General features: G+C 46.0%; 2 protein-coding genes and 1 long non-coding RNA gene across 3 annotated transcripts; 1 reads left to right on the plus strand and 2 right to left on the minus strand.

The window, feature by feature from the left end:
* Nucleotides 1-4100: 4100 nt before the first annotated feature.
* On the minus strand, nt 4101-5693 carry LOC139047932 (uncharacterized). The gene has a single exon (XM_070522109.1). The coding sequence runs from the start codon at nt 5691-5693 to the stop codon at nt 4101-4103; it is 1593 nt and encodes a 530-aa protein (XP_070378210.1).
* Nucleotides 5694-13612: 7919 nt separating this feature from the next.
* Nucleotides 13613-106945, minus strand: Nt5a (5' nucleotidase A). The gene is made up of 4 exons (XM_065425399.2): nt 106302-106945; nt 78523-78666; nt 63468-63782; nt 13613-15771 (listed from the first exon to the last, which is right to left on the minus strand). The coding sequence occupies exons 1-4, from the start codon at nt 106713-106715 to the stop codon at nt 15271-15273; spliced, it is 1374 nt and encodes a 457-aa protein (XP_065281471.2). The 5' UTR covers nt 106716-106945; the 3' UTR covers nt 13613-15270.
* Nucleotides 106946-131308: 24363 nt separating this feature from the next.
* On the plus strand, nt 131309-132855 carry LOC139047297 (uncharacterized). The gene is made up of 2 exons (XR_011507078.1): nt 131309-131486; nt 132691-132855. It is a non-coding gene; the product is annotated as an uncharacterized lncRNA (long non-coding RNA).
* The last annotated feature ends 11324 nt before the right edge of the window (nt 132856-144179 follow it).

Below are 144179 nucleotides of genomic sequence, written 5' to 3' on the forward strand. Positions count from 1 at the left end.
CACGTTAGTTCAATGTCGTGCTTAACCAGCGTCGTCTTTCCGGGCCGATCGGAAAAGACCTCTTCAAACTCAGAAACAATTATTTTCAAGTCCTCCTTTTGGGCTTCGCTTAGACGAGGTTCTAACTTTACTTGTTCCAGCAGGACATTCGGACCACCTTCCTTAATGTCCGCAGTGGTCAGGATTTCCGTACCTTCCTCGTCCTGAACACTCAAAACTATATATGTATACGTTCACCACTGCGCGACGCTGAATGTATGGTTTCATCAAATTGCTGTGATAGATTTTGTTCGGTCGTTTGCCTAGTTTCACTTCGTAGTTTGTATCAGAAAGCTTCGATACAACCTTCGCTGGCCCTTCCCAATGAACCTCCAGTTTATTTTTCTTAGAAGGCCGCAGTAACATCACTTGGCTACCCACTTCAAAAGTACGCTTCCTTGCTGACCGGTCGTAGTACACCTTTGACAATGCCTGTGCAGCCTTAAGGTGGCTCTCGACAAGGTCTTTAGTTCTTCCGAGCCTCTGAAGCAAGTTAAGAACGTACGCAACTACATTTGGGTCCTCATCGTAGCCTTCCCACGCCTCTCGTAGCATGCGCAGCGGGGTTATTAAACTCCGACCGTATACAAGCTCCGCTGGGCTGAAGCCCGTACTCTCGTGGGGAGCAGATCTCAAAGCGAACATTGCGGCTGGAACGCATGCTTCCCAATCACGTTTCCGCTCAAAGCAAAGAGCTCTCAATATTCGTTTCAACACTGAATGCATTCGCTCTACTGGATTGGATTGCGGGTGATTGATCGAACTGTGGAACACTTTGATTCCGTACCTTTCCAGGAAAGTAGAGGTTAGGCAGCTAGTGAAGACGCTACCATTATCACATTGAATTTCCGAAGGAAATCCGACTCGAGCGAATATAGAAAGGAGCGCGTCAACGACCTGAGGAGAATTGAGCTCTCTGAGTGGCATCGCTTCCGGAAACTTCGTTGTGACACACAGGGCAGTTAAAATGTATCGACATCCGTTCTCAGACTCGGGCAGTGGCCCTACTATGTCGATTACCAGCCGACGGAAAGGCTCAGTTATGATTGGTACCAACTTCATTGGTGCCTTCCATTTGTCAGTACTCTTGCCGACCCTTTGACATGTATCGCAAGAGCGCACAAACTCTTCAATGTCCTTCCAACAACGAGTCCAGTAGTACTCTTGGGAAGTCGAGCTTTCGTTTTCTTCAAGCCGAGATGCCCTGCCCACGCGTTCTCGTGCGCGAGGTCCAGTAGTTGACGGCGATACTTTAAAGGGATTAAAAGCTGCTCATACTTACGACCCTGTACATCCGTATAACTGCGGTACCACAAGCCAGATTTCTCATGGAATGAAGCATTCTTTCTCGCTGCTCCCAGTTTCACATTATCAAGCAAGTCCTTTATCAAGATATCCCCTTGCTGTTCTCGAATGAACGTCGCTCGGTCAACGTTCAGTAGCTCATTCCAGCTGTCAGAGACTGGGGTCAACGTCGAGCTCACCTCGCCCAACGGCGCTGGTTCGGTTTCTCCGCCGGTGGGGACGATGCAACCCTCTTCCGCAGCAGACGGCCCGACTGCACTATTAGCGGCGAGAATTAGGAGTGGCGCCCTCTCGCGAGTGACGTCACGGCCAGGACGCCGCTCGCTCCGGCTCGCTCGGCTGCCGCGCGCGCTCGTTCCCTTCATGTATGCTTGGGGTATGGGTTGCTCGAGCCGTACGTATTGAAGAATACGTCGGCTTCTTTCAGCTGCCATACCTTAACCACAGTTTCTTCTTCAAAAGCGTGTGAGTCGAGAAACTTTGCGGCTTGGATATCGCAAGCTAAGTAGCGTTAAATGGGTCTACTAGGTTTTGCAATGCATATATGCGCCGTGTCTATCGGTAAATTTTGACTAAAAAAAGAATATCTGCAAATTCAACGATCGAAGTTGTGTATGATGCTTCGCTAAACACTTAAGATTCCTTTAGTATTTAGCTATGAGAGGCATTGCATTTTAGGTGGAAGAAAAATTTGGTAATTGGCGTCAACATGTTATCCGATGTTAGAAAGACACTGCCCAGCGAAGCTGTCATCATGATTCCTATTACTCTGGTGTGTTGTTCTATTCAAATATGGCCATTCATTAATGCGTAAAAAAATAGTTAGGCGCGCATTTCTTATGAAAAAGTTTGCTGCTACTTTCATCCCCCTCTGAAACAGGCCTCCAAAAACGAATTGCTCATGGCTGCTAACACGACGGCGCGTCATGTAGAGTATTTACATAGCTAATTCACAAACACCATAGTAGCAATCACCTGAGAGAAAAGTTTCGTTGTTAAGATCGAGAGCCACTCAATTGAAAGTGATGAAATGTTTCATAGTGGCCCTCAGTAGCCTTTATCGACAATATGGAGTACCTGTGATCACGTAACGGTAGCAATCGACTGTCCGTATGGCGAGGCACGCTATGTTCGCGAAACCCATCAGTTCACTACAACTTCGAATTAAAACCATAAAGCATTTTTTTACAGCGCCAACTGGAATGGCTAAAGTATTCTCGAGCTACTACACCGCAGCTTAGATTGCCTACAAAAGGAAAATTCAAGCACCTTCTGTCTCACCATGTCTCGATTCAGCGTTATTTAATTATACAAATGGATAACTATTCGCTTCGTCGGTACATAAAAGAGAACCTTGCAGGCTAAATTAAGTTTGCTCCAATCCACTCGCAAACATTCATAAAGAAAGCACCACAAGCCTCGCATATACTTTCACTTTATTTCTGACCCTCCACCGGGGGAATTTCGATATCGATCTTCAATATGTCCAATACTATTAGTCATTGACGCTTCGACTTCTTTCTGGCTGCAGCTATGCGGTCCAGCAGGCATACTTCACTAAAAAAATTGGGCCGAGCAGCCTGTGTCAGTTCGCCAAACAGATTCGTCATGTATATTCCTCAAGCAACAAGCACCAGTAAATTTCTCAAGTGAGTTTGATTTGATTTGATTTATTAATTTCCATTTACACACACACATGTACAGAGGAGTGGTAAATGGAGGTGGATGAGGGAAAAAAGCCGCAAAGACGCGGCTTGAGGTAACCTCACCCCCTTAGGTACAATATGGCTGCATGGGGTAACACATCAAGCGCCATATAAATTACATTTATATAGTGGCCACTAACATTGCAGTTATACAATACATGAAAGAACAGTGAAATGTTTCCACCATAACAATGCAAAACACACTGCGGCATTGAAATAAATAAATGATATACACCAGGTAACATAGACAAAAAAAGAGGAACATAACATAGATTATTAATCATTAACAAACGCGCTCTAAAGAGGTGAGTTGAACGTGTAGCACGGAAAAGGGAATATATATTGGTACATTCCTATTTGTACTCTGTAAATAGCTGTAAGCCTTCATTCACTTTACTCCAAATTTCCGCCGCTTAAAAAAAAATAAACACGTGAAGAACCGCCTAATGTTGACAAGCAGTTAAAGAAGCAAGCGAGGCGTGTAGAATCTAAGCTCCAGTATTAGTTAAGTCCCCGTGCTACTGCCTAGCGTTTCTGTGAGGAAATGCAAAAATTCGATATTATACCATGAACTACTCGTCGTGAGCAAACCTGTTTTAGCGGTATAAAATCAACGTAACTGCTGTAGAAGTCATATATAGCCATCTTTGTGACATACTTGTTGCACCGCGGCAGGTATGGTATCATAACTGGATTCCTATAGGCTATGCTTTTGCGATTGTCTATTCGCGTATGAAAAACCCGCAATGGGCTGGTCTGCGTCGCTTCGGCTGGCACTGTAGCGTTGCCTTCGAGAGCTGCATTGTTGTCTAAGAAATTAGGTCTTTGAATAAATGTTATCAAAGGAAGACGTCATAAAATATTTGAGACGACCACCATAAGTATACAAGCAGAGAGAACGAGGGCGAACAAACAAAAACACCCGGACAACGCCCGAACTGTAGCAGACGAGAGGCGCGAGTCCGTGCCCTGACGTCACGCGAGCGGCGCTCGCAGCGCCGCTCGCGTTCGTTCTCGGGGCTAATTGCGGGAGTTCTCCAGCCCGGTCGACTAACTGCTCGGGTTACGCTGCTCGGCCGCTGTTTTTGTCTCACTCTCTGGGGCAGCATCAAGTTTCTGCGTAAGCTTCCGCGGTTGCGATCGCGTGAGGGCCATGCACGCCAAGCCGGCAAAGAACGATTTTCCCTGTTCTTTTAGGATCTGCTCCGCGCTGTTGGAGAAAAGATAAGGAAAATGCTCTGGCAGGGCTGCCGACACGGCCGCTTCGGTATTAAGCTTACCAAAAGTGCCTTCAATGATCACCGTAGCGATCGGTAAGCAAGCACACTGCTCCTCAGCAACCTCCCTTATCCACGCGCATTCTCCTGTGAAGTCGTTTGGAGAAACTAGTGAAGAGTGAACCACGTCCATAGTGGCTGCTGAGTCCCGGAGTGCTCGGCATTTTTTTCCGTTAACGCTTATCTCCTGCATATAGAGTTCCAACAACCGCGTGCTCTTTTCTGTTTCTCGAATCGTTGCAAAAGCAACCTTCTGTTTACAGTTTGCCGCGATGTGCCCTTCCCTTTTGCAGTTGTAGCAGATTAGCGGCTTCCGCGTCTCAAATGCACGTGCGCCATCCGCTCGCTGCTTGGCATCCTCGTTTGATTTTCGCGATTCATATAGCTCTTTCCTCACAGTCTCTTTAGGAGGAGATGAGTCCTTCCGAAAACTGCGGTACGCGAATCGTTTCCTTTCATTGGGCTTTGTAAAAGCGTCCTTCCTCTCCGCTTTTTCCACTCGCACGGCCCTATTATGCAAGCTGTGGCTGATATAGTACTCCTCAGCTAGCTCTGCTGCCTTGTTCAGCTTTACTTCTTGAAGCTTATCCTGCAGCCAGAGCCTGACGTCATCTTCGATGCCGCGGTAGAATATCTCCAATGCTACGCACTCTACCACTTTACCTCGATCGTCGTAAACTTCTTCGCCCTTAAGCCATTCAATCAAATCAGCCTTAAGGCGGAATGCGAAGTCGATGTGCGACTCACTGCCCTTTTTTGCGAACCTGAACCTTTGCCGGAAAGCCTCGGGTGACAATATATACTTCCTCAATAGAGCCTCTTTGACATCATCGTACCTCTCAAACGCCTCCTTTGACAGGCACGCTATCACGTCAGATGCCTCCCCAGGAAGCATAGCTAACAGGGTCTGTGCCCAAAGAGACCTCTTTATGTCGTTTCGTTCACAAACGTGCTCGAATTTGACGAGATACTTTGCCATGTCTTCGCCAATTACGAACGGCGGCAGTTGGTCCCGAATTCTTGGACCGCTCGCCTGAACTGTCGTAGAAGCTACCGCCGGCGAGGACTGCCCAAGCTCTAACTCCAACCTCTTTGTCGCGAGCCGCTCTTTTCTATCGGCTTCCTCTTTACGTATACGCTCCTGCTTCTCAGCCTCCTCTTTACGTATACGCTCCAGCCTCTCGGCCTCCTCGAGCTCGCGTTCACGGCGCTCTTTCATCGCAGCCCAGGCCTCATTGGCCTCCTCAGCAGTTACGTTCTCGTTCTTCAGCATATCAAGAATGGCTTGCTTTCGTTTCGCACGGCCTACGGTAAGGCCTAGCTCCTCACAAATTTCGATGAGTTCCTTTACCCGAAAGTTCTCCATTGTCCACAGTGGCCTCTTGCCGTTCGCCCTTGTTAGAATTCCCTTGCCTTTCACTACTATTGAGCTACTAGCGTGACACGCGCAAGCAATTCTTTACACTGTCTTGTTTATTCCCTCGGCACTAGCTTTGCTTTCAAAACTCTCACTAGGTCTGAAACAATCAAAGCTCTCCACAGTGCTTCACACAGCCCTACTCTAAACTACAATAACCTGTGCTAGAGAAGTCTGGTGAACTGAGGGGAAAACATCAGGCACTCACCGCGCCGGGGTAGCTGACGCCGGTCGATCCCGCAGCTGCCAACCAACTGTTGTGACGGAGACGCCTCAACGCTGCCGCCACTGTTGCGAAGAAGGATCCAAGGCGACGGTGATTAAACGAAACATTTATATGCAGTATGTACAAGGGCGTTACATGAACGGCTCAGAGGCCGGGGCATAATGGACTCGCACTAAAGCGTGCGGTGAGAAACGGGAGCACGCCTCTGCTTGCTGTCGTCGTCGTCGTCCCGTGGTTCGGGCTTTTATAACCACAGGAGTCGATGCAGTTGCCATCGGCTCGAACCTCCACTCAGGACCCACCACGGGTTGCTGTGCGAATTTCGACGAATGGACGAGAGGCACCTGCATCAGGCGATCCCGGTGAAGTGGTTCAACGGCGCCGCTCCGGCGGCGCCACCGGATGTAAACCGAACACGACCCGCCATCGGGCCAGGCGAATTCGTTCGGCGCCCAGCTTCAGCCGCATGCCGGCAAAGCGAACCTTTGTTGGGAGCTCTAGCACAACAGGGCCCAGGGGGCCGCAGCTGTCGCCGTCCATTCCGCCAGCCTGGACTGATTCTCGGTCGACACTTCTCAACGCCTTCTCCCATTCCTCAGGTGAGGGGGCTAGCCACAGGAGCTCCCTTGGGGGCGGGTGGCGGTCGCATCCCCATGGAATGTGATCCTGTCCAGCCTGTGCTAAGTCGCAAAACGTACATGTCGAGACGCTGTCATCATTCAGGATGGCCGCTAGTCTCCTGGGGGAGACTAGCGGCCATCCGCGTTTGAGCATCCGCGTTTGAGCTCGGCGCAGGGTCACGGCCTGTTGTCTCTTCAGGCCGCCGCATGGAGGCGGGTAAATCTGTCGTTCCTCTGTTTGCCGATGGAGGCGATCTCCGCAACTTAGCGACAGGGTTTCCTGGAGGAGGCTGCCCCTCGGCCCCGTTAGTAGTTGCACTGGCTGTGAGGTGGCTATATGGCTTCGTTGCGGGCGTTTCCCTCGTGACCCAGAGACCCAGAGAAGCCCGATGCTTATCTCCGGCCTCTGTAGTTTTTCTGCCGCGGTTTGGCTTACTTGGCCCCATCTGAAGCGTTTGATCACTGGCATTGAGTCCGATACTACGAAGAGCGTCCCTGCGACTGCTGTTGCACTAGCAGTGGCGACCTCTTCCGCTCCTAGAATAGACCTCGCTGCGATTTCCTCGGTTCGGAGGATCCGCTCCGTTCCGTCCACAGCCGCTATAGCATATGTGCCGTTCCCTACAGGCGAGGCGTCCACATACGCGGCCGGTTTGTCTGCTAGAGTCTTAAGGAATTCCGCGCGTGTGCGTCGGCGTCCCTTGTGTTCTCCCATGTTCTTCGGGAGTGGTGGAATGACCACTTGGTTCCTAATCTCTCTCGGAATTTTGACTCTCTTGGTGGTTCCTAGCTGTGTGTGTGTGCGGGGGGGGGGGGAGATTCAGGAGTTGTAGGATCTCATGCCCTTGCTGTGTGCATGACAGCGTCCACCACTGCGCCGCTCTCTGCACTCGCGATTTCGGTGACGGTGTTATGGAGCCCTCATTGCATCAGTCGTTCGTTGGTTGCCCATGTAGGAAGTCCGGCGGCTACTCTGCAGACTGAACACAGTAACGTATCAATCTTTCGCAGTTGAAGGAAAGGACATGTGTATGCTATCCTGCAGATGAAGTAAGCCTGGATTAGCATGCATGCCTTTCTCTTGGGAATCCAAACTTGCGGGCAGTAATACGTCGCAGCAGCCCGATAATCTGGCGAGAGGTGCTCGCCAGTTTCTTCATAGTTTCTGTGCACGAGTTCTTTTCCTCTAGGAAGAGCCCCATTACTTTGATGGTGGCGACCTGGGGTACTACTTCTTTATTGACTACTATTTGCAGCGTAGTTTTGATTGCCTGCGTTGGTGGTGGTGGTGAATTGTAGCAACACGCGGGTTTAGCCCGGCGATCAAGGCCGGCATTGCTCCGCCCGAGCGTGTCGCACAATACCGCTGAAGGGTTTCACCATATGTCCATCAAACCAGTCTCTCTTAAGAATTCGATGAGGAGACGTGAAGTTTTTTGTGCGGAATATAACTGATCCCTCGGGAATTATAAGGTGTTGCAGGCGCGCATGCGGAAGGTCCTTGTTTTGCAGATTCTTCAGGAGAGTGTCTGTTTCATCTGATTGCCTGCGTTGTTTTGCCGGCAATAAACAGTTCTGACTTGGTAGAGGAGCATTTGAGGCCATTGCCGACCACGTAGGCCTGTATCGTGTCGGCTGCTGTTTGCAAAGCCTGGTCGACGGCCCCGGCATAGCCTTGTCTCGTCCAAATGGTAACAGCGTCCACATAGATGGCATGGTGGATGAGCGGGATCTTGTTAAGTTCCTTGATAGATTCCTCATTGCACAATTGAAAAGGAGATAGTACTGCACTCTGGGGTGTACCCCTAGCGCCGAGATTGATCTGAAAGGCTGTTGATATCTCCAATGTTGAAGGTCGCTGTCCGGTCGCGAAGAAAGGCAATGATGTATCTGTGCACCCGTGCCCCAACATTTATGTCCGATAGGTTTCTGAGTATGGCCTCGTGTCTGACGTCATCGAACGCCTTGTGCACATCGAGCCCTAGGATTGTGTGCACAGCCCCCGGGATTCCGGCATCCACAACGTCCCTTTCGAGCATCCATATGATGTCTTGCGGGGACACGGCTGGCCGAAAGCCAAAGAGGGTGGGCGGGAATCATTTGTGTTCCTCGACATGCTCGGCGTGTTAAAATCAGGTGCTCTAGTGCTTTGCCCAGACATGACGTAAGTGAGACAGGGCGGAGATTCTCCAGTTGCAGCGTTTTTCCAGGTTTTGGAATAGACTACGACAGCCTCCTTCCACGGCTGTGGCAGTTTCCCGGTGCGCCACACCTGATTAAAGAAGCCGGTTAGGCTTCTAATTGTCCGTTCATCGAGGTTGTGCAGCATTTTATTTGTTATGCCGTCTGGCCCTGCCACCGAGGTGGTTTTTAGATCGCCGAGCGCAGCTCTCACCTCAGCCTCGGTTATGTCGGCGTCTATGCTCTCATTTGCTTCGCCAGTGTACGCTGCGTACGCCAGCTCATTTGTTTCTGTATTAAAATAGCGGCTGGTGATCCCTTGTATGATCTCTTGCTCCGAGGCCGGATGCGTCCAAAGAAGCCGATTGACCTTCTGGGCCGTTGCCCCTCTGCTGCTATCGGGATCGAGCAAATGTCAAACGAGAACCAGGGGTTCTTCGAGCCGAGCTGGCCATTTAGCCTGTTGCGCAGCTGCATCCATTGAGCCGAATTTAGCTCGCGTGAATACTCCAGTACTTCCGCCTCAGCCTGGGCCAGTGCTAGTTCAAGTGTGCGGTTATGTTTGTGCTTCATCCATTCTGCATGGAGAGTCTGCTGCTTTTCCAAGAGGCTGAAAAGCTTAGAGTCGGGCCTGGAGCCATCTTCCTCGGTGGGCACCTCCATCGTGGCTTCTTCCGCATCCTGGAGGAGCTGCACCGTCCACTCGTTTAGGTCTTTAATCTTCGTTGCTGCCTGACGGTTGCGTGTGAATATAAATTGGTCCCACTTGGTATGTTTGACGAGCAGTATCTTCTTATTGTACCTCACTTTTCTAATGTCCAGGACATAATAATCACTGCCCAAATTGAGGCTTGTAGTGGACCACGTCGCTCCCTCCACTTGCCGGACGAAGGTCAGATCGGGAGTGGTATTTCGTGACACGCTGTTGCCAATACGTGTCGGCTGGGTGAGATCTGTGAGCAGGGTCAAGTCGTGGTTGTTGGCCCGATTTGCTATCGACACTCCCTTAGTATTTCGCGCGTAGCCCCGCATGATATGGCTAGCATTAAAGCCTCAAAGGACGACGAGTTGGGCTTGTGCCGCCTCTTTCCTCGCTTTTATCATGATTGTGGGCAAGGGGATAGTATTGAACTTTGGCGGGCCATATATGTTTAGTATATAAAGGCATTTATGCTTCCTGTTTTTGGGCATTAGCTGCACAAAGGTGTAGTGTAGATGTTTGATTTCTAGGTCCATTTGCATTGTGGTGATGTTTCGATGCACAGCAATGGCTGTTCTTGCACTCGGTTTCTTGCTTGTCGAGAGCTCATTAAAACAGGTATAGCCCGTTATTTTGATTGCCGATTCCGTTTCCTGTAGCGCGATGACATGGACCTTGGGGTCGAGGTCCGCCACTGCGAACTGCAGCGCTGCCCTCTTTTTGGCAAACGACCTGCATTTCCACTGTAATATATTAACTTGTTCCGCCATTACCTACACGGAATACCATGGACCTGGCGTCGGGCGCATCTGTGGGGATGCCGTGCCCGTCCTGCATGACTCGAAGCCATGTTCAATGGTGGGAGAGAGGATTGCGGAGTCTGTGTTGCTGCCTATAAGGTGGGTGGTATGCTGATGATTTCGGTTTTAAGCATGTCATGGAAGACTTTGAGTGTTTCTTTCATTACACACTGTATTGTGTTGAACCTTTCTCCTATGCTTTTCGCTAGGCTTGTCATTGTTTGTTCGACTGCTTCGACTCTTTGTTCGAGGCTGTTTGCGGGTTGTGCAGTGGAGTATATATCTTCCGTTAGTTTCCTCTTTGCATTATGTGCCTTATCCACCTCCATGCTCGCCTCTGCGTTCCTGTGTACGGATGCGGCAGTTTATCTAGCTGTAGCTGTTACCAGGATGGGCGTGGGATTTTCTAGCATACGGATTTTAATGTTAGCGGCTGCTAGCTGTTTTCTGAGCTCCTTTACTTCTGTGGCTAGCCCTCTCACTGTTTCGTTGATTTCTTCGCCAGGCTTTCTGCCCCGGTCTGAGCTCGCAGCAGGGGATTGCCAGGCCAATCGCTGTATTTGTCCGTGCTGGACCCTGGCCAGCGACGTCGATCGGTTGGTCCCGCGGCCGTGGCTGGAGGAGCTACCGCGTGCTGCGGCCGTTCCTCTGCTGCAAGTGTGATCTCGGGAGCTCAAGGGGGCTTGCTGCCCCGAGATCGCGTCTTGCTGTCGGTCTTGCGTCACCTTGGCCGCTCGTACGCCTCGTACCACGTCCCTGTAACCCGTGTTCTGCGGGCTGGACTGGGGCGCCGAGGTGATGCGAGCCGTGCGCTCCTGGTCACTGGCTTGTCGTGGACTGTGCTGTTGTACTTGGGAGCAGTACTTAAACTTATAGTTCCTACCACCGGTGGGGTGACCACCTTTACACACTATGCACCGAGCAATGCGTGCGGGCTTGGTGCCCCACTCCGGTGTGGCATGTGTCTCCTCACCACATCTCTTGCCTTCTGCATTTCGTTCTTGGGGACACACGTCAATTCGATGGCCTACTTTTTGACAGTTAAAACAGTTGCAAGTAGCGCCTTGTCCTGTCTCTATTTTTTCGTGTGTGCCGTCACTATTGGCGCTTCACCTATTGAAAGCGGATGGGCGACTCCGCCGCGACCACGCTGGCGCTCGGGCTAGCACAGCGGGTCGGCGCGGCAAGGCTTTTTTCGAGCCGCAGAGGCAAGATAAAAGTCCGACTTGCCCTTTAGTTGATATCTGTCGGTGTGAGTCAATCTTACACTGCGTCCGGTAAAATTTCAGCTAACAAAAGGTGATCATGCGGCAGAAACAGTCACAGAACGACGGAGCGTTGCGCCTTCAACAGAGTAGTAATAACGAAGCTGAGGTAAATTTTTCGCAGGAGTGTAATCATTAACACGTTTTTGTAAATGTTTAAAATGTTTCACAATTGGTTAGAGCAATACTAACTCTTTGTTAGGCTGGTTTGTTTAGCTATTTGTTTGGCTTTCTTAAGCTCTACGCCAACAGGTCGCTGGACCTTGCAGACCGATCAGGCCACTCACGTACGGCTACGCTAAAAATCCTTCCTCAGCTTGAGTTTAAGCCTCCACCCATCCATCGAAACACCTCGCTTGCCTGTGGTTACCGGAATACCAGACACGTCCGGCGCTGCGTCAGAATGCTCGCAACGCACGCTGCTTCGATAGTTGGAGGAGAGGTTGGAGAGGCTTCGTGCGCTTGCTCCTAGAGAACCAGAAGTAAACTACACGACGTGCTATCATGACGCAGAGCCAGTGAAGGCAGAGCTTAGCCCCGATCAGTCGGCGAACGAATTGAGGAGCTCCGTCGCTCCGTCGCTCCGTCGCATGGCTATGGAGGAGGGTAACTTGTAATCGCCAGCAGCTCTCTTAACACGAGATGCTTCACACAAATTGTGGTGCGAATGAGCTCTACCCTATGCGTCTACAAAATTTGTCCGAACTGTTTCAGGGGCCCTTTAAACTCTGGTCCCTACTGGAGCACGTCGGCTTGCCTGATTGGTCTGTGTAGGCGACTGGTGGAAAAGCTTGTGCCTCCCAACAGTCCGTGGGTCCCTAGGATGCTGTGGAAACCAACTTAAGGGAGGGGTCCGAGTCTTTTCGCGGTGAGCAAAGAGACAGCAGCCCATGGCGTCACTTCACAATGGGAGACCAGGGCAGTCAGGCAGGCTGTCGACGACCGGTATGACGGTTTCGTAATGAATACGTATACAGTGTAAATCTAAAGTAATGCCACGTTAATAAACCTAAAACACGTTGGCGGGCTAGCTGGTTAGAATCAATGATAGAGAGTGTAAGAGCGACTGAGCAAGAATGTAGATTTGGATGAAACTGTGACTGTTTGGTTTAAAAAATTCCTGCAGTAACTAAGAATAATTTGCTTACAGTGTGCTACATAGGTAGTTGACATGCTTGGTCTACAGTATTCAAGACGCACATTTCTAAAAGAATACATTTTAAGTTAAAATGTGTATTCAATTTAACTTCATTTTTCAATCACGCGTTTAAAAGGACATTACAAGAACTTGTCTTTGTGCTGCGTTATTATTTTACTAGTTTCATCACTCCAGCATCAGATTTTTTCATGAATGTTAGTTTTTTTTTCACTAAACCTTTTCAACCCTTGAAAAATTTGAACGCAGCATTTTCCATTTATTCTTTAATTCCTAGATTAATGATGTGAGCAAATCACTCAACCAGCGGAATTTAGCACCACTTCACAAAATTAGCGGACGGCAAGGCGAAATACTGATACTATCAAGCGGCGCTTTCTAGGTCACCTCGCTCGACCAGAAATCTTGGACGGCATTTGACGAAGCACCCCACAGTGCCCCTTGACCGAGTTGAACCCAGCCACTCTCGATCACATTCCGCGAGTGGTGAGAGCGTCGACGTCCCTGCTGCTCCTGCCTTGGCGCCATTCCCAAGCCCTCCAAGTACAAGGAGCCTGAGCTCATTATCGGACTATTCGGACGTATAAGAAAGTGGTTTGTTGTTGCCAGTTTCGATTTTGACAGCTTCATCAGCACCGTTCTCTACGCCTGGGCTTAGATCAAACGTTATCGCAGCCATTTTTCACTAAATATGTTCAAGCAGTTAAACCAGCGTCAGTGCAGAAAAAAAAGTTCATTGATGTTCAATTACTCAAGATGATTAGCGAAGAATACCATTTGTTTTCACTGGTTCAAGATCAGGAATTTCGAAAACTTGTTAATATTTTGAATCCAAATTATAGCTTACCGAGCCGTAAGACACTCACAAATAGTTTGTTGCCCGCTGTTCACAGCGAACTCTTAGATAAAATTAAATCAGCTTTGCTTGATGCTCCAGCTATTTGCTTGATGTGTGATGGATGGACTAATATGAACTGTTATGCCCTTACTGCTCATTACTTTGATCAGGCTATTTGCTTACGATCGCGTCTGATTGAATGTTAAGAATTTTCCGATAGAGATACGAGTCACAATATAGCTGCTCGGGTAAATGAAGTTTTAGAAAGGTTTCCTCTCCGAAATAAAATTTGTGCAGTTGTCAGTGGCAATGTTGCTAATATGAAAGCAGCGGTTAGGAAATTGAAAATTCGACACTTGGGTTCTTTTGTGCCTACTTTGAATTAGGTAGTCACAGATGCCATTTTGGCATCTATTGGGACAGCACTTGATAAACTCAAGTCTATTGTCCAGTGCTTCAAAAGCAAAGCACACAAGTGCCTTATCCTGTTGTAAATACTTGCTCCAGCATGTTTTTATCCTTAGGCAACCAGATGTGGCCTCAAACAGCCAGGCACTGCCATTTGGTTATTATAAAGCTTTTATCTCTAATTTCTTTTTGCCATGCTTGTAAATATCTATGGCTCCATTCTTTGCATTCAATTCGCTGTCACTGCTTCTCTCACTTTATTTTTGAAGACTTCTGTTTTTTTATTTACGCTTTCAATTATACTGTAGTATATGGGGCCATTCTGAGGCATGGCGTGACGACGGCGCCATCTGCTTATCCAACACATGCGTGATTGAGTAATGGCTCCTTTATTCTACAGAAAGATGCCAAAGGAGGATGAGTAGTACAGTTGCAAAGATTTAAGCAATAACAGCACATGTTTTTGTTACATGCAGTTACAGCAAGTCTGACCACCCGAAATACATTTAACACAAAAAATTAACAGAACACATGCAATACAGATCTTTGTAAACAAGACAATAACATTGTATAATAGTCAATTAGCAATCACTATGTCTGTAACTTAACCCGCCGTGGTTGCTCAGTGGCTATGGTGTTGGGCTGCTGAGCACGAGGTCGCGGGATCGAATCCCGGCCACGGCGGCCGCATTTCGATGGGGGCGAAATGCGAAAACACCCGTGTGCTTATATTTAGGTGCACGTTAAAGAACCCCAGGTGGTCAAAATTTCCGGAGTCCTCCACTACGGCGTGCCTCATAATCAGAAAGTGGTTTTGGCACGTAAAACCCCAAATATTATTATTATGTTTGTAACTTCCCTTTGAACTAAAACTACTATTGGTGGGAAGCAAGCAAACCAACAAAAGTTAGTTACCTCTCTTACTGTGTTCCATTTCCCTGTCCTTTTATTCTCCTACCCAGATTCTTCCACTGCTGACTGCCATCAACAGACAATGCTAAACAGTTACATTGCGGTCAGCAATTTCTCTCCCTTCCTTTTTCCTAGATTTATTTCAAAACAATGACTACTGCTGCTACTAGCAAGCATAATGAAAATTCGGCTAGTTTTAATAAAAAATTACAAGTGCCTATTCTTTATCATTTGTTGCTAGTATGACAGAGGTACATCACCATAAATCTGAAAATCAGCTAATAAGCTCTGGAATTTTCATCAACGATTCCAGGCACTGAGAAAAGTGTGCTTGCACATTGCATTTTATGATCTCATATGATATTTCGGATTTAGACAGGCCATGCTAGCTAGCACAGAAAACAGCAATTGCTAGTCTACTCAATGTCGCCTACTTTCCTCCACAGAAGAACGTGCAAGCAGAGCGACCAATGATTCTGGTGGTCTTGGATAGAAACCAGAGAGACCCACAGTGCCGTCGAATGCTGGAATTCTTGTGCTTTGCGTCAACTTGGCCAGCTGCACTACATCTGGCACTGCCAATTTTGCTGCCCCACAAACGGCCTTTGTCAGATAGCTTGGACCCTGCGGTGATGCAAATACTGAGCCCCAAACATCAGACAGAAGGTATTCAATTCCATCGTGCACTGCAAGTTTCGGTGCAGCAGCTTCAACAGTCAATTCTTCAAGAATAGCTACACTTTCACAGCAGCCTTGTGAAGCAACAATGTCATCCACCAATGAGTCGCCGACATAGAGTGCGCGATGGCCGCCAAGCCATCGTTCACGCAATGCCATCCAGTTTCCACCACGATATACAATGCCTGCACACAGCTGCTCACCGTGGCCGAGAGGCCTCTCTGAGCCATCTTCTTGAACAACCTGCAAAAATTGCACAAAAGAATGCCAAGTTGAGTGACACTATGGTGACCACAGTTGATGAATGTGCGAGATGTGAGGCTGCCCTCAAATACGGTGCACCATACTCTATCGCACAAAGGCAGGCAATGCCTTGGGAGTTGTTCTTTCCGAGTTCTCACATGCATGACCCAAAAGCAGCATCACATAGTATGAAAAAAAAAAGATTAAGTCATGTAGTATGATTTACTATTATGTGCCATACTTCTCATTCCTCACAGTAGAACCTTGCTGATACGTTTCCATTATGTACGTTTTCCCGATGGCAAGTTCGCAATCAAGAACAGAAGAAATGGACAAATGAAGTTAAGCTCATTTTTTACCGGTTCATATGTTCCCCGATAACATGATTTTTCAGCACCAACGTTCAGTACGTGGCCAAACTGCGATCGTATGACAAGTTTTCCGGCCGCTAGATCCCTTGTAAACAAAAAAATGCGCAAGGCACACACGTTCTAGAACAGTATATAGCCACCTGCCACGGCAGCTTCACCGCAATACTCGCCCGCCCGTTTCGTGTGAAAATGCCGGTGCGCACTCAGCTTCTCATTTTGGTAGCAGCAAATCTCCGGGGTTACTGCACGCAACATTTACAACTATCACCGCCAGTCCTATTGCGATAAGCATCTTCGCCTATCTGTTTCACAGCGTGTGCTGACATAGGAAGTGTAGTACATACTTTTAATAGGTGATAACCGAAACGTGCTGTTGTTCCCTGTTGTAGACTGCGATCATACAGACAGTTGACAAGTTTGATCTACATTATTCATTATGTACGCTTCAATAAAAATACATTTCAAGTTAGAATATGTATTCAATTTACCTTCATTTTTCAAACCACTTTAGAAAGGCATTACAAGAACTTGTCTTTGTGCGGCGTTATTTTACTAGTTTCATCGTTTTAGCATAAGATTTCTTTCGTGAGTGTTAGTTTTTTTTCCCTAAACCTTTTCAACTCTTCCATAAGTTCAATGCAGCATTTTCCATTTTTCTTTAATTCTTCGATTAATGATGCCAGCAAATGGCTCAACCAGTGGAATTGGGTACCACTTCGCAAAATTGGCGGATGGCAAGGCAAAATGCAGATACTTTCGAGCTGCACTCTCTATGTCACCTGGTTCAACTGGGAATCTTAAATGGTATTTCACGAAGAAGAACCCCACAGCGCCCCTTGACCGAGTTGAACCCAGCCACTCACAATCACATCATCATCAGTCTGGTTACGCCCACTGCAGGGCCAAGCCCTCTCCCATACTTCTCCAACACCCCGGTCATGTACTAATTGTGGCCGTGCTGTCCCTGCAAACTTCTTAATCTCATCCGCCCACCTAACTTTCTGCCGCCCCCTGCTACGCTTCCCTTCCCTTGAAATCCAGTCCGTAACCCTTAATGACCATCGTTTATCTTCCCTCCTTATTACATGTCCTGCCCAGGCCCATTTCTTTTTCTTGATTTCAACTAATACCTCTGTCAAGCGGGCAAGTTAAGTGCACTTACGGCGAGTGCACTCGGTTTTTAAGTGCACTTTCCCAAATCTTAATGTCGCAGCGGAGTGTACTCTCAGATGAGTGCACTCAAGTCGGAGTACGTTCACGGAACGCATTTTGCTGGCGAGTACGTAGCCTCGCCGCCAACGCTTTTAACGATGCAAAATGTAATACATAGAAAAAGGACACAGAAATTGATTTCAGTTAGTGAACAGCTTTTAACAATATAATTTGTGTTTAGCGGGAAGCGAAACAGCACAATAAAGAAACGAATTTATCATGTACGCAACTAACGGCGCCAGAATGCTGCGGCACTGCGGCGCCGCCATGTTCATTCAGTTCGTGTTTATTTTGGTGTGAAAGCGTGCTGACCATGGCGGTCGTGCTTTGAGCCGTGTGCGTGGCATTTTGCAGTGTAGCTAAATATCGAACTTGCCGTCTTTGCTCATATATAGTCGCTCACATTCTGTTCCAGCAGGATCTACTGCCGCCTCGCCGCACACCGCCATGTTGTTTTGGATTTGCTAGGCATTCGTCTTGGCCAGCATTGACTTGCAACAGATTTATAATAAAAACGTCTTTGTTTTTTGTTGAGACAAATAGATGAAGTTTGTTTTTATATATAATTCTACTTAAAACAATCGCTTTTTAGCAGCTTTCTCTTGTTAATTTACATCTTTAAAAACGCGCTCTTAGTCTGTCGCCATTTTTTTTACTGGGAGTGCACTCTGCTTTCCCGTTAAGAAGCGCGTTGCCTAAAGTGTGACTCAAGGTCCCGAAGTGCACTCCAAGTAAGTGCACTTAACTTGGCCGCTTGACAGGAGTATAAGATACCCTTAACTCGCGTTTGTTCCCTCACTCAATCTGCTCTTATCCCCTAACGTTACACCTATCATTCTTATTTCCATAGCTAGTTGTGTCGTCCTCAATTTGAGTAGAACCATTTTCGTAAGCCTCCAGGTTTCTGCCCCGTAGGTGAGTACTGGTAAGACACAGCTACTATACACTTTTCTCTTCAGGGATAATGGCAACTACTACCAGCCCTAAGTCACTACCTGCCTTAAGTAGATGTATTCCCTTACCACTTCCAGTGCCTTGCTACCTATTGCAAGTTCCTGTTCTCTTCCGAAACTGTTAAACATTACTTTAGTTTTCTGCAATTAATTTTTAGACCCACTCTTCTGCTTTGCCTCTCCAGGTCAGTGAGCATGCATTGCAATTGGTCCCCTGAGTTACTAAGCAAGGCAATATCATCAGCGAATAGCAAGTTACTAAGGTATTCTCCATTAACTTTTATCCCCAATTCTTCCCAATCTAGGTCTCTGAATACCTCCTGTAAACACGCTGTGAAGAGCATTGGAGAGATCGTATCTCCCTGCCTGACGCCTTTCTTTATTGGGATTTTGTTGCTTTCTTTATGGAGGACTACAGTGGCTGTGGAGCCGCTATATATATCTTTCAGTATCTTTACATACGGCTCGTCTATACCCTGGTTCCGTAATGCCTCCACGACTGCTGAGGTATCGACAGAATCAAACGCTTTCTCGTAATCAATGAAAGCTATATATAAGGGTTGCTTATACTCCGCACATTTCTCTATCACCTCATTGATAGTGTGAATATGGTCTATTGTTGAGTAGCCTTTACGAAATCCTGCCTGGTCCTTTGCTTGACAGAAGTCTAAGGTGTTCCTGATTCTATTTGCGATTACCTTAGTAAATAGTCTGTAGACAACTGACACTACGCTGATCGGTCTATAATTTTTCAAGTCTTTGGCGTCCCCTTTCTTATGGATTAGGATTATGTTAGCATTCTTCCAAGATTCCGGTACGCTCAAGGTCATGAGAAATTGCGTATACAGGGTGGCCAGTTTCTCTAGAACAATCTGTCCACCATCCTCCAACAAATCTGCTGTTACCTGATCCTCCCCAGCTGCCTTCTCCCTTTGCATATCTCGCAAGGCTTCCTTTACTTCTTCCGGCGTTACCTGTGGGATTTCGAATTCCTCTAGACTATTTTCAATTCCATTATCGTCGTGGGTGCCACTGGTACTGTATAAATCTCTATAGAACTCCTCAGCCACTTGAACTATCTCATTCATATTAGTAATGATATTGCCGGCTTTGTCTCTTAACGCATACATCGGATTCTTGCCAATTCCTAGTTTCTTCACTGCTTTTAGGCTTCCTCCGTTCCTGAAAGCATGTTCAATTCTATCCACATTATACTTCCTTATGTCAGCTGTCTTACGCTTGTTGATTAACTTCGAATGTTCTGCCAGCTCTATTCTAGCTGTAGGGTTAGAGGCTTTCATACATTGGCGTTTCTTGATCAGATCTTTCGTCTCCTGCGATAGTTTACTGGTATCCTGCCTAACGGAGTTACCATCGACTTTCATTGCACACTCCTTAATGGTGCCCACAAGATTGTCGTTCATTGCTTCAACAGTAAGGTCCTCTTCCTGAGTTAAAGCCGAATACCTGTTCTGTAGCTTGATCTGGAATTCCTCTATTTTCGCTTTTACCGCTAACTCATTGATCGGCTTTTTATGCACCAGTTTCTTCCGTTCCCTCCTCAGAACTAGGTTAATTCGAGTTCTTACCATCCTGTGGTCACTGCAGCGCACCTTGCCGAGCACGTCCACATCTTGTATGATGCCAGGGTTAGCACACAGTATGAGGTCTATTTCATTTCTAGTCTCGCGTTCGGGCTCCTCCACGTCCACTTTCGGCTATCCCGCTTGCGGAAGAAGGTATTCATTATCCGCATATTATTCTGTTCCGCAAACTCTAATAATAACTCTCCCCTGCTATTCCTATTGCCTATGCCATATTCCCCCACTGCCTTGTCTCCAGCCTGCTTTTTGCCTACCTTGGCATTAAAGTCGCCCTATCACATACGATCCTATGAACACATGAACTCGTATATCTTTTACGGGTGGGCACTTTTAACGTCTCAAATATTATCGCACAGCACAGGGGGCACCTGCATGTATCGGAAGATTCTGGAATGTTATGGATGCTTCCATCCTTTGTCTGTGACCGAACCTTGTGTAATCTGATGCATGTGTGCACGACACGAATAATATAGAACTTTGTGGAAGGCACGCGGGTCCCAGCGATTACTCTGGAACATTCGACGACTGATGCATAAAAACCGACGCGCTTGACCCGCTGATCAAATATTGAAGATCGCCGACTGTGTTCGCCGTTGTCACCGTTCTTTAAGCGTAGCCTCTTTTTGTGGGCACAGGTTCGCCAAATAAAAGTCAGTTTCGTCTTTCACAGTATTGCTACTGTGTTCTTCATACGTCACTCCACATGACATCTGGTGGAGGTGATTTTCGTTCATGTACCGGACGCCCCCGACGAGCGTGATCCAAGCCCGGATCACAAACAGAACACCAACGTAGTCCCGGACCATCGAGCAGGCCGCCTACTTCAACAGCTGCTCCCGGAGCAAGGACTTATACCTGAGAAGACCAAGAAGATTGTGGCCAAGGGAACCACAATGGCAGCCCCAGTGTCACCCATCGTATTTCAACAGCCCACAGAGGCCCCTACCTTCTGTGGAGCTACGTCGGAGGATCCGGAAACCTGGCTTGAAAACATTGAAAGGAGCTCGACCTTCAACAACTGGACCTCTGAAGATAAGCTACGACATGTGTACTTCTCCTTGGAAGATGCCGCGAGGACTTGCTTCGAGAACCGGGAGTCCACCCTTACAACATGGGACCTGTTCCGCAGTAACTTCCTGAGGACGTTCACGAGCGTTGTCTGTAAAGAAAGGGCTGAAGTTCTGTTGGAAACCCGAGGCCAACTACCCAATAAGACCATCGCCATCTTTACTGAAGAGATGACTCGTCTTTTCCGGCACGCTGACCCGGAAATGTTCGAAGAGAAAAAAGTGCCTTTCTTGATGCGAAGCGTAAAGCCTGAACATTTCGCCGGACTGATCTGAAACCCACCGAAGACCGTAGCCGAGTCCATGACAGAGGCAATGACGATTGAGAAAACTTTAGGAATGCACACTAGGCAATATACCCGCGAAATGCTCACGCCTCAGTGTGCCATCCAAGCACTGAGCTCCAGTTATCTCCAAGAGACCATCAGGGCCTTTGTGCACGAAGAACTGCGCAACGTATTGCCTTCGTCGCAGCCTCAAGTGGCCTCGATCACTGACATCGTGAAAGATGAGGTTATGCGATCGCTTGGAGTACCTGAGGTGCAACCTCAATTACCGCAGCCCCAGCCAGAAGCGATGACCTTTGCCGGCTTCGCACGCCGCCAAGGTCCCCCTCCGCGACCGCGCCAGGGCTCTGTAACGCCACAATTTCGTATTCCGCTGCCGCCGCTGCTGCCAGCACGCCCACCCATCGCCCAGCTCACCTATGCAAGGAAGACGGACATCTGGCGTGCCCCCGTCCACCGCCCGCTCTGCTACCACTGCGGCGAAGCCGGCCATGCGTATTGCCGATGCTCATACCGCAACCAGGGATTTCGAGGCTTCGCCGTGAACGCAGCGCGCCCGAGGGAAGGTGAACTACCTCGCCGCAACTCAGTGAAGCCCTCGACGATCGTCCCGTTCGCCGTCACCAGGCCGTTACCTGTCGCCGCAGTGCCGTCCAAACACGGGCCCAGCCCGGGGCCGGTCTGTGAGCCCATATTCGGAAAACTAAAAGCAGCAACCGATGGAGGTGCGGTTGCTGTTCGTCGAACTGACGAAGATCCTCCACCGCCTACGAAGACTACGAACGTGTTGTTCTCTGTTGTAGACTGCGATCATACAGGCAGTTACAAGCTTGGTCTACATTATTCATGATGAACGCTTCAACAAAAATGCATTTCAAGTTAAAATATGTATTCAATATAGCTTCATTTTTCAAACCACTTTTAAAAAGGCATTACAAGAACTTGTCTTTGTGACATAAGGACACGCCGCCGTCCCGATGAAGTCTGGAAGTATAGAATACGCAGACAAAAGACCACCTGACGACGCCACGTACCAGCCACAGGTCAATGCGACGCAGCCGTGATCCAATGCCAAGGCCTAACTGTAACACAGGACAAAGAACCACCGACCTCGACATGCTTCTTGACGGCCACGCAGTTACCGCCCTAAGTAGACACAGGAGTCGATTACTCGGTCATAAGTGGATCCATTGCCGCCCAGTTGAAGAAAGTTAAGATTGCATCGGAAGGCCCATCAATTCTGACCGCTAGAGGACACCTCATAATGCCGACTGGAATCTGCCTGGCAAGAATTAGCATTCATGACCAGACTTACCCTACCACCTTCGTTAGCCTCCAACAGTGTTCACGAGATGTCATTCTCAGCCTAAACTTCCTGAACCAACACGACGCAATCATCGACCTGAGGTCGAAGGCGATAACGCTGTCATCGACCGTGAAACTTGCATCGCAAGAGCGATATTCGACTGCACGGAGGAAAAATGAAAGTGTTGCTGAAAAACTTCAGCCAGGGGCTCAAGCACATCAACGAGGGCATGACGATCGTATACATTGAGGAAGTTATGGAAACCAGCGATGCGTTTGTCCTCTTGAATTCTGCCACATCAACCCCGTCGACCATACTTCTCGAACCAGACTTCGACATAAATCCAAGCCACACACCGAGTCCACAGCAAAAGCTCAGGAATCTTCTCTGATGACACAAAGACTGCTTTTCAACGTCATCTAGGATTCAACAAACGCCAGTTGCAAAGCATCACATAATAATTGAAGAGTGCACTCGATCACTCAGCCAGAGCCCTTGTTGAGTTTTGACACAAAAATGCGAAGCTATCAGGACAACTCGACGAAGCGCTGCATGACGACATCATCCAGCCATCAAAAAGCCCGTGGGCACCTCTTGTAGTCTTGGTGAAGAAAAGGGATGGAACCCTACATTTCTGCGTGGATTATCGTCGACTGAACAAGATCACGAAGGACTTATACCCCCTTCCACGGATAGATGATGCATTGGATCTGCTCTGCAACGATAAATACTTCTCGTTGATGGATCTCATGACTGGCTACTGGCAAACAGAAGTTGATGAGAGAGATCGCGAAAAGGGCATCTTCATCACGCCAGACTATGAGTTCAAGGCTATGCCATTTGGACTGTGCTTGGTGCCTGCAACATTCCAGCACGTGATGGACATGGTTTTAGCAGGATTGAAATGGCACACGTCTTGTTTACTTGGATCACGTCGTCGTCTTCGCCAGAAATTTTGACAATCACCTTAGGCGGCTTGCGACAGTACTAGAGGCCATCAAGTCATCAGGGCTCACTCTGAAGCCATAAAAGTGCCGCTTCGCTTATGATGGGCTTCTGTTCCTAGGCCACGCCATCAGCAAATCTGGAGTCAGCCCCGACTTGCAGAAGACAGCTGCCATCACAAAGTTCCCGCAGCCCATCCACAAGAAGCCACTGCGTAGATTCCTTGGCATGTGTGCCTACTACAGGTGCTTTGTCAGGGACTTTTCACGCCTTGCTGAGCCGCTGACACATCTAACTAAATGTGATGTCGATTTCATGTGGGAAACGCTGCAGGCCGACGCATTTTAACAGCTCAAACGACGCATGCAGTCGCTGCCTGTACTTGCGCACTTCGACGAGGACGCTGATACCGAAATCCACACTGACGTAAGTAGCCTAGACCTCGCTGCCATCTTAGTCCAGAGGAAAGACAGACTTGAACGGGTGATAGCTTACGATAGGCGGTCGCTGTCAAAAGCAGAAGGCAATTATTCTACGACCAAAAGGGAATGCCTCGCCATCATTTGGAGCTACAGCAAAATTCTGCCCTTACATATATGGCAGGTCATTCAAAGCTGTTAGTGACCATAACGCATTGTGTTGGATAAGGAAATTAAAGGACCATTCAGGACGGTTGGCGCAGTGGAGCCTCAGACTGTAAGAATATGACATCACTATAATCTACAAGTCCGGGCGAAAACACTCTGATGCCTATTGCTTATCACGCACCCCCATTGACCCACCGCGGCAACATGACGAGGATGACATTGCCTTCCTTGTAATTATAAGCGCGGAAGACTTCGCTGAACAGCAGTGAGCAGACCTGGAGCTAAAAGGCCTCGTGGAGTATTCAGAAAGGAACACCCGCATTGTTCCTAAGGCATTTAAGCGAGGATTGTCTTCGTTCTTGATTCAAAACAACCTACTCATAAAGAAGAACTTCTAACTAGTCCGCGCCAACTACTTTCTTGTTGTTTCTTCAGCACTGCGTCCAAAAGTACTGAACGCCCTACATGACAATCTGACCACTGGCCACCTCGCATTCTCCCGGACGCCATCGAGAATACAGGAAAGGTATTACTGGCTGCGTCTAACCGCCAACGTCACCCGTTACGTCAAGACATGTCGAGACTGTAAGCGACGCAAGACACCACCGACAAGGCCAGCAGGATTACTACAGTCGATCGAACCACCTTGCCGACCATTCCAACAGATCGAGATGGATTTGTTGGGACTGTTTCTGACGTCAACATCCGGAAATACGTGGATCGTCGTGGCGATGGACTATCTCACCCCTTTCGCTGAAACTAAAGCTGTACCGAAAGGCAGCGCAGCCGAAGTGGCGAAATTTTTCGTCGAGAAGATTCTGCTGCGACATGGGGCCCCAGAAGTCCTCATCACCAACAGAGCAACGGCCTTAACAGCAGAGCTCACCCAAGCCATTCTGCAATACAGCCAGACAAGCCACAGGAGGACAACTGCCTACCACCCGCAGACGAATGGTCTCACGGAGCGCCTGAACAAAACACTCGCCGACATGCTAGCAATGTACGTCGACGTCGAGCATAAGACATGGCACGCGGTCCTGCCGTACGTAACCTTTGCTTATAACACGGCTGTGCAAGAAACAACACAGATCCTGCCGTTCAAGCTGGTTTACAGCAGGAACCCAACCACGACTCTCGATGTCATGCTGCTGCACATCGCCGATGAACAGAATCTTGACATCATCACCGATCTACAGCCTGCTGAAGAAGCCCGCCAGTTCGCCTGCCTTTGGATCAAGAATTAGCAGAGGACCGACAGCCGACACTACATGACGCTACGTCGAGTACCAGCCTGGTGACCATGTTTGGGTTTGGAACCCAATACACTGATGAGGACTTTGCAAGAAGTTTTAAGCCGCTATTTTGGCCCTACAAGATCGTTCAACGCATTGGCGCACTCCACTATGAGGTCATACCAGACAGCATTTCGCTATCTCCGCGGCCCCGCTCACGACCTGAAATAGTCCCCGTTGTGCGACTTAAGCCGTTCTACCAGCGCTAATCAACTTTGGTATTTCGCGTAGCTGACCGTCGGACTTTTTTTTTTTTGGACTGTGTTACTTTGGACTTTGTTTCTTTGCTAAGTGTCCTTTTGTGTTTCGCCCTCCTGTTAAGTTTCTAGCATCGGGCCGATGCTTTTTGACAGGGTGGCACTTACAAATGGACGTTTATCTTTTTCACCATCAAACAAATGTTATCGCTCAGCGTGGGACGCACCTGCATGTAACGGAAGTTTCTGGAATGTTATCGATTGGTCTATTTGCTGTCTGTAGTCACCGAACCTTCTGTAATATGTAATCTGATTGCATGTTTGCACGACGTGAATGGTGTAAACTTTCTGGAAGACATGTGGGAACCAGCGATTACTCTGGAATGTTCAATGGCTCATGTATAAAAGCCAATGTGCTTGACCGGTAGATCAGATTTCGCCGATCGCCGACTGTGTTCGCCGCTATCGTAGTGCTTAAAGTGCAGCCTGCTTTTGTGGGCACAGGTTCACCCAATAAAAGTTAGTTTCGTCTTTCACAGTATTGTTACTGTTTTATTTACAGTCACTATCATGTGACAATATGAGCTATGTTCCGCAGAAAAGTGATTTCCAAGAACCATGTTGCGCTGGTGAGAAAAAGGAGTTAGATTCAAAAAAGGTGGCAAGGTTTGAGAAAACATTGTGTTCTAAGAGTTTGCAGAATGTACTAGTAATGGAAATGGGCCGACAATTACATGGAGAAAATTTATTGCCTGATTTGAAGATTGAAATCACCTTCCCAATTTTCCACTGAGCTGAAAGAGTTGATGTATCACGTGAGAAGTTCGGCTAGAAGTTCTGATGTTTCTAATGTGTCGTCCGCGTCTAGAAATTCTTTGGAGTCCGGAAGCATCCTTGTCGACTGCAGACAAAGTTCAGGTATCGCTTTTTTGTGGGAGCTTTGCAGGTTTCGTATGTCACTGCTGCCTCAGACAATGCACGCTTTGCTAAAGCAGTTCCGCAACGTCGAAGCGCTTACTTTGGACCGTGCATCAAAGATAAACGGTACGATGATCAGTAGATTGATCTTCAACTCCCTGCTTGTCCACATGGCCACATCCATCAACAAGACTAACTTGTCCAGTACGCGGCAATGATACATGACCTTAAAACTGGCGATCACACCGGCGTCTGTGGGCTGCAAGCTTGCCGTCGTGTCCAGCGGCAGGATGAAAACTTCCACGCTTTAGAGGTTAGGCATAGAGTGGTAGGGACTACAATCATCTAGGATGAATGCCACCTTCCTCTTAGATTGCTCGATGCATTGATCGAACTCCAAGAGCCACTCATGAATAAGTTCTCGTCTCATCCATGCTGTGCGGTTGTGACGGTAGCGTACTGGTATCCTGGCAGCACCGCGGAAGCAGTGGCGATATTTTTATTTCCCAATGACAAATGTGGGGAACTTGTTGCTTCCGTTCATGTTGGCCCACAATAATACAGTGAGGCACAGGTTGCTGTTTTTCACCGCACTTACATGTGTCTCCTTTGAATGCACATGTCTTGGATGGCAATATCTGGAAGAATAGTCCTGTTTCAGCATTATTATATACGTCGGCGTCAACATAGTTGTCATGGATATGGGGCAGCGTTTCGTCCACCCACTTCTGCATCCTCTCCAGGTCGAGCAAAGCTCCCTTGCTGGTACAGCATGGTAAACAATACCATGTCTGTCTTTGAAGTGCTGTACCCAGCCGTCACCTGGCTGGAAGTCCACATTGTTGATGAGAAGGGCAAACTGCTTCACTTCTGTGGCCAGAATAGGCCATGATGGGCAAGTTCATGGCACTGACACCAAGACACCACTCGTAGAGGGCCTCTTCCACCTCCTTATAGGCACCTTGTCAACTGCCTTTGAGTCCGCTGTCTATCGAGCAGCTTTGTTTGTCAAAGTTCTATGCCAACAGATGATCGACAGTGTCGGTTGCGATAGTACGTACTTCTTCACCAAGTCACGCATTTTTATCGGCTTTGTAGCCCTTACCGATACTGCACTTCGTTTCTAGATCTATAGCAGTGCTCTTTCTTTTCACTGGCGATATCGTGCGCTGGTGATGATCAGCAGGTGAATCAGTCATCTTCTGTTTCAGCGGCGAGTCAAACGAGGCGAAGAAAATATGTGGACAGGAACAACTGACATAACGAACAAAGATGAGCACGAGTGAGCTAATACGTTGGCAGAACTGCGCAGAATGAGGGGCCAGCGGGCCAGCGAGAAACCTGGGGGCAGTGCTGTCAGTGCAGGTGGTGGAGTCGGGTTTTGGAGGGTGTCGTGGCATAGAGCTATGGGCCTAGCCTATTCGTGTTTGGAGGGGTGGGAGGGCAACGAAAGAGGCGCGCGAGGCTGATGATGCGGAGGAGGATGAGCGATGGTCGTTAAGCAGGTGCGAAGGGTGCAGCGGCTCGAAATTCTTTTTTAAAACTTAACTAACCGCGTCGAGCTGAGTTTCGCTGTCACCAGCAATTTGACCTTCATTTGGCTGCAGCTGCGCTGTCGCCTTGCCGAGTTCCGCCGCCGCCGCTGGCTTGGCGCATGCGCTCCCTACAACTGGGTCGCCGCCTGACCCCGTGATTCACCGAGGGCCTGGCTAAGAGGAGCGCCGCGCTCGCCTAGTCAGTACGAGCTTGGCCATGGATGAGAGCGAGGCCAGGCCGTATTTTCTGAGCGTTGCGTGGGAGCGGGATACCAAGCGGTGTCTGACCACCCCGCGGATATCGCCCAGTGAGCTACTTCACTGGAGAGCGTCTGGCATGCAACAGGCCTCACACCATTGAGATCAACGTAGCAAACGCGTTCGCGCCCTGTCGGTTTGTGCTTTGACGCTGCGCATGTTTAAGGCATCTCTTTGCATGTCCAGCACTTGCACTTTCCCTGTGGCACAGCAGGCGTCGCACCGTCGAACGATGCATGTCTACCCAAGCCTAATCACAGTCATGTCTCACCACCAACTTAGGCACAGCCGTCATACCTGCCTTAACAACGATTGCATACTTAAGTATAATAATTACAGCTACATCTAAAGTTAACCAAGTGAAACCAAGACCAAACTCTTTCGTTACCGTGTGAAAATTCTTTTTTATAGGCCTCTGAAAAAAATTACTTACCACTACAAATAATATTTCAGCATACATTGCAGCATAGCCTATTGTACATAATAACATGCTCCTTCCAAAAACATACGTTAGCAAACAAAAAAATTTATTAGGTAAAACATTAAATTCTAGAAAGCGCCACTTTTGCCGTCAGTTGATAAAAACAAAAATAAAAAACATATCTACAAAAACATTATTATCAAAGGAAATTCAGGATATACATTTCCAAGATACATAACCCAGGAATAGTGTATAAAAAATAAATGCTCAGTACGCCGCGATTTTTTGGATACAAAAAAGAAACAAAGGCCAGTTCATTGCTCATGCAATGCAGTGAAGCAGTTCCTGGGTTTTGTGAAGTAGAGGTGCACTCGGCACTTTTTCCACAAGAAGTCTAGTTTTTGTTCAACTTTGCGGTCCTCGTAACACATTTTGCAGTTCCGCCTATTTGGCATCTTCTGAGGATGGTCCGATGAGAAGTCCAAGGAACGTACTTCACCAGTTAGTCTAGAGTAACGCACCTCTTCCAGGACCGATCGCTCTCAGCGCAGATTACAAGATTACGCATTCAAGCATATCTGTTTGCATTTTCGGTGGTTGTCTTTATCACCTCTGCAGAGAAGAAGAGTAGAAAGAAATCCCATGCAGTTGTAAACTGTCTTGCGCTGATCCATAGTGCTGGGCTGAGATGTGCTACGGATGGCCTTCTTTGCGTGAACGGAAGTTTCATTGCTGCCGATGGCAGCAGATCATAACCAAGCGAAGTATGCACCCTGAAGGTAATCAGCAGAGCTCTCAGGTCATGCAAAAGATTGGAAGATAAGCACACACAAGGACGGAGACCACTCAAGGCTGTAAAGAAAACTCGCTATTGAAGAGCTGCGGTTGTCCCATTATGACTCAAAATATTGTCGCCATCAGAGCTTGAATCTGCTTTGTTTTCATTTTCAGAATCATAACTCGAGTCTTCATCACTAAATTGAAGTGTGGGTACAGCATAGCCGCATGGGACGACACCATGGGAGTGACTTTCGATAACTGTACAGTGACATCGGCAGCGCCCCTTGCCGGGATTTTACGAGAGAAGTGAAACGGAAACTCTAGGAAACTGGTTGAAAATGTCAGGCCAACATGTTGGACATGCGGCGAACCTTCAGAAATACACTTTGGCAGAATCAAACGACTCGGACTCCAAACTAAAGCTCACAGTGAACAGCTGGCGTCGTTTTCGGTTATCACTGCTCTGCACTGTCGGACGGCAGGGCCGGTGATATAATTTAATTCTTGACTTGCTAGAGTCATTTGATTACAAAATTTTGATGCTATATGGTGCAATTGTGAGCAGCATGCTTTTTTCTCAAGCATGACAGAAGGTGACATCCGCACCTCTTTTCGCTACATCATATACACATTAGTTCGCAAAAATGTTCATCGAAAATCACGTCGCCAGAGTGTGAAAATTTAAACTGATTCTGAAAGTGCAGTAACTGTACTAACTACTGGATGGCCTTAAGTGGATAAGAAACGGCTCCAACATGTCGAAATTGGAGATCTAAAGCATCAATCACCGGTGATGATCTGAATAGGCATGGTAACGAAAGAGTTAACCAAGCTAAACCAAGCTATCGTTTTGCATATCCAGGGTCGGCTGAGCTAAGTCGCAGCCACTTTCTCTTTTCAAGGATTTCGCATTCCATTACCTTTCAGCACAAGCACCTAGCAGCCAGACTTCATCGTCATAACCGATAATGCGGCATGGGGGCATCGTAGTAAGCGGGTTATTCCACTACAGAAAACATACAGAAGTTGATGGTGCAGCAGCTTCTCATTGTTATAACCAACATGTTAAAACCGCTATCGTTATGAGAAGGGGTGTGCAAATATCAAAATTTCCGAATACGAACCTAATCCTAATACGAAGATTTAGCTTTGAATATCAAATCGAATACTGAATAATGATATGCACATGCATTTATTTGCAAGTTGAATTAATTTGTTACGTTGTAACATTGCAATTGCCTAGTCATTGTTAAAAAATTAGACAGTAAGCCATTATACTAAAATGTGTATTTGGCTCAGGTTAGAAAATTTAGTAATCCCCGCTAGCTGTCCTCGCCAGCCTGTGCCTTCTTATGCAACATCAATTGCCCGTAAACTCGGAGGCATTTGACTCTGTGCCAGTCGTCACTCACTGCACTTCCTGTCAAGCAATAAGCTCAGAATTGGGGGTGGCACTGAAGTGCACCTTCACTACCTGCACCCTCGCTCCCCATGCTACTGAAAGGCCGGTTTCCCTCAACGTTTAGACGTTCAGTGGCTAAATGTGCTCTACAAGCAAAATTTCAGTAGCAGCATGAAATCCCCCCAATATTGGCCTCGAGCTCCACCACTGGAAAAGCTGGCGCCACCGTCGGCGTGACGTGCTAGGAGGGATCACGTGGACATAGCGGCCGCGTCGGCTGCTTCGGGCGCGCCGAAGCGAGCTGGAAACGAGTTTAAATTCCCTCGTACGCTGCGGTCCTCATTTAGTGGCGAAATTTTCCCGCTTCGAGTGTCTCCTTTACAACGCTTGAAAGCACTACAATAGGTAGTGGCTGCCTTTGAAGGCGCGCAACATGGTAGGCTACTGCTCGGTGCCGCAGGGCCGGACGCACGTAACGGAGGCCGGTGTCAGCCTTATTCACACGTAGCCGCAAGACAAGAAGCTGCGTGAAGCTTGGCTCGCGAAACATAAAACCGGCAAACAGTCATCGGCTACAACTCGGGTATGCAGCAAACACAGACGCGAGAAAGATTTCTGCTAAGGCACCCGGTCTGCGATGTTCTGGAAACGCGCACTGAGACGCTCGCCTGAGTCCGCTGCCCGACTAATGTCATGACGGTTTGGTCTATGAACTTGCCGACGATAAGACCGTTTCATCGGGCGAGGAGGATAGGGCGCGCCGAGAACCTTTCCTCCTCTCTGGCTTGGGCGATCCGGCGCGGCGCTGCTTGAAAGTATTGCTGCCGCGTGCTGCAGAACGATTTCGAGATGTTTTAGATTGTGCTTTGTGAAATTTACGCCATGTCCGTTCATATAAGGTCGTCAGGGAAGCCTTCCGGTGCATCGGTAACTACAGTAGGCGGAAATATCTCTTGGGGGCAATAAAATGTGACGCGTTTTATCAGTCGCGGCGTGTGTATGTGTTGTGAACTATTTTGCTTATATCGGTTTTAATTCAACAAAGAAAACCGGTGTCTCTGTATTAGCAGCATTAAATGGTAAATCTGCCCAATCTCTGATCGCTTGGCGTAGGGAGTAAAACATTAAAACTTCTTTCTGGGCGAGTTGGTGCATACTTGACATAAAACTGTTTACAGCGCAAACACATGCAACCACAAAGTAAGGGACAGGACACAAGCGCTGACTGTCAACTAACATTTATTAACTGCCATATGATTCAGCGCATTCCAAAACTGTAAAAAGGGCTATAGCGTCGCACTGTTTGGAATCGTCTCTTCAGAAGTCGTGCCCGCACCTGATGCAGACAAGTTTTGAGAATCAGGCCAGCCGACTTGTGGCGGCGGGATTCCCCCATTCGGTTTTGATTGCGGTGTCTGAGACCCTCCTTCAGAAGCTAAAACTGGGAACACGAGTAAAAGATGACCGTCGGAAGACCGACAAGCCTTTGGTTGTGCCGTACCTGCACAAGACTTCGCACAGTCTTAAGAAGGTAGCCAACAGGCATGGTGTTTCCGTTGTTTTTTCGGCACCCAACAAGCTGGCGCAGTTATGCCCACGCATCTGCAACTCTAAAAAAAGAGGTTGCCAGCTAAAACATGAGAAGCCGTTCATCAAGTGTTCCAAAGGAGTGGTCTACGCCATCCCCTTGAAGTGTGGAAAGGCTTATATCGGCCAAACCGGCCGCTGCATTAATGAACGCTTGGGGGAACATGCCCGAAATTTAAGCAACTTAAAGGACAAGTACGCACATTTGGTCGCGCATGTAATTGGATGCACAGGTTGCGAGGCTCGTTTGGGAGAGACGAAGATTCTCGGGAAGAGTGCCGACGAGACGGCGCGCGTCAGTTTGGAAACGTTCTACATACACAAATATGGCAGCAAGTGCGTAAGCACCCCTTCTGTATCGCTTTTTGCGGCAGAGCTTCAATTTTTGGAAGCGGCTGCTTTCTGATTTCACTGTATCTTAGTATCCCTCGTCTTTTGTTAGTGTTTGTCTAGTTTCATCGTTTTCTTGTTTCTTCGCGCCTGTATGCGTTGACTGCTGGCATGTTCGTTTATCGATGCGCATCATCATTTTCCCCGATTGTATTATTCCCTTCCCCTTTCGCTTCTGCCTTTCCCCTTATATAAGGCACCCGTCTTCCGTTAATAAATGTTAGTTGACAGTCAGCGCTTGTGTCCTGTCCCTTACTTTGTGGTTGCATGTGTTTGCGCTGTAAACAGTTTTATGTCAAGTATGCACCAACTCGCCCAGAAAGAAGTTTTAATGAAGTACCTTTCTTGTTCAGTGGGCCCTTCCTTCTGTGTTCTTCCCTCTTCTTGCACCACTGACCTTTTACTGACCCACATCGTGAACGCTACATGCCGGGCAAGACGCTACGCCTTCTGTATCCGCAAGGGCCTCGTCCCAGATGAAGTAAGTGCTCTCTTTGGCCCTGTAAAACCGTCGTGGGGACACGTAAAAAGACTGTGCAGATTAATGCGGTCAGAACTGTGGCGGCAAGTTCGTCTGTTTCAAGATTGGCTTCGATTGCTTTGCTACGTTGACCACCCCGGATGGCTCGCCGCAAGAAAGCTAGCGTCGCTAATGAAAACAGCTGCTCAACTCACGGAGCACCATTGGAGGTGCCTTCTGAACCTGTTGCTGTCTTGTCTAAACAACAGGGACACTACACAAGGGAGTAAAAGAAGTGTAACCGTCCTAGGAAATGTTTCCCTGCCTGAGAATGTAACACGTCTCCTGCAGAAGGGCCCAAAATATGGTTTGGAGCCTGGTGTCCCAGCCCATGAGCTGATTGCAACGAACAGGAAATTGGCCATGAAAACGAGAAATGAAGAGGACCGGGACCGCTGCCTTCTTGAGGGTGTAGACTGTCTGCGAAAGTGCTCAACAAACGTTCTTGACGCGCAGAATCATAGAAATGTGTTAAATGGTGTGGTTTCTTTGTTCAAAAGAAATAACCTTATGCTTGTTCAAGCAGACAAAGAGACAGGGTTTGTTGTTCTACCAAAGGGAATGTTCAATGAAAAAGCGCAAGTGGCAATCAATAAGAATTTTGAGCCCATTAAGAAGAGTGCCGTTAGGGTCAAGACCAAGTTTATTAACTTCTGCAGGGAATTAAATCTTGACAAACTTGCGAGGGATATTGCTAATAGCAGAGGTAGTAGCCTAAACGCATTTTTTACAGCCAAGACCCACAAACCAGATATTCCATTCCGGACTATCGTTAGTGAAGAAGGTTCGTGGCAAATAAACGTTAGTCGGTTTTTGCAAAAGCATCTCAAAACACTTGCTTTGGATGATCCGTTCTTAACAAAGAAATCTACGGATGTCGCGCTGTTTCTTGAGAGCACAGACAACATTGGCTTTGGTTTTTCTGTAGATGTACAGGACTTGTTTTATTCTGTGCCTCAGGATCAGCTTTTGTTGGCTGTTAGAGAATGCGTAGAAGCAAACGGCGAAGTGTCATTCCGGAACTCAACAGGCTTGTCAGTAGATAATTTTATATCTTTGTTGCAGTTTTACCTCAAATCTACTTTTATTGTTTATGACAACCTGCCTTTTTTGCAGCGCAACGGTATCTGCATTGGGTCCTGCGTGGCTCCAATTCTTTGCGATATTTTTTTAGCAAAGGTAGATAGATTTTTAGATAGGTCGTTTTTGGGGGGGTTCGTTTTAAAGGTTTTTAGATACGTAGATGACTTTTTAGTGCTTTTAAAAAAAGCAGACGGCCTTCACCTACCTCTCTACAGTAGGTGAAGTTTTAAACGCATTTGACAAGCATGCACTTGGGCTAAATTTTACCCACGAACTACCTGACGCAAATGCCTTACAGTTTTTAGACCTGAGACTAACCTTTGATGAAAACCACGTTTGCTGGGGCTACTTCCCTCGCGCAAAAAAGGACTTGCTGCCATATGATTCAGCGCATTCCAAAACTGTAAAAAGGGCTATAGCGTCGCACTGTTTGGAATCGTCTCTTCAGAAGTCGTGCCCGCACCTGATGCAGACAAGTTTTGAGAATCAGGCCAGCCGACTTGTGGCGGCGGGATTCCCCCATTCGGTTTTGATTGCGGTGTCTGAGACCCTCCTTCAGAAGCTAAAACTGGGAACACGAGTAAAAGATGACCGTCGGAAGACCGACAAGCCTTTGGTTGTGCCGTACCTGCACAAGACTTCGCACAGTCTTAAGAAGGTAGCCAACAGGCATGGTGTTTCCGTTGTTTTTTCGGCACCCAACAAGCTGGCGCAGTTATGCCCACGCATCTGCAACTCTAAAAAAAGAGGTTGCCAGCTAAAACATGAGAAGCCGTTCATCAAGTGTTCCAAAGGAGTGGTCTACGCCATCCCCTTGAAGTGTGGAAAGGCTTATATCGGCCAAACCGGCCGCTGCATTAATGAACGCTTGGGGGAACATGCCCGAAATTTAAGCAACTTAAAGGACAAGTACGCACATTTGGTCGCGCATGTAATTGGATGCACAGGTTGCGAGGCTCGTTTGGGAGAGACGAAGATTCTCGGGAAGAGTGCCGACGAGACGGCGCGCGTCAGTTTGGAAACGTTCTACATACACAAATATGGCAGCAAGTGCGTAAGCACCCCTTCTGTATCGCTTTTTGCGGCAGAGCTTCAATTTTTGGAAGCGGCTGCTTTCTGATTTCACTGTATCTTAGTATCCCTCGTCTTTTGTTAGTGTTTGTCTAGTTTCATCGTTTTCTTGTTTCTTCGCGCCTGTATGCGTTGACTGCTGGCATGTTCGTTTATCGATGCGCATCATCATTTTCCCCGATTGTATTATTCCCTTCCCCTTTCGCTTCTGCCTTTCCCCTTATATAAGGCACCCGTCTTCCGTTAATAAATGTTAGTTGACAGTCAGCGCTTGTGTCCTGTCCCTTACTTTGTGGTTGCATGTGTTTGCGCTGTAAACAGTTTTATGTCAAGTAAAACATACAGCATAAGAGCACATGCTCGTGCACGGCCAACCTAAGGCAACCACGAAACATCGAAGCGGCAGGCGCTATCAAATATTTGTGATGCACCGGCATCATTCACGCGCATTTCAAGTCTAGTAGGCTTCAAATTACCATATGTCTATGCTAGCCTTCCTGCATGAGGCCGATGGCGCTGCTCAACACAGCGATCACTGTGGTTAGTGAACCAGCACGGTACATATGTAAGCTGTGCGCTTCGGCATTGCCTTTTTGGCCTGAATACAGCCATAATATACGAGGGATCGCATAAAAAGAATGCGATGCCTATTTTTGAGGCCAAAATTTCCGTAACACGTGTGAGTGCGTCGTAGAGAACGCAACGAACACAATCGAAAAAAATTCGGTTATCATCCTCTTTCTCGAAAACGCAAGGGAAAACGGGCTAACGCCGCAATAGGGCCTCGCATAATCACGCCGCACAAAGTTTATAATATATAACCCGCTGATGCCGTATGCTTGGACCATGCGGTATATAGAACAAAGATATATGTAATCTAGCACCTACCACTGCCTAGGACGCTCGCGCAGTTCGTAAACAGTCCCTTTGCTGGACAATTAAGCGTAATTCAGGCAGTAAGGTATGCTTCTATTACTGTCCAAAACTATTTTATTCAGGTGCGGAAACCTCATCCATCGAGCCAAGTAGTCACGCAATGTAACCTGCAGCGAACAGTTTGAACGCTTGTCAAGGTATAACATCACAGCTCCTATCGTAGCAGAACGGTACCCACGCTCACGCTGTTACGATCGTCGCGTATGTTTCATGGCTCCTAAACCGCAGCTTAGAAATAGAGGATAATACTGCAATAAGGTCACATTAGTGATTGGAACAATCAGAAATACACAATTGATTTCCGAGGTTGATTGTAGGCTCAACAATGCACGCACACATCGCGCTGCGTGTTACGTCCACCTTAACGCCAGCAGAAATTCCGGCCATATGATGCCTTAAACCACTTCAGCACGTCTCACCAAACCGTTTACCACGTAGAAGAAGCACGCCATACTAAACAGACCGCACGACCGCAAAAACAAACGCCAAAACCTACCGCCGAGCGTATACCTGCCATGCAAAAGACCGCTTTCACCCAAGCCAGTATGGCGCTGCTCATAGGCGGCGCCACTGCGCTCACAATATGGCAGCGCCTACGAAAAAACGGTCTATAGATACTGGCAAGTTCAGTGGAGTGGAAAGGCAGCGGTAAGAAGCACATTTAAAAAAAGCATGGCATATGGTCATGCTTGTGTTATGAATTAATGCACTGGATTACAAAAAAGGAGCAGCGGGAAATTGTACGCTGAGAACACCGATAAACATACAGTGCGACGCAACTCGAGAAATAATATTGAAAGGTCAAAGAATTTAGAAGAAAAAAAAAAGATTGAATCGTCGCGACGGCACATCACAGTCCCCGTAGGCATCGAAGTCTCTACAATGAAATTATTTTTGAACAGCTCTGATAGCACCCACGCAACAATGGTTGCTTGCATACTGTCAAATGCTCATATTCTGCGGCCTAAAGCTCATGACACGGTGCGAAAACGCGCGCGCGGAGAAAGCGAAACAGTGCGCGGACAAGCATGCAGACGCGCAGTCAGTTGCTGCGAATCCGCGCGATCGCTGCATTGAGGCTTCGTTCTATTACGCTCCATTTAGTTATACAACACTATAAGAACAGATTTCACATAGTTTGCTCTCAGCGTTTACCTACCTTTCACGCAAGAAGCCGGTTCGGGAGACTCCACCACGGCGACAACGCGCAGTGGCGCTCACTGTACGTATTCGGTAAAGAGATAGCGTCTGTAAACGATTGTGTGCTATCAGTTTGCCCAAGATTATTATTTAGACAGTAAGAAACTTCTCTCGTTTTGAAAGTACACACAAAAAAGTCCGGGAGAGCTCGCGCGTAATGTTTTCAGTGAGCTCTGACAGCAAAACCTATGAGGAGCGCGCCGCGTGATCCCTCATACTACGCTGCAGCGAGGCGCTTCCGATAGATGGCGACTCCGTAACTCCTCGCCGTCAATACTTAGATCAGATAGACACAAATGTTAAGAACCATGTTCGTTCCCGCAGCGCCAACAATATGTTCGATTTGATTCGAATATTCGTATCCAACCGAATATTCGAACATTTTCGGATATCTATTTTTCGAATTTGGTATGACTTTAAAAATATGATATTCAAACTATTAGAAACTTCACACAACCCTATAAGTGGTTAGTGTGTATTTAGAACCTCCATATAATGAAGTGTGTTTAACACAACTTCAATATAACGAAATTTTATTGCCGCCACAAAGTGATACCGAGACAATAACCGGAAGCTTCTGCAGACGGAGATGGTCAAATGGTTGAACTACAAGCAGCTGACTACAAACACGCCTCTCAAATCACACGCCATGCAAAAAAGAAAAAAATATCAACCACCAGAGCGGAGCAGTGTCATGTTTTGCATAAAGTCCGTGTGCAATAAGATCCTATCGCGCCTCGCGCACTGTATGCTGTGGGTGGGAATGTCAGCTGAGGAGGATGGTGGCTTGATGAGCACCGTCTTCTCGCACGAGCTAAGGGAAAGGGGGGCGAGCCTATGGTAATGCGATTAAGTGCACGTCAGGCCAAGCGGGGAGGAGGGGCACGCATCTCCTTTCTTTAGTGCGGCTGCGCATAGCTGTCAGCGGGGCTGAGCGCATGTCCTAATTTAGACGTCATCTGCCACAGACGCTGAGGTGAAATGCCTTAAGGACAGAGTCGTCACTCTCGAGTCCACCCTTGGCTTATGTAAAATATCTGGGACAGAAACACCTGACAGCAGCCAGTCATTTTCACACCAGTTAAAAACAACTTCAAGGTGCGAGGACGCCGAAAACAGACTACGTAGATCAAATTTACTTTTTTTTTGGCATCAGCGATAAGGCCGGTGAAGCCTGGACGAGCAAAAATCATCAAACTCTGCGCTGAAAGGCTGGAGCTTACTTTATCAAGCGACCAATTTGAATGAGTGCACAGAATTGGTCGATTCGCTCATGATAAATGCAGGCCAATCATCGCTAAGCTTGTCACATTTAAAGACAAACAACATTCTGGCTTCTGCAAGGAAGTTAAAAGGCTCCCCACCCGCCGTGGTTGCTCAGTGGCTATGGTGTTGGGCTGCTGAGCACGAGGTCACGGGATCGGATCCCGGCCACGGCGGCCGCATTTCGATGGGGGCGAAATGTGAAAACACCCGTGTACTTAGATTTAGGTGCACGTTAAAGAACCCCAGGTGGTCGAAATTTCCGGAGCCCTCCACTACGGCGTGCCTCATAATCAGAAAGTGGTTTTGGCATGTAAATCATAATTAATTAATTAATTAATTAAAAGGCTCCCGCTTATCTGTTCGTGAGGATCTTGTGCTGAGCACTCGCTTGGCATGAAGGAAAACTGCCAGAACATGCAAAAGCACAGGACAAACCGTACAAACTGTCATTTGACAAAATGAGCATTAATAACAAGGAATACATGTACCATGTTGATACTGACACCAGCGTACTATGTAGCAGATAGCTAAAAAAATCTATGGGTGCACGCGTTCCTAGACTGCACCTTTATACTGACACATCTCACTCGCTCACAATATCGTACACTAACATATGTAGCAAACTAAATAAGCACAATATGTTCTGTTCTTTTATAGAAGAGCAATCTTGACAGTCTAGCTTTAACGGAAACATGGCTGCATCACAATGTTTTAGATGGTCAAATTTTTACACAAAGTGACATATTCAGCATTTATTGGCATGATCACAATGATGTCTTGCTCGCCATGAATAAAAGTTTTTCACCTGCAATTGTACAACTCGTCTACTGCCCAACAGCCCAATGGACCACTGCATCAATCACCGGGGACAATTTAAGCAGCCGGCTCGCCAGCGTTTCCTTCAGTGGGCATGGGAGCGGCGCCTTCGGCACCGTTCCTAATCGTCAAACTTTCGCCATGCAGGTCATTCAGGTGCTCTTCGTGCCATGGTTATCGGCTGTGGTCAGTGACTGCTCAAGCTTTTTCACCCCGCTGTCAATGACGGTCCCTTGGATTGGCTGGCCGGATGAAATGTCAGCTGCGTCGACCTGCTGCGCGGTTGACTATGATGGACCTGCAATTGTACAACTCGTCTACTGCCCAACAGCCCAATGGACAACTGCATCAATCACCGGGGACAATTTAAGCAGCCGGCTCGCCAGCGTTTCCTTCAGTGGGCATGAGAGCAGTGCCTTCGGCACCGCTCCTAATCGTCAAACTTTCGCCATGCAGGTCATTCAGGTGCTCTTCGTGCCATGGTTATCGGCTGTGGTCAGTGACTGCTCAAGCTTTTTCACCCCGCTGTCAATGACGGTCCCTTGGATTGGCCGGCCGGATGAAATGTCAGCTGCGTCGACCTGCTGCGCGGTTGACTATGATGGACCTGCAATTGTACAACTCGTCTACTGCCCAACAGCCCAATGGACAACTGCATCAATCACCGGGGACAATTTAAGCAGCCGGCTCGCCAGCGTTTCCTTCAGTGGGCATGGGAGCAGCGCCTTCGGCACCGTTCCTAATCGTCAAACTTTCGCCATGCAGGTCATTCAGGTGCTCTTCGTGCCATGGTTATCGGCTGTGGTCAGTGACTGCTCAAGCTTTTTCACCTTGCTGTCAATGACGGTCCCTTGGATTGGCCGGCCGGATGAAATGTCAGCTGCGTCGACCTGCTGCGCGGTTGACTATGATGGACCTGCAATTGTACAACTCGTCTACTGCCCAACAGCCCAATGGACAACTGCATCAATCACCGGGGACAATTTAAGCAGCCGGCTCGCCAGCGTTTCCTTCAGTGGGCATGGGAGCAGCGCCTTCGGCACCGTTCCTAATCGTCAAACTTTCGCCATGCAGGTCATTCAGGTGCTCTTCGTGCCATGGTTATCGGCTGTGGTCAGTGACTGCTCAAGCTTTTTCACCCCGCTGTCAATGACGGTCCCTTGGATTGGCCGGCCGGATGAAATGTCAGCTGCGTCGACCTGCTGCGCGGTTGACTATGATGGACCTGCAATTGTACAACTCGTCTACTGCCCAACAGCCCAATGGACAACTGCATCAATCACCGGGGACAATTTAAGCAGCCGGCTCGCCAGCGTTTCCTTCAGTGGGCATGGGAGCAGCGCCTTCGGCACCGTTCCTAATCGTCAAACTTTCGCCATGCAGGTCATTCAGGTGCTCTTCGTGCCATGGTTATCGGCTGTGGTCAGTGACTGCTCAAGCTTTTTCACCTTGCTGTCAATGACGGTCCCTTGGATTGGCCGGCCGGATGAAATGTCAGCTGCGTCGACCTGCTGCGCGGTTGACTATGATGGACCTGCAATTGTACAACTCGTCTACTGCCCAACAGCCCAATGGACAACTGCATCAATCACCGGGGACAATTTAAGCAGCCGGCTCGCCAGCGTTTCCTTCAGTGGGCATGGGAGCAGCGCCTTCGGCACCGTTCCTAATCGTCAAACTTTCGCCATGCAGGTCATTCAGGTGCTCTTCGTGCCATGGTTATCGGCTGTGGTCAGTGACTGCTCAAGCTTTTTCACCCCGCTGTCAATGACGGTCCCTTGGATTGGCCGGCCGGATGAAATGTCAGCTGCGTCGACCTGCTGCGCGGTTGACTATGATGGACCTGCAATTGTACAACTCGTCTACTGCCCAACAGCCCAATGGACAACTGCATCAATCACCGGGGACAATTTAAGCAGCCGGCTCGCCAGCGTTTCCTTCAGTGGGCATGGGAGCGGCGCCTTCGGCACCGTTCCTAATCGTCAAACTTTCGCCATGCAGGCCATTCAGGTGCTCTTCGTGCCATGGTTATCGGCTGTGGTCAGTGACTGCTCAAGTTTTTTCACCCCGCTGTCAATGACGGTCCCTTGGATTGGCCGGCCGGATGAAATGTCAGCTGCGTCGACCTGCTGCGCGGTTGACTATGATGGACCTGCAATTGTACAACTCGTCTACTGCCCAACAGCCCAATGGACAACTGCATCAATCACCGGGGACAATTTAAGCAGCCGGCTCGCCAGCGTTTCCTTCAGTGGGCATGGGAGCAGCGCCTTCGGCACCGTTCCTAATCGTCAAACTTTCGCCATGCAGGTCATTCAGGTGCTCTTCGTGCCATGGTTATCGGCTGTGGTCAGTGACTGCTCAAGCTTTTTCACCCCGCTGTCAATGACGGTCCCTTGGATTGGCCGGCCGGATGAAATGTCAGCTGCGTCGACCTGCTGCGCGGTTGACTATGATGGACCTGCAATTGTACAACTCGTCTACTGCCCAACAGCCCAATGGACAACTGCATCAATCACCGGGGACAATTTAAGCAGCCGGCTCGCCAGCGTTTCCTTCAGTGGGCATGGGAGCAGCGCCTTCGGCACCGCTCCTAATCGTCAAACTTTCGCCATGCAGGTCATTCAGGTGCTCTTCGTGCCATGGTTATCGGCTGTGGTCAGTGACTGCTCAAGCTTTTTCACCCCGCTGTCAATGACGGTCCCTTGGATTGGCCAGCCGGATGAAATGTCAGCTGCGTCGACCTGCTGCGCGGTTGACTATGATGGACCTGCAATTGTACAACTCGTCTACTGCCCAACAGCCCAATGGACAACTGCATCAATCACCGGGGACAATTTAAGCAGCCGGCTCGCCAGCGTTTCCTTCAGTGGGCATGGGAGCAGCGCCTTCGGCACCGCTCCTAACCGTCAAACTTTCGCCATGCAGGTCATTCAGGTGCTCTTCGTGCCATGGTTATCGGCTGTGGTCAGTGACTGCTCAAGCTTTTTCACCCCGCTGTCAATGACGGTCCCTTGGATTGGCCGGCCGGATGAAATGTCAGCTGCGTCGACCTGCTGCGCGGTTGACTATGATGGACCTGCAATTGTACAACTCGTCTACTGCCCAACAGCCCAATGGACAACTGCATCAATCACCGGGGACAATTTAAGCAGCCGGCTCGCCAGCGTTTCCTTCAGTGGGCATGGGAGCAGCGCCTTCGGCACCGCTCCTAATCGTCAAACTTTCGCCATGCAGGTGTGTACCTACTTTTCCCTGTATGCGAAAAAAAAGCGACAATCGTTGTTTGTTGCTGTTCCCATGCCCACACGTCTTGCGCGAAACCTTGTCGGAGTGCTTTTCTATGGCGTTACTGTTACTGTGCTGCGGGGATATTGAATCTAACCCTGGGCCCACCACTAGAGCAGATGCACTTCTTGATATCGAATCTTTACCAGACAAACCCGCTGAACAAATGAGTGCCCTTTTTCGTTTGCTAAAGGTTGTTCACACACGTTCATTACAGAGCACAAAATTCCAAGCTGAACTAGCAGTCGACATAAAAAGCATTAAATCTGGACAAAAGAATATTGAAGCCAAAGTATCCGATATCCAAACGAGACTTGACGCCCTGGAAAAGAAATCCTGTACAATAGACGACCTTGGTGCACAAATTACACATATACAGTCAACTACTGACTTGCTGGCTGTACAGAACAACCTCTTGCAGTCACGTGTTGACGAAATGGAAGATCGGTCAGAAAGAAATAACCTAATATTTTATGGTTTGCCAGATGCGAAGGAAACATGGCAAGAAACGGAAACAAAATTAATTGAAGTACTAAGTAAAGTCGTAGATCCATTTCCAGCTGGTTCAATTGAACGTGCGCATCGTCTGGGCACTCTATCACCGAACAAATGCCGTCCCGTTATTGTGAAGCTTGTGAACTTTAAAACCAAGGAACAGCTACTTTCCGCACGCAAGCTGTAGAAATAAAAAAATGTAACAGTATCTGAAGATTTCTCGCCCGCCACCCGTGTCACACGAAAAAAACTAACCGAATTCGCCAAAAACCTTCCTGGTTCCCCATCCTTTCTACTCAGCTACAATAAGGTCATTGTTAATAAGAAACGCTACACTTACAACACATTGACGGATAGCATCGAAGAAATTAAAACCAATGAACGCACTGAGCAGCATGAGCCCGTCACTAACACTGCAAATGCTATGCCCTAGGAAGGCGAGAGGGGTGCTGGACGGCCATTCGCACAACTGTCTATCATGTACACCAATGCACGCAGCGTCGTCAACAAACATGATTCGTTGTAATCGGTGATAGATTCCTGCTCTGCGCACATTGTTGCTCTTACGGAAACTTGGCTCTTTCCTGACATACAAGATTGTGAAATCTTTCATGAAGCCTCACATTTTAACATATATCGATGCGACCGCACTACGTCTCGAGGTGGGGGCGTACTACTTGCGATTTTAAATGATATTCCTTCATCGAGCATATCAGTTAGCACATACCTCGAAATCGTCTGGGCATCAGTAAAAATTGACCATCGTAAACTCATTTTTGGCGTGTGCTATAGACCCCCTTCTTCCGCTTCCTGTTTTTTAAATGAACTGCATGATGTCCTTAATACGATTTACACTCGGTTTCCCACGTCACCTGTCATACTTTTAGGGGATTTCAACTTCCCTAATATAATATGGAATACGAACCCTCCTACCTTAACTCCGTACTCAACCGAATCACAAGAATTTTTTTATATATGTTCTTCATTTTCGTTAACCCAAACTGTTTTCGAACCAACCAGATTATCCGCTACTGCACCCCACACACTTGACTCAATTCTAACAACTACCCCTGACCTTCTCTCTGATGTTACTTGCTATCCTGGAATTAGTGACCACCTACTGCTAAACTTTCACATCGAAACAACCGCACCAAAACGCTCAAAACAACGCAAAACTATTTTTGACTACAACAGAGCAAACTTTGACGCAATCAATACTGAACTCCATGCATTCACAGACATCTTCTTGCATAACTTCGACAATAACTCAGTGCACGCTAATTGGGACGCATTCGGAACTAAAGCGCACGAACTAATAAAAAAATACATTCCAAAGCGAGTCATCACCACCCATTCGCAGGCACCATGGTATAACGTTCATTTAAAACGGCTATCCAACAAGAAAAAACGTCTTTATCGCGCAGCCAGGCTCTCACCTTCTAATTTACGTTGGGATGCGCACAAGGCTGCATCTGACGCTTATCTTGCAGCCATTAGAGACGCCAGAGAAAACTATTTATCTACTGTGCTTCCGTCGATGCTAGCCTCTAACGTAAAGAAATTTTGGCGCACCATTAACCCTCCACCACACGACACTATCACCTTACATGATTCTTCTGACGAACCCGTACCCAACAATCTTTGTGCGACCCTTCTTAATCAAACATTTGTACAGAATTTTTCCTCTGCTTCTTCAACTGAATTACCCCTGACACAAGCGTTCAACTACGTAGCTATGCCTTCAGTACGAATCGACGTATCTGGTGTCGCTAAGCTTATCTACGGGTTAAACAACTCGTCCTCTCCCGGCTTCGGCGGTATTAACACCAAATTTTTGAAAAACACCAGTACCTACTGCTCTATTATATTAACAAAAATATTCCAACAATCCTTGGATACGGGTATGCTCCCCGAAAAATGGAAAATAGGAAAGGTGATTCCTATCTTCAAATCAGGCAATAAAAACTTTCCTTGTAATTATCGCCCTATTTCTCTCACCAGTAACTGTTGTAAAATACTAGAACACGTAATCTACACGAACTTGGTTAACTTTCTGGAATCAAACTCATTTTTTAGCGCGGCTCAACATGGCTTTCGCAAAACATATTCATGTGAAACGCAACTTATGTGCTTTACTCACGCGTTGCACCAAATCTTAGATCGATCATCTCATGCCGTTTGCTTATTCTTAGATTTTTCAAAAGCGTTTGACAAAGTCTCACATAGATTACTGCTTCATAAACTAAATCAATTAAATTTAGACACTGGTTTGTTAAAATGGATTGAATTTTTTCTTACAAATCGTTCACAGTTTGTTGTCGCGAATCAGTGCTGCTCTGCTTTTAGTCACGTTTCTTCAGGCGTTCCGCAGGGATCGGTTCTTGGACCGCTTTTGTTTCTTATCTATATCAATGACTTGGCGCCTCTCTTAAAATCTAACGTTCTTTTATTTGCTGACGACTGTGTTATCTTTCGCGAAATAAGAACTGTTAATGACACTACCCACTTACAGTCCGATCTAGATGCGGTTGCTACTTGGTCCAAAACTTGGCTCATGGAACTTAACACTAGCAAATGTAAAACAATGCACATTTCCCGCACTAAGACCTCCATATCTCCTTTTTACCTTAACAATGTTCAATTAGAATCAGTCGCCTCGTACAAATACCCTGGCATTCACATTACCACTAACTTAACCTGGAACATTCATATTGAACATATAGTTAGCAACGCAAACCGCATGTTAGGTTACATACGTCGTAACTTTCTTAGAGCACCATCGTCACTTAAACGATTGCTGTATAAAACACTAATATGTTCCAAGCTGGAATACGCATGCTCGATATGGGATCCAAGTCAGGACAAGCTTGTAATGGCACTAGAACTTGTTCAAAATAACTCCGTTAGGTTTATCTTGTGCAACTACAATAGAACTGCTAGTATTACTGCCATGAAATCTAATCTTGCTCTCCCATCCCTGTCTGCGCGCCGCCAAATTTCCAGACTAACTCTTTTTCATAAGTTGCACTATCATCCTGTTTTGCGCGACCAATTTATCTCTAGGCCTCATTACCGATCCCATCGCATCGATCACAGCCACAAAGTTGGTATTGACATTTGCAACACTAAGCATTTCTTTCACTCCTTTTTGCCCAGGACTAGTCGCGATTGGAATCGCCTTCCTTCTTATACCGTATCTATCACTGATAACCATCACTTCCGAAATTTTCTAGCCAACAATGTATAAACAAGGTATCTGTAATGTTGTTTTTTCATGTTATTGTGCTAATATTCTACGTAATTTTTCCAATGATATAGTTAACATTGTATAATGAGCGAATATTGTATTTTTCTTGTATGTTTTGCTTGTATATTAACACCACTCCCCTCTGTAATGCCTTTGGCCCTGAGGGTATCATAAATAAATAAATAAATAAAGTTGACACCTCGTCCTCATTTGAGATTATCTGGGCTGCCTGTCAAATGACTTGTGAAAACATATTGGTTGATGTCTGTTACCACCCCCCTGAAATGCGCCTTCCATTTGTTGATAATCTACGTGAAAGCAATGCTACTGCCATGCAGAAATGCTCAGCTAGTTATGTTCATCAGCTCAGTGATTTTAATTTTCCTCAAATCAATTGACCATGCTTGTCATCATCGTGCAAGCATGCGACCAATTTCATCCAATTAACTCTGGACTTAATCTCTAGACTCCTAGATTTGGCACTAACTACTGCACCTGAAGTTGTGTGTCCTGTGTTAATTTCTGACGGTTTTAGTGACCATAAGCTGCTTCAGCTAACACTCCAGCTACCAATGTTATTTACTGGATTTTAGTATAAAAAGATTTAGGGTTATAACAAAGCTAACTAACGTTGCCATCAACACTGAACTTGAGCTTTTCTCAATCACAAATTTTTGCCATCTTTTTCCCAGCGTTCCGTTAAGGAAAACTGGATACTTTACAAAGAAAAATTACTCGCTCTTGCAAACGAAGATACAGTAGACTCCCTTTAAAACAAACTCCAAGGGATAATGAAAAGTGTTCGTCTTAACAGAAGTTCGTCTAATCAGGAGTGCTTCTAAAAATGATGTTTGAGTATGCAGTCCAAATACCTCGTATATGAGAACAATGGCCTCTATGGGAAACCAAACAAATGACTTCCGCTGTTCATCTTAACCGAGGGTTCATTTTACGCGAGTTCATCTTAATAGGAATCTACTGTATTCCATACGTTTCGGCAGTCAACAACAAGACTAAACCATGGTTCAATAACAAACTGCGGAAACTTCGTAATAAAAAAAAAACGTCTGTACCACAATGCGATAAACTGTGCAAGCGAGTCCTCGTGGAGCAAGTACAAAACTTTTCTTAGTGAGTACACTTGTGCCTGAGAAAGCGTTTGATTTACTCGAAACCTCAGCAGTCATGCAGGCATTACGGAATCAGGGTGTAGACAAGCTGTATGTAAAAATACTGAAAGATATATATAGCGGCTAAGCAGCCACTGTAGTCATCCATAAAGAAAGCAACAAAATCCCAATAAAGAAAGGCGTCAGGCAGGGAGATATCATCTCTCCAATGCTATTCACAGCGTGTTTACGGGAGGTATTCACAGACCTGGATTGGGAAGAATTGGGGATAAGAGTTAATGGAGAATACCTTAGTAACTTGCGATTCGCTGATGATATTGCCGTGCTTAGTAACTCAGGGGACCAACTGCAATGCATGCTCACTGACCTGGAGAGGCAAAGCTGAAAGGTAGGGTCTAAGAATTAACCTGCAGAAGACTAAAGTAATGTTTAACAGTCTCGGAAGAGAACAGCAGTTTACGATAGGTAGTGAGGCACTGCAAGTGGTAAGGGAATACATCTGCTCAGGAGAGGTAGTGACGGTGGATCCGGATAATGAGACGGAAATAATCAGAAGAATAAGAATGGGCTGGGGTGCGTTTGGCAGGCGTTCTCAGATCATGAACAGCAGGTTGCCATTATCCCTCAAGAGAAAGGTATATAATAGCTGTGTCTTACCAGTACTCACCTACGGGGCAGAAACCTGGAGGCTTACGAGAAGGGTTCTACTCAAATTGAGGACGACGCAACGAGCTATAGAAAGAAGAATGATGGGTGTAATGTTAAGGGATAAGAAAAGAGCAGATTGGGTGAGGGAACAAACGTGAGTTAATGACATCTTAGTTGAAATCAAAAGAAATGGGCATGGGCAGTACATGTACTGAGAAGGGAAGATAACCGAAGGTCATTAAGGGTTACAGACTGGATTCCAAGGGAAGGGAAGCGTAGCAGGGGGTGGCAGAAAGTTAGGTGGGCGGATGAGATTAAGAAGTTTGCAGGGACAACATGGCCGCAATTAGTACCTGACCGATTCATGTACAATTGTACATGAATTAGTACAAGTATGAGTAAGGCCTTTGCCCTGCAGTGGGCATAACGGGGCTGATGAAGATGACACTTGTGCCTTACGCAGTTCTAAAGACAACTACATTGCTCCCAACTTAATTTCTCTCCTGAAGACTAATCCGCGAAAATTTTGGCATACGATAACATCCAATGACAGTTCCGATATTTCACTGCTAGACAACAAACCTCTTTCAGACGGGGAATGTTCGTCGCTATTCAATGCATTTTTTTCTTCTGTTTTTACAAAAAAAGACCATTCTGATATTCCAGTGGCTCCAGGTTACAATTACCCATTTGTGGCACCCGTAAATATCTGAACTGAAGGCATTGTTAGCCTCTTTAAATAACTTAATATAACATCTGCCTGTGATATTGACAATATTGACACGTGTACTTATCTTTATCGGGCGACCATGTTTCGGCGCCCGATAAATGTTATCGCACAGCGTGGGACGCGCCTGCACGTATGCGAATTTTCTCGAAAGTTATCGATGCTTCTATCCGCTGTCTGTTGTCGCCGAACCTTATGTTATCTGATTTAGTCGCCAGATACGAATGGTGTAGAACCTTGTGGAAGGTACGCGGGTCCCAACGATTAGTCTGGAACATTCGACGACTGCAGTATGCAAATGCGCTTGACCCACTGATCAGATTTTCGACGATCGCCGACCGTGTTCCCCACTATCGTAGTGCTATAAGTATAGCCTGTTCTGTGGGCACAGGTTTGCCCAATAAATGTTAGTTTTGTCGTTCACAGTATTGCTACTGTGTTCTTCAACGTCACCACCACGTGACATCTGGTGGAGGTGCTTTTTGTTCATGTACCGGACGCCCCCAACAAGCCGTGATCTAAGCCCGAACCACAAAGAGAACACCAACATAGTCCCGGACCATCGAGCAAGCCGTTGTCTTCAACAGCTGGCCCCGGAGCATGGACTTCTACGTGAGAAGACCAAGAAGATTGTGACCAAGGCAACTCCAATGGCAGCCCCAGTGTCCCCCATCGTGCTGCAGCAGCCCAGAGAACTACCGACGTTCCGCGGTTCCACATTTGAGGACCCGGAAAGCTGGCTGGAAACGTCCGAGAGGGTCGCTACGTTTAACAGCTGGGCAAGCGACGACATGCTGCGACATGTCTATTTTGCACTGGGGGATGCCGCCAGGACATGGTTTGAGAATCGAGAAGCCACCTTGACGACATGGGACCTGTTCCGAAGCGGCTTCCTGCACACATTTACAAGCGTCGTGCGAAAAAAGCGAGCCCAAGCTCTATTGGAGACCAGAGCGCAGCTGCCGAATGAGACGATCGCGATCTTCACTGAGGAAATGACCCGTCTGTTCCGCCACGCCGAGCCGGAAATCTCCGAGGAGAAGAATGTCCACCTACTGATGCGTGGTGTAAAGGAGAAACTTTTCGCCGGAATGGTAAGAAGCCCACCGAAGACCGTCGACGAGTTTCTTCATGAGGCGACGAGCATCGAGAAGGCACTGGAATTGCGGAACCGGCAATTCAATTGACGCACCAAGCCAACAAGCTATGCCGGAGTTCAATCAATGGCCAATGACGACCAGCGCGAGACCATCCGGGCAGTCGTACGAAAGGAGCTTCTAAGAATCTTCCCTTCATCGCAACCTCAAGTGGCCTCAATCGCCGCAATTGTCAAAGAAAAAGTCCAGCGATTGTTCAAAGTTCCCAAGGTACAACCACAATCGTCGCAGCCCCAGCCAGAAGCGATGACTGTAACGCCGCAATTCCGTGGACAACCACCGCTGCTGCCAGCACGCGCACCGGTCGCCCAGCACAGCTACCCAAGAAAGACGGACATTTGGAGCACCCCCGACCACCGTCCGCTCTGCTACCACTGCGGTGAAGCCGGCCATGTGTACCGCCGATGCCCATACCGCAATCTGGGATTACGAGGCTTCGCCGTCAATGCACAGCGCCCGAGGGAAGGTGAACGCTCTCGTGCCATCGCCGACTACCTCGCCACTTCTCAGTGAAGCCCTCGACGACCGTCCTGTTCACCGTCACCAGACCGCTGCCTGTCGCCGCAGCGCCGTCCATACACTGGCCCAGCCTGGGGCCGGTCAGCGAGCCCATATCTGGAAAAACTAAAAGCAGCAACCGATGGAGGTGTGGTTGCTGTTTGTCGAACTGACGAAGATCCTCCGCTGCCTACAAAGACTACGAAGAAACTACCTCGACGTCATAACGACACGCCGCCGTCCCGACGAAGTATGGAAGCAAAGACTACACCGACAAAAGACGACTTGACGATGCGACGTTCCAGCTTCAGTTCAACACAACGCAGCCGTGATCCGACGCCAAGAGCTAACTGCAAAACCAGACAAAGAACCACCGACCTCGACATGCTTCTCGACGGCTACGCAGTTACGCCTTAGTGGACACAGGTGCCGATTACTCCGTAATGAGTGGACACATCGCCGCCCAGCTGAAGAAAGTTAAAACTGCATGGGAAGGCCCTCAAATTCGAACCGCTGAAGGACACCTCATTACGCCGACTGGAATCTGCACGGCAACAAAACCGTTCATGACCGGACTTACCCTGCCACCTTCGTTATCCTCCAACAGTGTTCACGAGACGCCATTCTCGGCATGGACTTCCTGGGCCGCTATTTTGTAGCGATGCCTTATGCCTTATTCTACGCTATTCTTATCATCCACCACACACGACCGCCTGATCCCATTCATAATATGGGCAGACCGTCGCTCTGACCACTGGCGAAGCGCAAAGAGCCTGAAAAAGCATAGAATCAGAAAAGGCATCGCTACAACATACCAGCCCTGAACCAACACGGCGCAATAATCCACCTGAAGTCGAAGTCAATAACGTCGGAACGTAAAGCGATACCGCAGGAGAGCCCTCGTAGTCACCACGCCTCGAGTGAGCTTGAATACCGCCTCACTCCAGCATTGTTATTTCGGTCGGCATCGAAACACCCGCTGACGTAGAAGGCATCATCGAAGGTGACCAATGTCTACCACCCGACCGCGAAATTTGCGTCGAAAGAGGGATCGCTCCACTGCACGGAGGAAACTTGAAAGTGTTGCTGACAAACTTCAGCCAGGAGTTCCAGCACATCAACAAGGGCACGACGATCGCGTACATTGAGGAAATTCTGGAAACCAGTAATGGGTTTGTCCTCTCGGATTCTGCCGCATCTACCCTGATGACCGTAGTTCCTGAACCAGACCTCGACATTAATCCAAGTCTCCCCACGCTTAAGCAACAACAGCTCGGAAGCATACTTCGACGATACAAAGAGTGCTTTTCGACGTCATCACGGATTCGACAAACACCAGTCGCACAGCATCGCATAATAACCGAAGAGTGGGCTCGACCACTCCGCCAGAGCCCTATCGAGTTTCTATTCGACAACGTGAAGCTATAAGGCACCAAGCCAACGAAATGCTGCGCGACATCATCCAGCCGTCAAAAAGCCCGTGGACATCTCCTGTAGTCTTGGTGAAGAAAAAGGACGGAACCCTACGTTTTGGCATCGATTATCGTTATGTGAACAAGATCACGAAGAAGAACGTACACCCCCTCCCACGGATAGATGATGCATTGGATCGGCTCTGCAAGGATAAATACTTCTCGTCGACGGACCTCAAGTCTGGCTATTGGCAAATAGAAGTCGACGAAAGAGATCGCGAAAAGAACGCCTTCATCACCCCAGACGGCCTCTACGAGTTCAAGGTTATGCCATTTGGACTGTGCTCGGCGCCTGCAACGTTCCAGCGCGTGATGAACACGGTTTTAGCAGGATTGAAGTGGCAGACCTGTCTCGTTTACTTGGATGATGTCGTTGTCTTCGCCGGAAATTGCGACGATAACCTTAGGCGGCTTGCAATAGTACTGGAGGCCATCAGGTCACCAGGGCTTACTCTGAAGCCGGCAAAGTGCCGCTTCACTTACGGCGAGCGTCTGTTTCTAGGCCACGTCATCAGCAAATCTGGAGTCCGCGCCGACCCGCAGAAGACAGCTGCCATTGCAAAGTTCCCGCAGCGCATCGACAAGAAGGCAGTGCCTAGATTCCTTGGCATGTATGCCTACTACAGGCGCTTTGTCAAGGACCCTTCACGTATCACAGAGCCACTAACGCATCTAACCAAATGTGATGTCGAGTTCAAGTGGGACACGCCGCAGGCGGATGCATTTCAACAACTCAAACGACGCATCCAGTTGCCGCCGGTACTTGCACACTTGGACAAGAACGCCGTTACCGAAATCCACACTGACGCCAGTAGCCTAGGCGTTGGTGAATTGTATGCTAGCCGGTTGCTGTCAAAAGCGAAAGGCAATTATTCTACGACTGAAAAGGAATGCCTCACCATCATTTGGGCTACAGCAAAATTCTGCCCTTATATATATGGGAGGCCATTCAATGTGGTCAGCGACCATCACGCGTTGTGTTGGCTAGCTAACTTAAAGGACCCTTCAGGACAGCTGGCACGGTGGAGCCTTAGACTACAAGAATACGACATCACTGTAACCTACAAGTCCGGAAGAAAACATTCAGATGCTGATTGCCTATCACGCGCCCCCATTGACCCACTGCTGCAAGATGACGAGGATGACGACGCCTTCCTTGGAATAATAAGCGCGGAAGACCCGGAGCTAAAAGCCCTCGTCGATTATTTGGAAGGGTACAACGACATCATCCCTAGGGCATTTAAGCGTGGATTGTCTTTGTTCAAGCTTCAAAACAACCTACTCGTGAAGAAGAACTTCTCACCAGTCTGCGCCAACTACCTTCTTGTTGTTCCGTCGGCGCTGCGACCAGAAGTACTGGACGCCCTACATGACGATTCGACCACTGGGCACCTCAGTTTCTCCCAGACGCTATAGAGGATACAAGAAAGGTATTACTGGCCGCACCTAACTGCCGATGTGCCCATTACGTCAAGACATGCCAAGACTGTCAGCGACGCAAGACACCACCGACAAGACCAGCGGGTTTACTACAGCCGATCAAGCCTCCTTACTGACCTTTTCAGCAGATCGGGATAGACTTGTTGGGACTGTTTCCAACATCAACTTCCGGAAATAAGTGGATCATCGTGGCGACGGACTATCTCACCTGCTTCGCTGAAACTAAAGCTCTACCGAAAGGCAGCACAGCTGAAGTGGCGAACTTTTTTGTCGAGGAGATCCTGCTGTGACATGGTGCTTCAGAAGTCCTCATCACCGACAGAGGAACGGCTTTTACAGCAGAGCTCATGCAAGCCATTCTGCAATACAGCCAGACAAGTCACAGGAGGACAAATGCCTACCATCCACAGACAAATGGTCTTAGGGAGCGCCTGAACAAGACCCTCGCCAACATGCTAGCAATGTACGTCGACGTCGAGCACAAGACGTGGGATGCGGTCCTGCCGTATGTGACATTTGCTTACAACACGACGGTGCAAGAAAGAACACAGACCACGCCATTTAAGCTGGTTTACAGCAGGAACCCAATCACGGCGCTCGACGCCATGCCGCCGCACGTCACTGACGAGGAAAATCTTGACGTTGCTACCTATCTCTAGCGCACCGAAGAAGCTCGACAGCTCGCCCCCCTACGGATCAAGAACCAGCAGCGTACCGACAGCCAACACTACAATCTGCGATGACGCTTCGTCGAGTACCAGCCCGGCGACTGTGTTTGGGTATGGATCCCGATACGCCGATGAGGACTGAGTGAGAAACTTTTGCGGCACTATTTCGGACCCTACAAGGTCGTCGACGTATTGGCGCACTGGACTATGAGGTCATGCCAGACGGCATTTAGCATTCACAGCGGTGCCACGCACGCTCTGAAGTGGTCCCCGTGATGCGCCTTAAACCGTTTTACGGACGCTGATGAACTTCCGTATTTTGTTGTTTTCTTTGCTACGAGAGCTTTTCTTTATTACTTTTGTTTGTTTGCAGCATCGGGTCGATGCTTTTTAAGAGGGGGGGCATTGACATGTGTACTTATTTTTATCGGGCGACCATATGTTTCACCGCCTGACAAATGTTATCGCACAGCGCAGGATGCGCCTGCATGTATCCGAAGTTTCTGGAAAGTTATCGACGCTTGTATCCGCTGTCTGTTGTCGCCGAACCTTGTGTTGTCTGATTTCATCGCCTGACGCGAATCCCAACGATGAGTCTGGAACATTCAACGACTGCTGTATAAAAACGAATGCGCTTGAGCCACTGATCAGATTTTCGACGATCGCCGACCGTGTTCGCCGCTATCGTTGTGCTATAAGTGTAGCCTGTTTTTGTGGGCGCAGGTTCGCCCAATAAAAGTTAGTTTTGTCTTTCACAGTATTGCTACTGTGTTCTTCAACGTCACCACCACGTGACAATATTGACACTAGCTTATACAGTATTTATTTCAAGTGTCCTTTTGTACCCTATCTTCAAGCAGTCCTTATCGTCTGGTGTCTTGCCCGTTGACTGGCAGGTTGTGAAGGTTGTCCCTATTTTTAAAGCTGGAGATAGACATAGGCCTGAAAACTATCGCCCAATATCACTAACATCTGTGTCATGCAAACTACTTGAAAACATAATCGCCTCCTACATTTACTCGCACCTAGAAAAAAAAATTTTTTCTTTCAGAAACAGCATGGCTTCAGGAAAGGTCTATCTTGTGAAACACAGTTACTGGAGTTCACCACCAATCTACACATCAGTCTGAACAACCTTAACCAATAGACGCCATTTTCCTGGACTTCTCAAAGGCATTTGATCGCGTTGCCCACTGGGCTTCTTCGATTTTCCACTTCTGGCTACCCGCGGGCTGCCAGAGCCAGCCAGAGCGTCTTCGTTTTTCTCGGGTTGCTCCGCCCACCGCGCTACGCACTTCCGCCGGGCGTTCGTTTTGCTCGCGCTGGACGGTTCTGGCTACCCGCGGGCTGCCAGAACCTGCCAGGACGATTTTGGTCTGGCTGCTCTCTGGAAGTTCTCTGGCTAGCAGACGACTAAAAGAGGCGATGGGCGCTCGCCGCCATCTTTACGGGGACTTCACGGATTTCAACGCGGGCGCTTGTGGACTTAAATTTATCTCGCTCAGCCAACTGTATACGGTCATCTCCGGATTTCCCTACTTCTAGCGTTATCTTTTTAGGTGCTAACGCTCTGTTCCGCATCGCGAAGCGGTGTGATACGAGCCTTGGTGAACCGTTTGAAGCTTTTGTGTGTGTGTGTCCCCTGATTGCTTCTTCGCGGCGGTGCAGCGCGCCGCGCTCTCATGCGTGCATGTTATCTGCATCGTGTTCCACGCAAGTTGTAGACGCTCATTCACACATTGCGGTACATCTTGGTTTCGTCTTTCTCTGGTGGCGTTCCTTTTCACATAATTCGCGTATTTATATCTCTCCTTTCTCTGCAGTTAGCGAAGGCTTTGCAGTTAGCCCGTGTTCGCTCCGTCTCTCTGTCGTATGCTTAGGTGGCAGCTCGAAACCGATATGTGTTCGAACTGCAGGCCGTTGATCTAAGAACACACTGATTGCACTCGGTACATTTAGACACACGTACATTGGCTTATTGCTCTCATGATTGCGACCAATATTGTTTTTAGTGTGAAACGTTTCGCTGGTCACAGGCGACGTGCATTTTCACGCGCCAGCCGCGTCCAGCTCCTTAAATGAGAAGCACCATCAGCCACAACAAACTTTCTGAAATCGAAGCCTAAGCAGGTCGGCGCGAAATTTTATGCGTATGAGACGTACCCGATAACCTGCTTTCTCATCTCTTGTGATGATACAGCGCCAACTCATCAATGTCGCCGGTGGGCGACGTGATCGCTGCGAACAGGGATCTTCCAGCTATCGCTTTCGAGTATGCAATCACGATTTCGCGTCTTGTCATCTGCCGCGTCGGAGGCCATCTGTTGCGCTGCGCAAGGCGAGGTTGGCCCAGTACGCGTCCTGCGACGAGTCGCGCGAAATCGCGCGAAAGCGATCGTATTCCTGAATGCAACTATACATTTTCAAGGTGGCAACGCATAAATGGGCCGACTACGCCGAGCGCGCGTCGGCCTCGACGGGCGCCGCCATGCTGATAGCATGTTTACATTTGGCCAGCTGCATGGCCAGCTGTACCGGCGTTCGATTTTGCAAACTTCGGGCAGGTTCGGGTTGTCTTGGGATCCCAGCCCACGTGACTTCCTGTCAGAACCGGAACTAGCTGGCTGCCGTCTGGCTACCAGCGGGCTGCCAGAACTGCGAAAATCGAAGAGGCCCACTGCCATCTCATTTCTTAGATATCTCTTCTAGGTATCGACTCACTAACCCGTTCTTGGCTTAGAAAGTTCTTATTGCTTCATCGCCAATTTACCGTTGTTAATGTTTGTCCTTCTTCTATTACTGAGGTCACGTGTGGTCTACAATAGGGGAGTGTCTTGGGGCCTCTGCTTTTTCTAATATTTATTAACGATCTATCTTCAAACATTTCCTCTTGCAAACGACTATTTGCAGAAGACTGCATTGTTTACCGAGTGATTAATTCCATTAACGATCATACCACCTTGCAGCATGACCTCATTATTACCAACTGGTGTAAGATATGCAAAATGTCTCTTAACCCTTCCATATGTAATATTATATCATTCTCATGGAAGTGCAATAGCTCCATAGTCGCATACAGCTTAAATAACACAACTTTGTCACGTACCACTACCTACAAACACCTTTGTGTAAACCTCACTAGTAATCTTTCTTGGTCTTGGCATATTAGTACAATTTGCACAACTGCCTTTAAGATGCTTGGCTTTCTGAGGCGGAACTTGCAATATTCATCTGCTGGCGTACATAAATTAGCATACCTGACGTTTGTAAGCCCGCAATTAGAATTTGCATCCGCTGTATCATCACCATAGCAAGAATATTTATTAACCATGCTGGAACGCATAAAAAACAGAGCTGCCCAATATATCACTCAGAATTTTGGTCAGAACTCTAGTATAACGACGATTAAGCTCGATATTTCTATACAGCCCCTAGACACCCGCCACAAGGTTGCTTTGCTCTGTCTACTTCACAAATATGCTCATTTGGATAAGCCATGCATACTACCCCTCCAAACCCCCGCCTGTACGTCCTCAAGGTTACATAATCATCTTAGCTTCAAGCGCGTTCTTGGTAAAACTACTGCTTTCAATTTATCTGCTGTATCTCGTATCATATCTCAATGGAATAGTCTTCCGGACGAAATCTTCTTGATAATCGATCGTAAATTATTTTGTGAACGCCTGTGCACGCTTTTTACTTAATCTCCTTCCTCTTATTTGCTGTTATGCTTGAGCATTCAGTGCTTTGTTTTGTTTTGTTAGTTCAGCCTCTGTACAGTTGTGTTTGATTTGTTTTTGAGTTTCTATTGTACTCAACAGCTCATTGTTACTTTGCCCCCCTTACTCAATGCCTGACAGGGCCTGTAAGGTGTTTTCTAAATAAATAAATGTGGCAGAGCGGTCATGCTGAGATGGCGCGGCACGACCCACGTGTGCAGTACTGGAGGCGGCACAGCCTCGGCAGACACAGGGCACCTGCCACACAGGGTCGGCGTGGCTTCGTACTGCCGATCTGAAGAGATCGTCGACATGGCACGAAACCACATCTTTTGTCGCAAACTCTCGAATTTAACAAAATGAATCTTTTTCTCAGTCAATATTTGCTTACGCCAATTGCCCAATAATTCAAAAAGTTTTGCGTCCCCTCGTACATAAGAAAAATCCACCGCTGATTGTGCTTATCGGCATAAAAGGTCGAACTTCAATATAACGAAGCAATGTTACCAAATTTACCGACTTCGTTATATCTAGGTTTAAAAGTATTTTCGTTGGAAAGGTGTGTGATTGCCGATCGTTAAGGCAAGCATCAAAAGGCCTCATATCTGAGCCACAGTGTGGATGTTGAGGTGCTGGTTTTTATTCTGGCAAAGTAGAACCACATGGGGATGTAAAGAAATGTCGGCTTGTATGAAAACTACACTGAATCAATGTCAGCACTTAGTTTGTGAACAAAGCACACACCCCACATATTCATTACTATGTGGTCAGTGTTCATCTATGTGATCAGCCTGCAAGAACGATTCAGACACAAGTAAATTCTGCTAATGCTGCTGCCAGCTATGAAATGCTCGCATCTTTTCCCACCTAAGTCTTTTGAAGTGTTTCCACAGGAACACGAAGAATGACCCAAGCTTGGTGTACTGACGTGGCCACAAATAACACAGCCATGTATTGCTCCAGAATTGACTTTTTTTTCAAGATGTGCAAAGATCCATGTGCAATGTGACAAGGATTTATAATTGTTGTGTATAGGGGGCGCTGTCAATTATATAAAGTGTATATAAGCGATTGCCATGAGAATAAAGGCAGTTCCGTGGTTCCCCGTCAATGCATCGTCTTGTCTTATCAGTTGGCGCTTCGCGTCACAACAATCTGGCGCAGTCGACAGGCACGGGGGAAACGTTGTTCCCAGTGCCACAGAATGGGACATTTTCGAGCGGTCTGTGGCAGGTCGGCAGAGCGGGACGTGCGGACGGTCCGAAACGACGGCGCTAGCGAGGAGGACGTGCTCACTGTACTGGCGGTCAGACAAGGGGAACGAAGGACTTTGGTCGTTGATGTCGTTATTGAGAACGAGCCACTCCAGTTGCTGGTAGATACTGGGTCGTCGGTGTCTATTTTGCCAGACCACGTTTATCGAGCCAAGTTCGCCAACAGCTTTCCTTTGACTGCGGCTTCAGCGACGCTGCGGGATTTTTCACAGAAGAAAATTCCGGTCTTGGGATGGTTTGCAGCCAGAGTTGTACGCGGGAACAACTCGGCTTGCCTTCGATTTTACGTTGTTCCCCAAGGCATGGCATTACTAGGACTGGATGGGGTCCACCAGCTACAATTGCACATCATCGGTTCTACACTGGAGTGTTTGCAAATCACGGTCAGCCCCCAGTCGCTTCCTCCTGAATTATGTGAGTTTTCCTTTCTTTTCGCTGATAAGTTGGGATTAGCGAAAAACTTCGTACATTCTGTGAAGCGGCGTACAGATGTAAAACCAGTAGCAGCGAAGGTTCGACGTTTGCCCCTGACGCTGCGAGAGAAGGTAGCGGCTGAACTGGCAAGATTATTGGATGCAGGCATTATAGAAAAGGTCAGTGCTGCGGAATGGGTGTCTCCTATAGTGGTTGTGCAGAAGAAGGATGGAACTATTCGTCTATGCGTCGATTTACGCGAGCCGAACAAAGCAGTAGTCATTGATGGATTCCCTTTGCCGCACACTGAGGAACTGTTGCATGCGCTGAGCGGAGCAGCATGGTTCTCGAAACTGGATCTTACTGCAGCCTACCATCAAGTGGAATTAGCCGAAGATAGTCGCGAATTAACGACGTTTATTACGCACGAAGGCTTATTTAGGTTCCGCAGAGTGTGTTTTGGCCTCGCATCGGCACCAGCCGCGTTTCAGCGAATGATGCAAGAAATCTTGAAAGGCTGCAAGGGCGTGATGTTTTATATCGACGACATCATAGTCTTTGGAAAGACTAAGAACGAGCACAACCGTAACCTTCGCGAGGTATTGCATCGGATCGCTGAGGCGGGGCTGCAGCTAAACCAGAAATGCTTGTTCGCTGTCAAGGAACTCTCCTTTTTGGGTCATCGTGTGAGTGCAAGTGGTCTTGCCCCACTCAAGTCAAAGGTGGATGCTGTGATTAAAGCACAAACGCCTGCCGATGTAGTCTCGCTGCGGTCTTTCCTTGGGCTCGTAGGCTATTACTCACATTTTCTTCCCAATTATGCAGAGGTGGTGGAGCCGCTGCGACGACTTCTTCGTAAAGGACAGAAGTTCGTGTGGGATCAGAGCACCGAGGAGAGCTTTTGCAGGATCAAGGAGATGCTGTCATCATGCGGGGTGGTGGCTATGTTCAATGAGTCTTTGCCTGTACAAGTGACCACTGACGCCTCGGCATATGGACTGGGAGCTGTGCTCCAGCAGGTAGTCGACGGAGAAGTACGTACAGTGGCATTCGCTTCGAGGACACTAACTCCTACAGAACGCAAGTACTCTACCGGGGAACGAGAGGCGCTGGCATGTTTATGGGCTTGCGAACATTGGCACGTTTATCTGTGGGGCCGCAGGTTTGTCTTACGAACTGATCATCAGGCTTTGGTGACACTGCTGTCCACAAATGGGGTTGGAAGACGCCCACTGCGTATTGAACGCTGGTGTGCTAGACTTTTGAGATACAACTTCACTGTGCAGTACACAAAGGGGAACACCAATGTCGTTGCGGATGCACTTTCTAGGTTACCTTTGACCTCTGCAGAGGACGAACCGGTGGAGGAAGTAGTTGCTGTGGTTTCCAGCATGATCACTAAGAGTGAGTTGCAAGCAGAAACAGCTGATGATTCATTATTAAATGAGGTGGCGCAGCATGTTACGTCCAGATGGCCGGAAAAGGGCTGTTTAGCTGGAAATTTAAGGTCCTTTTTTCGTATAAAAGAAGAGCTGTCGGTGATAGACGGGCTACTGTTTCGCGCGGAACGGGTCGTTCCCCCATCGACACTCACTTCCAGGCTGGTCATGATGGCACATGAATCACATCCAGGCATTGTAAGGACCAAACAACGGTTAAGGGAACAGTACTGGTGGCCCGGAATGGACAGGGATGTGGAATCGCTGGTTAGCAATTGTGCTATCTGCAAAGCATCAGATAAATCGGCAAAAACCGTAATTGCCCATTGGAGCCAGTAAAGTGGCCCGAGAAGCCGTGGGAAAAGCTGGGAATCGACATCGTTGGGCCGATGGAGCGAGCCCCTCCGGAGTGCAGGTTTGCAATCACTATTGTTGATTACCACAGCAAGTGGCCCGAGGTGGCATTTGTGTCCACAATCACTGCACAGGCAGTAGTGAAAGTGCTTTTGGAACTTTTTGCGAGAGAAGGGTACCCGAAAAGCATTGTGACTGACAATGGGCGTCAGTTTATGTCGACATGTTTTGAGCAGTTTTTACGAGATCGGGGAATCCAGCATTGTGTTGCAACATTGTATTACCCGCAATGCAATGGTCAGATTGAGAGGTTCAACCGCGTTCTCAAGGAATATATTCAGGTTGCGGCATTGGAACGAAGACCACTGAAGGAGGCAATCTGGGACTACCTGGGTGTTTACAGGGCCACCCCACATGCAACTACAGGAGCGTCACCGGCTTACCTACTGCATGGAAGAAGACCCAGAACAAGATTGGATGTTGTTGGCCTCCCAGAAAGGGAATTTTTCGAGGAGCCGCGTGCCGCCATGGAAAAGTTGAAACAGCGCGTTAAGGAGCAGCAACAACGAACAAAAAAGTACACCGATGAAAAACGAGGTGCCAGAGCGTCTACCATTGAGCCAGGAGATTTCGTAAAAATAAAGCAAGGCGGACCAAAGACGAAACACAGGTTTTCTTTGCCGATCCAGGTGAAGAGACGAGTGGGCACGAATTCGTTTTTGCTGGCAAATGGTACGAAATGGAACGCATCAAAACTAACAGTAATTGGTAAAGTTGGGACAGGACAGGCACTAGCTGACGCGGTTACAGCGCAACGCAGTGCGGCCTCGGGGTTTTCCTGCGACCTGGATCTTCACACAGGGAAGGTGGCGGAGCAAAATACCCCTACCGCCGTCGAGAATCAATCTGAAATGGTGCCATCAGAAGACGCCCAGGGAAGCGCCAGCCATTCTGACGGTGCACAGCCCACAGTAACGGAGTCTATCCTAGAGGTTCCCGATCAGCAAGACAATTCTCGATCGCAATTGGCCACAACCACAGCACCATCTCGCACCAGGCCGGAACGAACAAGAAGAGTGCCAGCACGATATCAAGACTACGAGCTTACCTGACAGTAAGAACGTCGTTCTTTTCATGTGATGTGAAATGAGTGCGCGAAAGTGGATTGATTTTATTTCCTTTCTTTTTTTGTTAATGAGGGGGAATGTGTTGTGTATAGGGGGCGCTGTCAATTATATAAAGTGTATATAAGCGATTGCCATGAGAATAAAGGCAGTTCCGTGGTTCCCCGTCAATGCATCGTCTTGTCTTATCAGTTGGCGCTTCGCGTCACAACAATAATATTTAAAGGATATGCAAAATGACAGCAAATTCAGGTACATGCAGAAAAATTTTTTGGAAAGGTGACCAATTTGGGCAAATCGGTAATAAATTCAACTGTAAGCTTTAGCACCACTACACACAGTAAAAAATAAGAACATGTACATAAAGAGAGGGGTGACATCTATCCATGCTGACTGTTAATTTGCTTATGGATAATGTTAGCCCCCAAAAATACCATTACAGGAGTGGTAATAAAGAACCTAAGAACTGTTCTAAGCAGAGTTTTCACTAAGTTTTAACACTGTGAGCAGTTGAAGGTGGGGGAAAGGGTGTGGAAAAAAAGAAGGGCAGCAAATGAAATGTTTTCTAATCCCTGTTTTAAGCAATGGTACTACGTACCTGAAAAGTAAGGGAGGCACTGGAGAAGAAAGCTGGCTTGTTGGCACCCACAATCACCAAGTCAAAGAGGTCACGCCACTGTGGGCCTAAAGCATGGGATGCAATGGCAAACGCAAGCAGAGGCTCTGATCCAGTCAGAAGGAAAGTGCGGGTGCCGGCCGCTCGCAGGCTCTGGATCCAAGCCTTCACCGACGGAGGGCACGGCCGGATCAGCACGTCGGGAGTCCGGAGCAAGGTCGTGGCTCGGGGCCCACCCGGGCGGTAGAAGTGGATAATTCCCTCGAAGAGGTCATGCCAGAGAGGCTCCAGTGAGGCCTGCAGGCAAAAGCATCACAGCATTCACTAGCATATCACTGCTTACTGCTATAAAATAGCACAACTAAGACATAGACTGAGGAAGGAAGGACACAGAAATGCAGCAATGGCGTAGAGGTAGAGCATCTGCCTTGCGTGCAAAAGGACCATGGTTCAAATCCCAGTGACACGCAATTTTTCACCAGATTAAAAAAATATATCTGCGTGTTGATGAAATTGCATAAACAGGCCTGGAGTGCGGCCTGATCCTCGTAACCAGAACTGGCAACGCACTTACTTACCAGAGCAGGATTTGACACTCTGGTGCAGTACTTGGCCACAACCTCCTAAATGAATACAACAAAAGACCGTATTCACACTGTCAATCAGGTGACAGAGAAATGTGCGGAAATGAACCAACCCTTATATATAGCTTTCATTGATTACAAGAAAGCGTTTGATTGGCAAGAGAAAGGAAGCGTAGCAGGGATCAAAAGAAAATTAGGTGGGCGGATGAGATTAAGAAGTTTGCAGCGACAACATGGCCACAATTGGCACATGACCGGAGCAGTATACGAGAGGCCTTTGCACTGCAGTGGGCGTAGCCAGGCTGATGAGGAAGCACATGGCACATGCACTATGTGTCGTGTCCTTCCTCAGTCCAGCTCCAACTTTACCTACATCGCCACAAGGCATTGTGCGGAGGGGAGGACATGGATCACATTATAGCACAAATAGCAATAGACTTGTACAAAATGCATAATAAAGAAGGAACAAAAATACGTAAATTATGTGATATTAATGCAAGAGGTATCTCAACGATGTCATTAATATAAATTAAGAACAACGGCCCTTGTGGTACACCAGACATCACAGTTACCACAGATGATTTTGAGCCAATCAGAACTATGCTTTGTTGGTGACCATTTAAATATCTTTTTATCCAGTTAATAAAATAACTTTAAGGCTTTTGTTTACAGAACGCGTTGCAAATTCTAATGGGTTGTATGATGATGATGATTATGTATGAGGTTTTATGGCGCAAGGGCCAGGTATGGCCAAAGAGCGCCATGTCTGTGGTAATGAGTTTGCTGTGTACTTATGATTACTATGAAGTTGGTGTGACGTGGCTGTAAAGAGGCCTTAAAATATACGCTCTAAAGTGCGTAAAATCTATATAATAAAATTATGGCGATGACGTATGACTTGTCCTATGAACATTTAGGTGCATTTAAAAGAATGGTACGATAGGTAAAATATATCAGTTTATAAGAAATGCTAGAGCACCACTGCCTGTTTAGAGCCCTTGAAACACAAGGGCCTGGAGACATGTGCTATGCAAAAATTTATCGCAGCGGCATCCTCTGGAGCGAGGATGCTCCACGAATTTAATGGGCTTATAATGTGCAGAACAACATCATTTAAGAAGTTGAGGACTGCCTTGGTGTTAAAGAGCGGTTCTTTACCGAGAAACATAGCCGGGTGTAGAGGGATGTAATAACGGTATGCAAGTGGAAAATGCTTCTTTCTTTCAGATTCCGCTTTCCGACACTTCATGAGGACGTGGAGGACGGCCAGCCTCTCACCACATCGACCACAGGTTGGCGGTCCATTTCCAGTAAGCAGAAAATTGTGGGTACCAAATGTGCGCCCTATTCTGAGGCGACAGAATAAGACATCTGTTCGCCGAGATTTTGTTGAAGATGGCCAAAAACCTAACTGTGGCTTTATAATGTGCAGTTTATTATTTGTTTCTGTGTTCCACATGCGCTGCCAGTGTTGTCGCAGTTTCCTTCTTAACAAAGACCTCAGATCTGTGACAGGGACAGCAGCCGTAGGAAAAGTGGTTAGGGATGTGAGTGATTTGGCCATTTTGTCAGCTAACACATTACCCTCGATGGCCCTATGGCCAGGCACCCAGCATATTACTACGTGTCTATGAGATAGATAAATATTTCATAAGAGCGAGCAAAGTTCAATGAAAACAGGATTTGTATGCTTTTGTAAAGAGTTCAGCGCTTTTACAAGGCTTAACAAGTATGTAAATACTATTGATGTGTCAAGTTTTAATTTATTTATATGTTTTACTGCAGACAGTACGGCATAGGTTTCTGCAGTGAAGATACTCGTTAAGGGGTTCAATACATCAGATTTAGAAAAAGAGGGACCAACAGCAGCATAAGATATACCAGAATGTGATTTTGATGCATCTGTGTAGAATTCGGAACAACAGTATTTCGATTGAAGCTCACGGAAATGCATAGCGATTTCGAGGTCAGGAGCATGCTTTGTGACCTCCACAAAGGATGCATCACAGTCTATCACCTGCCACTGCCAGGGCGGTACTAGCTTAGCTGGAGGCATTAAGTGATATTCGAGAACTGAAACATCTATTTCCATGCTAAGTTCTCTTGCACGCAATGCGAAAGGAAGTCTCATAGGGGGTGTATTATGAAAAAGTGTTTCACACGTCAAGTCGTTAACGGTTGTGAAACACGGATGTTCCTTATAAGAGCGAACTTTGAGAAAATACGTTAAGCTGATGTTTGTTCTCTGAAGATGGAGTGGCCATTCATCCGACTCTACACATAGACTTTCAACTGGGCTTGTCCTAAATGCGCCAGTGGCCAGACGGATACCAAGATGGTGAATGGGATCTAACATTTTAAGTGCGCTTGGTGCGGCAGAGTGATATACTATGGCACCATAATCTAACCGTCATCGAACTAGGCTCCTGTAAATATTCAACAAACAATTTCTGTCGCTACCCCACGTTGTGTGGGATAGGATTTTAAGTAAGTTCATTGTTCTAAGACATTTTTCTTTGAGATGTTTTATGTGAGGAATGAAAGTAAGCCTGGAGTCAAGTATAACACCAAGAAATTTGTGATCTTTGTTTACAGGAATTTCTTGTTCGCCCAGTTCTACGCAAGGATTTGGGACCAGGCCTCTCTTCCTTGTGAAGAGAACACATGAACTTTTGTGGGGGTGGACTTTAAATCCATTCTCGACTGCCCCCCTAGATATCTTGTTCAAACTCTGCTGTACTTGTCTTTCACACACTGCAAGGTTACAGGATTTAAAACCTATTTGTATGTCATCTACGTACACGGAATAAAATATAGCTGGTGGTAATGAAGCGCAGAGTGTGTTCATTTTAACTATAAAGAGCGTGCAGCTGAGCACACTTCCCTGGTGTACACCAGTCTCCTGTATAAATGGACGTGACAGTACATTCCCGACTTTCACGCTGAAGGTACGGTTCGACAGGTAACTTTCTATCAGTTTTAGCATATTGCCACGGATGCCCATTCTTGACAAGTCTCGCAAGATTCCGTACCGCCACGTTGTGTCATACGCCTTCTCCATATCGAGAAATATAGATAGGAAAAACTGTGTGTACGAAAGCGTCGCGAATATATCCTTCAATACGTACAAGATGATCGGTTGTAGACTGCCCTTCTCTAAAGCCACACTGATAGGGATCTAGCATTTTGCTCAGTTCAAGGAAGTGAATTAGTCGCCGATTAATAATTTTTTCAAATACCTTACAAAGGCAGCTTGTGAGGGCTATCGGGTGGTAACTTGCCACTGAGGAAGGGTCTTTGCCTTGTTTCAAAACAGGGACCACAATGGCTTGTTACCATGCGGTTGGATGGTAACCCACAGGCCAAATAGTGTTAAAAAGTATGAGTATTGTAACTTGCGTGTCATTGTGTAGGTTTTTGATCATTTCATACATTATTCTGTCCGATCCTGGTGCAGAGCTATCAAGGCAGCTCTCAACTCTGCAATACTAAAAGGATGGTTGTATGATTCATTCTGACGACATTTTCTGATTAAAGGCTTACATTCTTCTATTTGTTTGTGTTTGAGAAAGGATTGTGAATAATTTGTTGAACTTGACACATTCTCAAAATACTCCCCAAGTGAGTCTGCCTGGTCTTGCAGTGTATCGCCCTGTGTGTTTACCAGAAGGAGTGAATACGATTGCCGCCTTCTAATCCTAATAACCCTGTTCCAGGCTTTGGCCTCATCACTGAACGAGTTAATACTCGAAAGAAACTTGTGCCAAATTTCTCTTTTGGCCTGTCGGCGGGTTCGCCTGCCTTCGGACTTTACTTTTTTAAAGTTGATAAGATTCTCTGCAGTGGGAGAAGCGCGTAGCAACCCCCACGCCTTGTTCTGATTTTTACGGGCAATCCTACATTCGCTGTTCCACTACGGTACACGTGGTTTGCATGCCAAACCACTTACTTCGCGTATGCATTTTGATGCAGCATCTATTATGAATGCTGTAAGATAATCCACAGCAGCATCAATTTCTAAAGAAGACATGTCAGTCCATGAGATGCTGGTGAGAGTGCGAAATTTTTTCCAGTCGGCTGTCTCTATCTTCCACCTAGGAGCTTGTGGAGGATATTAGTTTTCTTTACATGTTCTTATCAGTATGGGGAAGTGGTCGCTCCTGTAAGGATTGTTTGTAACTTTCCATTCGAGTTCGGGCAGTATGGACAAGAAAACTATGCTGAGATCAATTGAAGAGAAGGTTTTGTTTGCAAGACAGTAATATGTGGCTCCCTTCTTATTCAGAAGGCACGCACCAGAAGAGAAAAGGAACTGTTCAACAAGACGACCTCACGCATCTATACGAGAGTCGCCCCACAGGTACCTAACTGTGCGCATTGAAGTCACCAAGAACAATGTAAGGTTCAGGCAATTCGTCTATAAAGGACTGAAATTCATGTTTGTTTAATTTGTAGTGTGGGGGTATAAAAGCGAGCAAATGGTGACGAGTTTATTTAGAAGAACAGCTCGAACCGCCACAGCTTCAAGGGGCGTTTGTAGCTGTAAACGCTGACGAGAAAGACTTTTATGAATAAAAATGGCAACACCGCCTGATGATACGACAGCACCATCACGATCTTTGCGGAACTTGACATGTGGTCAGAGAAAGTTTGTGTGTTGTGGTTTTAAGTGTGTTTTCTGTAGACACAGCACTTTTGGATTGTGTTTTTGGATAAGCTCTTGCATGTCATCAAGATTCCTAAGAAGACTCTTACGTTCCATTGAATAATTTGTGTTTTTATATTGAAAGTAAATAAGTGCTGTGTGTATGGAAACGGAGGTGGTGCCTTAGGTTACAGAGCTCTTTTGAGGCCCTGTAATGGGGGTTCTGCCCTTTCTGGAGCATTCGAGGGAGCCTCGCCGCTCCTTAGGCACTTGGTGCACCTTGAGGATGGGTGTAGTGCCCATTGCCTCACACGTGCTCTTGCGAGCGGGAAGTTACCAGCGAGGGTCCCGCCTTGGAGGGCAAGACCCCCGTGCCCACCAGCCCGGAGGTCAATGGGGCTCCCTGAGGGATTTGGCTGTGCCGGCTGTTGCCTGCGCTGGAAGGGGCCGGGGAGGTTGGGGCAGCCTCAGCTGCGCCCACCTTCGGGGTCAATGGCCCCATCTGCTGGGTTGACGGAGCAGCTAGCTAGCTGCAACCGCCGCGGAGGCAGATGGCGTAACTGCCGGCTCACGGCTTGTGGGTCGGACAGGTGCTGGAGGCCATTGTGACGCTGCCCGATGACGCGCCACTTCGGTAAAGCTGGCCTTAGGAAGGTATGCAACCTGCCTGCGTGCCTCTTTGAATGATATGTTTTCTTTTACTTTGATTGTGACTATTCCTTTTTCTTTCTTCCAAAACAGGCATGACCGCGAGTATGCGGCATGCTCGCCATCACAGTTCACGCAGCGTGGAGCGTTTTCGCACGTTTCAGAGGCATGGTCACGGGAACTACATTTTGCACATGTTTGCCGGCCTCCGCAGTTCTGGGAACTGTGGCTGAAACGCTGGCATTTGAAGCAGCGGAGAGGATTTGGAACATACGGCCTGACCCGTAGCATTACATAGCCAGCCTCTAGTGTCTCAGGCAGAATGCTTGAGGAGAAAGTCAGTAAAAGATGCTTGGTTTTTATCTCCTTGCAGTCGGGCCACAGCATGATTCTTTTAACATTGATCACGTTTTGCTCACTCCAGCCTTCCAACAGTTCAGCTTCTGTGAGCTCCATCAAATCGTCGTCAGAAACAACACCACGGCTGGTGTTCATAGTTCGGTGTGGGGTTACTGTTACGGGGATTTCCCCGAACGACTCAACTTTAGGAAGGTTTTCAAACTGTTTCGGATCGTAGAGTTCCAAAAGGACATCGCCACTAGCCAGTTTCAATGCTTTATAGCTTGTACCAAGAGTTTCAGTGAGATACTTCGACACGAGGAAAGGAGAAATCATTCTCATGGTCTTTTCAGGTTTGTTTGAATAAATTACATGGAATCGGGGAAAGTTTGGCGGTTTGTTTCCAAGAAATTCGAAAATATCTTTGGTGTGCCTTTGTTTCTGAGGGCGATTAGGTAGTCGGGGAAAAGAAGTGGCCATTAGAAGTATGGTGTTTTCGGCAGGGATGGCCACCGCCCACGATGGCGCCCCACCATGGGACGACGCAGGACGGAAATATTGAGTTCTGCGCACGCCAGTGGTACAACCCCGCTATAACCAAATACATATACCCAGGACTGGATATAGTGCGCAAGGTTAACCCTCGCTGCCTACGAGGCCGGAAGTAATACAAAAATAAAGAGAGGACAGGAAAGAATAAAAGTGAGAGAAAGGCGAAGATTTGAGGGAGAAAGAGAAAGGAAAAGGCAACTACCGATTTCTCCCGGGTGTGTCAGTTCGGGGGTGCCGTCTATGTGAAGCAGAGGCCAAAGAGGTGTGTTGCCTCTGCCGGGGGGCTACTTAAAGGTCCAAACACTCGGCATCGGCTCAACCCCCAGGATCCCCCTTTCCCCTGACACGGCTAAGCCGCGCACGGTTACATGTGGGAAGGTCCAACCGTTGTGTGCTCGGGTACGTGGTGTCGCAACACACCAAACGCCTGCTGATGCAGACGCCCCTGCAGGGAATAGGTTGTATGGTACGGTGTCGAAAGCCTCATAGAAATAGAGAAATACTGCATCATTGGGAAATTAGTGTCTAAGGAATGCGAAATGTAATGCTCAAATTCAGTTAACTACATAACAGATGAGCGTTCATGTCTAAAACCATGCTGGGATGATGATGTAATGAAGCTGGCCGAATCAAGGTATTTGACCATTTCACTGTAAATGATGTGCTCGAATTGCTTTTAACAAGATGGGCCTTTATGATTTTCAACAAGTTCTTTGTCCCTTGATTTTTGTACCAATATGACATGTGCAACTTTCCAGTCATGCGGAACAATTCCAGCATTAGGTGTGATTTCAAATATAGTGCTCAAATACTTTGCAATGGTACTATGAAAGTTTTTGAGAAAAACCGGCGATGATCCATCACAAGCAACTGCCCTATATATCCATCTGTTGTAGCAAGCAGCGAACACTACTAATGTCAACTATGCTAGGAGAATGCCAGCGAACTTGAGAGTAGGAAAAATCAAGAGGCAGACATAGACAAAGAGACAGGAAGGTGGCTGGACTAACAACTGAACTTTATTTATGAAAACAACGTCCCCCAAGTCCGTACTGAACATGTGCAGGCACACCCAAACAAACACAAAAACACGGTCACCACCTTATCTATACACGTCGACAGCTATCAAGAAATAAAAGCTCTTTCTTGGTTAGGAACACAGATGGCGCGCTTACACACTTTTCGGGGCCAAGTTTATAGATGCGATAGGCTTCAATCAGTTCTCTTTCCTGCTGAGTCTTAGCCTTCGCCAAGATTGAAGCGTCATTGAAGATAGGATTACAACCGCACTCCTTACAATGCAGCGGAAGATTACCTCCTGTGCCTGTGAGTATTAGATTTGCATGCTCACGCATGCGATCATTGACGCAGCGACCGGTTCCCCTCCCCCAGGTAAAAAAGTACAAAACAGGGCAACCGGGGGAGACCCTTGCTCTTGGATGCCGGACACCTGTACCGCCTGGACGGGATCACCTGCCGCAACCCGTGAATGACCTCGTTTGCCTGACCCACCCAGGCAACGAGGCAAGCCTATTTATCACTATTACTAAGAGGACGTCCCTCTGTGAGTGTTCGTTATTGCTGATAGCAATAAATGTTATTACAGTTGCCTTATTTGTTCAAACCTGATGTAGCCACAATTCCACCGCTATGGGTAGGGAGTTCCACAAAGCGACTGCGTGGGGCTAGGTCTGGAGCTCACCTTCAGCCCTAGCTGCACGCAGAGTGGAACCCCCACACAATATGGCATACCACAATGTTGAATTCCTCCCATTCTCGCTTCACTACACTGCAACATGCACTTTCTCTGGACTACTTGCACTCTTCCGGTCTGCCCGTTGGGATGCACACAAAGGCAGCGCTGAAACATTCCAATGGCCATAATGCTGTAGAAAAGACCACTTGGTTGTGCATTCCCCCCACTGCCACAGCTGTCACATTACAAGTACAAATAATCAACTTTCTGCTATCTTGTTTACGCATGTTTTATTGGAACGTTCCTCTCCCCTGTGTTTTTCTTAGCTTGTATTTCCCCCAGAGCCACAGAACATTTCAGGTGTCCACTAGGTAGTGAGACAGTTGTGATGCCCGCATCCCTGCATTTCCACCCTCCTTCTATCCTTAACAACTGCTACTATTAACAGTCAGCTTTAGGTGAAAACTATTCAGTTGTATAGCACAACTCTATAACACACGTCTGAGGCGACAGAATAAGACATCTGTTCGCCGAGATTTTGTTGAAGATGGCCAAAAACCTAACTGTGGCTTTATAATGTGCAGTTTATTATTTGTTTCTGCGTTCCACATGTGCTGCCAGCGTTGGGTAAGCTGCCTCTTTATTCTACCACTGTGGATGTAATGTTTAGCGGAGGGTTTGCTCTGGTGGTAAGACGCAGCTTAGAATGCGCATCAGCAATACCAGGTGCATGCAGAATGGCTGCACTAATGACACTAGCAAGAATCCTTTCACAGATGCCACTTGTAACCGAATTCATACAATTTCACATGAAACAGACATTAACATGTTCACGGCAGCAACACTTTTTGAAGTCGTCATTTTTGTGTGTGGTGACCCACCCGTGGGTAGCTTTTGGTATTCCTCTAATGCAACCCACCGGTGAGTAACCAGAGAGAGGTTCTCATTAGAAAACCCTCAAGGGGCAGAAAAATGGCTTGACAACACGCCAAATGTAAAGCAACAAACTTGTTTCCTCTTCTTTGATTTCTAGCAAAGAAATCACTTGCACATTGCAGCAAACCTTGCACAGCCCCACAGGGGGAATAAGCAATAGGGATCATAAGGCTCAAGCAAGAAATGGCCATGAAGATCATTATTTTAACCATAATGATTGCTTTCACTGAATATTTATTACCACGAACATTTCCAAGATATCGCCGTCCCCCCACAATATGATAGTGAATTATTGTAATTGTCACAAATAAGGAAGCATGCAGAAAAGGAGGTCATAATTCATTTAATTTTACTGATTTACTTTCAGGGCCATTACAGCATTACAGAAAGGAGTAGATGACAAAAAAAAATAAACCATAGTGAGAACAATAACAAGTAGTTCAACGAAGGTAACCAAGAAACCTTGTTGTTGCCATGCTCGGTTTGGTAGTGTGCACATTAGTTTGTAAGGCACTCGGCTATCTCTAAGGCAGAGTTGCAGAATTGGGGATGGCCTTTAATATATTGTCTGTGTACCCGTACTGGTATAGGCTATATTTTAGGCTGTCTATTTGTAGCACTGCATTTGGCAAGGGCCACAACTGATTTGGGAGCAGCATGACAAATCTTTTTGCTGTGTGGCTGATCTGAATATGGCCTATGATCACATTATGATTAAAAGGACTTCAATTATGACTCCATGACAACGATGTCAACTGGGTTCTACTACACTCTTCTTGTGTATGTGGTCAGACCAATGATGGTTTTTGCACACGAGAATCACCAATTCCGATTTCTGAGAGGGGCTCTCCTTAACTGTATGACTGGGCAAAGCAATAAATATCCATACATACATCACTCTTAAGTCAACTGGAGAGACTTGACAAATAGGCATTTGCCTGGCAGCAGAGAAAGGTCAGTTCTTACCAAGTGATAAAGATTGCCTTCTTGCGAATTTCATGCTTAAACTTCTGCGCCGGAGCATTATGTTATTTCACAGATTTCGAAGCTTTTCACCCCTTTGAGCCACTTCGTGCTAAAAAAAGGTTATCAGAGCTGATGAGGTTGTACATTTGGCACCTTCAGAATACAATATTGACACGTGTCCTTATCTTTATCGGGCGACCACATTTTGCCGCCTAACAAATGTTATCGCACAGCACGGGACGCGCCTGCATGTATCCGAAGTTTCTGGAAAGTTATCGATGCTTCTATCGCTGTCTGTTGTCGCCAAACCTTATGTTATCTGATTTTATCGCCTGACGCGAATGGTGTAGAACTTTGTGGAATTTAGTAAAGCAATGAAGGGGGCTAGTTGGTGAACGTTCATGGTTATATTGCGCTCAGTTTTACACAGACGATATTAAGGAAGGACAGGACGTGGGCGGACGTAGCGCAAACTACCAACTGTTTATTACTGTTAAATAACGCGCTTATATACAAGGAGATATGGCGGGGGGGGGGGGGGGGGTATAAAAGATATGGCAAGTTCACGGAATGTGATCACAGTTCGGGTCAGGCATACGTCGTTCACTGGCACCCGTTCACCCTGGCAAACTCGACCTCAGCTTTGATAAGCGCGATGGACGGAGTGCTTACGCACATTTCTTTTTCTTTAGCTATCGCAAGCGCCTCCCATATTTCTCGCTCCGTTTTTGTTTTTGATTTGCCAATGACTGTGGCGCTTTCTAGAAGCGGAGAGCATTTGCATTGTTTGCAATGTGCAGCCAGGTCGCTGGGTGCTGTCAGAAGCTGGCACGTGTATTTGTGCTCCCGTAACCTATCATTTAGACAACGTCCAGTTTGCCCGATGTATACTTTCCCGCAGTCTAGTGGGATTTGGTAAACAACTGAAGTTGCACATTCCACGTACTTTTTTACGTGCTTAGTCTGACAGATCATAGGACTAGGGTTTGCCTCTTTGGATCCTGCGTTCACCCTCTTGCACATGCCTTTTAGTTTTTGTGGAGCGGAGAACAGAACTTGAACGTCATGGCGTTGTGCTGTCTTTTTTATCCTATGTGACAAGCCATGAATGTAAGGCAACACCACACGTTTTTTCAATTTTTCTTTTTCCTGTGTTTTCTGCCTTTTCCTGTTGGTTCTGATTTCGGGCAACAAGTTTTCACAGATTTGCACCACCATGCTATTTGGGTACCCACTGTTTCTTAAGCGGCTTACTTGCAAATTTATGCTCTCCCTCACCGCATGGCGGCATGATTTTTCAATTGCTTGACTGATGCAAGCCTTGGCGATGCCTCTTTTTATGATTTTAGAATGGCATGAGTCATACCTCAGGATTTCTTTTTCTCCTCTAGTTTTGTAGTACCAGCAGATGTGGGAGCCACTGAGCCTAATATTTATGTCAAGGTACTGCAAACGACCTTCGGTGGGAGTCTCGTACGTGAACTCTAAACCTTCATGCGCTTTTTTGAACATACTGATGACAGTTTCTACACTAAATGGATCGGTTTGGCCTTCTTTCATGCACACCAAATAATCGTCAACATATCTGAAGCAGGTAGTTATGTTAGTATCTTCAAACAAGGTGGCAACAATGTGGCACTGTATCTACATGGTGCGTTCATCGAATATGGTGACAGTGTGTTTGAGCAGAAGGATGGCATCGCTATTGGTTCTTGTATAGCTCCCGTGCTTTCCAACTTATTTTTGAGTGTGGGAGACAGGAAACTTGCCACCTTGTTTGAAGAAACTAACATAACTACCTGCTTCAGATATGTTGACGATTATTTGGTGTGCATGAAAGAAGACCAAACCGATCCATTTAGTGTAGAAACTGTCATCAGTATGTTCAAAAAAGCGCATGAAGGTTTAGAGTTCACGTACGAGACTCCCACCGAAGGTCGTTTGCAGTACCTTGACATAAATATTAGGCTCAGTGGCTCCCACATCTGCTGGTACTACAAAACTAGAGGAGAAAAAGAAATCCTGAGGTATGACTCATGCCATTCTAAAATCATAAAAAGAGGCATCGCCAAGGCTTGCATCAGTCAAGCAATTGAAAAATCATGCCGCCATGCGGTGAGGGAGAGCATAAATTTGCAAGTAAGCCGCTTAAGAAACAGTGGGTACCCAAATAGCATGGTGGTGCAAATCTGTGAAAACTTGTTGCCCGAAATCAGAACCAACAGGAAAAGGCAGAAAACACAGGAAAAAGAAAAATTGAAAAAACGCGTGGTGTTGCCTTACATTCATGGCTTGTCACATAGGATAAAAAAGACAGCGCAATGCCATGACGTTCAAGTTCTGTTCTCCGCTCCACAAAAACTAAAAGGCATGTGCAAGAGGGTGAACGCAGGATCCAAAGAGGCAAACCCTAGTCCTATGGTCTGTCAGACTAAGCACGTAAAAAAGTACGTGGAATGTGCAACTTCAGTTGTTTACCAAATCCCACTAGACTGCGGGAAAGTATACATCGGGCAAACTGGACGTTGTCTAAATGATAGGTTACGGGAGCACAAATACACGTGCCAGCTTCTGACAGCACCCAGCAACCTGGCTGCACATTGCAAACAATGCAAATTCTCTCCGCTTCTAGAAAGCGCCACAGTCATTGGCAAATCAAAAACAAAAACGGAGCGAGAAATATGGGAGGCGCTTGCGATAGCTGAAGAAAAAGAAATGTGCGTAAGCACTCCGTCCATCGCGCTTATCAAAGCTGAGGTCGAGTTTGCCAGGGTGAACGGGTGCCAGTGAACGACGTATGCCTGACCCGAACTATGATCACATTCCGTGAACTTGTCATATCTTTTATACCCCCCCCCTCCCCCGCCATATCTCCTTGTATATAAGCGCGTTATTTAACAGTAATAAACAGTTGGTAGTTCGCGCTATGTCCGTCCACGTCCTGTCCTTCCTTAATATTGTCTGTGTAAAACTGAGCGCAATATAACCATGAACTTTGTGGAAGGCATGTGGGTCCCAACGATTAGTCTAGAACATTCGACGACTGCTGTATAAAAGCCGACACACTTGACCCGCTGATCAGATTTTCGACGATCGCTGACCGTGTTCGCCGCTATCGTTGTGCTATAAGTGTAGCCTCTTTTTGTGGGCACAAGTTCGCCCAATAAAAGTTAGTTTTGTCTTTCACAGTATTGCTACTGCGTTCTTCAATGTCACCACCCCGTGACAATATGATATTTATAGGTAATCTACTAGTAAGTCCCACACAGGTGCTGCTGAAATATCACGACGTCACAAGAAGTTAGCCCATCTATTGCCCTTGCATCTTTTTTCTTACTGAGGTTCCACTCGGAATGAGACTGTTCTGGTAGTATATCAACAGTGCAAGTTACCAGTTTGGCTTCATATGCATCGTTAGTGCTGCTTTCAAAGGCATTTCTGGGCTGCACACTACAAACAGACCTAGCCTAATGTGTTGTGCCAGGACTTGTTTACACAACAGTTACAGCTGCGCTAACATATGACAAGAAGCCAACAAACACTGACACCAACGAAATAGGGGACATTTATTTATTTATTTATTTCGTGTACCCTCAGGGCTATTGGCATTGGAGAGGGGAGTGGTTACAGGCATACAAAACAAGAAAAAATAGGAAATGTGATACAAGGAAGAGAAGTATTGCAATAAAAGTTAACAAGTGTGTCTACTTATACAATGTTAGCTAAGGCGTTCTTAAAAAGCTGGTAATCTTTGATGGTGGCTGTCATTGCGGGAAGGTGATTCCACTCTGCTGCTGTACGAGGTATAAATGACTGGAAGAAAGCGTTAGTTCTACAAAATGGGACACCGACCTTGTAGGCATGATCTAATCGAGATGATAGGTGACGTGGGGGAGGGATTAATTCGCTACGCAGGTGTGGATGATGAAACATCTTATGGAACAGACAGATACGAAACGCTTTGCAACGTGAGGCTAGGGATGGTAGATTAAGGCTTGATTTCATTGAAGATATGCTAGCGGTCCTGTTATAGTTGGAAAGAATGAAGCGAACCGAGTTATTTTGGACCATTTCTAGTGAATGTATTAGGTTTTCATGATGAGGGTCCCACATGGATGCGGCGTACTCTAGTTATTACTTGTGCTTAATAGATGAAATAAAGAAACGATAAATTAATGGAAATGAAAGTGGATCAAAAAACAACTTGCCGCAGGTGGGGACGGACCAAACCCACAACCTTCGGTCTCCACCTGCGGCAAGTTGTATTTTCATCTACTTTCATTTCCATTAATTAATCGTTTCTTTATTTCATTTATTAAGCCCATGTAATGCCCCCTATGTTGTCCTTAGCATCAGTGTTTATTGGCTTATTATGATATGACTAATAAAAAAAAAATTGGGCCCCTCGGTTAATCCCTCAGCTGCGCTAACAAAAATATATAGATTCTTAGCTGTGCTGCATATGTGGTAACGGCTGCATCTTTCAACATCCTGAATATTCTTAGACATGTTGCAGGTTATTAAAACAGTATTTTAAATAAAGGAAAATACAAGCACTGTGTTAATGGCCTCAAATAATTGGCTGGTGAGGAGATACTTTTCAACATCGACTGCCTCACTTAGTTCCTCCATTTTGACGACTACCCACCTCTCAGAGCTAGATGCACTCACCGCTGGCTTGGCACATGCAACCATATCAGCATACAAGGCTTCAGTTGGCACAGTGAAGTAGTCGGCAAAATTGTACCACTCATGCGATGGTCGCAGGTCTCTCCGAAACTCCAGCCCAGTGTACTCCTTTTGCAGTTGCTCTACCTGGAAATAGAAATTAGTCAGCCATTGCATTTGAAATCTCCCAGTAAAAGTGACTAAGCATGCAGCAACATAAGCTGCAACCATCATTTTCATTTATTTCCTGCTTCAAAGAGCAGTGGAGCTCGGGAAAAAAAGCCGTAGCCCCGAGGCCCACAAGGATCATTGACAATGACACCATGGAGCACGTGGTACAAAGATGAAATGCAGAAACATGATTCACGTTCTAGTAAGAAAACAGTACTTCTGCATTACTAAATGAAAAACACCAAGTAAGACAGCAGCAGGTACACACAAAACAAGAAATAGAATGCAAAATTAAGGGCTTGAAGAACAGAACTTTAGGAGAATATATGCAGGAACAACAACACTAATTTCATTGTAGCAAATACATTGGCTGTAACTTTAGGTAAAAAAGAAAAAAAAACAGTGACAAGGTTTTATATACACAAGCGTAAAAAACGGAGACAGTATACAAAAGTATAAAGAGACGCTCCCAACTCATGCTGCATTTAAATGCAGCCCGATTTGTTAGCACACATGATCAAGATATGATGTTTACTTACTGGAATAGTAAAAAGAAAAAACATTTTGAGCATAAATAATCATGATATGATGTTTACTTAAAGGAAGGCCCATTCTTTCAAAGGATACCTTGGGGAAAACTGGTGAGGCTCACTAACAAAGCCTGCACTTGACAAGTTTCACTAAGTCACCTAAAAAGTAATCCATATTAGCCTAACAATTTTACTGGCAGGTTGTTCTTTTAAAGACCCTTACTAAAAAGCACGTGGCACCATGTCAAAGGTCTTCAGAAAGGCACTGGATTTGTTTTTACAGCAGCTAAGCTGCAACTGCAGCGCTATGACTTGTGTTCTGTTTCCATGCTTCTCACTGGGCCACCGACAAGAACGGGAAGTCAATGCTAATTTTTCTGAGCAACATAATCTTGTTATCGTGAATACAAGTGTGACGGGAAGACAACGTGGCAAGTGGGAAACTGGCAATCAACCATTGATTACTCTCTGATGACTGAAGGAATTCATGATAAACTGAGAGAAATGGTCATTGACGAGGAAGGGTATAGCAGCATAGGGAGCAACCATAAACACATCATTTTCAAAACGGGATATGTAGCTATGTATGTAGGATATGGATAGATATAGGTAGAGGATAGGATAGATATGTAGGATATGGAGCAAGGAGTGCAAAATGGCCATTCAAAATTGGCAGTCCAAACAAATAACAAATATAGTCACAAGAGTCGAGGAAGAATTAGGCAAATGGCCAAGAAAAGTGTGGGAATATAGTGAGCTAAGTATAATAATGACAGAAATGCAGAAGGAGAAGCAACATGCTCGTTGGAAAGGAAAAAAGAAACCAAAAAGCTGGTGCAACAGGGTGATACGAGAAGTGATTGCCGAACGACAGAAAACATCCCGAGAGCACAGGCTGGCGAAGAGGGTGCAGTTGCCACAGGATGAAGTAACCAGTAAAAGGGAAATATATCGGTAGAAAACTATGTTTCAACTATTGGTTCAAGCAAAGATAAAATGTGAACGTTGTTTGTCAGAAATACATGAGAAAAAGAAGGCCACACCTAGAATCTTTTGGAACGACATAAAATTATTAGGCAGGAAGTCTGGAATGATACAAAAGATTCTAGGCGAAGATGGAAACAAACTGGAAGGGGACGCAGCATTGAATTACATCCGAAAAATAACAGCAGAATCTTTCCGAGGCAATGACGAGGTTGTATTTGAAGAAAAAAGAGCATGAAAAAGAAACAGATGAAAAAAAAGCTGGTGCTGACAACTTTCAAATGGAAGAAAGCCGAATAGAAAATTCCTAAGCCCACAGCCACAGGGCTAGACGAGGTTCCTGTTAGGCTGATTAATCAATTAGGACAAAAAATTACGGAAGCTCTGGTGAAAGCAGTGGAATAACTTTAAAAGATAGACGGATACCAGACAGTTGGCGACAAAGTAGAAAGATTTTAATTTATAAAGGTAAGGGGGAGAAAGATAGAATTCACTCGTATAGACCATGGACCATTACATTGGTAATGTACAGGTTAGCAATGCAGGCAATTACATTAAAGCTGCAAGCATGGGCAGAGAATAATGGAATTTTAGGAGAACTTCAGAATAGCCTCAGAATAGGTAGGTGCCTGGATGATAACTTGTTTGTCCTTACTCAGTGTATTGAAATATCCAGAGTGGAAAGGAGACCATTATATGTGACCTTTTTAGACATTACAGGAGCGTATGACAATGTAGACTGCAACATCTTGTGGGATATTCTGGAAGGGGAACGCTTAGGTGACAATTGCATACAGGTTTCAAGAGAGATCTACAGAAATTACCGTTTGCGCTGAATGGGAAGGGATGAGGAGCGAGAAGAAAGTTTATATCAAAAAGGGACTGAGGCAGGGGTGCCCTTTATCTCCATAGCTGTTTATGATGTATATGATGAGGATAGAAGGGGCGCTAGGAGCAAGTAATATAGGGTTTAATTTCTCATACAAACAGGCGGGTACAGTAGTAGAGCAGCAGCTTCCAGGTTTGTTTTATCTGGAAGACATTGTCTTGCTATCTAACAAGCAAAGTGGTTTGCAACATCTGGCTCTCGCCGATAGTATAGCCGATAGCCGATAGTATAGGGTAGGTTTCCACTGTAAAAATACTTGTGTATGGATTTAGTGCCCCGGATACTGAAAACGAAGGTCCCAGAGCTGCGTAGGAAACTCCTTTAGAGGACTTGGAAGCGTCTGTATAGTATTCTGTACAGGAGTACTTCGCCTGAAGTTCACAAAAATTGAATTGTATACGTGCTTCTGGCGCCCTCTTAGATATTTCTATGAAAGAGACGTAGCATTCAATGGTCTTCCATTCCCATGGTAGGAGCAGGCGAGTGGGTGCTATTAGGACATTCTCTGGGACTAAGGCACCTGTTTCGTCGGCCAGTGTTATCAAACAAAGGTTCAACGGAGCTCTAATAGCTGGGCGGTTACGAAATAATCTGGCTGTAGACACTTTACGAATAGATGAGTGACATGGATGCTGCACGTCTGGTTTAACCTTGAGAGCATAGGAAAAAGTTAATGAATAAAGGGAAAATCAGACATCTACCTGTTCATAGCCACTGCTACAAAGGAAACCCATATGGGTTCCTGGAAAGGATATGTTAAATATATGAAAAAGTTAAATATGTCCTTTGGAGATGTAATGACCATTCATTACACTCCACATACAGGCCTTCTATGGGACTTGTCCTAAAAGCACCTGTAGCCAGGCGTATACCCAAGTGGTGAATGGGATCTAGCATCTTTAAAGCACTTGGCGCAACAGAGCTATATACTATTGCTCCATAGTCAAGGCGAGACGGTATAAGACTTTTGTAGAGGCTCAAAAGGCATCTCCTGTCACTTCCCCAAGATGTGCGTGACAAGAGCTTTAGTAAATTAATTGTCTTCAGACATCACGCTCTCAGATACCTAAGGTGAGGGACAAATGTTAGTTTCGAGTCTAAGATGATTCCTAAAAGTTTATGTTCGTGGCTGACAGATAGCGGTTGTCCATTAAGATGGACAACAGGGTCAGGTAATATAACTCTCTTTTTAGAGAATAGAACGCATGTGCTTTTTTGGGGGTTTAACTTGAATCCATTCTCGTCAGCCCACTGAGATATTTTGTTTAGGCTAAGCTGTATATGTCGCTCAGAGATAGAAATATTGCATGATTTAAATCCTACCTGTATGTCATCCACATACATTGAATAAAACATTGTTCGTGGTATGAAGCTATAGAGGGAATTCAGATGAAGAGCGTGCAGCTCAGCACACCACCTTGTGGCACACCTGTTTCCTTCGTAAATTGACGAGATAGCACTTTACCAACCCTCACACGGAACGTACAATTAGAGAGGTAGCTTTGAATCAGGTTCAAGAGATTGCCTCTGACACCCATACAAGCCAGATCACGAAGAATTCCAAAACGCCAGGTTGTGTCATATGCCTTTTCCATATCTAAAAATACGGCTAATAAAAACTGCTTGTGCACGATGGCATCACGGATATTTGCCTCCATGCAGACAAGGTGATCTGTCGTACATCTACCCTCCCTAAAACCACACTGCAAGGGGTCTAGTATTTTGTTGCTTTCAAGATAATGAATTAGGCGTCTGTTTACCATTTCCTCAAAGAGTTTGCATAGGCAGCTTGTCAGGGCTATAGGCCTGTAGCTGTAGACCGAAGTTGGAACCTTGCCCTCTGAGAATAGGAATTACGACTGCTTGCTTCCAGGCAGATGGAATGTAACTAGCAGAGAATATGGAATTAAAGAGTGATAGTAGTGTTGGGTGTTTCGGCGTGTAGGTGTTCAATCATCTCATAAACTATTCGATCGCCTCCAGGAGCTGATTTATTGCAACAGTTCAGTGCAGCCTGAAATTCCACCATGTTAAATGGTCGGTTGTAAGGTTCACTTTTATTTCCTTTCTGGTTCAGAGGCTGTCGTTCCGCTTGTCGCTGATATCTTAGAAATGTATTTGAGTAATGGGATGAACTCGAGATGTACTGAAAATGTGCCCCAAGCAAATCAGCTTGGTCCTCAATAGTGTCTCCTTGTGTGTTTACTAAAGGTAGAGGATGACTTTTGCGGCCTTTTACTTTGTTGACCCTATTCCAGGCTTTCCGTTCGTCTGTATATGAATTGATGCTACTGATGTATTTTTGCCAACTTTTCCGTTTGGCCCGGCAGCGTGTTTTTCTACCTAGTGATTTTATTTTCTTGAAATTGATAAGATTCTCGGTAGTTGGAGATTTGCGAAGATGACTCCAAGCCTTATTTTGATTTTTACGAGCTTTTTCGCACTCCGCATTCCACCAGAGAACACGTCGTTTGAAGGGCAATCTATTTGACTCAGGGATACTAGTGACGCCGCATCAACAATAAATGCTGTCAGATATGCCACGGCGTCATCAATAAAAAGTGCAGAGATGTTTTCCCAAGTCATGTGGGTGAGTTCTTTATAACGTTTCCAGTCGGCTGACTCGACTTTCCAGTGGGGGACGCATGGAGAGCATTTATCACATTTTGTTGATTTTATAACAATTGGAAAATGGTTGCTCCCATATGGATTTTTAAGCACGTTCCACTCTAAATACGGTACGAGTGTACCAGATGCAATGCTTAAATCGATCTATGAAAATGTTTTGTTTGCCACACTATAGAATGTAGGCTCTTTATTATTTAGTAAGCATGCACCTATAGTGAAGAGGAAGCTTTCTACTAAGCATCGCCTGGTATCACAACGACAACCTCCCCAAAGGGTGTTGTGTGCATTAAAATCTCCGACAATAAAAGGTTCGGGCATTTATTTCATAAAGCTTTGGAATTCTGTTTTTGAAAGATCGTAGTTCGGGGGGATGTATAGTGAGGAAATTGTTACCAGTTTATTAAACAGTATCGCACGGACTGCGACTGCCTCTAGGTGTGTTTTAAGCTGTAATTGCTGGCAAGCAACTCCCTTATCTACAATTATTGCCACTCCGCCAGACGAGGCAAGGGCGTTGTTGCAGTCTTTTTCGGAAAGTGGCATACTGCCGGAGAAAGTTCGTGCGTGAAGGATTAGAATGCATTTCTTGGACACACAGCACCTTTTGATTGTACTTATTTAGGAGTTTCTTAATGTTGTCTAGGTTGTGGAGTAAACCTCTCACATTCCATTGTATTATCTGTGTATCCATAATGTATGTGTGTTGTGCTGTGTGTCTAAGAAATATAGATTATATTAGTTCACGAGACCTTTCCTGGCCCCATGATACGAGCTCTCTCTTTCCTCCCGACGCGCTCGAGGGAGCTGCGCCATTCCTTGGGTGTCTGAGACGCCGGATTTGTACTCGTATCCATCACCTCGTCTAAGGCAGTGGATAGTGCCCGCGGAGCGGGCACGTTCGCGGGGGTGTTGGGCCTATCTGCACGAGCAGTGGCCCTGGGTACAACAGGCCCGAGGGTCTGCTGTTCCTCCTTTGCGGGGGCTGGAACGGCGCTGGCTGTTCCAGCCAGGGGGGCTGATGGCGTGTCCGCCATCACACTCCGTGTGACTTGGGCGGCCGCCGAATGATGTAGCGCTGCCCCCTGGCACGCCACATCGGTGTAGGAAGGACTGGACTGATTTTGGAGAGAGAAATGCTTACGTGTCTCTTCTATGATTTGTTCCTCTTTTTTCCAAGAAGGGCACGATCGCGAGTAGGCGGGGTGATCTCCTTCACAGTTGGCACAGTGGTTTGTTGATGTACAGAAGTCAGAAGTGCGTTCAGAAGAACTACACTTGGCACAAGTAGCACTTCCTCTGCAGTTCTGCGACCCATGCCCAAAGCGCTGACACTTGAAGCAACGACACGGTTTTAGGATATACAGCCTGACGCGAAGCTTACAGTAACCGGTTTCTATTGTTTCAGGTAGGCTGCAGGTTCCGAAAGTAATGATTAGGTGTTTGGTAGGTACTTGGTTGTCATCTCCCCTCAATGTTATCCTTTGTACTTTGACTACGTTCTGGTCCTGCCATCCTTCAAGCAGTTCGCTTTCGCTCAGTTCGAGGGGGTCTTCTTCTGAGACGACCCCGCGCACTGTGTTCATGGATCTGTGTGGGCCCACAGAGACGGGAATTTCCCCAAATGCTACAACTTTCGGAGTTTGTCATACTGCACTTTGTCACGGAGTTCAAGAAGATCACCACTTCCTATCTTCGTTACTTTATAGCCTGGGCCAATTGCTTCAGTGAGAGATTTTGCTACAACAAATGGTGAGATCATTCTGACTGTTTTTTTATCGTGCTGACTAAGTACAACGTGGTACTTTGGAAAAGACTGTTTTGGCTGCATGAAAAACGTGAATGTTTCTATGGTGCGCCCCCTCTTCAGGGAGCAATCAGGTAGCAGAGGAAAGTCATTTGCCATATAGAGCAGGAAAATTCGGTGACGATGGTGGCCACCCGCCCACCACCAAGCCCAACAAGGGGACGCTACAAGATTGGGAGAATACTTGCAGACGCCAGCCATGGATCGCCGCTATAACCTAATATATATACCCAAGATTGGATATATTACACATGGTTAACCCTTGCCGCCAGGAAATACGGAAGTAATAAGAAGTGAAGACGAGACAGGAAAGATGGAAAAACGGGAGAGAAAGACGAAGATTGGAGAGGAGGACAGGAAAAGGCGACTGCCGATTTCCTCCAGGTGTGTCAGTCTGGAGGTGCCGTTTATGTGAAGCCAAGGCCGAAGAGGTGTGTTGCCTCCGCCAGGGGGCCTTAACGGTCCAATCACCCAGCATCGGCTCAACCTCCAGGATCCCCCTTGCCCCAGACATGGCTAAGCCGCGCACGGCTACACGTGGCAGGCTCCAACCCTCACGTGCTCTGGTACGTGGTGTCGCAACGCACCAAACGCCTGCTGACGAAGACGCCCCTGTGGGGGTCATGTATACTTTGTCTTAGAAGACTATGCCAGAACGTGGGTTGAGAACCGGGAGTCCACCCTGACAACATGGGTCCTGTTCCGTACTGGCTTCCTGCGGACATTTACAAGTGTCGTCTGCAAGAGCCACAGCTATGCTAGAAGCCCGAGTACAACTACCCAACGAGACCACAGCAATCTTCACTGAGGAGATGACGCGTCTGTTCTGGCACGCTGACCCGGAAATGCCAGAAGAAAAAAAAGTGCGCTTCATGATGCGAGGTGTAAAGGAAGAAATTTTCGCCAGACTGATCCGCAACCCACCAAAGACCGTAGCTAAGTTCTTGACAGAGGCAACAATGATTGAGAAAACTCTAGAAATGTGCACAAGGTAATAAGATCGCCAAGTGCTGATACTGCAGTGTGCCATCCAAGCACTGGGTGCCGGTGATCTCCAAGAGACCATCAGCGCCATTGTGCGCAAAGAACTGCGCAAGATGTTTCCTTCATTGCAACTCCAGGTATCCTCAGCCACTGACATCGTCAAGGACGAACTTCGACGGCCACTGGGCGTTACTGAAGTACAGCCCGAATCGTCGCTTCCTGTGCCGGAAGCGATGACCTACGCTGCCATCGCCCATCGTCAAGGTTCCCCTCCACGACCACGCCAGGGCCATGTAATGCCGCAATTCCATCGTTCACCATCACCGCCACCAGCATGCCCGCCCATCAACCAGCACAGCCACCCGAGGAAGACGGATATTTGGCGCATCACCCACCACTGCCTGCTCTGCTATCACTGCGGGGAAGCTGGACATGTCTACCACCAATGTCCATACCGCAAAAAGGGACGAGGGTTCGCCGTCAACGCTCTGCGCCCGCAACAAGGTGAACGCCCTCACGATATCGCCAACTACCTCGCCCTTACTCAGTGGAGCTGACAACTGTCCCATTCATCATCACCCGGAAGCTACCTGTCGCCGCAACGCCGTCCATACACTGGATGTCAAACTGATGAAGATCCTCCGCCGCTGAAGAGACTATCTCGACGACATAACAATATGCCGCTGTCCCGACGAAATCTGGAAGCAAAGAATACGCCGATGAATGACGACCTCACGACGCCAAATACCAGCCACACGTCAACACGATGCAGCAGTGACCCGATGCCAAGACCTAATTGTAACGTAAAAAAAAGAAGCACTGAACTCGATGTGCTTCTTGACGGCCATGCAGTCACTGCCTTAGTGGACACAGGGGCCGATTACTCCGTCATGAGTGGACACATCACCGCCCAGTTCAAAAAAGTTAAGGTTGCACGGGAAGGCACTCAAATTCAGACTGCTGGAGGACACCTCATTACACCAACTGGAATCTGCACGGCAAAAATTACCGCTCATGACTGGACTTACCCTGCCAGCTTCGTTATCCTCTAACAGTGTTCATGAAATATCATTCTGGGCATGGACTTCCTGAACTAACACGGCGCAATCATCGACCTGAAGTCGAAACCGATAATGCTGTCGGAAGATCAAGCGACACCGCCGGAGAGCTCTCGTAGTCACCACGCCTTGAGTATCCTAGACGATCAAGTGAGCATCCCGCCTTGCTCCAGCATTATTATTTCCGTCAGCACCGAAACAGCCGCTGATGTCGAAGGCATCATTGAGGGTGACCAACATCTACTACTCGACCGTGAAATTTTTGTCGCAAAAGGGATCGCTCGACTGCATGGAGGAAAAATGAAAGTGTTGCTGACAAACTTTAGCCAGGAGTTCAAGCACATCAACAAGGGCACGAGGATCGCATACATCGAGGAAATTCTGGAAACCAGCAATGTGTTTGTCCTCTCGGATTCTGCCGCATCTACCCTGATGACCGTAGTTCCCGAACCAGAGTTCGACATTAATCCAAGTCTCCCCACGCTTAAGCAACAACAGTTTGGAAGCATACTTCGACGATACAAAGAGTGCTTTTCGACGTCATCACGGATTCGACAAACACCAGTCGCACAGCATCGCACAATAACCGAAGAGTGGGCTTGACCACTCCGCCAGAGCCCTTATCGAGTTTCTACTCGAGAACGTGAAGCTATAAGGCACCTAGTCGACGAAATGCTGCGCGACGACATCATCCAGCTGTCAAAAAGCCTGTGGGCATCTCCTGTAGTCTTGGTGAAGAAAAAGGACGAAACCCTATGTTTCTGCGTCGATTATCGTCGTGTGAACAAAATCACGAAGAAGGACGTATGCCCCTTCCCACGGATAGACGATGCATTGGATCGGCTCTGCGACGGTAAATACTTCTTGTTGATGGATCTCAAATCTGGTTACTGGCAGATAGAAGTCAACGAGAGAGATCGCGAAAAGATCGTCTTCATCACGTCAGATGGCCTCTACGAGTTCAAGGTCATGCCATTCGGTCTGCGTTTCGCGCCTGCAACATTACCGCGCGTCATGGACATGGTGTTAGCAGGGTTGAAGTGGCAGACCTGTTTTGTTTACTTAGATGATGTCTTCGTCTTTGCCAAAAATTTCAACGATCACCTTAGGCGGCTTGCGACAGTACTAGAGGCCATCAAATCATCAGGGCTCACTGTGAAGCCTGGAAAGTGCCGCTTCACCTATGATGAGCTTCTGTTCCTGGGCCACGTCATCAGTGAATCTGGAGTCCGCCCCGACACACAAAAGACAGCCGCCATTGTAAAGTTCCAGGAGCCCATCGAAAAGAAGGCAGTGCGTAGATTCCTTAGCATGTGTGCGTACTACAGGCACTTTGTCAAGGACTTTTCACGCATCGCTGAGCCATTGACACATCTAACTAAACCTGCTTGGGCCAATCTGGCCTGCAGTATTGTGAAATAAATAAATAAATAAATTACGTCGAGTGCAAGTGGGAAATGCCACAGGCCTACACATTTGAAGAACTCAAATGATGCATGCAGTCGCCACCGGTACTTGCGCACTATGACGAGTATGCCGATACAGAAACCCATACTGACGCCAGTAGCCTAGGCCTCGGTGCCATTTTAGACCACAGTAAAAGCGGACTTGAACGGGTGATAGCTTACGCCAGCCGGTCGCTGTCAAAAGCGGAAGGGAATTATTCTACGCCCGAAAAGGAATGCCTCGCTATCATTTGGAGCTACAGCAAAATTCTGCCCTTACATATATGGCAGGCCATTCAAAGTTGTCAGTGACCATAACGCATTGTCTTGAATAGCGAATTTAAAGGACCCTTCAGGACTGCTGGCCCAGTGGAGCCTCAGACAACAAGAATACAAGATCACTGTAACCTATAAGTTCGGACGATAATACTCTGATGCCGAGTGCCTATCACGCGCCCTCATTTGCCCGCCACAGCAACATGACGAGGATGACGATGCCTTCCTTGGAATCATAAGCACGGAAGACTTTGCTGAACCGCAACGAGCAGACCCAGAGCTAAATAGCCTCGCTGAGTATTTGGAAGCGCATACCGATGTTGTCCCTAGGGCATTTAAGTGAGGATTGTTCTCGTTCTTGCTTCAAAACAACCTACTAGTAAAGAAGAACTACACACCAGTTTGCGCCAACTATCTTCTTGTTCCCTCAGCACTGCGTCCAGAAGTGCTGTACATCCACAGGACGTACCGACCGCTGGGCACCTCAGATTCTCCCGGACGCTATCGAGGCTACAGGAAAGGTATTACTGGCCGTGCCTGATCGCCGACATTACCCGTTATGTCAGGACATGCCGAGACTGTCAGCGATGCAAGACACCACCAACAAGGCCAGCGGAATTACTACAGCCGATCAAGCCTCCTTGCCAACCATTTCACCAGACTGGGATAGATTTGTTGGGAACCTTTCTGACATCAACAACCAGAAATAAGTGGATCGTCATGGTGATGGACTACCTCAACCGCTTCGCTGAAACAAAAGCTCTGCTGAAAGGAAGCGCAGCCGAAGTGGCGAAATTTTTCGTCGTGAAGATTCTGCTGCGACATGGCACCCCAGAAGTCCTCATTACCGACAGAGGAACGGCCTTTACAGCGGAGCTTACTCAAGCCATTCTGCAATACAGTCAGACAAGGCACAGGAGGACAACTGCCTACGACCCACAGACGAATGGTTTTACGAAGCGCCTGAATAAGACCCTCGCCGACATGCTAGCAATGTACGTCGACATTGAACACAAGACGTGGGATGCCGTCCTGCCGTACGTAACCTTAGCTTACAACACGGCGGCGCAAGAAAGAACACAAATCACACCGTTCAAGCTGGTTTACGGCAGGAACCCGGCAACGACTCTCGATGCCATGCTGCAGAACGCCACCGACGAAGAGAATCTCGACGTCGCTAACTATCTCCAGCGCGCCGAAGAAGCTCGACAGCTCGCCCTCGCCCGCCTACGGATTAAGAACCAGCAGCATACGAACAGCCGACACTACAACCTCCGAAGACGCTATGTCAAGCACTAGCCTGGCGACCGTGTTTGGGTTTGGACCCCGACACGCCGACGAGGACTCAGTGAGAAACTATTGCGACGCTATTTCGTACCCTATAAGATCATCCAATATATTTACTTATTTATTCAAAATACCTTACAGGCCCGAAGATTGGACATGGGGTAAGGGAACCTTATTGGCGAACTGGACTATGAGGTTGTGCGAGACAGCATTTCGCATTTACACCGGCGCTGCGCACGATTTGATGTGGTCTACGTGCTGCGTCCTAAGCTTCCTTTTTCGAACTTCCTTATTTTGTTGTTTCTTTGCTACGGTTGTTTTTGTTTATTACTTGCATTTGTTTGCGGCATCAGGTTGATGCTATTTAAGAGGGTGGTATTGACACGTGTGCTTGTTTATCTTTATCGGGCGACCATGTTTCACCACCTAACAAATATTATCGCACAGTGCAGGATGCACCTGCATGTATCGGAAATTCCTGGAATGCTATCGATGGTTCTCACCGCTGTCTGTCACCGAACCTTGTGTAATGTGATTGCATGTATGAGCGATGTAAATAGTGTAGAACTTTGTGGAAGACACGCAGGTCCCGGCGATTACTCTGGAACATTCGATGACTGGTGTATAAAAGTCGATGAGCTTGACCCGCTGATCGGATTTTGACGATCGCCGACCGTGTTCGCCGCTGTAGCTGTTCTTTAAGTGTAGCCTGCTTTTGTGGGCATAGGTTCGCCCAATAAAACTTAGTTTCATCTTTCACAGTACTGCTGCTGTGTTCTTCACGCATCACTACCACGTGAAAATATAGAAAAAAATAATACCTAGTGAATTAATAAACACACAGTCAGAAGAAGAAATCAGTGAAATATTCATCAGGGATGGTTGCATGTACATTATCATGAATGAGGTCTTGAAATTTGCTTATGTTACATTACGCAGCGATGTGTCATGGCAACAGGTTCCAATCTTTTGATATGCGCAGTATGAAAGATGCAGTGTAGTGCTTTCACATTATGCGTTTTACTTTATTAAGATGGTCCCGCTAAGGATAGTTGCTGGTTACAGGAAGAAGAAATCATGGAAGGATGCGTGACGACAAAGTTTATGGAAAAGTGATAAGCGATAAATTATAAAAGTTATAAATTATAACTTAAGAAAGACTGAAGAAGCCGTAAAAAATGGGCACAGCCAAAAATCAGTGAGAAGGCAACTTGGTATAGGACAAACAATAATGTATGCACTGAAACATACGCAGGGTAATATCATCAGCAATCTCAAACATATAGTAAAAGCAGCGGAAGAATTCTATACTGCCCTGTACAGTACCCAGAGGACTAAGCAGTACTCCATTCGAAACAATAATGAACAGGATACAGAAACTCCTCATATAACTAGAGGTGATGTCAGAAGGGCCTTGCAAGACATGAAACGGGGAAAAGTGGCAGGAGAAGATGGAATAACAGTAGATTTAATCAAAGATGTAGGAGACATAATGCTAGAAAAACTGGCGACTCTCTATACGAAGTGTCTATCGACTGCAAGGGTCCCAGAAAACTGGAATAATTCAAACATTATACTAATCCACAAAAAAGGAGACATTAAAGAAATAAATTATAGGCCGATTAGCTTACTCCCAGTATTATATAAAATATTTACCAAAATAATCTCCAACAGAATAAGGGCAACTCTGGACTTCAGTAAACCAAGGGAACAGGCTGCCTTCAGGAAGGGATACTCTACAATGGATCACATCCATGTCATTAATCACGTTATCGAGAAATCCGCAGAGTACAATAAGCCTCTCTATATGGCTTTCATAGATTACAAAAGAGCACCTAATTTAGCAGAGATACAAGCAGTCCTAGAGGCATTGCGTAATCAAGGAGTACAGACCGCTTACGTAAATACCCTTAAAAATATCTACAGATTCCACAACCACCTTAATTCTACACAAGAAAAGTAGGAAGATGCCTATAAAGAAAGGGGTCAGACAAGGAGACGCACTCTCTCCAATGCGTGCTTGGAAGAAGTATTCAAGTTATTAAACTGGGGAGGTTTAACAGTAAGGATTGACGGTGAATAGCTCAGCAACCTTCGGTTTGCCGATAACATTGTTCTATTCAGCAATACTGCAGATGAGTAACAACAAATGATTGAGGACCTTTACAGAGAGAGTGTAAGAGTGGGGTTGAAGATTGATATGCAGAAGACAAAGATAGTGATGAATAACTGGGCAAAGGAACAAGAGTTCAGGATCGCAAGTCAGCCTCTAGAGTCCGTGAAAGAGTACGTTTACCTAGGTCAACTAATCACAGGGAACCCTGACCAGGAGAAGGAAATTCACAGAAGAATAAAAATGGGTTGGATTGCATACGGTAGACATCGTGAGCTCCTGAATGGGAGCTTACCGTATCATTGAAAAGGAAAATATACAATTAGTGCATTTTACTGGTGCTGACATACAGCGCCGAGACTTGGAGGCTGACAAAGAATCTTGAGAACAATTTCAGGACCGTGCAAAGAGCGATGGAACGAAGAATGCTAGGCATTACTTTAAGAGACAGAAAGAGAGCAGTTTCGATCAGAGAGCAAATGGGTATAAACGAAATTCTAATTGACATTAGGAGAAAAAAATGGCGCTGGGCAGGTCATGTAATGAGCTGATTAGATCATCGTTGGAGCATTAGGGTGACAGAATGGGTACCAAGAGAAGGGAAGCGCAGTAGAGGACGGCAGAAGTCTAGGTGGTATGACAAAATTACGAAATTTGCGGGTTCTAGTTGGAATCGCTTGGCACAGGACAGGGGTAATTGGAGATAGCAGGGAGAGGCCTTCATCCTGCAGTGGACATAAAATAGGCTGATGATGATGATAAGTGAGCAAGCTTACGGCAATGCAAAAGCTCTTGCTATTGAGTGAGATTTGTTAAAGCAGTGACACTAGCAAAAGTTGAGTATTCCGAGTAGATGAAGCAAACAGCAAGGTTCAAAAGGGCTGCTATGTCGTTAATAATGTAGTGTTCATAAAGATCCCCAGATGGCTGAGGCATATTCAATTTTAGGTCGAAATAATGTGGTGTAAACAAGTTTACAAAGGTGAATAGGCACTTGTCTAATGTTATGTTTAAGACGGCTGAGAGAATGATAGCAACAGGTTGTGTTAATAAGGTAATCCCATGATAGGTGAGATTGTAAATGAAGGCCAAGGTACTTGTACATTGATGTCAGTTCAATAGAGCTGTCATTTAATTAGTAAGATGAAGGTACATAGCAAACATGGTTGGTGAATGACACAGCCTTTGTTTTGCTGTGATTTAGTTACATTAGCCAGGATGAACACCATGAACTTATCGTGTTAAGGTTGGGTTGTAACGTCAGCTGGTTAGTGATGCAGGATACATTATGATATATGATGCAATCATCAGCGAAGAGTCTAATTCTGGATGACAGTGAAGATTGTTAATGTAGATTAAAAATAGTAACGGTCCAATCACACGGCCCTGGGGGACACCAAAAGTGACGTGTCCGAAAGATAAGGTAGTGACATTAACAGAAGTGAATTGCATGCAAGCTGATAAGAAATCGCTTATCCATGCTACACCATTAAGGTGAATGTTAAGCTTTTCTAATTTGGTCAATAGCCGGTGGTTTAGGTCATGATTATAAGCTTTTAGACAGTCTAGAAAAATTGCATCTGCTTGCTAACCTGCAATTATAGAAGAATGAATATCATGGATGAAGCCAGCAAGTTGCATGTCACAAGAATATCTTCTTCGAAAACTGCACTGGTATTTGAATAAATGTTATGTTCTTTGAGGCAGTTAATGATCTGAGAATGTATAAGGTGCTTTAGAAGTTTAGTTTAATGATATGGTCTGTTTTCTCATGATGCTCGGCCAGCACATTCGATGCCATGCTTGCCTTTGCCACGTGGTGCTGCTTCTTTCTTTTCCTAAAATTTCCCAATTCACAGGTATATTATCATCATCGTCGTCAGATTATTTTTATGTCCACTGCATGACAAAGGTCCTGTACTTATTATCTCCAATTACCACTGTCTTGCACTAGCCGATTCTAACCTGCAAATTTCCCTATTTCATTGCCCCACCCAATTTTCTGCGGTCCTGCACTGCCCGTCCCTTGGCACACTTTCTGCAACTTAACGGTCCTCCGGTTATCTGCCCTACACATTACGTGGCATGCCCAGTTCAATTTTTTTCTCTCTTAATGCCAACTAGAATATCGGCTATCACCATTTGCTCTTGGATCTACACCACTTTCTTTCCATTTCTTAACAATACGCCTAACATTTCTCGTTCCATCACTCTTTGCATGGCCCTTAACTTGTTCTCAAGCTTCTTTGTTAACCTCCAAGTTTCTGCCCCATATTTTAGTACCAGTATAATGCCATATATGCCATTGTTATTAACAATCCTGGCCAGTACACCATGTGGAGTAGAAGAAAAAATTAAGAATGATGACAAGAAAACTGCCATCTTTAGAAACATGTATTCCCGTTTGTGTATCACAGTCGTGGTTTTTGTGTCTTCGTGTATGAATTTTTATTTTATTTTTGTTAACAGCATTATATGAAATGTGTGCTTTCAGTCAACCGTTATGAAGGAGGCCAACAATACCTACACACAGGCTATAAAGCTCGGCAAAAAGTTGACTTTTCTCACAATTGCGAATGATGCTAAGAAGCTTTGTCGTGTTAACCTTTCCAAAGATAATTTGGTCACGCTGACTGATTCCAGTGGTTCACCGGTACCCGATGATGTATGTCCCCCTGTCCTTAATTCTGTATGTTGCAAAAACTTTGCTGTATGTACTGACCCTGTACTTCCAACTCTTGCGTGTTGCAGTTAGCCGGCCATAGACTATTATCATAGAAACTCATGGCGCCGAAAATGTAATTAAAGGTCTGAAGTTGTCATCAAGTTCTGGTGCTGATTTGATTAATGTGAAATTTCCAAAAAATACTTTTGTTTATTTATCTGTTGCACTTTCAAGAATTTTTCAGCAATCTCTGGACATTCATCAGCTCCCTACAGATTGGAAGGTGGTCTCATTTCACAAGCCCAGTGGCAAAAATTCGCCCCTCAACTACCATCCCATTCACCTGCATCCCTTGCAAGGTCCTTGGGCACATGTTGTATTCGCCTTTAGCGAAGCACTTGCACAATAATTCATTTTTTCCCAGAAGCATATGGTTTCCAAAAAAACGTTGTGTTGCAAAACTCAAGTTATTCCTTTTACTCACAGCTTACGTCTTATTTTCGACAAGGGTTCATTTGCAGACTGCGTTGTTTTTAGTTCTCCAAAGCCTTCGAATAAGTGTGTCATTAATTGCTTCTATTTAAATTGAGTAAACTTAATCTTGCTCCTAGCCTGTTTGATGGCTCGAACATATTTCTCTTTCATCGGTCACAGTATGTTGTGTCAAATAACCATATGTCCCCTCCTAACCCCATAGACCCTGGTTTGCCACAAGGATCAGTTGTAAGCCCTCTTCTTTTTCATATTTACATTAACGATTTATCCAACGATGTTTTTTCTAGCACTTACCTTTTTGCAGACGATTGTGTTATCCACCGTGAAATCTCAGACAAATCTGATAGCAAATTCCTACAAGACTCTAACTGGTGTGACGTGTGATTAATGCAACGGAACTGTAAATGTATGCCTGTAAGTTGCAGCAATATTCCTCTGCCGAACCTCAATGATACTCCCCTAGAAGCCGTAACCTCCTATAAATACCCTTACACAACGATAAGATAATTAACAATACCAACCGCATGCTATACTACATTTGCCGAAATATTTTTTCTGCTCTTACATCATTAAAGTTAATCTTGTACGAAACGCTTACCAGGAGTAAAATGGCATATGCTTCATCCATCTGGGACTTGCACCTTGAAATCCTTATTCAATCACTTTAACTAATAGAAAACAATGCTGGGTGTTTCATTTATAGCAATTATAGCTGCACGTCAAGTGTAACTTCCATGAAAAACTCTTTGCTTGCTCTGCTCTCAGCCCGACGCAAGTGCTGTCGCCTTGCTTTATTTCATAAACGATATTTCCAGAATTCCTACCCGCGCGATAACCTTTTATCATATCTTACCTACATTTCCTTTCAAATTGATGATAGCCATGAGGTTGAAATAATTCAACGCCATACCAGAACCTCTCCCGAATCATTCGTTCTTAGGACCTCTCAGGAATGGAACCACCTTCCCAGCAGAGTTGTTGCAATCAAGGACAATCAAGTTTCGTTCGGCCATATCAGACATCATCGCTCCTGGACACAATTACCTAGTCAACTTTGCTGTGTCAACTAACCACTTTTTGCTGCTTTGTTATTTACTTACGTATATGTTTTTTACCCGCTCCCCTCTGTAATACTTCAGTCTTGAGGGTACAATAAAATAAATAAATAATGAACTTGCCCTGTGTGGCCAGGTTCGTATCAAGCTTCAAAGTGCAGCTTTTTGACCCGATCATCGTTGCAACTTTGTTTGCAGAATAAATTAAATACAATTTATTGAAGCTAGTGCTGCTGGAACCTCCACAATCAAACGATGCCACAGGGACGACCTACGACACGTTATGTCACTTGCTGTGTCCCTATGCGTGCTCCAACTTTTTCACTGTTATGGCGAACAAATATTTTCAGTGTTCTTAGTGTCATTTTTTGTTTTAAAGTCTTTATGTCATAATTAAATGATTTATTTTAGAGTGGTTTAGCAGTGCCAAATAAAGACATATAAAGTCCATTTCACCTGTCATAGTAATATTGCGATTTCAGATGTGGAAACAGCAGCTGTGGCAAATGTGTTGCTGATACCTTCGTGTGTGTAATTCTCGTTTTAAAAAAAAAATGTTTGGTCTTGATTTCTCTGTTGGAAATCTTTTTTCATATCGAAAGAATGCCAAATCTTTGGAAGAACACTTTCGTAGTCTAAATTGATGTAGTACCTGTCTTGTGGTATCCCTTAAAATGGCTTTTTAGCACATTCACTGGCGATAATCAGGTTTCAGTATTACCACTGAAAACCTCCTCATGCTCACAGCAAACGTCATTTGCTGCATAGTAGGACTTTGAAGCACTGCCAGAGTACTCTCAAATGAGCACTAAATGTTTTTGGTTACCTTGCTACCCACTCTATACATTCTATACATTCAACTGAGTATCACATCGGTGAAAGCTTCAAGCAGCCTGTGGATAAGTGAGCACTAAACAACCTGCTACGAGCAAAAGAGGACCAGAAGCCTAGATTGAAATTTTCTATTAACACAAAGCCCACTGAAAAATGCTGATGCTTACTTGAACGTTGATATATACTAGCTTGACACAATATTTATCTCTTTTAGATAACATGGCAATACGGTATGTCCACACTCAGGTGATGGCTCCCTCGGAGCAATGAAAAGCATTGGACATAGCATTAGAAGGAGTGCAGAAGTATCTGTAGGAATGGCCCTGTATTCGTGACATGGCTTAGATGCAATAGCGAAACAGGTCAGGAGGCAATATACATTATGTTTGTATTATGGTCTGTCCAACCTCATAATGAAGTAACACAGTTCGAAGCACGCACTAAGTTTTGCAAGGCTTCAAAGACAGTCACATTCCACTAATTCAGCAGCATGTAATGCCATTATCTCCAAGGCCATGCTTTACGGCTTACTGTAGTGCCACTGCTCATTATTGGACAAGCAGAATGTGCTGCAAACGACTTGAAATGCATAGAAAAGGTCAAGTTTAATTTTACTAAATTGGGAATGCCAAACCTGCGCTTAGCCAAAAGTGAATTCTAAAACACCAGTTAGTATCACTTGCAGTTAGTATCACAGTTATTGCTGGCCTGGCTTACCAGGCCAGCATACTAGTCAGTAACGAGCACACCACAACAGAATGTAGTAAGCCATGGACACACATCAAACGAGGCCAACAAAAAAAATCGACTATCCCCGTTTATAGGAATCGGTCATAACATGAAAGGAAAATATGTATTCTAAGGAGCAGTGATACCATTCTAGCACATTCACAAATACAAGTCCCTAAATATGCACCCTTCTGTTAGTTTTGCTCAGAGTGAAGTAATGGCAAGCATGCAAGGCATATGGTGCAGTGCAGCATAAACAAAACCCTCGAGGTTACCGGGCACCACGAATATACCCGACACGATGATGAGCACGTATTTTGTGAGGCTAGAGCTCCGGCGGCTTTGTGCATGCGCACCCATACATTTGCTCAAAGGCGAGCAGATGCACATTCATCAAACCCACTCAGTGAGTGGCATCTAAGGGCTGAAAATGAGCTTGCGATGAAAAGTGAGCAGCCTGCAGGTGCACCATTGTCCTTTGCCTCCCCTTTCCAACTGCTCCTAGCAATCCTTTCTGTGTGTAACTCCTCCCTCCTGCCTCCATATCATTCTACCGTTCTCCGAATGTCCCTCATTCAGCTGTCACCACCTTATAAAATGGCAAAGTGGTGCCCTCTCGCAGGAAATTTGTGTGACAATGATTGGGTATCGTACTCTGCTGAGCACTGGGCCACAAGCCAGGGTGGGCTTGGTGGCGCACCAACCATGGCCTGCATTGCCTGTTATCCTTGCACAGACTCCCCTTGGCCTGTATTCTGGCTGCTCTTACTGCTCTGCCATGTGCTGTCGGCAAAGACATGGTATCCCTTCACTGGGAAACACAGTTTACAGTTCCACCCACCACTACTCAGGCAATTGTTTTCTGATGCAGAACAAATGCTGCACAGTTTCCTTCTTCTACCCGCCATCCCTGGTTTTCCCAACCCTTTGCAACATGCATCACCAATCATGACGCAATTATGCAAGGATAAAAAAAACGGACATCAGCGCACACTTCAATGAGCTTGGTGGCACACCAGCTATGGCCGTCCCTTGCCTGCATCGCCTATTATTTTTGCAGACTCCCCTTGGCCCATCTTGTGGCTGCTCTTGCTAGTCTGCCACGAGTTCTCCGCATAGACATGGCATCCCTCTGCTGGGAAATGCAGCAGTTCACAGTTTTGCAGAGTTCACAGTTCACATGCAGAGCCAATGCTGTGCAGCTTCCTCTTGCTACCCTCTGTTCCTGGTTTTCCCATCACCCATTTCAACAGGTATCATACAGTCAACCGTGACATTGTTATGCATGGATACAGGACACAACAGCAACTGCTCGCACTTCAGTGGGCTTGGTGCCATACCAGCTATGGTCAGCACTCACCTACATCAGCTGCTATTCTTACAGGAAAAAATTATCATTTGTACCACAAACTCGTTACACAGCATTGGTTGTGGGGCCAAGCCCCAGCTGTTGGGCTAGTTTGATATGTAACTGTGCATCTGCAATATTTGTAGAACTGTTGCTCCTTGCGGGTGACATTCAAGAAAGCCCTAGTCCTTCTCAAGTCCTTCACGGGAATGAAACCACATTGGAATGGAATGCAAACGGGCAGAAGTAATGAATGGCTCCTAGGCTTGATTACATGAATGAGAGATGTATGTTGGTGGCCTGGCCAAGTGCACTCCGGCCACGAAACTTGACCTGCGCAAATGAATCAGCCCAGTGTCATTCAGAGGGTCCAACGGGGAAAGAAAACTTTACACTTGTTTTCGTGCGTTTAGGCTTTCTTCTGGCGCAACAGCAGATGTGTATCTTTGTCTAGTTTTTTTGCACTGCAAGTTTCTCGATTATGAATCAACAATAGACTGACAATGCATTCCTGAAGAAAATATGCATTGAAGTTAGCATGGACAGCCGGGAAAATTGGTACACTTGCATTCTTGAGAACTTAAAGGACGGGGAAAGAATACTGACAAATTGAAAAGAATTAGTACCCATTGATGGAAACATACCCATAGATGCTCTCTTTGTAGATTTCCAAAAGGCTTTCGACAAGGTACCTCATGAATGGCTCTTCCTAAAACTATCTCTTAATTTTAATCCTTGTGTTCTCCAACGGATACGCAACTTTCTGACTAACCGTCAACAGTTCGTTTACGCTAACTAACTCTCGTCTAATTTATCACCCGTTATCTCCGGCATGCCACAACGCACTGTCCTGGGGCAACTACTTTTCTTAATTTACATTAATGACTTAACGATAGGTTGTTCTTCCAAAATTCGTTTATTTGCTGATGCTTGTGTAATCTATCGTCCTATTACTAACGATGCTGATTCTCGTGCTCTCCAGTCTGACCTTAACGCCATTGAAGCTTGGTGTAATAATTGGCCAATGTTCCTCAACATCAAAAAAAACGTTGCTACTTACATTCGATCGTCGCCAATCATTTACTTCAGATAATTATGTTATCACCGGTTCGGAAATATGGGCTGTGACTTCTTATAAGTACTTAGGTATTAACTTGTCCAATAACCTCGGTTGGTCTTCGCACATTTGCAGCATTAGCAATGATGCCAATCATGTATCATGCTACCTGTGCCGTAATCAACCATCTTGCTCTCCCCTAGTAAAATTACTTGCATATTTAACAATTGTTAGACCCAAACTGGAACATGCATGTTCAAGGTGGGACCCATACCAATCTAACCTGGCAACAGCACTGGTATCCACACAGAATCGTGCAGCATGGTTAATTCATTCTGACTACTCTTACCACACTAGCGTTACTAAACTTAAGTCATCTCTGAACCTTCCAACCCTAGAGCACCGCAGCAAAACAGCAAGACTGTGCCTCTTTTACAAATTTTATCACTCGCTCGTTCACCAGACTGACATCACGCCTGCGCATCGCACTTCATATCGTCATAGCCATTCAAACGCGGTTTATCCCCCTCCAGCTTGCACCACCACTCATCTTAACTCTTTCTTCGTTCAAACAGCGAAAAACTGGAATCATCTACCTGCTGAAGCAGTGCACCACTCCAGTCATTCATTGTTCAAGGCATTCATTGAAAATATGATCCAAATATGCCCACCCCTCATGTAAAACTTTAAATGGGGTACTTGAGGTACGAATAAATAAATTAGTGCAGGTGGTCCTTGTCAACCTTATTACACTCATTTTTCACTGCACAGGTTTCAAGAACACATTAAAAAAAAAAGACTGGTGAAAATGCCTCCACAAAGCCCCAGCGCAACCTTTCCATAACATTGCGGATTAATTATGACGGCGTCTCCCCCTATGCCTTTTAATTGGTCATTCTGGACTGCCAAGAACTACCTACACACTGCTCTATATTTTGTTTGGCCAAGAAGCTGGGTTGCACTAACCCGAGGCCAGTTGCACCATACGTCTTTCACACTGGCAATCAGTTCGGAGTTAGTCCAGAGACCTGTTCTGGCTCTGTCAATCATGAAGAAGCATAAGCCAGCATACTCGCCTCACAAGTAAACTGATTCACTCCATAATCATTTCACTGGCGGGAGATAGAGCATTGTGAGTTACACAAGACATTCTAAATGAGCAAGATGCATTAGCCATTAGAAAGAGAACGGTGTTTTTTTTTTCTTTTTGCACTACTAAAGCTGTCCAATGGGAACAAAATATTTTGAGATCAATGACACGGCCGCTCGATCCAAAAGCACAAGGTGCGGCCCGCTGTGTCGCGCCTGAACGGCGTCTCGGGCCTAGTTCTCCGTGCGCTCACTTCGGCGCCCCTGCTCGGGGATGGCTGCTGATAGAGAGCGCATTCACAGCTGTGTCGGCACGCGCTATCTCCACTCCAGTCAAGGCGTAAATAATGCGTTTTATATTTGGAAATTGCAGACAAAAGCTTTCAAGTCGTCATTAGAAGTGCTGATTACGCCACAAATGCCAGCAGATTGGCACAGGGGTGGAAATCTGTTCTAGAATACGCCTGAACGCTATCCGTGACGGTTGCCCGTACGATGCACGACCTGGTGATGCACTTCCATCGAGAGGTTCTGCTTGAAGCAATCTATCAGTACATCTATGCACTTCTCGTGAACACGTAAGCAAAGTAAAAACTTTACATAGGGAGAACTTGTACCGAGTTTCCCATATAATGCAAACTAACTTAGATGAATAAAAACGCTTATCATTGCGAATAATCATCAGTAGATTGTTTCTCATGAAAACAATGCATATTGAGTGATGCTAGAGGTTATCTAAGGAGTGCACCCCTTTTAACGAAGCTTCAAAAGGCCTCTGCTTCGAACATGCTCATACCCTTTATTTGAGCACGCTTTCCATAAAATACATTCCCTCAGGATTCTTTCATTGTAGGCAGGGTTTTTTTTTTCCATGAAGTGCCCACTTAGTTGCTGATAAAAACAGCAGTTTTGTCTCCTTTTTCCGCTCTTTGTAATACCTGAAGAAAGGACTGAATTTCGTTGTTGTTTTCGTAAACTAAGAGGCGGTTTTTCATTTCGTCCTGTTCGGACTGCAATTTTCTCAACTCTTCCCCTTGACGGGCAATGTCTTTTTTTTTTCAATCCCTTGACTGCTTTAGGACGTCCACAATATCTAATGTAGTTTGGCAGACCTGGTCAACAGAAAAACTACGTTCAGAGCATGATTCTAAGGCAGTCTCTGGAACTAGAGCTTCCACCTCGTCGCTGAGAAACTGCAAGGCACTTTCGATGGTGGGGCTTTCTCCTGAGCTGCCGCAATTATCGCTTGCCTCAGCTACTGTGTGATCAGTAAAGTTTCTTCGATGGCGTTTTTTGGGCTGCACATTCTCTTTTTGCAGGTACTGTGGATATTTGCAAAACATGGTCGGTACCGCATTCGGAAGCAGGAGCCTAAGTTTCGTGTTCTTTTTATTCTGTAAAGTGCAGGGAACAAACCAGAGACCTATCGCTCGGTTCCCACTTGCTTCCTTTTCCCGACGCTCCTTGGCGAGAGATATTTTTTAGCCACGCTTCTCGATGCTCCAAGTCGCAGGGAAACTCTGGATATTTCATAGTCGGGTCCTTTTTGGCATTTGTGTCGCAGAGTGGCACACAACAGTTGCGCGGCATCGAGCCACATGAACGAGGCTGGCTATGGCACACACGCACACCGAAGAGCCTTAACAAAGCACAGCAAGCACAGGCAAACTTGCTCACACACACGCACGCGAAAAAAGCAGGAGATTAATGCATATCGCATGAGGCAAACACGTTCTGACGCGAATCAACTTGCTCACACACACGCACGCGAAAAAGCACGAGACTAACACATTCTGACGCAGGAACCAACGCCCGCTTAGCCCCGGCGCAAAGTTGCGAAAGCATCCCCGAGCAGTGGCGCCCTCACCAAGAAAAGTGGTTGCAGCTGTAAACTCGGCCAAGACGCGCACGCCTATTGTCCGCAGCACGACGTAGCTGGCTGCACCTTGCTTTGTATCGAGCGGCCGTGTCAATGACGTCAATTATGTCCCAGCACTGCAGTATAGGGTGCAAGCAGTGAAGCTCGCCTGCAATGCAGCGCTGCAGTGCCTCAGGGCAGGTCGCCACATTTGTGGTTGCTCCTAGGCAGACGACAGCGCGTCCTGCTCGGCATTGCTGCGCAAAGGCATCTTGTTTTATCACGTGTGGTTCCGCTTCAACAAGATACTAATATTAAGTGTTTGACTGAATGTGCTGTGTGAACGTGCGATATACTGAGCTGGGTGGTGTAGGTGTGAGTTTTGACTAAATATTCTTTATTCTTTCTTTATTTGTTTCCATTGCTAAAATACAATAACGGGGGCTAAGATAAAAGCTGCAATGAGGCAGCTTGAGGTGCCCTTAGCCCCCATGTTACATGGTGGCAGTGAGTAGCGCAATCAGCCGTACGCAAAGAACAATACATATAAATAATAATTACAATCATCAATCAATTCAAGAGAATTTTCTATAACTGAACAAACAAAAAAGGAACAAAGAAATGGGATAAGGACAAATAAAAGTAATGCAGATATTACGCACCACCACATTGCATACACTTGGCAATACGTAAATAAAAGTGAAAATCGCGTACACTTGATGCATAATTAAAAGTGAAAAGATACGATGGTTGATTAATATTGGAATAATTAAGAGAAAGAAAAGGACGAGCAAAAATTATGTCATTACAAACATTTAACAAGACACACATGTGAATACAGGTGAAAAAGAAATTACGCTCGATTCATTACTTAGGAGAAGGTTCTGATAAGTAACGACAGTTCTGACCGTGTTATGTTAATGTCAATCGATCCCCGGGTATGCGCTCATGGGTCTGGATGCATTAGCAGTGGATGGTGGGGTTCACGCACTTTTTATAAGTGGTCAAGAAGCAAGCGCAACAATGTCAGCATTCGAGTGCGGGTTTTTACAACATGCTTACAGAGCCGAATGTGCAAACAAGCATCTGCAATTCCGGCTGTGCAGCTACTGTGTGCTTGCATTGAGCTCTGTCGGCCTTCAGCAACAGCACATATGAATGCCTGCATCATCTTCCTAAATGCATGAGGGTAGCTTTTACAGTGCAGGAAAGATGGGTGTTATCTCTGCCGCATTTAGTCATTCGAACTCAAACCCATGCACCCTGCTAAGTACGCAAAGCTTGTGCCATCAGTGGGAAGTAGCCCTCGCTTCGGCAACGAGCCAAATAAATGGACGCACGGTTTGTTCGCACGTTGTTGTGGTCATATTGAAATCAAGTTGACCACGTGAAGCTTGCGTCTAGGACATGGCCTTTTAAGAATGCAAAATCAATGTAGTTCGCTGGGCGCGAAACGTCAACGAAGTGCGGCGCTGAGCTGCAGTCTATTCAAAACATTGCAATCACAACCATTCAAGTGCATAACTTCCAAGAGTTTGATCACATCCCTTATTACAGAAGGTGAAACTTCTTAGTGATGACGTCGTTATCATCATTCCAAAATGCGAACAAGTTAGTCAAATTAGCTAGCACACCATTTTACCAGCGACATTTTCCAGTTGTCTCGAATCCACTGATCGACGGGGCAATGAATAGCAATAAGTCAAATGCCCAGCTTCATCATCGCAATTTAAGGCTTGCGCACCACCATGAATACCAGAAAAATTGCTAACATGCGATTATGCTTTTGCACCAGCCTGTAGAATACTGTGGCGATAAGCTGTTCATATTCTGCTGTAAAGGGTACCTTCGTGCATTTAGGAAGAAGTCGCAGCAGGAATACAGGCTGTTGCTGAAGTCCTATGGAGTTAAATACAGTGCATGGGCTCGTAAACGCAGATGCTTGTTCACACATTCGGTTACATAAGAACGTCACAGAATCTCACCCTCGAATTCTGATATCTCTGTGCTTGTTTCCTGACCTATTAGAACAAGCGTGTGAACCACACCTTACACTGCTCATGCATCTCGACCCAAAAGCGCATACCTGGAGATCAATTGACATATTTAGCTAAAGCTCACCACTACATCACCAAGATCACTACATTTCACGTTCACAGAGCACATTCAGTAAAACATTTATTAGTAGTTTTCTTGTCGAAGCGGAACCACACGCGATAAAACAAGATGCCTTTGCACAGCAATACCGGGCAGAACACGTTGTCGTCTGCTGAGAACCACAAATGTCGCAGCCTGGGCCGAGGCAGCGCCGCGTTGCGGCCGAGCTTCCTGCATACACGCTATCAGCGCAAAATTCAATACAGGTTACCGCTAAAAAAAATTTCGATGGTGTTCTTAAAGAATATTTCACCAATATAAAGTGGTGATCGCTAACAGTGAGCCCCTTATCTATTCCCGAACGACTTGCCATAAGCCAGACAAACCTCCGAATCTGAAAGGCGTTTGAAACCCTTTAAGGCGCGGTCTACTCTCCCGCTGGCGTCAAACTTGACCAGGAGGCCACGCTTTTTGTCCACCAGCAGACCTCTCTGCGAGAATGCCCGCGCACTGGCCCACAACCTGTTGCCCGGCCGCTGGTGACCAGCGCTCGTAGAAAGGTAGTCGCCGACACTTCTGTGGATGAGTTCGAACAGCGCTGGCAACCGGTAGCGCGCCAGTGTGTTGTCCAAGTCGAACCCCACAACGTCATAGTCGACCAGGCAGAAGGTTCCGGCCCCACCGCTACAAGAGCTGTCGACATTTGGCCGCGTAGTAGTCGACATGCAGCGCGAACTAAAAACGACAGCACTGCGGCGAGAACGAAGTCGACGAGCGACCACCGCTAGAGAAACGATCATGCCGCGCACACACACCACGGGTACCACGTCGGCTAGTATGACAGCAGCACGCTGCTGGCTGGGTCCCAGGTAACAATTTTCAGTGGCGAACGAGCCTCTTCTCGAAACCGAACGTTGGGTGGTAGCGCTGAGCTCAGTGTCACAAATACAAAGCCCACACTCTGACTATTACATGCTATTACCACAGAACACCTATACAAACTTAGAGAAGGGAAACTGTACCTTCCACAGTGCTACGGAAATAAGCGTAGCGGTGGCGTCGTGAACTAAAGTATGTGACCACAGGTGGCGCTGTACAAAGGAAATGGGTAGAGTTACTGTATGCTACCAACGTGTATGCTACCGCAGGTCATATACAGTAACTCTAGAAACGGGGTTTTGCACACGCTTTACCAGGTGTTCTGTGGCTTTACTGGGTTTCTGGCTGCTGCGCCTTGATCGTGCTCCCGCCAGTTTAGTTGTTGTGTAGCAAACGTAGCGCCTGTATTCAGTAGGCGCAACGTTTGCCACACAGCAACCTAACTGGCGGGAGCACGATCGAGGTGCAGAATACATGTAGCGCTCAGTCATATCGAGTTAAGGCACACTCTGAACTGACTTTTAAGGGCATCCCGAGCGGTTTTTCATTTATTACGCCGCCGTTACGCCGAGTTGTGCCGCCGCGCTCCAGCTGTTGCATTTCGTGTAGGGCTACCGACAGAATGCGGTTTCCAGGTGGCACGATGGCCTCGACTGGAATAAACGCACATGACACCAAAGATTGAGTAGGCCTGAAAATATTTTATTTGCATTTTACAAGCACAACAAAAAGCACACGTCTACGCATCCACACAAACGCGGTTACATAGTCAAGAACATAGGCAAGAAATGGCTCATTAATAAGGGTAGCACAAACGCACAAGAAAGAAGACCTAAGCTACAAAACGTACGGTCGGCTGCTAAGTATAATAATTTCCCTGTCACCACGTGTCACTTTTATACAGCATCTTTACAGCACTACCAGGCCGGGTAGTATGGCGAAAGAACGCAACAGCTTACGGCCGTCAGCTGCCTCTGTCATAATTATCCTAATCTCCGCATCAACGTCGTGCAAGTCCACATACAGGCATCTGTATCTGAACCATATATGTGCCAGCTAATACATGTGAAGTGAAATTATGACAACCACTGCGTCTTATCAAACGTATTGGTTTTGCAAATGCGCATTACAGCCGACGGAACGACATACTGTAAGTGAAGCACAAGAGAACAAGGACAAAAGGAGAATACAACACTTGAAGAAATAAAGAATTAGTAGGCGTGCAGCAAACAAGCGATGACGGAGAACACACAATGATCGGGTGTTCTGTGACATCGCTTTGCGTATTTACGGTGTTATGGAGATCAACGGCATAAAAACGTACCTTCAAGCGTACTCCCTCAACTTCCGCCGCATTCATTATGATAATCAACGCCTAAACAAAATGAGGCACTATTTTTTGCCAAGAGTAGACCTCTTTACAGCAAGTCTATGTAATGACTCGCAGACGAAACCAGCATGCTTTCGAAAATGTTTTACCGCCGTAGTATTCGAACGCCAAGAAACTCTATGCTGCCAGGAAACACATCGATGCCAATAGGCTGTCGGTGGTTAATCAAGTACACAAACCTTGACGCTATGACTAAAAAGCAGCTTCAACAATCAAATTTAAAAAAAATCAACTACCTATTTGCCTGAGGTAACAAAACATCCTTAGACACCTCGATTGTTTATGTCAATGGTTTGTGTAAAGTAAAAAATTCAGCATGTTCAGCGCCCCTAGCAGAAAAGGGCCGGCGTTGAGCGTACCCGGTGGTTCGAACGGGTGCGTTCGGCGTACCCGGTGGTTCTAACGAGTGCGTTGCGTTCACCCAAATAGCCAACTTATTACTGATTTGGCTTGGCTCCCGTTGGATTTTTAAAAGGCGGCGGTAGTGCGCTTTGGACATTTCTTGTGAGCGGCATTGGTCTGTGCAACAAGGTGTAACCTTTCTCTATGGTGAAACCTTTACGAGGTGTTTCTGCGTTGTATGTTCGATTTAAGTGGTCTTCGCTGCCGTGGTTAGTTAGTTTGGCTGGTTAGTACATGTGCAAACGGTCTTTTGTGATGTTCTGGAGTTGTGGAAGGTCGTCGCCCCTATTGCAAGTACTTGCGTTGTCGCGACATCATTCGAACATTATACGATCAGAGCAGAAACAAGTGCTGTAACCTACCCCGGTTATTGTGTAGGCGTCAGCTCTCGAAGTATTGGTCAATGCACGGTGGGAGCCCGTTTTATCTGCGGATGCGTGCTTGCACCAACTCTGACGAAACTCTGATCATTCGGGACCTATGAAAGCAGTGCTGTGTTGTTTTTGTTCCCTGCTTAGTTCGCCTGTTTACATACTCGCCTGAATGTGTGCTATTGTGGTTTTTAAGTTTTCCCCCGTGGGTCTGTACCAGATACCTCGCATTCAGCTGCTTGTCACCTGTGGTCGTATATAACTTTGCTGCAGAATTTTGTCCTTAAGTCGAATAAACTTTGGAAGGAAATCGTGAAGCTTTACTCCCGGAAAGCGCTTGTACGTCCATAGAATTTACAGTTCAAATGCAACACATATCCTCATTTAAATTTTAGAAGAATTTATAGTTTCCGTAAATTGAAATTGCAGATAAACAGAATTCAATAAATTGAAGATTTCTATATGCACACCAAATAAGTTCTGCAAAGTAAAACGGTTTGTTACACTAAAGTTCAATATATGGAGGTCTAATTGTACAAAATTGATTGATATAGGGGTTGATTGGATACAGGGTGTGCATATTCACACGCCTGGTTCCGTAGTCAGTCGTTACGTGCCGCTCTACTTGGGCAATAAACCAAGCAACAATGTTAATGTTTTCGAACTGTTCACCACACACACCAAGAAGGTGATCTAAAACCTCCAGGCATATGGTGACTTTCTGTTCCAAAAGAAAAAAAAGTAATAGTAATAATGTCTACAGTGGCATAGCAGAGTAAACAAACAAAAAAGCTGTCTTTTTAAGACAATGCTACATTTTTTTTCCTAATTACAGCAGCTGTGCAAGGTGTTCTAGACCAGTTACGATATTTGAAAATTCAGTGTGATGGGCCAGTCTGTTTCCCTTAGTGTTATAATGGCCTCATATTCTTGCAAAGTTAATCATATGACTCCTGTATCCTTACTACATTGAACTCCTGAAATGTTTTATCCCGGCCACTGCTCCTCATCCACCATGCTGCTTCTGCTTAATAGTTCTCAAGGCCCTATTGCCCTCCACTCCCTATTATTCAGGCGGAGAAACAGATCCACATGGCCATCACAAACTAATTTTCACTTGCACATGCCCTGACGTTCAAAACATTGCAGTTGAGCTGGAAGATATATCAAGCTAGAAGCTAAAGGGAAGCTAGAATTAGCACTAGTCAAATGTGAAGGTTGTTAGCAAAAGTGCCCACAGTGTGTGAGGCCACAGTTTATGCGAAGATAAAAGTTTTGAGAAAAATTGTATAAATTTTGCAATTGATATTGTTGTTTTATTAATGCTGCTCTTGCTTTAGTTATCCTTTTTTTAGTCACCATATGTGTTAAATGTCACAGCATTTTTTATTATAGCATTGACATATATCAGTGGGGTGGGGGGTCCTCATCTGGATAGTTCATTTCTAATGCATACACTTTGCATGGCTTGTTCACGTTGCCAACACCTACTGTATTACTTTGCTATTAAAGCCTTCACAATTGTTTTTCACACATAAATAAAACAAGCAGTCTAAAAATGTTCCTTTGTCTCATGCAATATAGCGCTCCTCTCAACTAAAGCTGTATGTTCTCGAGACACAAGTTAACAGCTACATGTTAGCTGCAAAACCTCTTAAATTTGCAACAATATTGAATATATTGAGACAAAAAAGCTATCTTGGTGAACATAATGCTGCAGATGCTGAGCAGCGCATGAGTAGTGCTTCTTTTATTACAAACATTTAATCACATTGCAGAGAGTGTGTACCACTTAAATCACAATCATTTTATTGAGATATTTTTGTGTCATGTGCATGTGGCAGAAGCAGGAAATAGTAAGCTGACTCTGCCTTAAAGCAAACATATGCATGAGAGAGCGCTTAAAGCATTACTTGTTCAAACCGAGGCTTTGGTGTCTAGATTTCACGATGAGGAGAGTAAAATGTGAGGTCACTTACCCTGTATTCTGAAACCATCTATGACTGGAAGCTTCATTCCACTGAGATGAGCGCAGTGCCACCCCTTGACTGAAGACGACGCTGTATTTCACAGTAATTGACATGAAGTTTAATTTAAGCTAAGCAACCGCCTGTGTCAAGGAGTGGGGCTGCTGTGCATTTGAATCCAGGTGGAGGGTTGAGTGGAGAAAACAGAAGTTAGTCATCTTTACCTATCCTTGAGCCTCTTAAGAGATTTCCTACAACATTTAAGCTCAGCCTTTCTGTTTTCTTACAGCATGGTTATTACAGGTGGTACAAAACATTCCATTGTACAGTTTCTATAATTCTTTGGGAAAACATACATAACCTCACTAAACAGGAATAGGCTCAATAGGTTCACTGGTATCATCTATAGTGTTTCCATCCAAGACCTATTGCTATTACAAGGCATTGCAGACATTCAGTGACTTAGCCAGAAATTCATTTCAGGGAAGGATTCTCCACTGGCCACTACCACTCCCCCATCACCTCTCTCTCTAGCACTATATAAATGTGTGGAGAGTTTTACATCACACCAAGACAAACTCCTAGCACTCCCCGGACAGGAATGCTTTAGCAATGAGGATGCACATTTTTACGTTGCCAAAACTTTGCTTAACTTCTGACAAAAGTTTTTCATTGCTAAGACTACGCCTAAAATTATGCTATCATCCTTGTGCTGTTTTTAAAAATGACTAATTAAAAATAACATTTTGTTTACAAATTGATGTATTTATATAATGTATATTATGACCTTGTTGGTACATTACTTAGGAAAGTGAACTGTGCTAAAAACATGACAGCGCTCTGTCTTGTGTCTTCTTGTTTGCAGCCCAGACTTGTTGCAGCCCAAGTAACAGTGAAGGTCAGCGTTATTTTCTTACCAGATTTGCTAGTGAGTGGTTCAGCCATGGCTGTGTATGGAAGAGAGCGGGCACTATTTTGCAAGTCGCCTATTACTTAATTGCAGGCATTATGGGCATGCTTCCCTGACACCTGCCTATTCTAAAGACTGCAAAGCAGCAAGCACAGCACATGCTATGACAGGGTAGGTGAATCTCGGCTAAGGCAACTGGCCACAGCTATCTGGTGTTGAGCGATCGAGCAGTGATGAGACAATCCCCCTATGTTCCATAATTTTTCACTTCATTCTTGATGCCCTTAATGCGTGTCACCACCCTAGCCCTCTTACTGTATCATCCTCCCCACTCCCTGGAGCTCTCTGAAACTCTTTTCAGCTAATCACTGTCCCACTTTTCAACATTCACGGGGTTGTTGAATGACACAGCATTCTATAACATTCCTATATTTATGTTTCTGTGTGGACATCGAAGCCATTCACCTAGCTCCCATAGTTTGTTGTGGCGGCTTCTTAGCTTCCCTGGTCCAGCACCCCGTCCTTGATATAGATTGCCGCGCGCAAATCAGCATTCTGTAGGCCTTTCTTTCTTGTCCCGTTTTCTCTCCATTTTTTCATTCTTAGCAGTGTGTACAAACTAGCCTGAGAGCAAGCTCTTCTGAAGTTTATTAGCATAATGAAAGTTAGAGTCAATGGAAAGTAAAAGAAGAAGGTGGGGGGAGTGTTTTTTATGAGTTTTCTAAACAACCAAGTTGATATAAGTAAGTTGTATAATAGCAAGCACCAAGTATGAAAGAATAAAAAACACATTTGCACTTCTCGTCTGACGAAATTTACTGTGCTTTTACAGAAATGAAAATCATTGAAAAGCAAGTAAGTGTTTACGTTGAGATACGAGCACGTAATCTGTAAGCCTCGTAAGCTTATGTCAAGTAAAACAACATGAAATCCTGAGAGATTGAGCTTCTTAAGTACACGTGTTATAATAGGAACACCAACCTTCTTCAGTATGATAAAAGCACTGTAGATCAAGGTTCTCCACGTAGTGGAAACATTGTTAAATCTGTTAAGATGTGAATGTGGGCAAGTTGGTAACAAAGTTCTAACTTGCTAAAGCACATTACTGTCCTCATCGAACTAATGACTATAGTTTCTTGTACATGTGTCTTGATCACATTCAGCACAACATTATGCATTTTTAGCTTTCTTTAATACATTCTGTAGCCCCTCAATGGATTCAAGATGCTAGAAACCTATGTTGAACTACAAAGTGCTTGCCATTAAAAAAGACAAGAAGTCAGTTCCTGTGTTAGAAATATTTATTAGTTAGAGAAAGGCTAAAATTTAGTATGAACATTAGCCATGTCTTGAAGTTTTCATCCTACTCATTTTACAGTTGAAGCTAGCTTGCTTCTCAGGTTACTTGTGCTTAGAATTAAAGCACAACAAACAGATGAATGGCTTGCCGGGGCGTTATTCACCGAAAGTTGTCACTTTTCTCACTCTCTCCATAGAGTTTGGGCTACTGCTGGTACTGTTGGCCGCATAGCAGCCAGTGCAGAGCCACTGAGTGTCGTGTGCCGATGTGCCAGTTTTTCTTAGCATGTGGACACTTCTCCCACGAGATTCTTCGATGTTGTCTTGACGAGGGCCGAACAGTGAATGAGCCAGTTCATCTTGAAATTTTATCCAACAGCATCCAACAACCAACTCAACAGCTACCTTTCTGTACCACTTGAGTCCTTTTCTAAGGCAGTTGTGGTATAACGTCATTTGGTCACTATAGTCGACGCCCTGTTTTGCTGCATTGTAATCGAGACCGGCCTGATGTTTCATGATTGGTGCACCGTCCCTTGTTTTCTTCCCACTGTCCACCAAAGTTGCTTCATATTTGGCGACAGATGTGAGTATCAGAACAGGCCTCTTGTCCATCCACTTCAGTGGCTTCACTCCATTTTTGGACTGAAGTTCGGTAACACTGCCATTTGCAACCTTTACTTCAGTGAGATCTTTTGGCAGCCCTTTCCTCACTGAGCGAACTGTGCCACGAATGAAAGTGTCTTCCTTTAGAAGGCGAAAAGTGAGCAGCAAGCTCATGTAGAAGTTGTCTACGGACAGCGGGCACACAACTTCCTTGTAATTTTGCAGGAGTTTCAAGCATATCATCTTCGGCATGTCCGATGCCAATTGTTCAGTCACACTTTCCGGCATATACATCAACCTTTAGCCTGTAACCGTCTTTGGTACATGCCTTGAACAGCCTGACTCTGTAAGAACGAAAGTCTGCCACACCATGGCACTATTGTTTCATCTATCACAACCTCCTTTCCTGGCTCAAGCACAGTGGCAAAAATTTTGGTTCAATTTCTCTACCAGAGGATGGATCTTAAAGACATGATCCTGCAACTCTGCAACCAGTTAATTGTCCGCAAAATGCCGGAACCTCAAAAGTAGGGAGAAGGCGGTCACGGCTCATATTTTGATGAATGAGTTCAACACCATACAGGTTACTTTTTGCCCAGTAGTGACTCAGATAGGCAGATGGACGAGATTAATACAAATTGGTATTCCAACAAATGCTTTCGTTTGTTGGAGATTGGTTTCCATCCAATTTTTGAACTTTGATTTAGATTTGGGAGTAGGAAGACAGAGGAGACCAATACAAATCAGCATTCGAATAAATGCTTTAATTTCTTTGGCATTGGTTTCCGTCCAATTTTTCAAGCGTGATTTAGATTTAGGAGTAGTTGACTTCAACACTTGTGTGAACCTGTTTGTTTCATTGACCATCATTTGCCAAATGTCATCCGTAATAAACAGTGAACATAAAGATGGGGCATAACGGCTAGATGGCAACTGAATGATAGTGGGCGGCCTAGAGTACGTGTGGTGTCACACTAGGCGAAGTGGTTGTTGCCGGTGTCCATTTCTCTAGAGATGGGCTGAGAGAAATGAGAGCATTGTATCCTGAATCATTCACCTCAGAATCATCAGTCAGGTCTGACTCTCCATTCGACATGCTGGCTGAGGTCTGTGATGGTTCGTAAACACTATCTTTGTCACTGATTTCACTGTCCACTGCTGAACATCTGACACTGAAGCACTTGACTCATCCTCTGGTGATCGCGAAGTTGCTGGTGCATTCTTCTGGCACAAAACTAAGTTTATTTGTTTCCTCTGCATTGTGCTTTCTTTTTTTTTCATCCGTAAGGGGCATGAGGATCTATCTATTAGACACGCTGAAAAGTTTGGGAGTAGCAAGAAAAATGCAAGTACTTATTCCAATGGCACGTATTTCAAAGACTGCTGCGAAAGTTTGCAAGAAACCCAACTGAGAAATGCGCCGCCACTCCACTCTCCGAAACAAACATGCCACCCCATGTCCAATGCAATAAAAATATATATTAGTTGCAATTTCAAACCTCAGATGGCAACACAAGAGCGAGAATTCTTGCGTGTGGGTCACTGGTGAGTCACGCCACACACAGCATAAAAACGTTTTCGTTGAGTGCATCGTGGAGTGCCAGTGGGTCATAGCATTTAACATCAGACAAGTAGTCTACTGGCTATCTATAATCTCACACAACAAAAATCGTACCTCTGAGTTAAAGTGTCATAATGTTATCGCAGCAGCAAGCAGATGAATGCCCGTAACTTTGCTGCTGCATAGGAGCACAGGCTGTGCTGTGATGGCACTCAGAGTGACACGTGACTTAGATTCAAGGCAGCATCAGTTATTTGTTGAATCTGTTGCTGCAGTGAACAAATTAAAGTTTAGAGAAATAATGAAAAATACAACCCGAATGTCTGGGTGCTTTTGTTTTACTTCGCACTGTAGCAAGAGAGATGAATTTCCGTTTCGTCTCCTTTTCCCGACGTTTGCACGCGCGCAGAGAACGAAACTATACGTCATTGTCTACATGTGTTCCAGCATTGCGATCATGAATGCTCTTTTATCCTCTCGCGTTTGCCTCAGTGCTGGGGCACTGACTTATACCGCTAATCACGTGTTCTCGTGTAGAGCGCGCACTATCGTCCGCTACAGGAAACGAGACAAGCGCAACAGCTCGCGCGACGCCGTCACCGGAAGTGTGCCGGTGACGGTGAAAAAAAGAAGACGGCAGGGTATACCCGCCGCGACCCCTCGGCTCCGGTATGGGAGAACGCAGTGAAGGAAATTTGCTTACACAGGCGAAACGGGGAATGTCGAGAGAGTGTTTATATAGGCGGCGACGCTCGCCTCCTGAAATCATGCGTTCGCGGCACTTCAATCATTCTCTATCTGCTGTTAATGAACCAATTTGAAAAATGCTTGCGGTAGAACACTTCTTAGAGGGCACGTAACAACTTACAGTGTATAACCAAAATTTGTTATGTAGCCTGTGAGGGGCCCTTTAAAACAAACTCGGTAAAAATCGGGTGTACTGTGGGATGTTGTTACAGCTGCGTCGAGCTTCACAGCCCTCTACACAAGCATTGCTGTGAAGCCTGTGGCAGAAATAGAGTTTTATTCAATCAAATGACTGCATAGAGCGCGCTCTCGTGTTGTGCTACGTGAATTAAATCATTCGTTTCCTGCCTGCACAAACGTTTGCATCTCGAGTGGATTTCAAGCACACCGTATAATAACGTGCAGTTCCGTCGTGCTTCGCAGCACTATACACAAGCACTGCCGTAAAGCTAGTGGCAAAAGTACGATGTCATGAAACCAGATCAATGCATATACCTCGCTATTTTGGTGCGCTGCGTGAATGGAAACATTGCTTGCCTGCCTGCACAAACGTTTGCATCTCGAGTTAATATCAAACAAATCATATAATATGTGCAGTTTCGTCGAGCGCTTCACCGCACTGCATGCAAGCATTGCCGTAAAGCCTGTAGTATAAATAGGGTTTCATGAAGTCAAATTAATGCGCAAACCTCGCACTTGTGGTGTACAAGGTAAACAAAGAATTCGTTGCCATGTCTCCGCAGTAGTTGGTCACGTTGATTTGTGTGAGCATATTGGTTCATGTGCCCCATCTACCTCTGTGATGAGAAAATAAGCAAGAATTTCAGCTGCTATGTGTCGATGCATATGCTTTTTATTACAAGGTGTAGGAGCAGTACATCTTACTGCATGAGTAAACCACTCATGGAAACAGTACGTTCCTTGAACATTGTAGCTATTTAATAGCCTAGGAAGCGCGCTATATTGGAAGTTGCAATTTTTTTTCTGTTCGCAAAATTCAATAACTCGATGCTTTTTCTAAAAGCAAAAAATTATAAATTTCGCAATGATACGTATGCTGCGTCAGTAAGTTAAGTAGGCAGTACCTAATTAGGCTAAACCAGAGGAATATCCGCAGGTATTTATACAAATGTACAAAGTATTTAAAAAAATGTTTTCTCAAATGTTTTCAGTGTGGAGTAAGGAGTTGCATGTGCGTCCAGCGCTGATTTCCAGCGCTTAATTTTTGTTGAACCTTGATGTAACAAAGACGTAACACTCAGCACTCTATTTTGTTACATCAATTTTTTTTTTACAATGGAACACTGCATTCTACTATACGTGCCGCTTATGCGCCCCAAAATTTTGGCCCCTCTAAGGAAGTCACTGTTCTCTAAGTTTCGCCCGAAACTTAGATATCGCTACTTCCAATTGACACTCGTGAAACCAGCAGCCACGTCGGCTTGCCGCCTTTACACCGGCCGCAAATTACTTTTAAAAAATGTGGCACGCGCGGGCCGTGTATATGCACTCTGCTGCGCGCGGACAGCCATATGCACGGGCACGGCCAGGCAAGAGACGTCGCGCGCTCTCTGACCCTAGCGCGCACTTGATCACGGGACGTGGACAGCGCGCATAAAGCTGCCATCCTTCTGGGCTCACAATCGCACCCTTTCATTCGCAATTAACCCCAGCATGTGGGATGCAACGGAGCACTATAATTTTTGTCACACTTGGACTTTAAACCAAACATCAGGGCGATGGCGAAAATTCGCTTAGGGTGTCCAAAAATTGCTATCGCAATAATACACTAGGGAGAAAGGTATTATGTAAATTATCTGTGGATGGGTCGAAACCCCCTAATTTCCCAAACACGCACCCATCCACTGGCACGCTGCACACATGGATCCCGCGCGGCACGCTGCATCATTAAGGCGTATTGTTCTTCGCTAGCTCTATGATCATTTATGCAGTAGTCACTTGGCGAGAAGCTTAATTTCCAACCTATGCGCAAGTGTCGTAGCTGAATTTCGAAAGTAAACGGACCATATATATGTTGGCAAAATATTCGGAACTCACTATTTAGACTCGCCAAAATTATAATTAGCTGCTCACTTGAACTCATAAGAATGTACTACTCAGCCGAGCTCACTCGGGCTCAAACTCGCCAAAATACTGCTCAGCTGGGCTCACTCAGACTCATGGGATGATCTCAGGGAGTTGACTCATCAGTGAGTTTGCCAGCGTATGATGTGTGCTGAACCACAAACCTGGCTTTCTTGAATAAAAACAGTTGGTCGCTGCAGCATATGGATGCACATAAGTGTAATTCAGAGAGCGCGGCATTGTAAAGGCTGCCACAGTTACCATGCCATGCTGCAGCTCATTTCAATCATGTCAAATGCAATACCCCTGCCAGCTTTTTGTCAGTCGATCAAATGTGATTGCTATTTATCTCATCACAACACCTCATTTTCCTGCCTAAGGCTTTGGGTGAATTTTCCTTGGCATCCATTTTGTTACTCTAACAGGTTACCAGTTATCTGTTGCCTATACGAAATTTGAAGTTGTGCACATGTCATGTGGACTCCATGCCAAACTCGTAGTACTGCATGCGTTTTTGCAGTTAGGTCTAGAGTTACAGAATCGCATGTGGGAGTTACTTTAGTTAGCAGCTGTAGCTTTGGAACAAACACGTGCATGAGAGTGTGCTTAAGTGTTACCTGTCAACACTGGGAGCACCAAGGCAACTTGTGCAGTAAAGGCATGGGCAGTACGAGCCCACAGATTTTACTAAGTGTGGCTGAGGTGATGCGTCTAGATTTCACTATGAAGAGAGCCAAATAAAAGGTTGCCTATCCATCATACCTATTCTGGAGCCTTTTCTTGAGCTTTTCTAAAACATTAAGCTCAGCGTGTACACTTTATCACAGCATAATTATTACATGTGATATAAAACATTGTATTGTGCAGTTTCTCCAACTCTTCGTGAAGGCATCTATCCATACATTAAACAGGAATAGGCTCAATGTTGACATATCTCCACAGTAGGATCTCCAGGACCTCGTACTGTCACAATGCATCACAGACATTATTTAAGTGAACTCCAGAAGTGAAGCTCTTCGTTAACATTGGCTAAAATTGTATTTTTATATAACAAAGTGATCATGCATAAATCTGTATGTCATGACAGAACACTTTGTTTCTCATGGACTTTAGTTTACAATTGTTTTCAGGATCAGGAAAATTGTGCAGTGTGCTAGTTGGTTCAACATACTTAACACTGTTGTGCGGAGTGACGAAGGGACAGGACATGAGCGAGAAAACAATAAGACACCTGAGCACAAACTATCAACTGGTGATTATCACAAGGCAATGATTCTGCTGAAAAGTAGGAACCAAAGGAAAAGACAAGTCGTGGAAGCATACAACCTCAAGGTGGACCCACAGGGCTCATGTGTCAGCCCGCCATCTATTTCACTCAGCAATAAAAAGATTAGCATAATCACTGACAATAGAGGGTGTAGGTAGACCGGGAAGAGGACTCCTGTGCATGCGTGTAGGCTTTATGTACGCTTCACTTGCAGAAAAATAAACCAGTTCATAGTTTGCGCTCAGGTGTCATGTGTTGTTTTCTCGCTCAAATCCTGACCCTTCATCGCTCTGCGCAACAGTGTTAAGTTTTCAGGTTGTTCACTATGTGATGTAGGAAGGGTAAAATTGATGGGAAATCCCAGTATTCTCGGGCATATCGCGAAAAATATGGCCCAAGTCAAGTGTCATTTTAGGCTTCACTGTCCCCTTATATAGGGCAAATAGTAATAGTTTGAATTCTATGGACGCTGGTTGCTTTTTCTGACTTAACCTAGGCAGTGCTCAGCTCTCAGTTGAAAGGAACAGGTAAACAGGAGGACTTGCCACATAAGCAGAAGGTAGCACTCCAGACTTAAGCTTAATATACTGCATGCTTCCACAGCCCTAGGGGGCTAGTCTGTAAGTGTTGACTAAGTGGACTGTCCATTCCAGTACACGCTGAATGAATAGAGCACGAGAGCCCATGGTGATGATTGCCACTTGCTCTACCAGCTTATAGCTCTACCTAATCAGTGTGTGCTGAAACAGTCCACTTAGTGGATCCTTACAGAATCCTTCCCTAGACTGATGTTTATGTTGGAAGGTTGCAAGTATTGCACTTTCTTTCCTTTGATGTGGGCAGTTCCCACATATGGATGCAATTTAACATATTGTATTCATATTGCCTTTGGTCTATACATATCTAATTCATGCTTATAACCAGGCCTACAAGCTCTTGTCCTGCATATTTATATAGCCTTCTCATTGGACAATGGAGTCATTTTCCATTATACCCTCAAGCACTTGAAGTAGACACTGCAATAACCCCAAGGGAGGGGGGACAGTAACGCAAAAACCTTACTGGGCTTGTGGTGCTGCTGAAGGATGCACACATACCATTTATGCTAAAATTCCCAGCAGACATTCCAAAGTTTATACGAGTTCGACTTTAGCTGGCTAAACTGAATGATTCATATTGAAGGCAATTCTTGCAACATTTGGTCAAACTGAATGAAACTGGACAGCACAATTAGCTGTGTTCATCTACCATTTATACGACTGATGCCCCGAGCATTTTGCCTGTTACTTTGCCTTTCGTTTCTGTACTGTCAAGTTCAAGTACACATGTACTTTATCACTGTACAAGCTAGTAGAATGGCTTCAAGGCTTTTCCTGGGCATTCAACAGTCACTATTTATTTCTATAAACCTTCCTGCATGTGAAGGCAAAAGAAACTTATTAATTCATGCTGGAAGTATAAAAAGACAGGTATTTGCACAGAAAATGTTTATTTTGAGCACCGAGGTTCTTGCTGATGTAGATATGGTGCTGGCTCCCTCCTTGCCCGAAGCATGTGCTTGCTGTACACAGCACCAGATGATGGCTTCCTAGGTCAAAAGATCAAAGTGAAATAAGAGGCATTTTGTTTTAGCCCCGGAAAGAAAAAGCAGGATTGAGACATTAACATGTATAAAAAATACTTGCCTAAAGAAAAATTAATACACAAGCAAATTCACTAAAGAGGTTCACTTTCAAGAGCGAAAGTATGGTTACGATGAAAATTACAAGGAAGCTTCACTGCTCATTGAGGTTTCGGTTCAGTAGTTGTTGAGCCACGAGGGTTAGCATGCTACATCTTGCATATTATGTTTTGTAGAACAATATTGCACTTTGAACAATGTAGTGCCTATATAAATGAACTGACAAGGAACGCTGAAACTCCAGGCTAGTTTGGTCTGCACAAGATATGATACAGACACTGTACTGCATTCATTTAGTGTTTTTGTCACTGATCTCGTGCACAAAGGTCATTCACACCTATCCTACATGAAATGCAGTTACTTCTTTGAAGCTTCATTTAGTCCTTGAATTTGCTGCATGCTTATGTCTAAGGGAGTTCGTTTGGTTCCTGTTAATGTAGTACATCTAAGCAACTGTTATCAAATGCCCATAGTGTTCCCTTGCATGTACAAAACATTTTTGGCCCTTTCAATGCAGAATACTCATTACATTTGACACTTGGGACTCGTGCAAGGCGCCATTTAGTATTATATGCTTGCCCACATCTGATAATACTTTCATAGCTGGGTCATTCCCATGCCAAATGCCTTGGTTATTACTGTGACAGGGTGTCTACCAAGTTGACATTTCCAAATTCCCTGAATTTTCCAGGTTTTCCCTGAGCACCTTTGCGAAATTCCCTGAATGAGCCAGAACTTTGTTTTATGTCAAGACAGGCCAACACCACGTTGCCCGATGCTTTCACTCTCTAGTAAGCATACTGAAACAAAAAAAAGACTTAATCCAGTTTGAATAGCAAGGAGTAATATCTATTTTATTTAAAAAGAAAACAGAAGGAAGGTGTAAAATGCACAGAGAAAGAAATGGTAAAGCCCATTCCAAATTGAGTCGAACATTTTCAAATACGAATGAAAAGGAGATGCATACATAAGTAAATATTTTTTTAATATCAGCTATTTCCATCAACTGATAGCAAGCTCATCTGTATGAGGTCCTGAACTTTGTCACAACTAATTATTAAGGTTCTCTCTCAGCAGCTGGAAAGTCAACCTCAACTGTCCTGACATACTCTCAGCCCGTACACAACATCTCAGTGTTGGGTTTGACTGCTTAAACAATTTATTTTGGTTTGGATGAGGGTCACCTGTGTCTCAGCGTCAGCCAACACTTAGTTATTTTAGCTCAAGCTCCTTCAAAAAGGCGCCGGCAATTCCTTTCCCGTTAATTCCTCAGTGCGTCGGTCCTTTCTGTTCTCATCCTCCTTCTACCACGCTTTCACCACATGGATCATCTGAAGCATCCTCTTGGTCAGTTGTACAGTCAACATTTGATTTTTCGGATTTACGAGGGGCCACAAAAAAAAAACGAAAAAAAAACGGGCAGTCTGAAAAAAATTAATGCATGTCTTTAACTGCCTTTAAGGGCTAAAATTACCACAGGCAAGTCTGAAAAAGCTCTGAAGGCCTGCCAGTACGCTTATGAGGCATATCAGGGCTTGTACTGTGACAGGAGACGGGGTGCACGCATGTGTAATTAAGGAATGTCCCGTGACAATTGCCCCCTTCCCACGCTTGTTATGCTTCACCGCCTAACACTAGTGTACTGAGGCAAAGCTAACTTTCGGAGACTGGCATTACGCAACGCGCTGTGCTCTGCGAGTTTCAAAGCCAATCGCGAGGATTACAAAGGCGGAGTCGGTGCCATTGCTGATAGCGGCGAATTCTTTCAATGAAAAACACGGCACCGCACGGCAAGAAGCTTAATAGCGAACATAGAAGCAGCTAGGCCTAACGTTGCCGCGGTGGTGGTTACGGCTGCCAGCGGATCTGCCTGCGAGAGTGCCGGTTCGAGGCGGCGAGATAATCAAAATAGCGGCGGTGGCGGCTTTGATTAATGCCATTTCAGACCTGCAGTCAGGGCAGTATACATTGACTATATGGAGTACGTGGTGGTGCCGCAAAACCGTGCAAATTATCGGGCATGTCCGAAAAATCGGGCGTCTAGAAAATCGGTCGTTAACTACTCTGGCAATACATCGTGCCGATGACACGGCGTCAATGACGATTCGTTGCGATTCCTCTGTTACTGGAACCAGCATTAACACGACTTTCGTTCCCTTTCAATAAAGTTACAGCTAATTTTCCCTGATGGAAGCACAAATTCCCTGAGTTTTCCCTGAGTTTTTCCAGACTGTTCAAATTCCCTGAGAATTCCCGGTTTTCCCGGTTTTCCCGGTTGGTAGACACCCTGTGTGACCATCTCACACTTTTCCTTTAGAATCTTCTTGTCCACTTTTAAGGAAGCACCCCACGACACAATGTCTCCATCCTAGTGGTGCTATGGAGTTAACTTATGTGCTAGTTGTAGCAGATGACGTCAACTGAAGGCCACGGAAGATAAAACTCTCTGCGACAATTCCTTTTACACAAAAAATGCAAACAATACAGAATAGTCAAAATGTAGTTATCTGGCAAGACTGGCTGCATCCATCATCTTTGTTTGGCGCAATTCTGAGGTGGCTCCATGTTACAAGACGCTTGGCGATTATTACCATGTGACTGTTTGGGACTCTATAAAACACAAGAATTGCCTTATTCCGGCCTTTCTCTTTGTGCAGCGGCCAAGGTTATTATTCGTCCAATCGCACCGTGTCCTGTTCGTGTGTCCATAGACTAAATTCTTCACCACATTGTTTTTGCGGTATTTCGTGAGTGACCCATGAACTCATCTTGGGGTGGGACTTCTTATCTTTGGCGTTTGCTTCTATCTCTTGTCGTCAGCGCCTCACACAACTGGATGATGCCACTGGCAATTCTCTTCCTAACCACGAAGAATGCATTCGTCTCGTCACCTCTTCCGATTACGTTCTTTGGCCACCTAGAGAAAAGATTATAGGTGTCAACTCCTGTAACATTGTGGATGGCGGCGTATTCATTCTACCCTATGACCATACCCTATCTCGAGCAATTCTAATTACCCCTGGCCTTATTCGCTTCTCTGAGGGGTCTGCATTGCTTACTGCAATAAACCAAATCGAACCCCAACTGTTGCCTCGTGGATCAACTGTCACTTGAGCTGTTGACACTCATGTCGTTGCAATTGTCACGAAGACAGCTCAGTGTGTTCTTGCGTCTGTTACCGTGCGCTGAACAAAATCGTGCGCAAAGATGTTCACCCCGTGTCACAGATGGATGATGCACTAGATTCACTCCACGGTGCTGAGTATTTTTCTAGCCTTGACTTTAGACCAGGCTACTGGCAAATACCGATGTCCAAATCCGACAAAGCAAAAACGACATTTGCTACCCCTGATGGGCTCTACGAGTTCAGTGCGATGCCTTTTGGACTCTGCAATGTGCCTGCCACATTCGAACGCATGATCGATAAGTCTTGTGTGGCTTGAAATGGAAAACCTGTCTGTGCTATCTTGACGACATTGTATTTTCAACCATGTTCTCACAACATTTGCAACATCTTGATGAAGTCCTTGCCTGTCTTGCAAATGCTGGTTTGCAGCTCAACACACGCGCGTGTGCGTGCGCACACACACACACACACACACACACACACACACACACACACACACACACACACACACACACACACACACACACACACACACACACACACACACACACACACACACACACACAAATGCAATTTGGCCAGCAAGGCCATCAAAGTTCTGGGGCACATAGTCTGCAAAGAAGGTATTCGTCCGGACCCCGAGAAGCTTACTGCCATCCTCGAATTTTGTGTCCACTGCGTCAAAAAGACATGCACAGTTTTCTTGGACTTGCTTCTTCCGGCACTTCATATGCAACTTCGCTACACTTATGTCCCCGCTCCATCAACTCCTCCCCAGTAATGCACCCTTTGTTTCGTCCGACGAATGTGAACATGCTTTCCTGCTTTTGCAACATGCCCTGACGTCAGACCCAGTACTGCGCCACTTTGATCCAACCGCGCCCACCATCTTTCACACCGACTCTAGCAGTCAGTCTCGGTGCCATTCTACTACAATGCGACAACACATTCCGCGAACGAGTAATTGCTTAGGCTAGTCGTGCACTAACCAGTGCAGAAAATTGCTACACCATAACCAAGCAGGAGTGCTTTGCTCTTGGGCCGTGCAAAAATTTCACCCATGTCTTCATGGCCGCCATTTCACAGTTGTTACCGACCATAACACACTGTGCTGGCTTTCATCGCTAAAGAATTTATCAGGTCACCTGGGTTGCTGTGTGCTTCACCTACAGGAGTACGATTTCAATGTCACCTACAGGGCTGCAAAGAAGCATCAAGACACCAATGCTCTCTCTTGCTACCCTCTGCCGAATCATGACGATTCACCATAACCTCTCCGCGATTGTGTACGTCCTGAGTCCTCTTCATCGGCTTTACCCATTGTAGCCCTCGAATGGCTAAGACACAACAGCCCATCTGTCCTTGTGTCCCACTAACGCATCGACCCATACTGCTGAACTATTATCCAACGCATGGAAGATTCTTCGTCACCTCGAAACGCCTGACTTCGTCGACAACTTAATCAATTCAAGCTGTACAATGGGGTTTTACATCGCAACATTTATCACATCGATGGCAACAAATGGGTCACGGTCATACCATGTTCTCTGCAATGTGAGGTGCTTGAAGCCTTTCACGATCATGCGACGACTGGTCCTTTAGGCTACCACAAGACTTACAACAGAATATGAAGTTGCTGCTCCTGGCCTGGCCCATCTTCAGCCGTTGCGAAGTATGTTGCACCCTGCGTTCATTGTCAAAGCAAACCCAACAGCTCCTTCTGGCTCTTTACAACCTCTGCCTTGTCCCGCTTCGCCTTTTGAAGTAGTTGGAATAGACTTGTACGGTCCTCTTCCCACGACCTCACATGGAAATCGTTGGATTGCAACGGCCATAGACCATCCAACACGCTATGCGGAGACAGCATCTCTACCATCCTGGACTGCTGCTGTAGTCGCCGATTTCTTTCTACACAACATTATCTTACACCGCAGCGCTCCGCGCGTTCTCCTCAGTGACCGCAGCAGTATTCCTCTCTTCTATCCTTACCGAAGTTCTGTGCGCCTCTAACACAATTCGCAAGACGACTTCCAGTTACCATCCGCAGACCAACAGCTTGATGATTGCGATGTACAGTCACGTGCAATATGAATTGCAACACCGGTGCCCGTGGTCGAAGGGGTTCCAAGGCTGTACGGCTGTGCAGACACATGGTAAGTTCCAGACCGAAACACAGCTTCAATTAGTGGTGTCTATTAAACTGCTATTTCGAATGTCAGAGCTGCTGCGCAGCCGTGGAGCCCCTTCAACAACGAACAAGAGTGTTGCAAGTCATATTGCATGCGACTGTACATCTACCCTGGCCACACGAACGGGGATGCAATCCTGTCGTTCATGACATTCGCCTATAACATGGCTACGCAACGTACCACTGGATTTTAAAATTTTTTCTTCATCTATGGCTGTTCACCAAGTTTCATTCTTGATGTATCATTCCTTTCGACTCCTGTACCCCCATCAGTTCCTTTCTTGGAACAGTTTGTGTCTCGCCTCGCAGAGTGCAGACGCCTTGCCTCGCTTAACACCGACGTCTCCCTGGACGCTCGCAAGTTTCATTACGACTCGACCCACCGTGCTGTAACTTTTTCTCCTGGTGACAAAGTTCTTTGGACTCCTGTGTGCGTTCCTGGCTTATGCAAAAAATTTTGCAACACTTCTTGCTTATGCAACACTTCTTGAATGCCCACACCACCGTATCGTCGGGCAGCAAGCACAACCTGCGACACCCATGTGGCCACAGTGACGAGAGGCGGCCTGCGCAGCTGGCCGGTTGGGGTCATCAGGTTGTCGCCGGCCATCCACTGATTATATTGTTCACGGACACGGTCTTTAACAGGCTTGTTGAGCACGACGTCCAGTAGCTGAAGTGTTGACGTCATGCCTCCCGGAATGACGGCGAGTTCCGTCCTCCCGTCGCGGAGTGCCAGCTTCAATCCTGCGGTCAAGTGCCCGCGAAAGGCATCCAAGACGAGCATGCTCGGACACCGCAAGAGTGCCCCTGGTTGCCGATTCCAGACGGTCTTAATCCAATTGAGCATGAGGGCCTCGTCCATATAGCCCTTTTCATTCATGCGAACGACATCCCATGGGAAAGCCTCTTTCGGCAGCGTCTTCCTCTTGAATATTATGTGTGGGGGCAGCTTTCTGCCATCTGCAGTACACGCGAGCATCACCGTGAATGCTCGTTCCCCGTAGAAAGAAGCTCGACTTCTTTCGTGCCGCGTTCGCACACTGTGGTGAGCGACGGCATGTCGAACCACACCGGCATTTCATCAGCGTTGCCGATCTGTACCAACATGTAGCCATGCTGCTGCCGGAGATGGATAACATAGCGCTGGAATTCGACCAACTTGTCCTCGTATGCCTCTGGCTGCTTCTGCCAGATTGATTTGCGCTGTCGAAGTGCGAATCCCTTGCGTTGCATGAAGCGACGAACCCAATAAATGGAGCCCTTGAATTGTTCCTTGGGCAGTCCGGATTCTGGGGCGATCTCAATAGCTTTGATGCAGATGAATTCTGCTGTGACTGGCAAAGATCTGGCACGATGCTCGCGGACAAAATCCGCCACCCTGTCTTTTAGCTCCGGGTGCACTGCGCCATAAAATAAAGAACTTCGTCAGAATAAAGAACCGCGCAGCGCCCGCGAGTTGGGCCGCGTCGGTCACCAAGGGGGCGATAACAATGTGGATGCCGAAAGGTCTGCGCTCCTACATGCTGCCAGACGACTATTCATGCTGTGCCAAGGGCCGATATGTAAGTCAAGGGGTGAACTTTTAGTAATATTTTTGGGGAAAAACCTCAACCTATATTCCGCACTATAAGGTACTCGCACTGCTGGAGACATATGCCGTGGCCGAGAATCTACGGCTTCCCGACTACTCGGGTGCCACCACCTGTGCCACACGCAGTTGCACTGCGGCACCATGCCTAGATGGAGTCCATAAGCCAGGAAAGCCACGCACGGCAATCTATGTCCGCAGCACCCTGGCGCGTGCTGTTCTACCTGTTGCTGACATCGCCGGTGGCCCCTTGGAGTCATGCGCCGTTGTGGTACGCCTTGGCAGCCAGGACACGGCTGTGGCGAGCATCTGCATCCGTCCAGGAAAGCCGTGGGATCCCTCCAGCCTCATCCAGCTGGCTGTTCGCCTTGGTGGGCATGCAGTCCTGTGCAGTGACTTCAACGCACACCACACGGATTGGGGAAGCTGCAGCTGCACCCGCTGAGGCAAAGGCCTCACAGATGCCATCAGCTGAGCTGGCCTGCTGACCTTGGAACACCAGGGAGCCCACCTACGTCTACCGCAGAGCTCGCACGGCCATTGACCTCTCCCTCAACACTGAGCAGTGCTCCTACTCCTGGGCCACAACTTCGGACAAATGGGGGTCTGACCACTTCCCTATTGTGATCAGCCCCAGGTCTGGGAGAAGGCCTAGGTCAAGAACTTACGTCACAGACTGGTCCCTGTTCCGGAAGCACTGCAGCAAGTTGGACGATGGCCGTGACTTCCTGAGTGCCATCGTGGATTGTGCTCAGGCTGCCACCGTTCAGTGCTCTACCCAACCAGATACCCCCGCTCCGGACCTCCACCTGCTCAACATTCGTGCCTCCAGGCGCCGTATGGAGCGTGGAGCAATCCGGACGGGCAAGGCAGAGCATTGGACCGAGTACAGACGTGCAGATGCCCGCTGCAGACGCCAAGCCCGGCGCAGGAGGAGCCTCTGCTCTGCCATGGAGGGCAGGTCCAGGGGACCCCTGGCTTGGAGACTGCTCAAATCCCTCACCAGCAGGAGAGGAAGCCTACAACCTGTCCTCGCCGTGGCCATCACGCTGAGCATCAGCGAAGAGGCCCTTGCGGAGCTCCTCGCCAACCAGTTTGTGCTGGCTGTACCACGCACTGCAGCCATCCTGAAGGTAGGGCAGCCTTCCGTCAGCCTGCCTAGCTGCCTGCACAACCACCACACAGGGTCTTCGCTTCTGTAAATGGCCTGTCATCCCGTCTTGGGAGCCTGGCCTCACAGTTCATTGGCCCAGAAAGCAGTCCGAGCGCTTTTTCGCTGCCTGAGGGCAACAGACTTGAGTGCCCGACTATAGACATCCTACACTTAAGTTCTCTCTTCCTCTTTCACTCCCCATTCCCCTCCCCACGTGTAGGGTAGCAAACTGGACTCAGCCTGGTTAACCTCCCTGCCTTTCCGTCTCCCTTCTCTCTCACTACCCAGGGTGACCATCGAGCCAGGTTATGGCTATCTACCAGGACCCGCTGACGCTGCACGAGCTCCAAGCATCGCAGTGCACCAGGAGCCCAGTGCACCAGGAACCCAAATGCTTCGCAACCTGGCCGCCAGCAAGCAGCTGCACCTGCTTGACTGCTTAAACATCTGGCAGTCAGGGCAGGTGCCGGAGTCATGGCGCACAGCCTACGTGGCCCCCATCCTGAAGGCCGGCTGAAAAATGTGAGCTCCTATCGGCCAGTCTCACTCACCTCTGCTGCTTGCAAGCTGATGGAGGCCATTGCTTTCTGGCCGATGAGCAGATAGGCTTCCGGCGGAGCTGATGCAGTGCGGACTCCATCGTGGACGTGGTCTCCACGCTGGAAGAGGCCAAGGCCTGCGGTGACGCCGTGCTCCTGGTGCTTATCGGCATGAAGGGGGCCTTTGACGGCCTGCCCTATCCAGTCGTTCAGCAGGCCCTGGACCTATTTGGTAGAGGGTGTCCCACAAGGATCAGTGGTGAGCCCTTTCCTGTTCAACCTGGCCCGACTGCCTGCTGTCCTGCAGACTGACCCCCAAGGAAGACGGAGGCCATGCTGCTCCACCCAAGAGCAACCGCCCGCTGCACAGCTGCAACTGGAAGGCGACCTTGAAGCCCGGCAGTGACGTACCCGGGGCTACACGTTCATCACCGGCTAACCTGGCTGCCTGCTGTCAAGACCCTGCATGTCCAGGTCCTCCGGGTCCACAAGGCAGTCTCCCAGCTTGTTGCCCGAGGACAGAGCTGCACCACTAGGTGGGCTCTGCGGCTGTACCATGCAGTAGCCACCTCACGCCTGCGGTACGTCCTCCCACTCGTGGCACTACCACGTGCCCGTCTCAAGAAGCTGGAGCTGCAGCATAGGGCCGAGATTAGGTTCTGCCTGAGCGCTCCCTGCAGCTCTGAAATCGCTGCAACCTTGGCCGAGGCAGGAGCATGGTCCCCATCACTCCTGTCACAGCCCACATTCTACAATCAGCCACAGCTGTGCACATCGCTGAATGACACTGCGTTCAGGAATATCGGTCACATACCGACTGCACACACAACCCCCATCACATCTGCACTGAGCATTACGCTGCGGAGAAAGCTTATCAGTGAATGGCTACTGACAGCGCAGCGAAATTTTGGTTCTAAAGCAATTTTTCCCGACCGTGCAATGAGGCCGCTATGCGAGACCGCAACGAGGCCGCAATTTCGTGACTTTATTCACTACCGCCCTTAGCCGGCAGATCTGAACCATGCATCAGGAATGTGCATTTCCATTGGGGAACAATAGAAACTCTTATTTAGGCTAAACAAGCGCGCGTACGTACGTACTTAAATGCCGCACTCGGGACATCTGCCATTCAAATATTCTGCCATGTAGCAGCACCGTAACCAAGTAATGTTACTGTTACGTGCTTCTGACAAAGACTCTAAATAACTCTGAAGGAGCGCAGTTCCGTGTAATATACGTTCTCTGCATTAGGACACTGTAGCACTGGCTGGCCGGTGTGGCGGTCCCTGCAATGCATCACAAAAGCTCGTGAGGAACCTGGCTATAAAGTATCATCACAGAACACCCTATATATGGCATCATGCAGTCGAAAGATTAGCTACGCGTAGTAGATGCACATCAAACGCAAAGACGAAGTATACTTACGAGAAGCAAAAGCCCGAAAAATAAGTGATCCACCGCTTCGTGCACTCCGAGCCTGCCATATGCCATATTATGCCGCCAAAAAGGCCGGATGTGACATCACGGACGTAAAAAAACAAAGACCGGATGTGGCGTCCCGGACGTGACGTTTGGGTGAACCTAACGCTTGCGCTGCGTTCACCGGGTGAACGCAGACACTTTCGCAGAAAAGGCAGTGTCTGCTGTGCCCGGGACACAGCAGACGAAAGGTGCCCGAAATGTCTACGTTCACTTATGACGTCACGTCCGCTATAACCCATGATGTCACATCCGGTTATTTCCATGGTGTCTGTCTTTCGGAGCCGGCTGCGCTGCGAAACGGTTCGTATTCCGTGCCCACTTAGAGCGTGAGTAATTCATCTTTCCACGCTATATGCGTGTAATAAAGGATTGGGGCTGTGAGCTGTTTGATGCGTTACCATTACGTACCTTGTGCGCATATTTTGCCTCATAGCCGCGTCAAATTGCCACCGGCATGTGGAATGGGCCGTGGCATCTTATATGGAGCTGCTCATGTGAGTGGTATTGCCTATAGAGTCCATAAGGAGCGTCAGTGCGTGCACAGAACCATTCAGTAGTCTGATGCAGGGGAGGGTAAGAACGAGGACGTAAGACTGGCATGACGAGCTGTTCCGTCAGATCGCGTTACATCGCGCTTTTTTTCTAAGACCATCTCGCTCGAGCGAGAGGATCTTAGAACAGCATTACTACTGCTTTTTTATAGCTTTGCTGCGGCTCATTTAATCATCACCTGCATTCTTTTAATAATACAAATGGTATCGCTGCGCGGAAGAGCGTCTCTTGAAGTTTCCAAACAAGAGCCAACGCCCCCGTGCCTGCTGCATACACGCTTACCTTTCCTAACGCAGCTACGAGGCTGCACTAGCTCTGCAACTGCGTGATACAGGGTCACTGTGATAATAAAATTAAAAAGAACAAACGAAATTATTGCAGAAAATGTCAAACGCTGCCAAGCGTGATAAACGGGCCTGCCTCGCTAGATGAGTTGAAGAAATCGGCGTCCTGAAGTCAGCTTCGCCGCAGTAGACTAGTGTTACGCGGTGAAGCATGTCAGAACTGAAGAGTGACCGCTTTCACCGACATATATAATATGTGTTCCTTAATGGTGTACGCGTGCACCTGCCGTCTCCTATTACATTACGCGCGCCGAGGCGCCTAAGTGTACTGGCCGGCCTTCGGCGCTATTTCGGACGTGGCTGTGATGCTTTGAACCGTTGGTTTGTCGACCTCGTAAGCCAGGTAATGTTTACACGGCCATTTTTTTTTCTGAACTGTTGATTTCTTCCGTCTTTGTTGTGTGTGAAAAGGTGAGAGATACACAATTTGGGGAGAACGCATGCACTTTCATATTTTCTCGCGCTCAAAAAAAAAGCCGGAGGAATAAGGTTTCTTCACTGTGCCATAGAAACTATATCTTTGCTCTCAAAGGTAATTCTGATTCATTGGATGTGTTCCTGTGCTGTGTTTATTTTCTTGAGTGTGCTTTAGTTTTTGCACGTTAATGTTTCAAACTCGTTTTTATTTTCACAGACTGAACATCCCACGTCTTGGTTTGACTTCCTGGTACAGGATACTTGCACTTAGCATGGAGTGATGAAGCAGAGCAGTGTACTTTTATTAAATGTGCAGATTTTAGCAGTATAACAGCCGTTCATTAAAAAAACGTGTGCTGAAAATAAAGTGTACTTACCCACATTCCTCGTTGTCTATTTATTTATTTATTAACACTGTCAACCCTCATAGAGGGTCATAACAGAGAGGACAATACAATTACATAAGTGAAATATGGACAATGTCAATGTACGTAAAGTTGCTTAACACTTGTCAATTCAAGGTGAATAAGATGTTCACTTCTGACATTTATCAAAATACGTACAATGAACATCAAGTAGCACATATCACTTGGCACTTCAAAACTAAATCGAAAACTCCCATAAATATGCCTCAGCAGCATTTTCAAAGTCGGTGACACCTTTTAGGCTAACAGTAGCGTTTGGTAATTGGTTCCACATTTCTATCGCATCCAGGAAAAATGAGTATCGATATGTATCACTGTTGGTATGGTCTGGCTTTATGACGTAGTCGTGGTTAGTTCGCGGGTATCTTTTGCCTGGAGCATGTAGATATTTGAGCTTATCAATCTAAAGTTGATCCTGCATTATTTGATAAAGCACCTTCAGCCTATATTTTTTTCCTACGTACCTCAAGAAGATAGAAGTTGCAACGCTGTAACATAAGCGAGACCGATTCCTTCCTTCGGTATGTCAAACAAATAAAATGTGCCGCCAGACTCTGTATCCTTTCCAACTTCCTCTTAAGCGTCACTTGATGGGGACTCCAAACAACGGCTGAATATTCTAGTATCATCCTAATGAAAGGCGGTGTATGCAATAAGTTTTACATTACGTGATGCATGTTCCAGTTTTTTTTTTCTCAGAAAATATAACTTTTGATAGGCAGTCATGCAGACGTTATCTATATGTTGGTTCCATGTCAATTTTGCTCGTATTCCTGTATTCTCATCAGCAAAACCACTTATATGGGGAACTGATCATGATAAGTGCTCATGAGCATTTTAAAGAACAGCCTTGAACCCTACTCATGCACTGGTAAAATGTATAGATGCAGTGAAATTGAAACAGAAGGCAAAATAGCAAACATGATGCAGTATTTGTCAGACAATTATGCCAGCAATTTTTGCATAAAACAATTTACTTAGAGCATACTAGCACTACAAAGTACCCATCTTTCTTGTTAGGCATACATTACCACAAGCTCTTTAAATGTGGTCACAAGAGAGATGCTGGCTTTAATGAGGAACTATAGAGGTTAAAGGCAGCCATGAATATGTATTAAGAAATAATGCAATGCATAGCATTTACTCAGTTCAGAGAGCTTCCAAAGTTGCCATAAGGCCTTGATAGCTGTGGGTGAGGGAACAGTTGTAGTCCAAGTGGAGTATGAGAAATTAACATTAAGATCGAAAGAAGTAGCAACTCGTAATGCAATTAAAAAATCTTGCTATACCTTTAAAAAGACAGTGAAATGAAATTAGTGTGACAATTTCCTTTTCCGTTTACTTCATTTAGGTTCAACATACTTATTTTAGTAACACAAAAAAGCAGAGGCGCCAAGCACATAAGAAAGATGCTAGTCTGTGTTTATATTCTGCCTTCTCTAAATTCAAAGTTCAGTAAAGTTAACTTAGAAAGCTACAGTGAAGCCATTGCCTCTGCCTGTATGGTGCATAACAGCAGCAATCGCCAGCCTAACTGCTTGGATTTACAGTGCCTTATTTGTATTGTATACCTTTTAAGTGCTGATATTGGAAGGTTGATTAAGGTGGCCAACATGCTGAGCCAGTAGTTTACTGAGTAAAATACATGGAGAAGGGTGGAAAGATAGGACAGAGCACAGGGGATGTATTCCGTGTCCACCTAGTGGAAATGTCCATTTCATCCGCTGCTGAAGTTCTGATTTGCTGGGCTGGGGTATGCATGAGAAGGAGACATGCTCCCCGAGCTAATTCAGCAGAAGAGGATATGGAAATGTCAACAAGATGAATACTTACAAAGCTATTTAATAAAGTACTTCTGTAACCAACATGCCTGCTATGCCATCCTTGCTTTCAATGTCTGTCTTAGTAAAAGTGTGAAAGAACCAGGTTTGTGCATGAACAGTCTTCCTGAGGGTCTGTGCCTTGAAGCCCTTAGTGGTAATCACAGGAAACGAGGGTGGATCCAGAGTAGCACCAAAGGGCAAGCCTTCATCGAAACAAATATGGAGGGAAGTGACTGCATGCTCAAACTTGTCAGCTCACAAGTTTGCCAAGAACAAGTGATGTCAGAAGCTGATGAAGCCTACATGGTTAATGTATAACCGCTTAGGCCAAAATTGTTTAGATACTTTTTATGAGGACTACGTATTTACTGGAAATCTCAAAATAATTATGTTAGTGCAGAATACCTTCCACTAGGTGTGACGTCCTTGAAAGAATGAAAATGTTTGAGTTGTACTTGTGTGGTGCATGAAGTTATTTAAAAAAAAAGAACTCAGCAATGGAAACAAAATGCTAAGAATAGTATTCGAAATAAATTGCCACCTCTTTAGGGCTAGATGAATTCAAATAATAATAATAATAATAAGCAAATGAAGATCGGGCATACAAGATAGATGCTTCGGCTCCCACTTGAAAGCCTTGTTCGCAAAGATTGTGAACAAAGCTTCAGTTGAAGCAGTTCTTATTTTTTATTTTTATGGTTAGCATCTAATTTTAAACTACTTACTGTGCCTCTTTTGACCAAACCAGACAGGCTGCCGTCAAACTCTTCACTACTTCAATGCAAATAATTGGAGGTTGGCAAATACATTTTTCTAATAAGAATAGTAGGTAACGAATAGTCAAACACTGATGCATACAGTAAAAGCAGGCATATTTATCATGGAATTAAGCGCCATGCTTATATTGTCTAGTAAAAAAAGGACAGCTATCAAAGAAGATTAGGAATATTTTTAAGCAAAAGCAATTATACCTCATATACATGAAGCAGATGTAGTGCTTCTCAAGGATCACGTCCAAACTGCACACACTAAAACATTAAGCTGGGATATTCAAAAATACAAATACATGTTTTGCTCGCCAAGTGACTTTTAATGTGCTCAATTATGTAAAGTTATGTAAAGTGTGCTATTATATGATTAATGTAATTTGCTAATGTAAAGAAAGAACAAGCCAAGATCTCTTGCTTCATATATATGTGCTGAATCAAGAAAGTAATTAAGGAAGAAGAACACCAGAAATAAACACAAATATTTGTGTGCTTTCTGGCATAAAATAATTCTCATGTTAGCCACATAAAATGCTTTCCAAAGCATCCCCTACCTTAACTTACAGCTGCATCACATGAAGGCACTTTTTAAGAACACACATGCTTCATGATCATTCACTGTGTTAGTGACTCCCACTGAAGTAGACTGAGAACATATCTGGGCATTACATTCAATAGCTGATGTAAAGTGAAAAGACTGCTGCTTGTAGGTATGAATGAACCAAGTGAATAAGAAATATAAGTTCTCAAACTTCTAGTACTAAGTGTGGCAGCACTTAAGAAGAACATATTGCAACTAAAAATTGCAACACATGATGAAATAACTGAAATAGCTAGGGAGTGTTTAATAGACCAATAAACAGGAAACTGCAAATTCCTAACATTTCTGAATACTTTTCTTCACATGTACTCACCTCATAAGTATGACTTCCCTTAATGCTCGAACCTCTGCCTTAATTTCATAATTCCCTATTCTCGCTGCTTCGCTCATGCTGATTGACATCTAACACATATAAGGTTGGCAAAAGTAGCTGAGCATGTGCATGTGTTGTGAGGCAAGCTGCCCACATCTGGTAGCCGCATGCCAATTTCTCAGAGTAGATGAAAGGGAAGCCTTGAGGGTAAACCATAGAGAAGACGGATACCTTGGTTCAATGATAACTGAAAACACCAACATGGAAAATTTGGACAGCCCACAGAATCAGCAGAATTGACATAGTTTGGAAAAACTGAAAAGATGCATTATGATATCTATGTTACACAGGTTTCAGTCAAGTTGAAGATTTTCACTGTCTAATAAACTTATAAGAGAATACATGACTAGCAATACTGTATGGAACCTAAACAATTTTAATAAAGTCACCTAGAAGTCAGGATGGAGAAGTGACTGAATTGAGGATGCTAAAATGGTTGAGGTGGAGGCAGATTGTGAAGGCAGGTTTTAAAAAATTAACATTCAACACACACTTAAGTTGGCAAAGATTGGACTCAATGTTCAAGAAATTGACTAAGATAATTGATTGGTATACATACATGAGAGAGCATCAACAATACAGCAGAGATAACTGTCATGCAAGAGGAAAGGATGTCAGTCTAAAAATTAACACTTTATCAGAACAATGGTTATGCATGGGCTCAGGCTCCTGTACAATTCTGTCTGGTATGCATGATGTCAGAGCTGCATCGCATAAGGAACTGTGGCCTTACATGCCTCGATTATGAAATGATGTGGGCCAAGAGTGGAACAAGGATAGCATCAAGAGGGGGCTCCTCCAAAAGGAGAACGGTAGGGAAACAGGGCGAGAGAGATTTTCTACGCAACAGATACAGAGTCATATGAGTCATAGTCATAGAAACCATGACCCAAGGAGCTGCACAACAAGGTATATAAATTCAAATCTTCATACAGTTAAGCCTCAGTATAACGCAATTTTCGATATAGCGAAGTATTTAACTTTTCATAACCTCTTCTCCATTGAACACCATGCATTTAGAGCCTCAATGTAAAGAAGTGTGTTTGTGTGCAATTTCAATATAACGAAATTTCGCTTCTGCCGCAGAGGAGTGCCAAGACAATCAATGGTAACTTCCGCGGACGCAGATAGTCAAATGATTGAATTACAAGCTGCTGCTTGCAAACGCACCTCTCAAATTGCGTGCAGCGCGACAAGAACAACAGCTTGGAGCCGCATCATGTTCCGTATAAATTAAATCCAAGTGTGATCAGATCCTATCGCGCCCCGCGCACTTGTGCTTTAGGTGCGAGGGTGAGATAAGAAAGATGATGGCTTCATAAGTGCGGCCTTCCCACGCGAGCAATGGCAAAGTGGGGAAGGAAAGCGAGCTCGCGGTAACGCGATCAAGCGCGCGCGAGGGGGCGGAGTGGGGGGGGGTAAGTTGGCGCGCGTCTCGGCCATGACTGCGCGTAGCTGTAAACGCGGCTGAGCGCATATGCAGCCGCGCACCCTGCTCTAGAGGTAATCTGCTGCGTGTGGAAAGAGCGCGCATGCCAAGACGGCGTGGCATCATGTAAGCTAGCTGTTTTCCCGCACGTCTAGTATTGAAGGTTGCGCAATCTCGAGTTTTGATGACCCGTTGGAACGAGAAGCAGGCGAAGCATTCGCTCCTAGCTGCCGGCGCTTTTCATGATAGCGTCGTCGCAGCGCGACCGGGCGACGCTTTGGGGGCGGAGTGCACGCGAAAGCATATGGCGTCACTTAATTCGTGCCACTGATGTGAAGATATATCAACGTGGCATGAAACCGCCGTATCATTCATCGCTGACACCTATATTCGTCAAAATAAAATGTTTTCTCATTCAAACTTGCTTTTTTTTATTGCCAAATTGTAATTCGGAAAATTGCATGGCCCCTTTCCGTCCAACAAAAATCGATCGGCGACTGTACTCATTTGCATAACAGATCGAATTTCAATACAAGGAAATTTCTATATAACGAAGCGAATTGCCGATTTTACCTACTTTGTTATATCAAAGTTTAAGTGTATAACGAAATTTCCTGTTCTCTACACGGGGGCGGCAATGTGGGCTTGTTCCTTGATCATCATGGAACAGCATGTAGTGTAGCGCAGCAAAAACAAGAACACAAGAAGAAATGAAACACAGACACAAGCGCCTAATTATGTCTGTGTTTTGCTTTTTCTTGTGTCTTTGTTTTCATTGCATTACACTACATGACGTTCAATACTTTCACTGTCACATTCATGAGCACTGAAAACCTAGAATCAACTATAATATCTTGCCTGATTTGCCATAATTAAAAAAGAAAAATGTGGGTATAGTAGGCCTAATTGAGTTCTGGTGATTTTAGTATCACTGACATATAGCTTTTAAGAATGTTTAATCGTTTCTTCTGTTAAGGCAGAGTACATGCTCAACTGCTACAGCAAGTGCGAACGTAGGCAAAAACGACAATTTTGTCTCTTGCATCAATTTTATGGCATGTTGCGTGATCTAATCAAGTGGTTTCAATTTGACAAAGTTCTCGATTTAACAAAATAAAACCTCACATCCCAATAAAATTTATTAACTAGACTTACTGTACTTTATAACCAAAGTACTGTATGACTATAAGCAGCTACAGCTGCCATGAGTGGCAAGCAGAATTGAAATGAAATTGCTTTAGTCGAAACATGCCGAGCGCTGCTGCTAAAGTATGCGCCACATGCATTGGGCGACTGTGGGAACCGCGGTACCACACGCAGTTATTCAAAGCAGCACATAAAAGTGCCGCGAACTCAAATTGGTTAGTAAATGCATTCGGAACCAGTCTTTCGATTACTCAATTGATATATCAGCCACACACTCGCATAGCACAGCCACGTGGCAAACGCGGCCATGCGAACACTTCACTATGCACGGATCGGCTGGTTGCAATATTGGGGCACTCTATGGGTGCATGTTTAAAGCACAGCGTTTTTTGCCTATCGCGTGATCATTGCGGGTGCTCCATGGCTGAGTGTATTGCATGGTACAGAATTGGCCCCAGTACCAAAAGTACACAGGTAGGGTGGTCCGTGTAAATGAAGCGTGAACGCGAGCTCAGCATAACCACATCGTCATTATTCTGTAGCGATTATTTATGCGAAAGCGTCAAATGGCCCATTGAGCAAAAAAGCCGGCGTCTGTCGTCTCAGCGAAACAGCACCTCAAATCCCATTGGCTGCGACCACGTCACGAGCGCACCTCGACGAAACAGAGCGGGTGAAAGGGTACACCTGCTGTCGCTATAGTGCACCAGGTGTTGCGTGAGGGGAGAGGGCGTTGCCGCGACGCCACGCCATCCTTGCTCTCGCAAGCTGCCGCCCGGTCCGTATTTCCCCCGTCCACTGGGCTTAACTGCTGCGCGTGCCTGCCGGCCTTGGTGGCCACTGCTGTTTCCTGGTCTCTGGTCATGCAGCACGTCGGTGGCATTTGGTGTTGGCTCCGCAGGCTGCTGCTGCTTGCTAGCTCGGGCCCAATGTAGCTCTAGGGTGCATCACTTGCAGCGTAAAACTCGGACTGCTCAGCGGCGTTCAATTGGGCATTAATGCTTTCGCAATCACAACTCAGAGAAAACATGCTTAGCTGTTCTCGTATGTTTTTCTTTAGTTGCCAAGTGGACGCATCATTGTTCACCATTCACAGTCTTCAATCTGTCGTCATCATTGCATTGTCATTTCAAACTTGTTGTAATATCACGCCGTCAGATGCTGCCGCCTTCACGCTGTGTAGTAGATATGCAGTCATTGCCATGCATGCGCTCATCATCCCAGAGTCGTTATGCCTCAATTGTGATGACTCTAGAATTGTCATCCCATCGTTGATCATGCCATCGTTGTCACCGCATCAGCATCATACTGTTGTCGGCATGCGACAGATGCATTACACAGATTAGCATTACCTTTTCAGCTTCTAGAACAGAATGCACGTGGTGATCTACCGCAGTAATGTTATGAGAGACACTCGGGCGGAACAATTGCTGACCTCAATTGCCAAGCCTCCCATTACCATTATTTATTTCAATCTCCATAATAATCCTAAATTGTGTCACAAAACTTCTACAACAAATGTCAACATGGTTTCCATAAGACCTTGTCTCTCATGAAAAACACAACTATATTGTCATGTTTACTAACTTGATCTCCTCCATTGAACTTAGTTCTTGCGTTGAATGGATGCTTTTAGCGTTTTAAATTCTGCTACTTTGTGCCACTGCCTCCTTCTCCTGAATAAGCTAACTTAATATTGATCCACATGCAATTACTAAAATTCACTGAATGCTTTCTTCATGACTAAACACAATTTTTATGTTAACAACTCCAATTCACAAATCTGTCTTTTGTCACTCCTGGCATGCCACAATGCTGAGTGTTTAGGCCCTTGATTTTTGTCATTTTACATCTCGCAAAGAACTTAACGTAGAAAACTAAACTTTCTGTCGACTGTGTGTCGTCGTGAAACAACCAAACTCTGGCAGGTCCGTTTCTGTTCAAACAGACTAAACAAATGGCCCACTGAGTAAAAAAGGCAGCGTCTGTCGTCTCAGCGAAATGGAACCTCAAATCCTATTGGTTGTGACCACATTGCGAGTGTGCCTCTACGGAGCAGAGCGGGTGAAAGGGTACATCTGCCGTCGCTCTAGCGCGCCAGGTGTTGCGTGAGGGGAGAGGGCGCCGCCGCAATGCCCCGTCATCCTTGCTCTTGCAAGCGGGCACAAAGTCCATATCTCTCCCCCCCCCCACTGGGCTTAGCTGCTGCACGTGCCCAGTGGGGCGATGTCTGTCTCTCCGGAGTGCCATCACTAGTTCAAAACCTAACATCAGTACCCTAGCAAAAAAAACTGATAGAAATTTCTATATATTCTCTTAGGAATATGTATAGGTTGTACGGGTCCTTCTAAGAGTGATATATATTCCTACCTGACCCATAGAACTCTTTACCAGACTGGCAGGCAGCAGATAGATCTCACTGTGCTGCCTACAAGCCCAAATAGCATGATGTACATATCAGTCTTTTAAACCCAGATAGAGATCATCATATGACATACAGAAATCTGATTGAGGCACTGATAAAGCATGTTAGAAATAGCACACATGCCGGTGCCCACACGCCTGAAGAGACGTTTTTAAAATGAACTGATTATACAACCCTGAATGCATTGCCTGGCACGTGAACAGATTAACAAACACAGTTGGGATATTGGAGTATCAAATAAAAATGAAGTGTGGAAACTGTGCAATTATCAAAACTTTTTACAGCTTGTATGCAGATATATTATCCTAAACATGTTTCAACATAAATTAACGCACACATTTTCAAAGCACAGCAGCGTTACTTAGCCTATGAAACTACATTGGGGAAGTTGCATGAGAAAAGTATCAGTCCATCTTTGTAGCAGGCGTGCTCCAGTTCTTAATACAAAATTACATTTACAAATTTTGCGAGATGGATGTGCAACATTTAATGCATATCCAAAACAGGATTACTGTCATCATCATCATCATCAGCAGCAGCATCATTATTATATTTATGTCCATTGCAGAACGAAAGCCTCTCCCTGCAATCTCTAATTACCCCTGTCCTGCGCCAACCGATTCCAACTAGCACCAACAAGTTTCCTAATTTTGGCGCACCACCTAGTCTTCTGCCATCCTCTACTGCACTTCCCTTCTCTTGGTAGCCATTCTGTCACCCTAATGGTCCAACGGTTATCTAATCTGCGCACTACATGACCTGCCCAGCGCCATTTTTTTCTCTTAATGTCTATTAGAATATCTTCTATACCCGTTTGCTCTCTTGTCCAAACTGCTCTCTTTCTGTCTCTTAAAGTTATACTTAGCATTCTTCGTTCCATCCCTCTTTGCACAGCCCTTAACTTGTTCTCAAGCTTCTTTGTCAGTCTCCAAATCTCTGCGCCATATGTCAGCACCGATAAAATGCACTGATTGTATACTTTCCTTTTCAATGATAATGGTAAGCTCCCAGTCAGGAGCTCACAATGTCTGCCGTATGCGATCCAGCCCATTTTTATTCTTCTGTGAATTTCCTTCTCATGGTCAGGGTTTCCTGTGAGTAGTTGACCTGGGTAGACGTACACCTTCACAGACTCTAGAGGCTGACTAGCGATCTTGAACTCTTGTTCCTTTGCCCGGTTATTTATGATTATCTTTGTCTTCAGCATATTAATCTTCAGCCCCACTCTTACACTCTCCCTGTTAAGGTCCTCAATCATTTGTTGTAACTCGTCCGCAGTGTTCCTGAATAGAACAATGTCATCGGCAAAACCGAATGTTGCTGAGGTGTTCCCGGTCGATCCCTACTCCTAAACCTTCCCAGTTTAATAGCTTGAATACTTCTTCCAAGCACGCAGTGAATAGCACTGCAGAGATTGTGTCTACTTGTCTGACTCCTTTCTTCATAGGTATCTTCCTACTGTTGTAATAAAGTTTATTTACAAAAGCAAAACAAAGCACTTTCAAGACTGTGGATACTAACTGTAGCTCTAACATGTCTGGCTGAGTTTGTGAATGCCATAAATTAGACACTACCAACGTGATTTCAATAAAGCTACTTTCTGGGTTAGTTTGTGCATACTTGATTTGAAAATTATAACAACAATAATGCATCCATCCACAAAGGAACAAGGACAAGGCACAAGCAACATGACTACAAACATGACTAGGGTTTATTTTACACTCCACTATCTAAAGAATAAGCAAGCAACTTTAGCCACATTTAAACAAACACATAAGAGCAAAAACACAGACTGAAGTACCAACTTCACTATGCCCAATTGTGCTCACAGATGCTGTATAGAACACCAGGTCTAATTGGCATATGCTTTTATAATATTACAACTTCATATGAAACTATTTTCTCTAGACTATGCATTTTTGCATTCATCCCAAAAGTGTCGTGATATGTGACAGAACACAAGTGAGCTTGTGCAAAAAGAACAAACTGGCATGGCACACTCACAGCAAGCAAGGAAACAGGACGAGCATCGCTATTGGTACAAGATCTACAGCAATATATCAGAACATGACAATACAGCAATATTATTTAAGCAAAAGTGAGTTCAGATCTGAGAACTTATTCAAGTAAGAACATGGATTTACCATTTTTAAAACCACATAATCATGAACAAAAACAGCTAAACATCAATGCACATATTGCAAAATCAGAAGACACAATTCTTCACTGGGTGCTAGTTCAACCATCGCATGTCGAAATGTGTAAAAGTGGTTTAACCTGTGTAGCCTTCAGCATGCGAAAGCAAAGAAGACTATCAGAACAGGCTTCATATATAGTGTTTGGAGTCTTTGATTCACCGTAATACACTGTTCAAATGAAATTTCAGACTTTGCTTGTTTCATTCAGAAAAAAGATAGTGTCTTAGTAATGCTGCCACACTTATTGGATAAACCTGCACCAGCTACATTGAGTCAAAGGAGTAAATAAAGTGAGGCAGACAGATGCATGGTGTGAAAATGATGCTGTTGTATCAAGTAGCATAACTGCTCACTTAACATTCAGCTGCTTTCCATGCCTCTGCATACAGACTGAGAAGCTTTACCTCTTCACCGTCTGCTAGTGAAGCACTGTTTGTTCACTGTGATCATCCACTCAAGGCAGTCACGTGGTTTAGTAGGGCCCTTCGCTACATGTAAGGACACCGACCCGTAACTGTG

This window comes from Dermacentor albipictus, chromosome 7, assembly GCF_038994185.2.
Source record: "Dermacentor albipictus isolate Rhodes 1998 colony chromosome 7, USDA_Dalb.pri_finalv2, whole genome shotgun sequence".
NCBI lineage: Eukaryota > Metazoa > Arthropoda > Arachnida > Ixodida > Ixodidae > Dermacentor > Dermacentor albipictus.

Excerpts from the sequence above, each read along its gene's own strand:
- LOC139047932 (XM_070522109.1), bottom strand. The coding sequence starts at position 5,693 with ATGGAGAACTTTCGGGTAAAGGAACTCATCGAAATTTGTGAGGAGCTA.
- Nt5a (XM_065425399.2), bottom strand. The coding sequence starts at position 106,715 with ATGATCGTTTCTCTAGCGGTGGTCGCTCGTCGACTTCGTTCTCGCCGC. Across the intron at positions 78,667-106,301 it reads AACGCCTTTCAGATTCGGAG|GTAGAGCAACTGCAAAAGGA; the intron begins GTTTGTCTGGCT and ends TTCTATTTCCAG. Across the intron at positions 63,783-78,522 it reads TTGCATGTGCCAAGCCAGCG|GCCTCACTGGAGCCTCTCTG; the intron begins GTGAGTGCATCT and ends TTTTGCCTGCAG.